The 144,179-nt window shown below is 45.7% G+C and overlaps 1 protein-coding gene across 2 annotated transcripts; it reads right to left on the bottom strand.

Annotated features, from left to right (window-relative positions):
- Nucleotides 1–6,383: 6,383 nt before the first annotated feature.
- Nucleotides 6,384–105,901, bottom strand: LOC146008640 (cilia- and flagella-associated protein 337-like). Of its 2 annotated transcripts, none has more exons than XM_083148141.1 (20): nt 105,630–105,901; nt 103,543–103,686; nt 102,107–102,229; nt 100,939–101,110; nt 97,631–97,677; nt 97,399–97,536; nt 94,369–94,557; nt 93,395–93,586; nt 92,159–92,419; nt 88,482–88,646; nt 85,711–85,860; nt 76,522–76,688; nt 65,299–65,397; nt 58,985–59,115; nt 53,739–53,884; nt 50,914–51,131; nt 32,904–33,040; nt 16,010–16,074; nt 15,015–15,137; nt 6,384–9,594 (listed from the first exon to the last, which is right to left on the bottom strand). In XM_083148141.1, the coding sequence occupies exons 1-20, from the start codon at nt 105,885–105,887 to the stop codon at nt 9,415–9,417; spliced, it is 3,105 nt and encodes a 1,034-aa protein (XP_083004267.1). In that variant the 5' UTR covers nt 105,888–105,901; the 3' UTR covers nt 6,384–9,414. The 2 variants fall into 2 exon arrangements, with proteins under 2 accessions (XP_083004267.1, XP_083004266.1); XM_083148140.1 differs by having other exon boundaries at nt 6,386–9,594; nt 16,010–16,089.
- Between the last annotated feature and the right edge of the window lie 38,278 nt (nt 105,902–144,179).

The following is a 144,179-nucleotide window of genomic DNA, read 5'->3' on the forward strand; positions in this document are numbered from 1 at the left end:
CTTTTGTCCCTATAGTATATATATTGGATTCAGTACATGTTGGATTCTGTGCATACTTGCCGACTTTTGAGCTGCCCTCTCCGGGAGAGGGTAGCCAGCTCTGTTAGGCAGGGGTGCGGTGCCATATTCGGGAGTGGAAAAGAGGCGGTTCGGGGGCATGGCTACACAGATGCTGCCCTGTTGGGGGTGTGCCTACAGTGTCGCTTCATTTTAGCCCCGCCCCCCACAGTGCAATGCCGGTATTTCAGGCATTGCACTGCGTGGGGCGGGGCTAAAATGCAGCGATCGCGGCATTTTACCCGCGGACCCCACCGCCGAGGGACACATCGCGGGAGCTGGGGGGATATGCGGGAGGATTGCCACCCTTTCCGGGGGACCAGGAGGGGGACCCGATTTCGGGAGGGTAGGCAACCCTGATTCTGTGTGAAGTCCAACCCAGACATGAAATTTTACCCATGAACCACAGTGGTAACCACTGTGCTGACTTTAAAGAATAACTATTCTCCTTTCACACATTAACCCCAGCACAGTCCCCGGACACTGTGCCCAGAAGTAACAAATTGTGCCCTGCATTCTATTATGCCCAGCTACAATGGAAAATACCACAATTTATATGTGCTACCTATCAGCTATAAATCTGCCAGAGAATCAGTTTCGTCCATAGACCAGGATGAACTATTAGAAAGTGTCTCAGAGAACGGGCTTGGGAGGAATCCCAGAAGACGGCTATTAGGAGACTGGATTAACTACTACAATTCCACCAAGCTTAACAGGATAGATAGAGATAGAGATCTGAAAACCAGGAAAGCCTGGAGACATTAACCTGGGTAAATGATATCTATATAATAAGTAGTTGTGGTCTGCTGCTGTAGGTTGTGGATACTCCTCCTAACAGTCACATATCAACCTGGATTCAATCTGATTGCATTCCGTACCATAGATCAAATGGTTAAATCCCCATTCTGTACACACTAGAAGATCTCCGGCAAAGCCTATATTGGAGGCGGCGGTCGACCCGTCATCGGCAAGTACATACACACTTGCTGATGCCAGCTGGGAGGGGAGCGACAGCGGGGAAAGCCACAGGGGGAGAGGGGGCCATGCTGCAGCTGCAGCATGGACTTTGTTAATGAGGGCCACACAGGAGTAGGGCGGGGGGTCATTTTTGATGAGCAGGAATGCTCATCATTAACAATATCGCATGTGTACACTAGAGGAGACAGTAAAAGTTTTCGCTCAGAAGGGCCCTTCTAAATGATATCTTTAACTATCTGGTCTAGTGTGTATGCGGCATTAGTCACTGGTGATCAGATGGGCTATGATAAACTTACAGAAGAAAATTGGAAGCAAATAAATATATAATTACTAGTCACCACCCTGTCAAAATGATGAAACATCATAACATTAATGTCAGTGACTGTGTGTGACCGAATAGAGCAACACTTGAATGGTTTCATTGGGCACCATCTAATGGCTGCTGATGCACAAAACACTTGAATGACCCGGGTCTTCTGTCTCAGTGAATGCATGGAGGTTATGTAATCTCCAAGTGCTACTGTTCCCAACAATAAACTATTATAATATATGACCCAGGTGATCATGACCTGGGTCGCACTACAGGTGGCCTGGGAACAATCCTGATACCGAGCAGGGTCGAGGACCAGGGTCATCTGACCCGGGTCGCGTCTGTTCCCACTTAGCCAAGTCCGTGCAGAAATCTGGGTGGAAAGGTAATGTGTTAAAGGGGTATTATTATGATTCTATATTTAAGTATTTTGTTAGCAGGGTTAAATAGTTCCATTTCCTAATTGATGTTCACCTCTGTGTGATGGCGTGCTGCTGGGACTGGGCGCCTTGCATTTGGTTACATATTTATCAAGAAGTTTCAGAGGTCGTGACACCCTGCACAGATGATGAGATGAGCAATCAAAAAAAATCCAAGGACTTTGGAATGGAAACAAATGCTTACTATAGCTGCCAAACTTCCATCATTTCCAGGTTGTAGTTATTTGTTCCAGGAACAGTTCCTGTTTCTCCATAGCGGGCAGCTGCACAGTACAATTCCTCATTTTCTGCATGCAATTCTTACAGTATACATCATTTATCATTTTTAATTATTGATTATAATAATTTACAATGGCCCAAAAATGTATTTTATTCTCAAATTCTGTAAAGATAACTTGATGGAAACTGTAGAGCTCCAAGATCCTTCTTATATTGTGTACGCGGTTAGATTTTTCTATTCGATTCTGCCTATAAGCAAAATCGAATAGAAATCAAACACATTTGATTTAGTTTTGATTCCGATACGTGGCCCAGCAGCAAGAATACTTCCGGGTCTGTGACCCGGGAGTCCATCTGCGCATGTGCAGAGCATGGCGCCAGTCACAGGGCATGCTGGGAGGGATCCATGACGGATCCCTCACACAGCGCTGCGGTACGAAGCCCTTAGGCTTCTGCAGGGAATCGCCAGTTTTTGCTGGCGATTCCCTCAGCAGCGGTGACACTGCGGAGGGGGGGACTGAGCATACAGAAATGCAATTAAAACCCTGATAACGGGGTTTTTACCGCATTTCTGCTTTAGAGAATCTCCCCCATAAGCTGGTGCAGTATGGTTAATAGCTTTATATGTGAGTAGAAGTGTTTTATATTGAATACGGTAAGATACAGACAACCAATGGAGGGCCTGGCAGAGCGGATCACTAATGTGAGAATTTCCAGTGGACTATGAGAAAAGAGTAAGCTGCCGTCCAGACAGAAACATAAAACCCCCTTTGCAAAATTGTGAGATAATTGCAAATTGATCGGCATCGAATTGCAAATCCATACGCAATTCATGGACCATTGAAAGGATTTTCTTGTCTGTGCAAATGTGAGAAAGTCTGAGGCTTCCACTAATCCGTGACTAAGACAAGCTGGAAGTGGTCATCAATGATGTCACAGACCCTCCTCAAAAACCCCTAGGCTTGCCTGCATTTTTTTAATCACACCCAGAAAAAGCAGGTTTCCATCTCCAAATGCCAACTTCCTGTCAGTCAAACTGTGAGAGGATTATTTACAATAGCTATCCATATGCATTTTCAGTTGCTAATTCCCTTAGGCATATGCAGTTTGATTAGTAAGCATGTGCAGTCGTTGGATAATCGCTTGTTTTGCAAATTCTCTAATTAGCGGTCCCTAGTCCACTATTCTGCAACCCTCTATTGAGGCAACCTCAGTTATCTTGATGTGCTACTGAAAATTGCCCAGTCCAATATCTTCCAATGCTCCTTGTTAGGTTGTTGGTGGTAGTTCTACAGTGCAGTGTTCCACGGTCCCCATGGCATTCTAATGACACTTTGCTGAAATCACTCTACATTATTGCCACTAAAGGGGCTGATTCAGTTCAGTAGAAGTTTTTCTTACCGTAATACCTGAAAGTGTGCACAGCATGTGGTTAAATAAATTACCATTGACTTTAACTTGCTATTTGTTATCTATTGCACTTAACATTATCTTATTTGCGGTCAGATATTATCTCATCTTCATATTGTACAGTCTTCCATTTGTCATGTAAATGAAAGTTTGTATTCATACTGTTATTCAGTTGTATATACCAGTATTGCAATTATATCCACCATCCCGCTAACTTCAGCACTAATTGTAGTTTGAGGATGCAACCCCATATATGGGGAGATATATTAAACCTTTGATTTAACCATCTGTGCTGAAGCCAGTAGGCTACATAGCCTTCAAATACTAAATAATCTCATTATGTATAGCTTGGAGCAGAGAAGGGAAAGGGGGGACATTTAAAAAACATTCAAATATATCAAAGGTTTTAACAAGGGGTGTGGATTAGTTGGTCACCAGCAAGTTGTTAGACAGTCATTAGATCGACATGCATTTAGGTGGACATGTGTCTTGGTCAACATGCAGGAAGGTGACATGAGTCTAGGTCGACAGGGGTTAGGTCAACAGGGTCATTAGGTCGACATGGGTTAGGTCGACAGTCAAAAGGTCTGGGGTCATGGGGTTTTTCACAGTTTTTTTTACCCTAATATCGATACAGTCAACATGGACACAGTTTAAAGTGCACCCTGTCCCCTCGCATGGCTCGCTGTGCTCGCCATGCTTCGGACTATTTTATTCTCCCATCACGCACTAGTGGATGGTAGGGCATGAAATACCGCCTGTCAGCACATGTCGGCTCAAAAAACAGTGAAAAACCCCATGTTGACCTTCTGACTGTCGACCTAACCCATGTCGACCTAATGACCCTGTCGACATAATGACCGTTGACCTAACCCATGTCGACCTTCCTGCATTTCGACCTAGACACATGTCGACCTAAATGCATGTCAACCTAATGACTGTCTTGTGACCCAATGACCGTATCCCTTAGCAAGGCCCAGGAGGAAAACATACTTCAAATGTAGAGAAGTACTAGAACAAGAGGACATGCACTGACACTGGTGGGAGGGAGTCTGAGGGGAAATCTGAAGAAAAATGACTTCACAGAAAGGGTAGTTGACAAGTGGAATAGCCTCCCATCAGAGGTGGTAGAGGCTAAGATACTAGAACAATTTCAAAATGCATGGGATAGAAATAAGGATATTATTACAAAGAAATAAGGATCAAATAGGGTCTGATGTAACAATATGGTCTAGAGTCAGACTAGATGGGCCAAATGGTTCATATCTGCTGTCACATTCAGTTTCTATGTAAGTGTCCCACTCCCGTTACCCATGTGTTTTAATTGTTCTTGGGAGTCAAGAGGGTATTTCCTGAGTCAGTCGCTGATGGATGCTACTGGGATCTATAACTGAAGAATGTGAATGATTAAGGAGGATGCAATGTGTTGAAAACCCATGAGGTTTACTACCCTCTTCTCTTTAGGACCCCGATGTACCAAGCACTTGAAGTACAACCCGGCACCCATCGTCACAATGCTCATCGTATATGAGCTGCCCTTTGCTATCCCCGTGGCTGCCTGGACCACTGGGTTTCTTACCTGGAACTCCCTCTGTGCATGGGCAGAGATGCTAGCAGCCACGGGGCATGCCAGCTAGCACATGGCGTAACCCTCCACAGTGAATCCTCACTGGAAGGGGCTTTAGTACATTTGAAAATGCAGTAAAAACCAGAAAACAGGGTGTTAACCACATTTATTCTTTAGTACATGCCACCCAGGTGCATTGAGGTACTCAGTGATGCAGGGGCAACTTTGTGTATTATACTGTAGCTGGAGCTCTTTAAACAGAATTGAATGGACATATATAGCTATAGTATTGTTATTTTGTGGCCGATTATGCCTCACGTGGTTACTGGAAGCAAAGGTTTTCTACTTTTAAGTTTTTGGCAAGAAATGAAGGCCGGTCACTTTCAATAGTTCTCTCAGCTTTACTCGGTGACACACATATCGATCTCCCAAACATACAGCCAGTGGGAGGAAGAGAATGTGCCCTGCATTATATCATACCAAGCTACAATGGAAAAGACCACAATTTATATGTGCTACCCATCAGCTATAAATCTGCCAGAGAATCAATAGTTTCCTCCATAGACCTGGATGAACTATTAGAAAGTGTCTCAGAACACGGGCTTGTGAGGAAGACGGCTATTAGGATTTACGATTAACTACTACAATTCCACCAAGCCTAACAGGATAGATAGAGATTCTAACTGAAAACCAGGAAATCCTGGAGACATTAACCTGGGTAAATGATATCTAGATAATAGGGAGTTGTGGTCTGCTGCTGTAGGTTGTGGATACCAGTCACATACCGTGTTTCCCCGATAATAAGAGACTGTCTTATTTTTTTTTTGTAACAAAAAACACCCTAGGGCTTATTTTCAGGGTAGGGCTTATTTTAATTAACATGCCCACCATGCCCCCAGTACTGCTTTTATAGCCACCATGCCCCCAGTCTTTCTTTCACAGCACCTTGCCCCCAGTCCTGCTTTCACAGCCCCCAGTTACAGCACCATGCCCCCAGTCCTGCTTTCACAGCCCCCAGTTACAGCACCATGCCCCCAGTCCTGCTTTCACAGCCCCCAGTTACAGCACCATGCCCCCGGCCCTGCTCCTCACCTACAACCTTCTTCCAGTTCCAGTTGTTCTTCTTGCTTTCCACCGGCACCGCTGCTATCCGCTCCCGCCATGTACAGAAGCCGTGTGATGAGCGCAGTGACATCATGCGCAGGGCGCGATGCATCCCTGGGACCTGGAGCTGGGGTATTCAATGGCAGAACAGCATTGTACTGTACAGCATCCCTCAAGCGGCGGTGAAGGAGTTTAGCGGGGGTTAGAGTGGACCTGAGGGTATTGAAGTTGGTGAACGCACTCGGGTAATGTGAATTTTGATAGGGCTTATTTTCGGGGTAGGGCTTATTTTGGACCAGTCATCAAAAGCCAGGGTAGGGCTTATTTTCGGGGTAGGGCTTATTATCGGGGAAACACGGTATATCATACTGGATTCAATCCGATTGCTTTCCTTACCATAGATCAAATGGGTTTAGAGTCACTGGTGGTCAAAATGGGCTAAGTTTAACAAGTTACAGACAAAAATGGGCAGTAAATACATTTATAATTTCTAGTTACCAACCTGTCAAAATGACGGAACAAAATAACAGTAATGTCAGTGCAAGCGGCTGAACTCATCAAGCATATAACTGAAGGATGACATTTATTTACAATATACTTTTTTACTTTAAAACTCATTTATTTACAATATACTTTTTTACTTTAAAACGCCTTAAGTGTCCTTCCTTTTCTATGTATATGATATATTATGCTGCAAATCACCTCAGCCCACTAAGTGGCTCCCTGTTTTTCTCTTTTTGAGAGGTTTGGGAGTTTTCAGGTTAGATTATGCTAGGCTGGTAGGGTTAGGATGCAGGAAGTGGGGAGTGTTGGGGCTGGTGGGCCAAGTATACTTACCTGACCCCTGTTGGGATTCCAACATATGTGAGCCCGCTGCTCATTCTTTGACCTGAACAGCCAAATGTTGGCCACTGAATGGATCATATTGGTCAGTGACCTTTTAGCTGGGTGTCTGTTTGCTTAGGGAATGTGTCTTAGGTTCTCCTGCGCATCCTGTTTCTGTCTATATATGCGCTAGTAATGTGCTAGTAATGTTTTAGGTAATTTGCAGATATTATGACTAAAGCATCTTCATAGACAAAAGATGGGCTCCTCGGAGGACAAGAGGTGTAGGGGAGCAAAATTAGGTAAGAAAAAGAAATTGGAGAAAGGGATTAAATGAAGAGGAAGAATGAAGAAACCGATGTTGTTCTGCTACAGAGTGCATTCAATTTCCTGATCTGACAATGCTGGTGCCAGCTCATTCAGACAGATCATGCGAGACCTGCAGGTGAGGTTTGCCAAAATGTGAACTGAATGGGCACAGAAGCGTATCTGTGAAAATACAAGGAATTAAGCAGAGCTACTGTCGACGCATTTAGAAAATCCTGTGTCTGTGTACCAGGTGAGGCCTATACTGTGTACAGTAATCCTTAGTAAGCCTTTATACTAAGATATTCTGCATTTAGAAAAGAAAAAAAAGACCTATTCCTGTCTGGTGCCAGCAAGATTATCTAGATTCCACAACTGCAGGGGTTAAACATAGCTACTAATTTAAGAGATTGGGCTGCAGTAATATAAAATTACAGTTTTGATCACCCAGACGTATCTTAGAAAGGTGTAATTACTGTCTCATTCATCTGCTCAGCCAGCAAATCGCATTCTCTGCTGTAGGTATAGAAAACCTATCATGCAGTATGCATTGATTACATTTGTTTTTTTGTTTGTTCTCGAGAACAGACAAAACGTAGTTTAAGGATTATCTATCAGTTTTTCTGCCTGGGGCATTGTGAATACATTTGGCTTTATTATTGGTGGGCCATATACCGTTGTCCTCTATCAATAACTTTACCAGGAAAATAGGTGATCTGCAATGGCCAAGTATAAAGGTAAAGGGCGTAATTAATTTTCATTGCAGCTTTGTGAAAAATCCCAAAACTACAACTGCTTCCTCTAGCATGGGGCCACCCAGCACAGGGCAAGGACGCCCAGCATGACAGGTCCCTCCCCGCGATTGCAAAAATATCTCATAACTAGCATAGGCCCCTGTCTGCACAGCCTGTGATAGGGAATAGGTTCTGCAGTGTGACATTATACTGCAGGGTCAGCCAGCATCCCCCCATATGCTGGGCACACCCCAGAGTAATGCAGAAAGGGGGTTTCTGCCCCAAAGTGATGAGAGCGGAAGATCTCAAGAGGCCACACCACTTTCCAGTATGCCACACCCCCTTCTTGAATGGCCAATGCAAGGGGGCTATTGGCTGCAGCAGGTGACACTGACCCTGTTCTGCCACTGGTGTTACTGTTAATTTTTGTAGTTATCTCATTGTTGATGCTGCTCTATATTATAGTGATCTACTATCCAGGAATGTCCAAAAGATTCCTGGAATATTGGGTGAGATCTCAGAGTTTTGTAGGCCAAACTCCCAGAGCCCCACTCTGCTAAAAAATTAAATGTCTGCCACTGTCCTGCAAACACAGGTGGGCACCATTCTCTAGCATGCAGAAAGGAAGTGCACTACAAAAAATGGCTCCTATACCAATGAACGATGTAAGCTGTCCAAAGCTCATGCTGCATCCCATCTCATAGGGGGGATGTTGATAGAAAGAAAGGCAAACCTACTTGATGATGCTCTGGTGCATTAGCCAATATATACAATACTTATATAAGGGAACAGCAAGATGAATAGCCAAGTGAGTCAGTACATGGTGTGTGAGGCTTAGATGCCCAATTATAAATCTTAGCTGGGGAAACCATTTATGTCTTCATTTCTGCATATGTAGTTAACAGAAAAAGGCAAGGAAATAACAAATGAAGGAAAATCACTTGTTATATTCCTGAAGCCCCCATAGGTAGCATTGGTGCCAATGCAGGTCCACCAGATCATTTCTTTCATCTTTGTTCAAAACATAATGTAATTTCTTGATGGAAATACTGTTCTTACGGATGACCGGCCAATGGGATGACCGGCGGAATATTGACTCCTGCATCCTGATGTAGGGAATAGTGACAGGGGTCCAGTAAGCATACTAACCTTTCCTATGTCCTCCCTTAACACTAAGCCTCCCTCCCCGCAGCCTAACCCTCCAAGCTAGTGCCTAACTCTAAACTTCGTACCCCACTGCCTAAACCTAACCCTCCCACATAAATTTAACCATCCAGCCCCATAGCCTAACCCCCCCCCCCCTTCTAAGCACTTAACTCTCCCTCTCCACTGCCTAAAACTAACCTTACCTGCCTCACAGCCTATGATATGCCCCCCTTAGCTGTAAGTGGATAAAACCCTCAATCTATTGGTGTCACCAAACAGCTGCCTTGTATATCATTTAATATCATAGAGCTGATAGCGTTACAGATTGCTTTGTTGCTGTGATTTCTTTAGTACGGCATTAGTGATCTGGCTTGCAGTGTCTGTGATATTTATTCCGAGTGATTTGGAGTTCCTCTCCAGCGGCTGGGCTCCCCACTCCAAGCTGTCTCCTGTTCCTATTTTAGGGAAATTCTTGGGCAGCTCGATGTCCTGAATTTCCTGGAACAAAGAACAAGAGATTGCGTTCGAAGGATACAATATAGTCTCTTTTAATAAGACAGAGTTTAAATCTTTTGTAAGCTGTAACCTGTACTCAGATCTCAAATATCATCTTTAAACATATAAAAAGAAACGTTTAAGCTGGGTACACACTACACCACATGTGTACCCAGCAACATTGCCTCTGACAGGACCCAGCAGGGGAGCCAACATTAGCAAGTGCATACACATTTGCCGATTCTGGCAGTGACGGAGCGCTGGCGAATGCAGCATGGCTCTCCCTAGTGATGTCTTCTGTCATCCTGCATGTACAAATGATGGAGGAAGTCGCTGACAACGTGCAAATGTGTGCATCATCAGCAACATACTGCGTACACACTGGATGATTTGAACGGTTTGTCAGAAATGGGTTAATTGTTTAGGCCTGTCCAACCTGTAAACCTCCAGCTGTTGATGAAACTACAAGTCCCAGCATGTTTTGCCACAGTTTTGCTAATGGGGATTGCTAAAACTGTGGCAAGACATGCTGGCATGTGTAGTTTCACAACAGCTGGAGAGCCGCAGGTTGACCAGGGCTGGTCTACTGTATACGCAGCTTAACACTATTAACAAGCAAAGACTCCATAGGGTAGATTCAATATACTAAAAGCTTCTAAAAATAGAAATGGTAGTCTTGCCTGTAACAACTAGAGATGTGTGGTTCGGATTTGCTCGGATTTCAAATCCGATTCTTATTCGCTAACAGCTGCCATGTGTGTTGTGGATAGCCAATAAAATATCGCTTTGAAATCCGAGTAAATCCGAGCAAATCTGAACCGCATATCTCTAGTAACAACCAATCTGATCTATAATTTTCGAGGATACAATAGAGAAATTATATAATCTCACTTTCCCCTAATATTGTTGCTTCCACCAGCAATTTGGCCTCATCCATTTATCCAATATATGAAAATGTTACCAATGCAATAGGTAAGCTAATTTAAGTATGACAGAACATGTATACTTAAAGCAAATTCTATCTATCACAAAAATATAAAGGGGTGACAACAGGGCCGGCCTTAGGCATAGGCACACTAGGCAATTGCCTAGGGCATTTGGAAATCCTAGGGGCATCAGCAGCTTCTGCTGATTAAAATGATATGCAGCATGCCTATATTCTGTGTGAGTGAGGCTGTATCTGCATATGAAATAGTGTATTCATGGAAATCACTGTAACATAGCATTCCCAATGCAGGTACAGCCACAGTCGCACACAAAATATAGGCATGCCGCATATCATTTTAATCATCGGAAGCTCCTTGTGTGTGCTGGTCATAACAATGCAAATAAGACGAATTTTCAGCAAAAAAGGCACCCAACGTTAGCAGAAGGGCCAGGAGCTGCATGGCCTATTGAGACAAGATGTATGAGGAAACATCTGAATCCAAGCAGAGGCAGAGTTCACAGTGTTAGCGGCTGTGCAAGTGCTGTCTGCGGGTGGGTTGGTTGTGCAATAGTGTTCGGCATATGTGTAAGGGGCATTATGTGTGTCATGTATAAATGCATTAATAATGTGCGACATATGTGTAACAAGCATTATGTGTGTCGTGTATAAGGGCATTAATAATGTGCGACATGTGTAATGGGCATTTTGTGTGTCATGTGTATAAGGGCATTAATAATGTGAAACATATGTGTAAGGGGCATTATGTGTGTCATGTGTATGAAGGGCATTAATAAAGGTTGGCATAATGTGTAAGGGGCATTACGGTTATAAGGACATAAATAATGTGTGTCATGTGTAAGGGGCATTACTGTGTGGTATTATCAGGGGTGCCGAGAGAAAGGGGTAGGGGGTACAAATTACCCAGGGCCAAAGCCTGATGGGAGGGCCCAGTGGGGGCCCTGGGCCCCCTCCCCTTAAGTGACAGCAGCAGCTGCAGCTCTTCTCCTCTGCCCAGCACACACTGCTTTGTGCTGGGTTGCAGTGTGGCCATGGAGGTGGTTAAAATACAATATTTTCTCAGGATTTTTTTCTAAGGGTATAATTTGATGAGTAATGTATATAAGGTAAAGTGGTACTACAATGTGATGTAACATGAATAAGGGACACTCTCACATGATATAATGTGAATAAAGTTGCACTACTGTGTGGCATAATTTGAATTTGGGGTAAAATTGTGTGGCCATGCCCCTTCCCAGCAAGAACGCACCCCTATTTGGGCTGCGCACCAAATGTGTGCACTGTTTCTATTTAAAATATTGCAGGTAGGAGCACCAAAATGATGACTGCTATGATGAGGGTTGATGGTGCTGGGAAAGGGGAGCAGTGTCAGAGGCGGAACTAGTGGCGGTGCTAGGGGGCATCAGCCAAAATCTTGCCTAGGGCATCATTTAGGCTAGGGCCGGCTCTGGGTGACAATGTTCTCTCACACTTGCTGATTGCTGGTGCTTTCCTTATTCATAGCACAATATTTAGGGGTATATCTACTAAGCAGTATATTCCATTCAGTACTTTTACCCTTTTAGTTCTAGTGGGCAAAATCTGCAAAGGTCGTGTGTTTCTAAAATCCATTGTTTAGAAAGCACTGATTGGTCCACCTAAGGCAAGTCTCTGCTTCTGAATAAATGGTTATAAAATAACCAAAATCCTTTAATCGTGGAGCCAAAATAATTGATACCAGAATGCCTAGTAAATAACTTTTCCCTTACTCATCACTGTCTCATTCTCATATAAGTGTGCAGTGAGCACAGCTTACTGTGCAACTAACCAAGTGTGCCAGTCCAGTAAAGTATACGCTTCATACTGGCTGGAAATGATACAATTTGATCTTGATTTTATATGTCAAAGAGGGATGCAGTTTAAATCCCGGCGGTCGGGATCCAGGCGTCCAGAATCTCGAAGCCAGAATCCCGACCGCCGAAATCCCGACCGCCGAAATCCCGACAGTTTCTCCCTCCGTGGGTGTCCACGACACCCCTGGAGGGAGAATAAATTAGCGTGCCGAGCGTAGCGGTCGGGATTCCGGCATCGGGATTTTGAACGCCGGGATCCCGACCGCCGGGATTTCATACTGAATCCGTCAAAGAATATAACATATTTAAATTTTTCCCATTGTCCATTTCAGAAAAGGCTGCAGTGGCAGCTTTTCTTACTCAACTGCCACACTAATTGAATATAAATAAGTTGTCTCAACAAATAATTTTGTATCACCGCAATAATAATAAAAAAAAATCTTCTTGTCTCCACGATGAGTGTCATTTTAATAAAATAAGCACCGTACACTTCTATTGATCTCTCTGAGAATTGCTGTGTCCTTGATCAGCAACATTTTATTTATACTGTACTTGTTTTGAAATTAGTAATTGCGTGATATTGGAATGCCAATATACACTTTCAGCACCCTCTTCCAGCATCTACATTTGTTATATAAAATATAATAAATAAATGGGAAAATAATTCAGGAACAGAATACAGATCCAAAATATATTAAAGGGACATAAACTAAAATGTAAGCACTGAAAAGCCTCTTCAGCATACAACTTGTGCAAATGGGTGTATATAATTATTGGAGTAAATTAGTGAGTGCATATTTAATTCAGTGTTCTCAATTTATTAAAACAATGTAAAAAAAAACTTAACTGACACAAACAAGTAATCATGGACACAATATAAATGAGTGGCCTGGAGATGTCCTAATTTACTCTTACCACTTACAGGCTAAAACCACCGGGACTGCACGGTAATGCGTGGCTGCCTTGGTGATTTGCTATTGTCATTGCAATGATTGGCAGCAACATTTCCAATTCTAATAAATAGGCCTTTCTCACTGAGAGGGGTACAGCTGCTATGCTGGTTATTTAAGCAGGCGTAGCAGAATACATAATAGTATAGAAAGCATTTCGATGCTGACATGCCAAATCTGGTGTCACTTTAATCAAGCCTAAACAGCCCAGGCTGGAACATGTTACGCACACGTCTGCTGATCTGTCTTGTGTGGCGTGCACTTTTGCAAGAATGTGCTGTGCATTGCCAATAAGGCCGCCCCATGATGAAATGAACAGGTATACCTAACTCAAGCAGTCTGTTCAGGTCAAGTAAAATGTCATTCTGAATTGTCTCTAAAATAAGTTAAAAGCTCAAATAGCATTTAAAATAGTCAAGCATGACAAATATTTCAGACTATAAAACCTGTAACATTGGAAATAAAGCAACTGATTAGTTTTATTAAATGTTCTCATTGCTGCTAGGCAGGATTTGGTATTCACAGTTTATTGAGAGTTTAGGTACTTTAGGGGACAAAGGTGTAACTCTCGGAGGCAATGGAGTCATCTGACGCCGGGCTCCTGCTCCCAAGTGGGCACCTCTCCTCCCCTGCCAGTTTGAATCAGTTAATTGAAAGCCGTCTATATAGTTTCTGTGACTGACTCCCCCTCCTAACATCATTTTGCAAGTGTCACATCCTGTATAAGAACCCATGACCTGTCTTACACGTGTTCACACTGCCGGTGTGAAGAACACTGGTTTTACCCGGAAGTTATATACCTGGGGACTGCAGTGCTGGACCCCCATTCTCACCGCTAGACAAATTCCTGGGCAGTGGCAGCTCTTACCCTCTGCTGCCGTGGTCCCCACACCTTCCGGTCCCGTGCATGCGTAGTAACTTCATACATACTGCGCATGCGCTGATCCAGAACCCGTTTTGGGGGCTGCTGCACATTTACACACAGAGAGGCATCCTGGAAGGACGGAACTCCTCCCAATGGGACTGCCTTGGTCGAACTTCCAATAGGAAGTCACTGCCAGTCACAGTGAAGCCAGCGCAGTCTCACAGACTACATCTGTCTTCACTTTAGGCAGAGACAGTGGTGGATTTTACCTGGGGGGGCTGCAGCCCTGCAGCCCATAGGTAAAAACCGTCACTGTTCCTGGGTGAGGCAGTTCTACCTCGTAATTAGCTGTTTAACATATGTTTTTTGCAGTGTGAATGGGCAAAATGGGTAAAAAGCAGGATTGGAGACCCAGGAATTTGGGCATGGGTTGAAGCGTTCACACTGAAAAAAACCTTGTTAAAAGGCAAATTACTGAGTAGACATGCTTGACCCGGGAATTTGCCTAGCAGTGAGGTGTATTATTGGAAACACAGACACCTTAAGCTATTTGGGAGGGCACCAATAGTTATCTTGCATCTGGGGCAACTGGGACAAACTTACACCACTGCTAGGGGATATTAAGAACCAGGAGAAAACACAAAAGGTCTGCAGCTTTTTGGGGTTCCTATATGTTTCTGGATGAAAATGGGTAAATATTCTCCCACAGATTCCTACTATTCTACCTAACCTAGCTACAATAGACCTTGTAATTTGTATTTGTCCAACGCCCTGAGTGTGACATTGCTCAGGCAATAGCATTCAGGGAACAAACAGTGTCACCGTCTTACAGTCATATTCAGTGCCTGAAATGGGGAGCACAGCTGCCCGAAGCGGTTACACTTGCTGACATCGATGTCGGTGGCAAGATGCCTGCGCACTTTTTTATCCACTGCAATCTTCATTTGATTTTCCTGAATGACACAGAAACAATGCGGTAAATTACATTTCTGATACTGTATATGAACATGTTTTATATTGGAAGATTGATTATATTTAGTCAATTTATTTGAATTAAGATAGATATTAAGGAAACATACAGATGGAAATGTTTGCACATATATATCCCATGTTGAGAGGCATGCTGCTTCTTATAGTGCCATTTGGAGACCATGGGAGTGACTCCAGGTAAATTGGCTCTCACTTTAGATATATTTATGTAAGTGCATTTATCATGTCTCCTTACAGTAGACCAGTGTTTTTCAACCACTGTGCCATGGCACACTAGTGTGCCTTGAGCTGTTCTCAAGTGTGCCCCCAGATCTAGAGATGCCCAAATCAGTTTACAGCCACCACCAGTTCAACTGTTATTTACTGGTCTCTTCTTTTTATGCAAAGTGCCAATGTATTTTATTTTTGTTACCTGTGGGGACCAGTGTGATTGTTTGTTATATGGGGCCAATAGTTTTTTTTTTTCCTGTGGGGGGCCAATGTGTTTTGCCCTGTGGGGATCTCATGGTGTGCCTTGGAATTTTTAAAATCTTATTTAGTGTGCCGTAAGGTAAAAAGGTTGAAAATCACTGCAGTAGACAATGATATGGCCCAGAGTGGGTATTATTGGGTACTTTTATTGTGCAGTGTAGTGTAGGGACCTCCAGTATCAGAGATGCCTTGATGTTGGCTTGGAAGCTTACCATATCTTTGCAACGTCGCACGTGGAAAACACTCAGTGTATGGGCATCTTCAGAACTCTGAGTTATGTACAAACTTCCATTTAAAATTAATATATATTCCTGTAGGCTTTTTTTTGGATTAGCGTCTCTCTAAATAGATATATTGTGCACACCTCATTATCAGTAATAGACGTCTTCCATGTCAGTTCAGCAACTTTTTCTTCCAGAGGCTCGGGGACTGTAAGGGAAGTTTCTGAAAAATTATAATTCTGAAATTATCCATTGCACTATGTAAATGAGAAAAATCCACTTTACATAGACAAAGTTGTATATACAGACTAAAAAAGACACATACATATTGTAGAATTCCTAATATATGCACAAACCTGTATATATCTTATTTTAAGTTAATTTTAGTAAACATGTCTGGCATAGTACTGGTTGAGTATCCCTTATCCAAAATCCTTGGGACCAGAAGATTTTGGGATAATGGATTATGCAGTATTTCGAGCAATTTTTTGTATTTCAATGAGGTATCTTGAGGTATCTTGCATTATGTTGTATGAGCACATCAAACACATGAAATACACACAAATATATTTTATTTGTGAATGAAACAAGGTTTTTAAACATGAAACAAAGTTTGAACAATATCAGACACTGAATTTGAAAGCCAAGCAATTATATTCTTGCAATTTTTTTGTGCCAGTTAAATATCATGTCCCCAGTAGTGCCAGTTACATATCAAGTACCCAGTAGTGCCAGTTACAGATGTACCTAGTAGGGTTTTGGTACTTATGTATTAGCAGGGCGCCCATTACGTAGTTTACGTAGTGGTGAATTGAGAATACCAATACACCACTATGCTGGCTATGTAAATTACGTAACTTACGTAAGTGGAGCTGTGCTAATACATAATGGATCATATACCCACTATCCACGTCATAACCCCATTATCCACTTGGGCGTGGAGTTAATTTTCTAATGTGTGGCGAGCCTGAAGCATGGCGAGCGGCTGCGGATATGCGTCCCCTCGTGGGGCTCGCTACGCTCGCCACGCTTCGGGCTTGGTGGCTCACTGCGCTTGCCACACTTTCTAAAATTAACTCCACGCCCACGTGGATAATGGGGGTATGACGTGGATAGTGGGTATATGATTGTGTTAGTGGGTGTTGTGTGTGTATGTGTGACTATAGTGTGTGTGTGCCTGTGTAGTGTATTTTACTTACCTCAATGATGTCCCCAGCGCCAGCGTTCCCCTCCTCCATCACTCGGCTCCCCAACCACCATGACAGTCTCCGCAATGTACGCAATTAGCGTAGTGCCGCTGGGGGAGCAGGGAAACCATGTGATGCTCCCCAGCGCCATTACACTGAATTACATCCATTGCTGCCATGACGCATCTGCGTCTCTTCCGGCCGCCCGTCCACCGGGATCTCCCCCCTCCTTGCGGCCGCCGATGAAGCTCCGGCGGCCGCCCTTCAACCCGCCGGGGTCTCCCCCCTCCGCCCGCCGAAGCGATCTCCCCCCTCCGCCCGCCGAATCTCCCCCTCCACCCGCCGAAGCTACGCTGCCCGCCGTAAGTCACTTACGTATTAGCAGGGCGCCTGGCAATGGCTATGCTGACAACTTAGCCTGAGCTACGTTGTCAGTGTAGCGTAGCCGGGCGACCGGCTAATACATAAGTATACATAAGGGTTTTTGCTGAAAAAAAAAAAAAAAAGGTAAATTTTGTAATAAAGTATGTTTTTTTTTGTAATAATTTGGATAACGGATATTTGGATAAGGGATACTCAACCTGTATGTCATGCCCGGCTCTCTTCACACCTTACAATCCTACGGGATCAGGGGTGCAAATGCAATGCATTTGCCCACTTGCGGATCCCTTTTTCAAATGCAGCAGTGTGCGGCAAAGATTTAAAAGGATGTAAAATTATAAATTTTTATTTCCACTCATACATTAACAGATTGTTCTATTCTGGAGAAATGCAGATCAGATTTATAAAAATTACCTTAAAATTTTATTCTAGAACTTTTCTTTCACTACATCTAATCATAATCCATCTTAATAAGGATTTCTAAGATCTAAGATATTAGTGATAATCTTGGCCATAGAGCTAACATCAATCCTATTCTTTATTTTTAGAGAACACTAGCTCTGTTTTGTCTGTGGTTGGCATTCCATGATGAATCTGTGCGGTGTTGCCAGCATTATACACTCACATCATCTCATCTACTACCATGCTGCACAACATAAGCACCAATAAGGTGTAAGACACTGCGGGGGAAATTTACTAAGATGTGTATTCTACTTCACATGTGATGTTGCTATGAGCAACCAATCAGAAACTACTTATTTATTTAGCACCCTCTAAAAGATAGTAGACAGGATCTGATTGGTTGCCCATAACAACATCACATGTGAAGTAGAATACACATCTTAGTACATTTTCCCCCGGCATTTTGGTTGTATCTGCATGAAATCATAGGAATTAGTGACTTGGGATGGCATTTCCACAAATTTGTTCTATCTCACTAAAGACCTCAGTATTAATCAGGGGTATGACGAGTGCTATAGTAGCCATGACTAGAGATACTCATCAGTGTCCCTATTGGCTATATTTCCTAAATTTGTCCTTGAAACAATAATTTATGTCTGTGCTGCACAGTATTGGTGCCCTGTGAGACTGAGCTTTCTGCAGTTGCATATTATACTATATTTTGCTAAATATTTCTAACTTTAGAGATTCTAAGAGAGTTTTAATATTAGAGTTTTTTCTTTTAATCAGTTTCCGGATGTGCAGTGCATGTGTAGAGTAGACACACATACCTCCCAACTTTTGAAGTTGGGAGGTCGGGACGTTCGCTCGGCGAAGCTGCGCGCGCTCCCGAAAAGGGGGCGTGGCCTCGCGGGGGTGACGCGAAATCCGGCCACGCCCCCATTTTCGCCGCTCGTTGTAATAATGGGGCCGATGTATGAAGGGTCGTTATGGGGGAGAAGGGGTATCAGCGCACGTTATGTGCACTGATACCGCTTCTCCCCCATGTATGAAGGAGGTGAGATGCGGTAAAGGACAGGGGCGCTATGCGCCCCTGTCCATATCGGCGCTGCTATCAAAATGATAGCAGGCCGAATGTATGAACGGTCAGCATCGCTGACCGTTCCGCACGAAGCCTGCTTTGGCTTCGCCAGCATCAGGCTGGCGAAGCCCTATCTAAACAGCAGGGACAGCACTGTCCCTGCTGTTAGGTCTGGGCTGCGCTGGGGATCTCGCGTGAACAGCGAGATCCTGCGCATGCCCAGTGCGGCCGGCCGGGGGACAGGAGATAGCGCATCAGTATTAACTGATGCGCTATCTCCAGAAAGGGACATCGCCGAAGGGGGGAGTTAACGCTCCCCCGCTTCGGCAGACAAGATGTTAATACATCTTGTCGATGTCCCTTCCTGCTTCGACTCGCTATTGAGGCGAAGCAGGAAGTATCATAGCGGCGCGATAAGCGCTGCTATGATACATCTGCCCCAATATCGTGGTTTATATCTCCCAACCATCTCGGGAAGCCGGGACTGCGGTAAGCAGTACCGGGACGACGGGACATCGGCCGTAAATCGTGAATGTCCCGCCGAATCCGAGACGGTTGGGAGCATAGGCGAATCTAGGGGGTGGTCCAGGGGTGCACAGGACCACCCATTAGCCCATTTTGTAGCTGAGGGATGGGGCTTTCCAACGAGCCCAGCCCCGTGTCTCTAGCCCCCTGGGAACCGAAGATACTGCCAGGCAAACCTGGACCGTTTTCCCTATAGGATAACATGGGACCCGCTAATTCCGACCCCCACCCAGTTCAACGGCTGAAGCTCGAGGTTGACCTCAGTTGAACCCAAATCGCTGGGCCTTCAATCTGATACCAGGCTGCATCCATATGGGTTAATTGGTTCCAGGGATATTGAGGTTAAACCGTTTTTTTTGTCTCTCCCCCTCAAACCAGAAAATGCAGGGACTAGGTGTCAGGAACCAGTTTTGGTCTGTTTGGCATTTTTGCTCACTGGTGACCTCCAGTGGCAGGTCTGTTGCCATTACAGCTTTGTGTTCTGGGAGCTTAATTTATTCACTAGGCTGTGAGACATTAAGCTAATCAAGCACTTGCTGGAATCACCAGAGGCCTTTATAAGCCATGCTCTCCTGGGGATCCGGGCCAGTGATAGCTCATTTCCTGTCAGTTCAGTTCCTGTCAGCTTCCTGGTTAAAGTTCCTGCTGCATGTGCAGGGAACTTCTGTCTGGTCCTTTGTTTCGGTCTCCTGTCTGGATCCCAGGATATCCTCTGCAGCTAAGCTTCCTGCAGCCCTGCATTTAGCGTTCTATATGCTACCTTGGTCCCTGGAGTGTTTGGGTTTCTCCCTGTGGCTCCAGTTGTCTCCTGCGTCAGCATCTTCCGTGTCAGCGCCTCCTGTGTCTCCTGCGTCAGTGTCTTCAGTGTCAGCGCCTCCTGTGTCTCCTGCGTCAGTGTCTTCAGTGTCAGCATCTTCTGTGTTCCCTGTGTCGACGTCTTCTGTGTCGGCGTCTCCTCACTCCTACGTTCAGTGTTCCTGTCCCGGGACGGAGTCCACGTGAATTCCACCTTCTCCCTCTCTTCGTGGGTCACGTAAGTGCTCCTGTGGAGCCCCGGTTCTTCTTTCATCTCTGTTGTGGCCCGCCGTGGCCGTTCCCCTCCGCGGGACTGTTTTCTCTTGTTGTCAGGTTATGGTTTATTCTTGTCTTCTATTTTTCCCCTTATCTTGTTCCTTAGTCTCCGTCAGGTAGGGGTTTCCCCTTTCCTCTCCGCATCCGGTTTTGGGGAATATCCGTTTTCTGTTTTCTTGGTTCCGAGGATTCCCTATCTCCTGTTGGGTTTGCGACTCGGTCGCGTTGTCCCGTCCTTGGTCTGGTGCCGGTTAGTTAGGGGTTCTTTTTCAGTTAGGCCCGTTAGTTAGAGCTGCCTCTTGAGATACCCCCTGGCGATCGCTCACCCCTTGTCTCCACGTAACACCTGGCTGCATCGGGGTCAGAGCCGGCGTAACTGGCTCTTTCAAACGCGGCGGCTACAGGCGAAGCCTAGCACTACCGCAGGGGTATTCCATCTGCCCGGGGGACTCAACAGAGTTAGTGTAGGTTTCGCTGTGGCCGTCCTAAACAGCGGTCCCAGCTACGGGCTCACGCCTGATCTCCAGCTCCCTGCCTCCTGCAGCACCACACCAGCATCCTCACGTCCCTGTCTCCGGACTTCAACCGTGGGTAACAACCAAATCCGTAACATTATCACTGGCCATACCGATATATGCATGTGTTCACGGTAGTCATAGGGGTACATGCATATATAAAATCTTGTTTCAAGGTGATTTGGGTGTTTTTTTTGATTGGTTGCGGGACCTATAGAGTTGTCCATATTAAGATTTTTTTTTTTCTCCTTCTTTCCCTTCCAGTATTTTGCCCGGTACGGGGTTTTGCTTTATACTCAGGTGGTCTGGTCTGTTTGTTTCATTTCTGTACTTAATTATGCAGGCCTTGCAAGCTTCCTTGATGGCCTTAAATACGGCCTTTACAGCCTTAAAACCTGAGCGGGTTAAGGATCTGCAGCAGTCATTTCTGCGATTGCAAGATCTGTTAACCCAAATTTTCGTGGACCTGTCTGAGGTTTTTGGGGCTCAACCAGCTCCTAGGGAGACCCTGGCTAAGGGGTTAATCAGGCAAACTTCAGATCAGGAGATTCAGAAGAGACATAGAAGTTTTTTACGGCCAAGGCTCACACCAGAAGAGCGGCAACGGCGTAAAGACTTTAACCTATGTCTGTATTGTGGGGAATCAGGCCACTTTCTCCAGTATTGCGAATTGCGCAGATCTGGTGGTGGTACTGGGAAGGATTTTCCTCAATCCAAGTGGTATCAGGAGGTTCCATCTATGCCTGTCTCCTCTAAGCAGGAGGAGCCTGACCACACACCCCACATACGTAGCGCTCCGACTTACAACTGGGGTCCTAAGACTAGAGCGCCCCATGTTGAGGTACGGAATCAGACGGGAATGTGGAATTCATCCACAAAGATTCCAGACAGAAAGACGTTGGATGCTAATCTTCCAGTCAGGGAGATCAACGTTCTTTCAACATTGGAACTGTTATGTCCCGTAGAGGAGTCTCAGGTTTTTCCCTCAAAAGGGGCTTCAAGTGGCATAATCCCAGAGGGGGTCCTTGAAGCCGTCACCCCTAAGAGGGTCTTGAGGAACTTAACCCCACATGGACTTATGGAGGTCATTGCTCCTGATGAGGCCTTGGGAGGCATAACTCCGGAGAAAGAATCCCTGACATCAGTCTCAGCCGGGATTTCTAGTGACATCTTCCCTGATCTTGGGGTTCACGGAGTTGCCTCTGAGGTTGTGGATCCAGGAGTGGCACTCAAAGTCCTGGTCTCCATAGGCGAGTCCGAGGCCGTGGGCTCATCTAGCGGCAAGGGCGCTTGGGGCTCATTGAACGTTTTGGGTGCTCGAGGTCAGTCGAGCCAATTTGATGCCCAAGGCCCGCCGGGCGTGTCTGATGATACTTCTAACACGCCATACTTCGATGGAGATTTGGCCCAGCTCCGACCAATTGCTCAGCAATTCCTCGCTAAAATGGACTTCTCACATAATGTGAAGATAACTCCTACTTCTGCTGTCCGTTATCTCTTATCATGCTTTAGAGGAAGAGCTTTGGAGTGGGTTAAACCTCTCATAGAGGCTGACGATCCCATCCTAAGGGATCTTCCGGGTTTTCTAAAAACCATGCGGAAAGTGTTCAGCCCAAAGGCCGCAGCCCCGAGTGGGGGCCCTAAGGCCGCAGCCCCGAGTGGGGGCCCTAAGGCCGCAGCCCCGAGTGGGGGCCCTAAGGCCGCAGCCCCGAGTGGGGGCCCAAAGGCCGCAGCCCCGAGTGGGGGCCCAAAGGCCGCAGCCCCGAGTGGGGGCCCAAAGGCCGCAGCCCCGAGTGGGGGCCCAAAGGCCGCAGCCCCGAGTGGGGGCCCAAAGGCCGCAGCCCCGAGTGGGGGCCCAAAAGTCTGTTTCGCCCCAGAAGGTGGGCAAGTCTGTTTCGCCCCAGAAGGTGGGCAAGTCTGTTTCGCCCCAGAAGGTGGGCAAGTCTGTTTCGCCCCAGAAGGTGGGCAAGTCTGTTTCGCCCCAGAAGGTGGGCAAGTCTGTTTCGCCCCAGAAGGTGGGCAAGTCTGTTTCGCCCCAGAAGGTGGGCAAGTCTGTTTCGCCCCAGAAGGTGGGCAAGTCTGTTTCGCCCCAGAAGGTGGGCAAGTCTGTTTCGCCCCAGAAGGTGGGCAAGTCTGTTTCGCCCCAGAAGGTGGGCAAGTCTGTTTCGCCCCAGAAGGTGGGCAAGTCTGTTCGGTCCCGGAAGGGGACTCTGCCTGTCCCATCCCAGAGGGGGGCTTAGTCCATTTTGCCCCAAGAGGTACCCTTAAGGCTGAATCCCTGGAAAGGGCGGCCATCTCCTTGGCTGAGGTCCCAAAGACCACAGCCTCAGCAAAGGACTTGAGAGCCATAAACCCAGTTGGGGTCTCGGTCATGCTAGCTTCCAAGGAGACTTCTGAAGTTTTAACTTCTAGTGGGGTCGTTCACACAGAGAATTCTAGCTCTGAGGTCCTAGAGGTGGACGTTTCCATGTCCATTGTATTTGATGGAGACCTTGCCCATTTTATTGCCCTGGTCAAACACTATACTTCCCTTTTTGAATCGGGACCATCTTCAGGGGTCACTTGGGCTAACATTGTAGACCTCATCATTTCTGCCTTTAGGGGTAGACCTCAGACATGGGCCTACAAGCTGATCAGGTGTAGTGACCCTTGCCTTAAGGATCTTTCCTCTTTTTGTGATGCCGTTATTAAAAAGTTCAGTCCCAAGAGGAAGGTTGAGGCTTCATCAGCTCCTGGAGATATGGTCTCCAACATTAGCCAGAGGTATGAGGTCCCGGCTCTGAGAAATTCACAATCAATCCATTGCACTTTCGCCTCACCTTGTATACTCACAGGCAAGAGTCCAGCAGTTGCTCCTGCCTTAATGATGGCAGACAAGAGAGTGCTGGCTGAGTTGTCCAGTCAAAAGTCTGAGATTAAAGACTTTCACAAAGATTCCATCTATGGCCAAGGCGTTCATTCTTCTTCGTTACCCATCCCGTCTGTGAAAAAGACGTTCAGGATCTCTTCAGTTCAGGATTCCAACCCTGAATCTGATTTGATACCCCATAGCTGTAGCTTGGGGGAGGGTACCATCAGATCTGATAATGTGTGGGGCCTTAAGTTATTTTTCCCTTCAAAATCCAGGAAAAAGAGAAGAAAGAAACATTAATCTTTTCTCCTGGATCATCTTTTAGTTTTGGTTGTGCCCTGTGGTCACCCTTAGGGGGGGCACTGTCACAAGCTGTGGTTGTAGCTTGTGTTTTCATTTTTGTTGCCTTTGCCCCGTCGTCCAGATGCATTTAATTTTTGGAGGTCTGGATTTTGGGGTCTGTTGACCCCTCCTCAAGGGGGGGGGGGTACTGTCAGGAACCAGTTTCTGTCTGTTTGGCATTTTTGCTCACTGGTGACCTCCAGTGGCAGGTCTGTTGCCATTACAGCTTTGTGTTCTGGGAGCTTAATTTATTCACTAGGCTGTGAGACATTAAGCTAATCAAGCACTTGCTGGAATCACCTGAGGCCTTTATAAGCCATGCTCTCCTGGGGATCCGGGCCAGTGATAGCTCATTTCCTGTCAGTTCGGTTCCTGTCAGCTTCCTGGTTAAAGTTCCTGCTGCATGTGCAGGGAACTTCTGTCTGGTCCTTTGTTTCGGTCTCCTGTCTGGATCCCAGGATATCGTCTGCAGCTAAGCTTCCTGCAGCCCTGCATTTAGCGTTCTATATGCTACCTTGGTCCCTGGAGTGTTTGGGTTTCTCCCTGTGGCTCCAGTTGTCTCCTGCGTCAGCATCTTCCGTGTCAGCGCCTCCTGTGTCTCCTGCGTCAGTGTCTTCAGTGTCAGCGCCTCCTGTGTCTCCTGCGTCAGTGTCTTCAGTGTCAGCATCTTCTGTGTTCCCTGTGTCGACGTCTTCTGTGTCGGCGTCTCCTCACTCCTACGTTCAGTGTTCCTGTCCCGGGACGGAGTCCACGTGAATTCCACCTTCTCCCTCTCTTCGTGGGTCACGTAAGTGCTCCTGTGGAGCCCCGGTTCTTCTTTCATCTCTGTTGTGGCCCGCCGTGGCCGTTCCCCTCCGCGGGACTGTTTTCTCTTGTTGTCAGGTTATGGTTTATTCTTGTCTTCTATTTTTCCCCTTATCTTGTTCCTTAGTCTCCGTCAGGTAGGGGTTTCCCCTTTCCTCTCCGCATCCGGTTTTGGGGAATATCCGTTTTCTGTTTTCTTGGTTCCGAGGATTCCCTATCTCCTGTTGGGTTTGCGACTCGGTCGCGTTGTCCCGTCCTTGGCCTGGTGCCGGTTAGTTAGGGGTTCTTTCTCAGTTAGGCCCGTTAGTTAGAGCTGCCTCTTGAGATACCCCCTGGTGATCGCTCACCCCTTGTCTCCACGTAACACCTGGCTGCATCGGGGTCAGAGCCGGCGTAACTGGCTCTTTCGAACGCGGCGGCTACAGGCGAAGCCTAGCACTACCGCAGGGGTATTCCATCTGCCCGGGGGACTCAACAGAGTTAGTGTAGGTTTCGCTGTGGCCGTCCTAAACAGCGGTCCCAGCTACGGGCTCACGCCTGATCTCCAGCTCCCTGCCTCCTGCAGCACCACACCAGCATCCTCACGTCCCTGTCTCCGGACTTCAACCGTGGGTAACAACCAAATCCGTAACACTAGGCTGGTGTATAAGGGGTCAGCCTGGGAATGTCCCTGCATGATCCTGGGACCATATTCCTGGGTAAATCCCTGCATTTTCTGTTGTGAAAGGGGTATAATTTCAAACAGCCGTGACCTGCAGTGCTCTGAATACAGCCGGGCAGCCCCCTGCTCTCTGCCCAGCTGTCAATGACTGTCACCCCTGCAGCTTCTGCTCCAATTCTTCTCCCCACTTTCACCTTAGCCCGCCCCTCCCTTTAATCATGTGGTGCCGGCGCCCGGCGTGCTCCCCCGACATCACGCACAACAGCGCGCACAATATTTCAAATGTCCACTCGGCTAGAGGGGACACCAGGAGGGGGTGGGACCGTGCTCTGCGCTGCGCTCTGCTCCTCTCCCCATAGAAGCAGCTGCACTGCTCTCCATCTCTCCCTGCAGCAGCAGCGAAGGCTCATATAAAAATTTACAGTAAGTGGCACTTTTGGGGGCATTGCTTAAGGGACGCTACAAGTGGCGGTATGTGGGGGCATTACGCATAATGTGTGGCTTAATGTGTAAGGGGCATTACGGTGTGCAGCATCATGTGTAAGGGGCATTATGTGTGCAGCATCATGTGTAAGGGGCATTATGTGTGCAGCATCATGTGTAAGGGACATTATGTGTGCAGCATCATGTGTAATGGGTACTATGGTGCGCAGCATCATGTGTAATGGGTACTATGGTGTGCGCAGCATCATGTGTAATGGGTACTATGGTGTGCGGCATCATGTGTAATGGGTACTATGGTGTGCGGCATCATGTGTAATGGGTACTATGGTGTGCGGCATCATGTGTAATGGGTACTATGGTGCCATCAAGCAAGAACCTCCTAGCAATGAGCACGTAGGTAAGCAGCACTTATGTGGCAAATATGTAATGGGCATTACGGTTTGTTATATAGTATGTAATGGGCATCATGATGTGTGGCACAATGTGTAATGGGCATTATGGTGTGTGGCCTTATGTGTCATTGGCATTGCGGCGTGTGGCTTTATGTGTAATGGGTATTACAGAGTTTGCTAAAATGTGTAATGGGCATTACTGTGTATGGTCTAAAGTGTAATACCACACCCCTTTTTGTGATGCCACGCCTCCTTCTCACGAGGCCACGCCCACTTTTTGGCACGCGGCTACGCCGCGCAAAAGTCCCCCTCCTATTATGTCTGGATCTGGGACCATCCATTACCATAATTCTAGATTCGCCTATGGTTGGGAGGTATGGACACAATCTGACTATATAAGCCAGATAAGAAGCACTGTACATCGTAGAAATCAGCATGTTCATTTCCTTCACAACCTCGTTATGGAGCTGAACAGAGGCCACTTATATTCCTCTCCCACTGCTCTAATTCTGCCACTCCCCTTCAACAAAATCTGCACTGGCTCCAATTCCCCTACAGAATCCTCTTTAAACACCTCACACTCACATACAGGGCCATCTTTAATTCCATTGCTCCATATATCCCTAACCTCATCTCCATTCATACACCCTCCCGCCCTCTAAGGTCGGCTGACGACTGTCGTCTCTCCTCCACCCTGATCACTGCTTCCCATGCTAGAGTACAGGACTTTGCCCGTGCTACACCCCTTCAGTGGAAAGCACACCCTCGCTCCGTTAGACTCTCCCCGACCTTGCAAAGCTTCAAATGGGCACTGAAAACTCACCTATTTATCAAAGCGTACCCTTCCACTGCATAAACTATCTGGTTCTCCGACCCCTTGCCTGGTTACATCCTGCTATCTAACCACCACCCACTTGCTTGCACCTCTTGTAATCTGTCTGTCTCCCCTTCCTACTAGATTGTAAGCTCCTCCGAGTAGGGCCCTCTTTCCTCCTGTTGTCAAAGCCCTCTTCTCTTCACATTTCATTTACAGCTCTCCTATACTCAAACACTAAGTGACCATCTTCGTCCGCATACTCATCTCCATCATTGGCCTCAAGCCTCTTATAGTATGTTGATTGAGTCCTCACTACTTATATTTAGGCTGTAATGTGTATTGAACTGTGGCGCTCTCTATTTGTACTCTATCTTTGTTATTTATTCTATGGTATGCCAAGTTTTGTCTCCCTGTACTGTTCCTTTATTGGGCGCTGCAAAACACTTGTGGCGCCTTATAAATAAAATAATAATAATCAATGATCTTCTATGACTACAAGAATGATCTGCAGCAGTGCAAGCTGCTTTTGGGGAGAAAGCTCTGTCCCAAATCATTGTGAATCAGTTGTATGAAGAATATTGGCATGGGAGTCCCTGGAATAAGAGGAGCACTGCAGGCGATCTGTGTCTGCCATCACAGAGGACAACATTCTGCCATGTGGGCCACAGTTGAATTGGACATTAGGGTGACCATGGCCCAGGTAGAGATAGGTCATCTGCTTCAGAGCCACAAAATAATTTTCTCAGACTTCTCAAGAGCAGGCTCGATACCCTAGCATGCTGGGCAGGGTTGATGGGGGTCGCTCAAACTCTGTCTAAGAGAGGTGCGCCATCACTGAAGTTCTGATGTGGGCTCAGGTGGCCAAGCAGATGGTGGATGATTTTGTGGCCAAGACTGGTTTAGTAGCTACCATATCACTCTTGCCACTCTTATCTGGTGACTATTATGCCAACCAATGCCTGCCACATGTGCTTGAAGCCATTTCCAGGCACCTTCCAAGAACTTACAGTCATGGTGCCCAGCACGACAATGCACCTGCCCACAGGTTTAGGGAAGTAGTGACGTTTCTGACCCAAGAATGTTTTGTCATCCAATGTACAGTCCAGGCTTGGCCCATTGCGACTTCTTTTTGTTTCCACAAATCAAGCACAAGACTACTCTGTCCCCACATGGCATTATGCCAGGTAGGGAGGGCAGTGTATAAAAGGGGTCACAAGCTGGGTCTCACCCGGGTTAGAGCTGAGTCTAAAATCTTGGGTGTAAAAGGGATATAATTTGTTCACATTAATGTAACTATCTAATTTATTATTACATGCATGCTTATAAAATGTAATTACTTTCTATTTTTTTCTCTGTGTCACCTCCCTCTTTTCAGCACCAAATGAAGAAAACAAATCAACAGATTTCTAAATATAAGATACAGTAGCTTTGGTGGGAAGAAGGAAATGTTATTTAAATGGATTATTTCTATTCTTATATACAATATTTAGTGATTTCGGCAGGTTATTTTGTTAGAAGTAATTAGGTCTAGCTTACTTGGAAAAAAGTTGTGGAATAAACTGGTAATTAATGAGGGTCAAGCAGCTGATCCTATTCCTTTGCTGAGGTGGCTGCTCAGAGATATTCCCTGTATACGTGTTAGTATCATTATCCACGGCACTTGTAACAGTGGTTCACATTTGTCTAGTTGTGTAATGATGCATGCTGCACCTCAGTGATGCCTTATTTACACACTGCAAACTTGTTGAATCTGTGCAAGTTACATGGAATACATACCTCCCAACTGTCATGATTTTTTGTGACTGTCCTGTGACCCACCCGGTGTTTGCAGTCCAGCAGTTAGGGGCAGTTGGGGGACAACCTGTCACCATAGGTGCCAATTCTGTGGGTGCTTGAGGACCCGAGCACCCACGGAAATTGATGAACACCCACCCGCTCAGCAGCGGCCCACTCGCCCTCGTCCCAGTGCACTCCCCCCTCCCTCGTCACTGGCACAGGTACTGTTTGGGCATTTATGTACCTGCACTGTGGGGGCATTTATGTATTTGGCACTATGGGTAGATTTTTGTACCTGCACTGTGGGGGCATTTATGTATTTGGCACTGTGGGGGGGATTTTTGTACCTGCACTGTGGGGGCATTTATGTATTTGGCACTGTTGCCATAATTTGAATATTGGAGACAACTGTGCTGCGTAATATAAATCAGTATTATTTTGTGGCCACGCCCCTTTCACATGAAGCCACTCCCCTATATTTTTGGCTTGAGCACCCACCAGCAAAAACATAAATCGGCACCTATGCCTGTCACAGCAGTGAATAGCATGTGCACAGCGTCTATTCCCATGAGACAGAGGGCCTGGGGGCATGGCCATAAGCTCTCAGACCTCTGGCCATGCCCCCACAGCGGTGAAATGGGGGCATGACTTTGTGATCGTCGTCATTTCTATGAAGTCACACGCCTTTTCTCCAGGTCATGAACCCTTTTAAGGAACATCCCAATTCTCAAAAGCAGAATGTTGGGAGGGATGGAAATGCAGTCGGATAAATGTGACTTGTGTCTTGGAAATCCACAGTAATAAAATAAGCATACTTTAATACTTATGTGGTTTATATATTATTGCAAAGCATTATCTGAAAATCATTGGCTTATTATCGTAACATTGCAAAATACTATGGCCAGATGTACGAAGCTCGAAAAGTGATAAAATGGAGAGTGATAAACCCCCAGCCAATCAGCTCCTAACTGCTACGTCACAGACTGTGTTTGAAAAATGACAGGTAGGATCTGATTGGTTGGTGGTTTATCACTCTCCATTTTATCACTTTTCAAGGCTTAGTACATCTCACCCTATGGGCCTAAATTCATGTTTGGAAGCAACTGCACAGTTACAGTTCTGTGTCATTAAAATTAAAATACAGCAGGAGATGTCTGTAGCAAGAGATGTAGGCACTTCTTGTTAGCATTTGTGAAAACCGAGTGCTGTGTCTTAGGACACTGGGGTTATTCAGACCTGATCGCTTACCTGCTAATTTGCAGTCCTGTTATCAGATATCCGTGGTGCTCCAGAGTGAAATCACTCCCTGTGCAAGGCTGTGAGAGGCATGTGAATATATTGCAGATTGACGAATAGCTGCAAATCCATCCACAACTCACTCGCTATTGAATGATTTTCCCAGTGTGTGTAGTCTGTGCATAACCCAGAACCTACTCTGCCTGTGCCATAGAAACCGGCTGATTGGAGCAGGAGCTGATGTCACATGCATTCCCTGAAAACACTTAAACACGCCTGCATTTTCCCAGACACTCGCAGAAAACAGCCGATTACCACCCCCAAATGTCAACTTCTTGTCAGTCAACTTGCGGACAGATAGCGATCAAAAGGACGCTGGATTTTTTTCACAGAATGACGTCGCGCATGCACGCTATGATGCATGCGAAATCGGTCGAGAATTCGCTGCCCTGTGAAATCACAGGTCTACCATCAGGTCTAGATAACCCCCCATTGCCTCATATCACCATCGCGACCTCACAATGGTTTCAGGCACTGTGTACACTGAAGCTTACTCAGCTTACTCAGGTTGGCTATATGATAGTGTTTCGTACACAAAAGATTCATTTGATAATACGTATTTATAAAAAAATAAAACACAACCGTAACAACAAACTTTTTTGAAAAGTTATTGGTTTAAAAAACATTGCAATGTGCAGGGAGAAGTTGGCATAGGGCTGGTTCTGATACAGTCTGGTCTAGACAGAGCAGCCGATGGGTATTATGGCTCTCAGATCCCCTTGTGTCTGCCAAAACCTCAATCCACTAATTTCAGTTTTGTGCATGTAGCACTTGGCATTAAGTGAAGCAGGTTACTTGGACACTAAACCACATCCTGCACAAAGTGTCTGGATATGGCAGTGCCAGCCGGAGGTGGGTTTGAGGTCAATGAAGTTGATAAGGTTACATAAAAGTGTTTTTGGACATGGATAGTAAGTGTGGACTGCCATAATTGTATAATTGCTATGGTTTGCTGAATAAAGAAATATATATATATATCATCTATATATATGTCTAGTATCCGTGCATCTCCGAAACACTGCCATCTGTAGGCACCTAGTGAAACTACATCTTTCTCACATGCCCAAACACATAGTTTTTGGGTGACGATACCCTATAGAAGCCTATGGGCTTCTTTTCGCCGCCCGCCAACGCAAACCCGCCACCTCGCCGACCCCCCTCTCACTTACCTTCCTGAAGGGTCCTCCTGGACCCTGGAAGGTAAACCCCTCCTCCCCCTAGTGACGCAGCCGGATGTCCTTCCAGCTGCAGGAGGGAGGAGGAGGCGCCGGGGACAGCTTGCTTAGCTGTCCCCGGCGTGAGGGATGCAGGAGCCAGCTGGGAGGTGACGGAGACCCCCCGCACACCACATTCCAGGTATCGCGAGGGGGCCTCCGTCACCGCATTGCGTTGCCAGCCGCATATGTTAGTACATATGCGGCGGCATCGCGGCGGGGGGGCCGCGAAGGGTGGCGATGTATTTTAATACATCCCGCCCTAAAGGCCCATACACACTGGGCCTTTAGTCGGTATTACCAGCAGAAGAGCAGCTTTGAGAAAGGCTTTGCATAGCGCTGCACTATACAAATCCGCCATCCCCCCACTGACTGCGCCGGGCAGGGGTAAAGACACTCAGTGTGAATGCATTGAGCGGCTTTCCCCCAGCGATGATAGCGATCATCGCTGTCCATACACGCTGGGCATAATCTGTACCATAGTTTTTACTTCTTTCGTTTCTCATGTGAAATACTACTGACTATTAAGTAAACTCAATCATAGTCACTGCTATATACCAGGAAGCAGATCACCCTCTATTACATGTCTTGTATGAGAAAGGATAGCACATGTCACCTGGGTAGATGGGGGCCAGATTAACAATGGGTGGACGGGGCTGCAGCTCTGGGCCGCCACATAAATATAGGCCCATCACCTCACCATGACAACATGATGATCACCAGACCGACACCAGCTGGCCACATGGTTGGCCATTGTTCACTAGTACTAAAATAGCATTTCTATTTTCCACACAATTATGCAATTTTTGTACTTTCATATATTTAGGGAGACATTGGGGTGTATAGTGTATGGGTTGTACATGCCTACATGGCATTGGCCTCACCCCCTCCACTTCTCATAACAGGCCCTTGAGCATTTACAGCTCCAGTCCCATGTGACCCTTAAGCAGGCCCTGATTGGGGCAATAGTCCTGGGTGTGACAAGGCATCACTAACCCTGCAGCTGCTGCTCTAAATCCTGGACTGGATCTTCCATATGTGGAAGTATACTGTCCCTGCCACAAGGGTTACCAGATTCAGAGCGTTAGCTGAGATTTGCAATGCTGTGAAATTACTAGAATTGTAGTTAATTGTGTCATTTGTTATAATGTATTTTATTTCCAATAATGGTTCGGCTCATTGTGTAAATTCAGTGGAGCATTAATATGTTACAATATCGTAGCATCATATACTCAATGTATCACCTAAATATTTAATTTAAACAAATCACATACTCACCTTTACTCACTGTCATTTCATCTCTCTTATCTGTCTCTCCTTTGTGGCCCTGGGGCCCTCCTACCCACTTATCTCCAGATGCTGCCTGCCTTTCCCTCAATGGATCCTTGACTTCTGTTTCTCGAGGGTTTCCTGTCCTATAGAAACAAGACTTTGAATTAATATTGATGTACTGTAAACAATTTACTTTATATACTACTATATGGCTTACCAAAGCTGTATGTGGGTGGCGGAAAACCTGTTGTATTGGGAAAGTCAGGGACATTCCTTATTCATGCAAACAGCAGATTAGAAATAAAATGACAAAGAGCCAAGGCTGGTTCCACAAGCAACGTGGGCTACACGATAACCTTGTGCATGCAGTACATAGTACAAAAGCATATAGAGACGGGGAAGAATAGATACATATCTGTACAGTGTACAATAAATATACAAGACATATACAGACAAGAAATAATAGATACATATTACATTAAACTTATATATCATAAACCAACGTAAACTCTAAATTTTTACTTTATTTACAGCTATTAATCTGAGTGGAGACAGCTATTGTGGTGGAGTCAGGGCCGCCGACAGGGGGGTGCCGTGGGTCCAGCTGTCCTGGGCCACGGCCTCTGGAGGGGCCTGGGCAGCTCGCCACAGCTACCCCGCACCCGCACAATGCCTCCCCCACCAGGCGGCACCCAGCCAGGCACGCACAATACACAGTGCAGCCTGCAGAGCGCCGAGCCTAGGATACAGAGGGGCTCGGTGCTCTGCAGGCTGCACTGTGCAGTGTGCGCTCTCGACCATCCGTGAAGGAGGGAGATGCCGTGCCATTGCTGCTGGTAAGTAATGGTAATTGGGGGGGGGGGGGGGGGGGGGGGAACTGTTCCACTGGGGGCCCGGACTGAAGGTCAGTCCTGGGCCCCAACATTTCTAGTGGTGGCCCTGGGTGGAGTAGGTGTAAAAGTCACCAGCATTATGGTCGACAAGCATTAAGTCAACACCATTAGGCCGACATGCATTTAGGTGGATATGAGTTAAGGTAGACATGCAGGAAGGTCGACATGACTTTTAGGTCGACAGGGTCATTAAGTCGACATGGGTAACGTCGACAGGGTCATTAGGTCAACATGGGTAAGGTCGTCATAGGAAAAAGTCAACATGATTTATTTTTTAACCGGTATATCAACACAGTCCACATAAACAATAAAACATAGCACCGTTGCTTTGGGCACGGTGCCTTGCTATGCTCGGAACACTATTTTATTCTCCCACCACGCCCCAGTGGATGGTAGGGCATGAAATACCACCTGTCGGCTTATTATGGCTCAAAAAACAGTAGAAAACCCCATGTCGACCTAATGACCCTGTCGACTTTAACCATGTCGACCTAATGACCCTGTCGATCTAATGACCCTGTTTTGTCTAGACTGTAATGACCAGGTCGACCGAACCCATGTCGACCTAAAGTTATGTTGACCTTCCAGGAATGTTGACCTTAAGTCATGTCGACCTAAATGCATGTCGACCTAATGGTGTAGATCTAATGCTTGTCGACCATCATGCTGGTGAATACAACAAGATGTACCAAGAGCTCACCTTAGTGATGTGTTTGAATTGCAGTTAGTATGAAGCATGAATAAAGTAGACCAGTGCAAGTTATTTGTAAAAGAATGTGTTTTTTATTAATGTACTAAATAGTCCGGGAGTAGAGCTCGACAGGTGGACCTGCGAGGTATCACTCTGTCAGGGCTCTTAAGGGGTTTGGGGGTCTCTTTTAAGGATCCCCCTTAGTACCATAGGACCCTTAAGTCTGAAAATCTGCTCCTGGGTCTAGCTACAGTTTTAAATTAAAATCATATTTATTTACTGCTATTTTTTTTTTTTTGTATTACATGTAAATGTTAAATAACATTTACATAAAATAATATAAACTATAGAATATCCCAAACAGGTAATTTTTAAGTGAGTAGCACACAAAGTATACCAATGAGCATCAGGGGAAGGGCCCATATTCAGGATTTTATTTATTTGGTTAGCCTAAAAACTGTCTGTGGTTTTTAGACCACTAACCTGTGCTTAAGCATGGATTATTATACCTAAAACCTAATATGTAAGGGTGTTTTGAGAGCTGAGTTTGAGAAGCATTGGTTTAGAGCGGAATTATCAGCGCCAGACCTCAAGTACCACCAGCAGATAATGGGGCAGATGTAGTAAGCCTTAACAAGAGACAAATGCGATAAGTGATAAGGAGAGATAAATGCCCAGCCAATCACCTGCTAACTGACTTTTTTAAAACACAGGCTGTAACATGGCAGTTAGGATGTGATTGGCTGGGCATTTATCTCTCCTTATCACCCTGGCATTTATCTCTTGTTAAAGCTTAATACATCTGCCCCAATGGGCCTTATTCTGATCCATTCGCATTGAGCAGAATATTCACAGGGGCTCTGATGGTGGGCCAAGTGTGCCGGCAGGGGGTGTGGTGGGCGTGGGGCCGGGCCATTTGCATATGGGAACACTCAGCATTCATGGGCATTACCATGAGAACGCTGGCCATTTTCATGCAAATGCCCCGATGGTGTGGGGGTGGCCAGCTGACATCACCGGATGTCAGCTGTCCGCCCACTTCCTCCCGAGCATCCACGCATATGTAAGTGACCTTCGTCATCATTCGATGATTGCCAATCATCAAATGATGTGGGTAGATCCCACTAGGCTGCGAATGGATGTTACTGTGTAACAACCATTCACAGGCCCTGTGAAGGAATCGACCTTGCGAATGGGTGTCGACCAGGCCACCATTCACAAGGCTGGGTTTGGTGGACTCGCAATCAACCAGAATAACCCCCAATTTTTGTGGATTTCTTCCATCATGCATATGTGAGATAATCAATGTTGCTGGGTCAGTAATTATCCCTCCTACTTTTACAGACAGAATTCCTCAAAACATGACCTGTTAGGGATGCTTGAGAGTTCCGTTTGAGCACCACTGGTTTATAGCAACATTTCTTTGTTTACCATTAATAAACAGATTTTTTTTTTTCAACGGTTGACTTTAAGTTTAAACTGCAAACACAAGTACGTGCATTCTAGATTTAATTAACTGGGTTATTTCCATTTTTTGAGAGATTGCCTGGCATGTTTCTGGCATACCTCCCAACTGTCACGATTCCGTCGGGACAGTCCCGATTTTCGGGTCCTGTCCCGACGTCCCACCCGCGGCAGGCATTGTCCCGCTGCGGGGGGTGGCAGTTGGGAGACCCCCCAATCTAGTAGAATAGACGCTGTGCGCATGCGCACAGCGTCTATTCTCGTATGAAAATGAGGTTGCGGCTAATTAGCATAAGCCGCGCCCTCATTTGCATACGCCCGCCCCCTTTTCGGGCGCTCGCGCGGCTTCGCCGCGCGAGTGTCCCTATTTCCTCCGGACTGAAGTTGGGAGGTAAATTCTGGTGAGGTGAGTGTTAACTTTTCTCTACCTCATTGATATTAACAAAATGTATAACGCAGAACGCAGGGAGCGGCATAACAGATGAGGGATTAAGGTGCAGGAACGCTTTAAGACTATAATCCAAACATAAAATGCCAAGAGAGACTAGATCATTTCTGTGTTGCAACACCTCAAAATGGGGAGTCATTCAGTGTGTTAACACAATAGTTGGGGCTGTTGCTAGGGTTTTGAAAAATATTAATTTGTACCCTTCCTTTAATACTTAATAAAGGGACATTGCATGCTTTCAAAAAGGAGTGTGGCCTTATAAGGAAGGGCATGACCACACAGTAATACTCCAAATTCAAATTACACCACATAGTAGCATCCCTTATTCACCATTTCCCCAGTAGTAGTGGCCCTTATACACAAAGGGGGTCATTCTTATACTCTCGGAAAGGCACAATCACTCTCTAATAGACAAAACCACTGCAGGTGGGGTAGATGTAACTGCAGGTGGGGTAGATACACTGCAGGTGGGGTAGATGTAACCCTGCAGGTGGGGTAGATGTAACATGTACAGAGAGAATCAGATTTGGTTGGGGTTTGTACTTCAAATTGATTATATATATATATATATATATATATATATATATATATATATTGCAGTGTAAAAATAGAGCAGCCAGTATTTACCCTGCACAGAAACAATAAAACACCCAAATCTAACTCTCTCTACACGTTACATCAGCCCCACCTGCAGTGCACAATGTTTTGTCCATTAGAGAGTGATTGTGCCTTTCCGAGTGAATCAGAATAACCCCCATAATGCCCACAGTAGTAGTGCCTCTTAAATATAATGTCCATATTAATATTGACCCTTACACAGAATGTCTACAGGAGGGGTGAGGGTGCGGTGCTGAAGATTCAAGTACCGGCCACTGCTGCCTGTCTGTTATACAGGTGCAGTGGGAAGGGAGCTGACACATGGTTGGTTGGATTGGATATTGGGAGCTGGTACAGCAACTTCCCAGGGCACCATGAAGGAGGTGTGGTCACAGGATGTTAAAGGATTGCATTCACCTCTTTGGTGGCATGTCCTCACCGGAACATAATGTATCAATATTTTTTAAGAACTGACCTGATACTGTCCTCTTACTTTCTGCACAATACATATAGGAGTTACAGTAACTAGAACATTTGCACTTGTGTTTTGGACACAAAACATTTTTGGACAGCACCCAGATACTGCCCAATAGCTTTTTGGACACAAATGATGTTTGGGCACAGATGGCATATCCATACTGACATCTGCCCACTGTGGGGAGGGATCTTCTCTGTCCACCAGTATGATGCACCTCGAGGCATTGAAATATTGTTTTTTAACTATGGGTATTTAAATTCGGGCGCTATTTCCAAAAGGGGAAATATCGGCGGCCGCCTATTAATGCTGCTGTTTCCGACAGCATTGGAGGCAGACTTCAACAAATCAGACCTGACTTTAAAACAAGCCAGATCTGTTTTGTCCGAAATGGACACGTATTGTCGAATTCACAGCCGTTTCTGGACAATTAAAGGATGTTCTCACCGACACGCCCAATTTATGACACTCGACATGCGGCACATTGAATTTCGGCTGTCGAGCTGCAGTCGGAATCCCACATTGAATACCGCCTTAGTCTTTACTTCTTTGATACATTTTGATCTATTGCAGCCGACAGCGCATTGCAGGAGGGTAGAAGAGTGGGCAATAGGAGATGTGTTGGATAGGTCGACAGTATTTAAGTTGACATCAATAAATCGACCACTATTGGTCAACAGCCAAAAAGTTCTGACATGCATTAGGTCGTCATAGTGAAAAGGTCAACACAAGCAATGGGTCGACGAAAATAGTCGACATGGTCATTTCCCCCCCCAAAAAGGCAGTTTTTCATATTTAACTATCCACATGTATGAGGTAGAATATAATAATGTGCTGAGCATAGTGAGCAATGCAAGAGAAAACGGTACACTAATACATTGTCTATGTCGAAATAGACAACAAAAAACTATTTTTCATGTCGACCTATTGCTTGTGTCAACTTTTTCACCATGTCAACCTAATGCATGTGTCAATTTTTTGACTGTCAACCTAACCTTTACCCCCGCAGCATAACATTATAATTTTTCCTTCCTTCCTTCCTTAGGGTGCAGGGGGAGGTTAGAGTTAGACTGTGGGAGGGGCGGGGACGTTGAAAGTTAGGATATGGGTGGGGTTAGTTAAGATTAGGTTGCAGCATAGGTTTAGGGTGAAATTACTTGCCAAAATCCAGTGGGATGCCTGCTGTTGGCATTCTGACCACCAGGATACCGACCCCTGCCAAGAGCTACATCTATTTTTATTACTGTTCTGACTCAATAACCAGGCTGTAAATGTAAGGCCTTTAAGACAGTTCATCTGTGTATGTCTATAGTGAACCAGTACTTACACCAGGAGACTTTGTCAGACAGTGTCAACTCAACTGAAGAGGCATGTGTGAAGAATCCAGATGAGGGTTTATTTCAAGCTGATATTCTTGTAATAATGCACAAAAACAGTAGGTGAAAAGATAATAATTTGCCAGAGCTCAACAGGAATCAACTGAAGGTTAAGATGGCAGACATACAATGAGATAGAGATGGGAAGAAGGCAGGGCTAATGACATCAGAGCCCTACAGGAACAAGGAAGGACAATTTTCACAAGAATGCAAAGCTTTGCAATAATAACATGACAGTAACTGAACAGCATATAAAGACACATACTTCGTGGGACATGACACTCCCCGTCTGAAATCTTTAGATTTCACGATAATTCAAACATAATAAAGTCATTTGGTGAAGTGCAGAATTGATCTTGAGACCTGTAAACAAAGAGAACCTGCAACAATAACAGATATTTATAAGAAAACATTTAGTCTAAATCTTGTGACTGAAGTCCCAAGTGTCAAACCCATCTTCGGATTGGGGAAGTCGCAACTTGCAAACACTTCCACCAACCCACACTGTAATCCAAATAATTAGGTGTCGATGGTATGATAGCTGGAAGTTTGTAGTAAATTTCTTCCTATGATTAGCTGAATCTAGTAGCCAAGTTCGTCTTTATGTGACATCTTCCTTTGGGAGAAGAAGCACTAATTCACTAATTGGACGGAAGAAAACTCGGACAGAACCTCCTTTGGTGACTTTGACTTCCACTTTACGAGTCTTTCCATCGTCGCTTGGGATAACCTTGGTGATAAGTCCCATTGGCCAGTCATTGCGATGGGCCTCTTTGTCCTTTAAGAGAACGAGGTCACCGATCTGGAGGTTGGGTTTTGACATCTGCCATTTATGACGACTTTGAAGCATGTGTAGATACTCTGTCTTCCAGGGATACCAAAACACATTGGACAGGTGTTGAACCTGTTTCCACTGGCGCCTGTAGATGTCATTGTGGTCTAAGATTTCAGAAGGAATTAAAGCAGCTCCAGTCTTATTGGATTTCGCTATACGACCATCCACTCTTAGCAATTTGTGACAATCCATTCTTGGGTTCAGTTCAAAGAGTGCACTGTTCTCGGATAGGGTGGCTCCCTTTGCGATCTTATCAATTTCTTGACAGTGTACTTCTTGTTGTACACACTGAATGAGAAACTCCTCTGCATGTTCAGGGTCTGCAACTGTTTGTTGTAGATTGTTTGGTAGTTTCACTCTTGGCAGGCGGAAGGGTAAAGGTGTTACCCAGCTGTTGGAATCATCTTGAGTGAAATCTTTGTCCATTATCTTGAGAAATTCTTTGTCTTCTCTTGCATATGCTAACTTGTTATCCTCACTTGTTGAATTGAAAACTGTAAGTCCAAGACTGTCATCCCGAGACAGGACTATGTTCGTATTATTGTGATGATCATGCTGTAATTTACTGCTACCCAGCTTCTCTTTCGCCCAGTAATGATGTGGGCATGGCTGAAAGTGAGTGCTGCGACCATTTGGCAAGAGGTTTGTCTTAAATGAGGAAATCTTGGTAGGCGGCTTCATTTTGTCCATACAGACATTGCCTATGATAACCCAACCTAGATCAAGGCGTTGGGCAAACGGAGCATTATTTGGTCCATTTATATGTTGACGCACCTTATGTACTTGGAGAATGTCTCTACCGAGTAGAAGTAAGATCTTTGCATTCTCGTCGAGGTTTGGTATTTCATTGGATATAGGCCTTAGGTGAATGTGATGAAGAGCAACCTCTGGTGTGGGAATCTCTTCTCTGTTGGATGGTATTTGGTTACACTCGACAAGTGTGGGTAAGGGTATCTCAAGATTGTCCTTGAGAGATGCTACAACCAGTCCACTGGCTCTTCTTCCAGATTCCTCCGTAATTCCACTACAGGTACCCAAAGTGTAAGGATAAATATCTCCTTCTAATTTTAACAGATCAAAGAGTTCTGGACTTGCGAGTGACTGATTGCTCTGGTCGTCCAAGATGGTGTAAACCTTTAGAGTCTTCTCTGGCTGTCCCTTGGGGTATACATTGACTAGACATATCTTGGCACAAGACTTGTCACAAAGACCTTCCCCACAAACTTTAGTGCATGAAGAAGATATAGAAGCAGGACCTGCCGCTTGATCTGTAATCTCCCCGCCATGCCTTGGCATAGGAGGGAGATGTGCAGGATTCAGTTGAGATGGGTGAAGTGCCTGCACGTGGTCCTCACAGTCACATTCTGTGCATTTAATAGCAGTTTTACAGTCCTTAGCAAAATGTTCAGTGGAAGCACAACATCTGAAGCATACCCCAAACTTTTTTAGAAGTTCCATGCGTTCCTGGAGTGGCTTCTTTCTGAAACCAATGCATTTCTTGAGGGGGTGTGGCTTCTTATGTATGGGACACAGACGATTAGGGTTTTCAATCACTTCGCCTTGGTTGCTCTCGTCAGGAGTTGATGTTGGTGTGAAAATTTCTGTCTTTTTCACTGACACTGGCACCCTATGGTTCTTGTAGTTAGAACGTGGGCTATCGTACTTGGGGGAAAGTGAACCAGGATGATTTGGCTCACTATAGGAGAAGCTTGGGTCATTCTTGGATTCTGCAATGTTCTTGACAAACTCGCAGAAGTAGGAAAATGGGGGAAAGGAGACTTGATTTTCCCTTTTGTATCTTGACCCAAGTGTAGTCCACCTTTCTTGAATTCCGTATGGCAGCTTGGAAACTATTGGGTTTACCCCATGAGCTGTGTCCAAGTAACTGAGGCCAGGTAAGTGAGTATCAGCCTTGGCCAGCAGGAGTTCAAAGAGTAGGTCACTGAGCTCTTGAAATTTCTCATTTTCTTTGCCGGATATTTTTGGGAAATTCTGCAGCTGTTTGAACAAAGCATTCTCTATGGCTTCAGGACTTCCAAAGCTCCTTTCTAGCCTTTCCCAGGCAGCAATGAGGCCTGCCGCAGGATTAGCGATGTGGACGGATCTGAGTCGCTTGACACGCTCTGTGGACTGTGGGCCAAGCCATGTGACCAGTAGATCTAGTTCTTCAGCAGCAGTAATGCCAAGGTCACTAATTGCGGTCCTGAAGGCACATTTCCAACCTCTGTAGTTCTCAGGCTGATCATCAAACTTAGTGAGGCCAGTCTTAATAAGTTCACGGCGAACCATGTATCTTGCGAAGTCTGACATGTCTGTTTTCTCTGACTTTGGGCAAGAAAATGCTGGCTGCTGAGTTTGGTTGTTCATATTGTTTATAGTGTTCTGGGTAAGAGACATAGGGAGATATGGGGGTGCATAGGCATTCAGCCTAGGAGCTGGTTTAAAGTCCATAGGTCTTGCTGCATATGAAACTGTGTGGTTACCAGGGATCTGGTGACTTACTGGCATATTGGTTTGCGACCATACATTTGTATATGGAGCTTCTTGCGGCATTGGACCTTGGTGCACTGTGGTGTGTGCATTGTACTGACCTTGGACATGGTTTGTTGAAAAATGATCAGAGTTCCTTTGTTGTGCCCTGTTAGGAATGTTTTCAGCAATCAGGGGTTCACTGTTCTGGCTTTGGACGTAGTCTCTTGTGCGCTTAACAGGATCCTCTGCATCCACTTCACTTAAATTGATGCTGTCTCTTTCACTTATACTGGCAGCTTGTTCTAAAATCTTTAAACGTGCCATTGCTGTGGCATGTTCACATTGTTTCTCCAGAGCTTCTATTTCCGCCTTTTCCCGCGCTGCTCTGGCTTCCATTTCAGCTTGCATTTCAGCCTTTTTTTTTGCAAAGTCGGCTTGTATTTTAGCAGTTTCTACTTCTGTACGTGCCTTTAAAAGTTGTTCACTAAGCATGGAATATTTTGAACTTCGTGACTTAGATGATCGCTTTGAATGCCTGGTGGACACAGAAATGCGTGATGATGTTTCCAATAATTGTGCGATTCTGGCTGCTGTCTTACACTTAACTTCACATACTAAACTGTCTCGATCCAAATTGAGATGATTGAAGCCTTGCAATTCCTTTAATGCATCGTGAGTATTAAGCGTTTTCAAGACATGTACATATTCTTGACATTTCTCTATGTAAAGTTCATATACTGAACAAAGCTGACCTAGGGCTCCCTCTAGTGGTGAGACATCACAATCATGCTGAGAGATGGTGGACATGTGACTTTGTAGTTTTGGCCATAAGTTTAGGATATAGGCAGAAAGTTCATGTTTCCTACCTTCAAGATTCTCTTTAACCTTCCATGTAGGCTTAACAGGGCGTTTAGACTGTAAGTTGAGATCCATAACTTCTTCTTCTTCTGATTGTAGATAGTGTTCATCTTGAACAGGCTGCATAGTGTTCCCTTCAGCCATGATGCACACAGGTACAATGGAGCTGAATAACACTGGAGTGAGTTTGTACAGTAGCTTGCTAGAAGAATCTGTGTGATGTAGCTGTCTGTGTGGCTGCAAAACACTGATGATTTCTCCTCACACTGCAGGCAAACTAGTTACTTTCTTTGTATCTGCAGAAGCTGCAGCTGGCTTGCTGGTATATCTGGCAGTTTATAAACTATCTTTTCACTGTTCTGACTCAATAACCAGGCTGTAAATGTAAGGCCTTTAAGACAGTTCATCTGTGTATGTCTATAGTGAACCAGTACTTACACCAGGAGACTTTGTCAGACAGTGTCAACTCAACTGAAGAGGCATGTGTGAAGAATCCAGATGAGGGTTTATTTCAAGCTGATATTCTTGTAATAATGCACAAAAACAGTAGGTGAAAAGATAATAATTTGCCAGAGCTCAACAGGAATCAACTGAAGGTTAAGATGGCAGACATACAATGAGATAGAGATGGGAAGAAGGCAGGGCTAATGACATCAGAGCCCTACAGGAACAAGGAAGGACAATTTTCACAAGAATGCAAAGCTTTGCAATAATAACATGACAGTAACTGAACAGCATATAAAGACACATACTTCGTGGGACATGACAATTACCGTCTATATTTCTTCTGCTTTTGTATACTAGTGGTGTCAATTATGCTACTGGCACAAAATATTACCTAGCCATAATAATAGTTGGTGGCCAATATATCGCTGGTCCAAATGTACCAGCAATATGTCTGAACGACATCCTTAATAAACGTATTGCATCGACTGTGTGGCATAGCCAATGGCCAATATAACTAAAGGTATAACGGCTCTTCATGCAGTGTGCACTAGTAATTCGCTGACTGTCTATACACTTGCAGCACAAGCTGGAGGCACAACAGCACAAATGGGTGGGTGCATGCAAATGACCACACAGTTGTGATGTCAGTCACAACTGATTGGGCCAGTTCCGGAACTTGTGAGTTGTGGGCCCAGGTGCAAAAGTATAATTTGAGCCCCACACCAGTGGGTGACAGTTATACAAGCTGTTGGTCTGGACAGCAGTAGGCCCCGCTGCAATGCACCAGCTGCACCAATGCCCTCTGGACTGGGCAGTGAGTTAGCAGCACACACTGCCTGATCCATCTGCAGGTATAGTATATCTTGTGGCAAGAGAGGGACATCTTAAGTGCAGTGTGATAATCCCACACAGAGGGTACTGTTAGCATCTGGATTAATAATCCAGGATTATGTATTAAATCGGTTACACAGGGTGTAACCATTCATTGTAACTGATACGAATGTAAAATAAGCCTGAACCTTTAGACAGTCATCTGTCAATTCTATGTACACATCTGTGGGACTATAATCCTTGTCTAAAGTTATTATTCAACTCATCATTATGCAGAAACTGTCACATAACGTACAGTGACAAGGCCGTTGCACACTAACCGGTCATACCAGTTCTTTTATTAAACTTTTATTACACAACACCTAGTAAATAAATGTCAGCATAACATTTTTCTCTCATGATCTAGTTCACTGGTGTACAAATGTTGGCATTGTATAATACAAGGACCCACAATGGGAAGATATCAGTGTTTTTCATTAATGTGTAAAGTTATGTCCAGCCGCGCCAAGATCTGAGGACAGGACATTTTTAGAACAAGGTACATTGGCCTATGGTAAAGTACACATTTTTCTGCTCACCTTAGGGGCAGCAATTGGCGCAGTAAACAATTCAACCTGTAAAATAATCTGCAGTGCTACAGCTACCATCGTTGTTTACTAATACAGCATATCAGTAGTCCTCAGTCACATGACTATTGGTTCTGCACCGTTGTGGACAACTGATGCTCTACAGAAGCACCCCATCTCAAAATATACAAATGCATCATTAAAGCCATAACAAAATAATATATAGACTCCTACTTATTTCTTCTTCTGCTTCTCTCCTTGTATAGAGGGGTCGCTGTTTCATTCAATCAATCAATCAATCAAAATTTTATATTAAATCTTATGTAGGGTACACACCAGGATGACCCGCTCACGATGCACATCGTGAGCGGGTCGTCAGTGTCTCGTCCGACTCGCTCACGGTGACGCGGGGGGGCACGACCCGCTCACGATGTGCACCGTGAGCGGGTCCGATCCGATGGCGACCCGCACCCGGCTGTATGGTCGTCATTGAGATCCTACCTGCAGCAGGTAGGATCTCAATAACGACCGACCGACCCGCGGGACTGCGCATCGGATCGGTATCGGTCCACACCAGGACAGAAAAGGGCCCAATCAGCACACAATCTACATCCAATTGGTCGGAATTGGATCTAGATTGAGGGGATCGGGCCCTAGTCGTCCTGGTGTGTACCCAGCATTAGGGTCAGCTTTCCCATATCATTTTTTTTTTTTTACATTTTGGAAGTATTTCCTTGCTGCCTTGGTGAAATCCAGTGGTAAATTTCCAATTAGGAATGTGTGGCACGTATTTAGGAGTGGCATTTTTTAGGGGGCATTTCTTGGGTTAATGTTTCATTACTGTCAGTCTGAAATTACCTGAAATTACCTGAAACTACAATATATTTCCACCCTTATGTACAGTACTGTACACCATACTGAGTTAAGTGGGTTGGGGCATGGGCAGACTTCCCCATAAGCAGTCTTACTTAGTAAATATTCATACCTAATCTATATAATAAGTTGAAGAGTGTGTGTGTGTCTGTCACATTTTGGAGACACAGTTGCACTCAGAGACGCCAAATTCCTATGCCCAACTGTGCACATGTTGTCTATTTACAGTAGTGCAAACATTGCACAAAAGTTTTCCCTTGCACCCCATAAAGGTATGAGAGAAAACTTGCTGGTGGGTGTAATGTGCAATGACGCATTATGTCAAAAATTGACAGCCATAAAAAGCAAATAAAATAGATTTTTGTCATGTCACCATTAAGTATGTTCCCTTTTGGGGTCAACCTAGAAACACCTAGATTTGAGGCTAGTATGTACAGTATATAGGACCTTATTCAGGTCCATTCGCAACTGCTGCGCTCATTCGCATGGGGTATGATGTTTTGTTATTGTGCATGCGCAAATCCGATCGCTGAGTGCCACCATTCGCAAGGCGGAGTTAGGTTGACTCGCAAGGATGTGTATATACGCATCTGAGCCAATCAACCAGAATAACCCCCATAGTCTTAGGCGTGCGCAGCACATTTTATTAGGGGGTGCACCGTCAAAGGAGTGTGCATAGCTGCACCACCTGGGCGTGTCTAACATGGCCAATCAGGCGTGTCTTCCATCATGTATTGGCACTCGCTACAATATAAAAAGTCTCTCAGCCACGCCATAATCTCCTGCCTATTTCAGTTTTACTCTTCTAATTACTCTGTGTAACAGCACATGCAAATACAGTCATACACATATATGGATGACGGAGGTATTTAGTGATATGACAATGGTCTAGTACAGGGGTGTCAAACTCAAATTCATCGGCGGCCACATCAGCAGTTTGGTCACCCTCAAAGGGCCGCTGTATAATAATAATGCAATGACACCACAGGCTGCTCCCGCTGTATAATAATAATGCAATGACACCACAGGCTGCTCCCGCTGTATAATAATAATGCAATGACAGCACAGGCTGCTCCCGCTGTATAATATAACAATAGTAATGCCATGACACAAATTATTATACAGGGGGAGCAGCCTGTGGTGTCATTGCATTATTATTATACAGAGGGAGCAGCCTGTGGTGTCATGGCATTACTTTTATATTATACAGGGGGAGCAGCCTGTGGTGTCATGGCATTATTATTATACAGGGGGAGCAGCCTGGGGTGTCATGGCATAATGCCATGACACCCCAGGCTGCTCCCCCTGTACAATAATAATGACACCACAGGCTGCTCCCCCTGTATAATATAAAAGTAATGCCATGACACCACCACCAGATATATTGTTTTTTTATGTAACTTACTGTATTTTATCCCTCAGGCTCCTTTACTGCTGCTGCTGCTGCGGCTCCAGTAATTTCAATGTCACTCTCTGCGCCGCGGCCTGTCCTGCTGCGGCCCCCCGACTCGGCCTGCCTTCCTTCCTCTCTGCAGACGCGTGGGTGGGAGGCGTCATCGTCATGACGTCCCCACCCAGCGTCTGCCACTGCCTCGATAAGAGGGAACAGGCTGCCGGGCCCTTCTCCACGTAGCCGTGGAGGCCGGCGGCCATGTTCCTGAGGCCGCAGACATCTTAAAAGACCACAGGAACATGGCCGCCGGCAGTGCAAAAAAAACACTCAAAAAAGAGAATAAAAGGTGAAGGCTGGCGGCGGCTGCACGGGCCACATGACGAGGTCTGTCGGGCCGGATTTGGCCCGCGGGCCTTGTGTTTGACACCCGTGGTCTAGTACATTTAACAATGCAAAACACACATATAATTGATTGATGGGCGCTTCTTTAAATGGAATACAGTTCTAAAAAGCAAAAAGTCTTTGGTTAAGGGTATTGCTGGTATTGTTAGCAGCAGAGGTGTTCATAAGGGTGGGGCACAACATTAGGGGGTGCCTGTGCACCCCTAACACTCAATGTGCGCACACTTATGCCCATATAGTAGGTACTTACACAACACACAGTAAATACAGAAACACTACACTGCACTGCAGCAGGTTTGGCAGGGTTAATCCATAAACTCTCATTACTAACAGAGGATCTTCCAGAATGAAGGCATTTTATATAAACTACCTCCAAATTTTCCTGATAAATGAACCCTGCAGCCTTTCCATCTGTTTCCAATTAGCTGTGTTTATTGTTATTGGTTCTAAAGCAAGGTTTAATTAGCCCCCAAAATATTTCTTGAGAATAAGCATCAGGGTTTTTCTGTACTATAAATAATTTGTACAGGATCCTTATTCCTTCCTGATGTTTCTTATTTGACGTTACAATGTACACTAATTTGTGGACAAAATTCACATTAAGTTCTGCTAGCATTCCCTTTTATAACTAGCAGAGGATTACACATGCAGCATCTTGCAGGCTTGCAGGCTGTTTGCTTCACTCTTAAGACTTTGTTGCAAGGTATTTCAAAACAAATGAGCAAGATTTAGGAGCCTATTTACCAAATTTTCCAGTACCAATTGGGGAGGCCAATCGTGATCAGCAGAATCCAGGGATATACTGTAGGCCTCAAATTGCTGGGATTTCACATCAATTTCAACATGCAAATTTGATTATTTATGCTCAACAGCGCTGAGCACCAGCAGCAATTAGTTCAGGGTTGCCGACTTTAAAAAAATCCTCTCCGGGAGAAGCCTGGAGAGGAATCTTGCATTACGCGTTTTAGGGGCGGGGCTTAACTGTGACGTCATTGAGCCCCGCCCCCATTACATCAAATAGCAGAAATAACTGATATCCATGGTGGGGGCGGGGCTAAAACGACACGATTGTGCCGTTTTAGCTCCGCCCCCTCCCCTGAGACCCGCGGATTGCGGCATATAAATGCCGCGATCGGGGGGCTCAGTGGGGGTCCCCCTAATTCCGGGAGGGTTGCCCACCCTTCCGGGGGCCGGGAGGAAGGACCCGATTTTCGGGAGACTCACGCAAATTCCGGGAGGGTCGGCAACCCTGAATTAGTTCAGACGCGGCTTGACAACCAGGTTGTGCGGCTGTGCAGCATTATGTTAGAGGTAACGCTGCGTAGCACCTGCCTGTCCCTTCAGCAGTGCTTGCTGCCCAATCAGTTGCGCCCGCCACTAAAGGACTGCCGCCCATTCAGCCAGGTCTGCCTGCCTGTTTAAGGATTGCAGGAATACTGGGATTGAGATTTTTTAATCCCGGGATTGAAAAACATGACCTGGGATTGGTTTCTTTGTTTTACAGTGGCGATAAAAAAATCATCTCTTCACAAATGACCATAGATTTTATTATATACTGGTATATGTTGTTTCCGACTATATAACCGGACCAGCTGGTAGGCTCGCAAAAATCATATGCCCATCCTGGCTTTCATGAAAGGTAGGCAAAGTATACATGTAGATTAATTGGTACACACTAGGGTTACTTTTTAGTAGACAAAAAAGTAACCCTAGTGTGTAATAAGCACAGACTTAATGGGACAATTGGTTCTTATCTGCCATCAAAATCTATGTTTCTATGAAGTCATGGCTTCCAAATAATAACACCAGGGGTTAATGCTGGCTGTAATTATTCTATTTAAGGAGTGAAATAAGAAAATGCCCCATCACCAGCAAATCCTCCTGTTTTTCTCATCACCAGTGCTTTTGTTCCACTGATCAATCAGCATCTATAAACCTTTCTTGCAGCAGCAGCCTAACCCTAACCCCCCCCCCCCTCACCCCCCGCGCACAGGGCCACCAAGAGGTATCCCGGGCCCCGGTAAAATTGGGGGGCGTGACCTAATTGTGGTGGACTGTCAGCACAGCAGCAAGAGTAGCAAATTATGAGGATTCCCAACTGCCCCCCCCTTCTCCCCCACCAAAGGACACTCAATGTACATACAACCCCCCTCCCCCTGCCCCCTCCCCCATGGAAATCCTGTGTTTGCCGCTGATTTTATGATTAGCAGCCACCAGCCCTGGTTTTGCCTATCACACAGTTTGGGAACCACTGCACTAAGGTCTACAATTTCAGAGCCAATGGGCATCCTGCAATCTCAGCTACATATATAACATATACAGGACTTTATTTCTGGCATGTGAAAATTCCATACAAAGTAACCACATACTGTATCAGATTGGGACTTGCACAGCAGCATAAAGTATGTACACACGGTGCAATACGGTCGTTGAGCGATTTTGGGTTATTATCGCTCAGTGACTATATTGCTCAGCGACCATTTTTTTAAGCCCTGAAAAGTCAAAATCGCAGCGACCATTCCAAGAGGCACTCCTAGTGATTTATCGCCCTGTACACCGCAAAAACCTGGGCAATTTAGCCAGCTGTGTGTACAGGGCTTTAGACTGCAAGGGCTAATGGGCAGATTTATTAAGACTTAACAAGAGATAAATGCAAGGGTGCTAAAGAGAAATTAACGTCCAACCAATCACCTCCTTACTGACTTTTTCAAACACAGCCTGTAACATGGCAGTAAGGAGCTGATTGGCTGGACATTTGTCTCTCTTTATCACCCTTGCATTTATCTCTTGTTAAGGCTTAATACATCTGCCCCATTGTTTCATATAAATCGGGAGCCAACAACAGTTTCTGACTGTGGGCCTGATGCAGAGGAACATGCATGGCCAATGCTGTAAGAGCAGTAATAATGATATAATAATGAGACCTGAGAGAACACATTTGCAGTGTTCATGTGTCATTCTGACAAAGACACTTTCTGCATGGAATCTATGTATATATGCTCACGTTTATATTGTCCAGAGTCTTCCGATTTCCTCTCACCATTTAAAAATATGATGGAAGATTGAGTTTTTTGTAAAATTGGCCCAAGTGCCCATAGCAACATCCCATCTGAAATAGAACGCCCATCTTAGTAAATTTCCCCCACTGTGTTCTATATATATATATGATTGGTGTTACTCTACAAGAGAACATTTCTCCTACAAGACATGGGCTGTGGACCTTCTTAAAAGAATACTGGTGGATTAATCAGAGTTTATAGCAATATTTTTCATCAAGGAGCCTGTCACTGCTCCATTGGTGAGCCATGTGGAAACTGATCTACGCATTAGTTGTGTCTGCACAGATCTGGAGACCTTGTCAATGACATCAGAGTAGATGATTATCTCAGTCTTACGTGTTATGCAGGAATGTTGACGGGTTCCTCAGGTTCCATTTTCTGGACTGGCCAAAAATGCCTACAAGTTTCCCGTCACAGGTCCAAAGCTTGGCTGTACAATCTGAGGAGCCGCTGATGATAAACTGATCTGTTCCAAATATGAAATGTTCCATTCCCACCACTGTGCTGTCATGTGCTGACCAGGAGAAAAGCAATGGTGGTCTCTTTTCCTCTTCCTGGAATAGGAATCAGTCAATGGCATTATACAAATGTAGATAGATTATTGTTCTACACACACATCTACTTCCCACTGAACCTTTTCACTGGCACACATCTCCAAAAGGACAGTGATAACTACATTTCCGATCAATATATGACTGTGTACTGGCTGCACCTTCCCTCGAGTATAAATTGATCCAGGGTGGCCTCTGAATGAGAGTGTCCACCAGATAAGTTAATCGGACCAGTCCGAATCAACATACCGAGTGTATATACAACTGACCCTATACCAAACTATCCCCATAAGGTGAACAGTGTTTGGACGGATTAGCAGGGACAATACCCTAGAACCCTTAAACCCTAAGCTATTCAATCATATATATATATATACGGACTAAATAAATTCTCTGGACTGATTGAAATATTAAGAAATCAAGCCCTAAAGCTAAAACGCACCTCTGAATCTTAGTGTTCAACACCTTGTCGGATTTACCCTTATCAAGAAAACTGTGGAAATTGTTTCTATGCCTTTTGCGAACCCCTGATGAAGTCCCGTGTAGGGACGAAACGCTTTGGGATCGTCTATTTTGCTGTTATGAATTATACGACTGAACTTTTTATGGTCTGAAAAAAACACCACTGTTGTGTGGAACAAGAGAAATTTTAATAAATTTGTACGAATTTTGGACTTTACTTTCATTTGTTTTGAAATCTGTTTAAAGGCTATACAGATCCAATTACTAAAGGTCTCACTAAGGGGCGCCAACTTACAACTGCTATCCACACACATATGTGTGTGTGTATATATATATATATATATATATATATATATATATATATATATATACACACACACTATATTTATATATACACACCAAGTCTGACAAGTGGGGGAACAATTAATTTCTACAGACTACAATTTCTTTTTCCTATTTGCATCTACAGTACGAACATGATTATTTGTTATTTTGACTCAGGTGAGTAGAAATTAAATACACAAATCTCACAGTTACCCCGGTGGCCAGATTAGTATCACTATAAAACAGGGAGATGTTTGTAGCATCAGTAAAGCTGTTTACACACTTGTACAACAATTTGAATATCCGACTCCTGACATACCAGTTTCAGGATATCGAAATGTGTACCCTTTGCTGATGAACTCACACACCTGGTCCTTGTCACCTGTCGGATGGTTTTCAAACCATTGTGGCAGTGGTGAAGGGTCCCGAGGGTCCTCCACTGTTGCGGGACAAAGCAGTGGCATCAGTAATCGGTGCAGGATGAGGTGGCGAAGGGCATTGTGGTGATGGCAGAAAAAGAAAAGGGTATGGTGGCGGGCTTGCAGATTTTACCCGTGCAGAGTTTGGCAGTGGGCGATGTGCGGCTTCCCATATCAAAAATTAAAATGTGGGGCTATATTTCAAATTCAAGATGGCCGAAACGACCTATGTCATCGCCTCAGTGGCTAATATTAGTCACCATCTGGCAGCAGTGTTTCAGTCTGACAGCACAGAAGGAGCCATGAAGAGCTCCTGTTACCCATTGTTGGTCGCTATTCATGATGTTATAGAAAGTGTGAAACCATCTGCAAGGGAGCAGTCGATGGTCAGCCCTGCTTTAAAATTCACTAGGCTGTGAGCCAAAGAGACCCCAGGGGGTGGACCTTCATGGGAGGGGTGGAGGGCAGAGCTAAGATTCAAATTTTTTTCTTGTTGTTTGTGTATCACTGATGCTTAAAAAGTCACAACCCTTCAGGTGAAGGTGCTGGCTAATACACTATTAAAATATTCAGTTTCATGTCTTTATTTTAATATTTCTGTTACAGGAGGACTATCCGTACCAGCTGGCCCTTAATGCCCTTAATGCTATTCTGTCTCGGCTCTAATGGACATATTGAGGGCCTATTTCCAACCAAAGACCAATGGAACACAATAGGAAGAAGCGGAATCCCACCCTAAGTATTCCTTTTATAATCTACTCCAATGTCCTCCTTTTGACATTTATAACAATGGTTATTCAAAATCAGTCATTTTGAGCCGCTCATTACATATTCATATATTCACTTCACGCTGCACCCGCTCATTACATATGCACGAGTGGGAGCAGTGCAGCAGCTCCCTACCCGCGGCTCCTGCCAGCTCTCCGGGATGGGGGGCAACTACTGCTGCCCATGTCCCCGGGAGCCCTCCTCCCCCCCCACATTCCGGCGCAGGAAAGGAGACTTCCATCTCCCTGCATGCCGCCGTCCGCCACCTCCCTGTGGTGAATTAAAGTTTGCTGTCAGTGAGCCCCTGCGGCGTTGATTAGGGTGAAAGGAAGGGCTGGCAGCGAATGCTCCAGCCCTCCGGAACGCATATTCGTTGCAAATGCCGAAAATAGTAATTGAATACTGCCCTAAGCAGTAACCATCAGGACGATTGCGGGTTGTGACTCGAACACATAAACAGATGGAAACATTGCATCCTTATTACAAAAATTGCACAAGCACATTTAGATGATTCCTTGTATCTTATACAACTGTTCATAAATGTCCTCATTGTCCTTGGTACTTTTGAGGTATTGGGTTTGTTCCCACTCTATGCAGAAGGATCTGCTGCTTTTGATACACACAGTCAATCAGTTACCTGTTCTGTAGCCTGGAAACCATATTGCGAAATATCCCAAACTTGGATAAAACCTGCAGTGTCACCTGACACTAGGACACTGTTACTGTCATCACTTGTTATCCCGAACACCGATTCATCTGCATTACTTGGGGCGTAGAAATAACCTGCATTAGATGTAGAATAATTATTGGGGATTATAGATGGATTGTATTGAAGGCAGCCTCATCTGGATGGAATTAGTGGATCTGGATGTACAAGTCTATAGTATAAAGTCTCATATAAAAGACTACTAAAAATTTCTTTATGAAAAATCTGTATATGTATATAGAATAGAATCAATAGAATAGAATCAACTTTATTGGTCATGTATGCTTGCGCACACTAGGATTTTTTTTGAATTACAATGCAGCATCAACCAGGGAGGGGGAGGGGGGTGGACATTACATACATTGCATTAAGACATTACATGTGGGGGACACATACCCGCCGAGCTGCACAGCGCCCAGGCAGCCATGAGCGGCGCCACTGGTCATTGCAGCAGCCAGGTGGGTGACAATATAAGCAGGGACAATACAGTTATCACAAAGTGAACAAGTACCCGCTGTGCTTTACAGTGCCTAGGCAGCCATCAGTGGCGCCACTGCTCACTGCAAGAGCCAGGTAGGTAACAATACAAATAGAGACAGTAGTTTTCACACAGGTGGCACATACCCGCCGAGCTGCACATATATATTTATTATATATACAGTGTTCAACTTTGACTGATTGGTTACTGGAACACAGTTCTCTTCACCCTCAGGACAGGAGAGGACATTGCAGACATTAAGTATTGATCCTGAGATGTCAGTGATGTATAAAACTCACCGTTCCATAAAATCTATGGTCTGATCATTTTACAATCATCCTCCATAAACTGCCTGTAGAATTTTTGCATCCCATTTTTATGAGTATCTGCGCTCTTTATTATAAATTTGTTTCAAGCTGTATAAGTTGCTTTAATCAAGTTTTTATGGTGGAAGTAAACATAAACTCAAACTCAAATAAATGACAGTGCAATCATATCTGCCAAAGACACAATATCACCCATTTCTGCAATGAGGGGTAATTAGCAGAAGTTTTTCATATGAAAAATCGGTGTGGTTCATAGGGTCAACAGTAATTAGGGCCCTTATTCTGATTGACGCGGACTTTACCGCATACTTTCGGATCGCGTCTTTTCGGCGTCTGCGCATGCGTGGAGAACGCAACGCGCATGTGCCACGCCTTGACTCCGTACCAGTTCGGCCAAATCCCGTCCAAAACTGTTCCCCGCAATCAGTCGGGAAATATGGGCGTATTATGGGCGTCATGCGGAATGACACATGGGCGTAGTTTCAAAGTGGGCAAAACGGGGCGGAAACATGGGCGGATACGGGGGAGTACAATTATGTTGGGGGGCGTACATTCGGATAGCACTCCGAATGCACGCGATCAAAAAGGGCAGAAATGTGCGGTGTCCACAAGTGTACTATTGCTTTGCGGACACCACTCGTTCATGCGGTAGGCGAACGTACGCCTAATGACTACAAGCATTAACACCTGAACCCAATAGAATCTACTCCTTTACTCATTACTCACTAATAGGCCGCTTGTCAGTGCTTTAATTGAAACCATTGCTGCTTCAATTGCTGTAAGGGTTAATGCGTGCAATGCATGTGTTAGGCATGCTTGTAAGGATATATTGGCATCTAATTGATTCCAATTTCAAATTAGCAGTTTTTTATGAGGATAGGTAATTGAATAAGTGGGTCATGTGATGTCTTGCAGAAGATACTTAATAGTGGGTTGTTTGGCGTAAATACTCCGCTTACGGGCGGTAGCACCGCTTGGCTCCCGTTCGGATGCGGTATTTCCGAGCATACTCTGTAATACTCTGTAATACCGTGCAGAATCAGAGTGTTTCTCCCGCACACGCATGGTTTGTATGTCGTCCGTAAACACGCCCTGTTCTTACAGAGTGAGTCCGTCCGAATGCGGAGGACACGTGGGCGTTTCTACGGACGATGGCCGCACGCGGCAAAACACCGTGGCGTGCGGACCGCTCCGTAAGAATGCGGGAATATCCGCACCGATCTGAATAAGGGCCTAGGTTGGGAGTCTATATCGACCCCGAAAAGTCGACATGCACAAGGTCAACATGGAAAAATCTAAACCAGAAAAAGACTGATGCAGAAATGATCTACACATGAAAAGTCGACATAAGTTTTTCAAATTTTTTGTGTCAATTTGTAAATTTGAGCATGTGGACCCCCAATTATTATACTGCACACAATAGCATGGGGAGTGTTTCCAATCGTAGTCCAGGCAGAAGAAAATTGTGGAAAACTCATGTCAACTTTGTCATGTATTGACCATGACCATGTCTACCTTTTACTTTTGTCTACCTAATGCATGTCGACCAATAGTAGTCATTACTATTGACTGGTGACCTAATGCCTGTCAACCCAAGTCCAGATCCCAGCTGATTAAGCGTTGGGATACACCAGAGCCTGGAGACTAGTGGTTCACCTAGAGCCTGGAGACTACTGTGTACCCCAGAGCCTGGAGACTAGTGTGTACTCCAGAGCCTGGATACAAGTGTGTACACCAGAGTCTGGAGACTGGGGTGTAACCCAAAGCCTGGAGACTAGTATGTACCCCAGAGCCTGGAGAATAGTGTGTACCCCAGAGCCTGGAAAATAGTGTGTACCCCAGAGCCTGGAGACTAGTATGTACCCCAGAGCCTGGAGACTAGTGTGTACACCAGAGCCTTGAGACTGGGGTGTACAGAGCCGGCCCTAGCCTAAATGACGCCCTAGGCAAGATTTTGGCTGGTGCCCCCTAGCACCGCCACTAGTTCCGCCTCTGACCCTGCTCCCGTTTCCCAGCACCATCAACCCTCATCATAGCAGTCATCATTTTGGAGCTCCTACCCGCAATATTTTAAATAGAAACAGTGCACACATTCGTAGCCCAAACAGGGGTATGTTCTTGCTAAGGAGGGGCATGGCCACACAATAGCACCCCCAATTCATATAATGCCACACAGTAGTGCAACTTTATTCACATTATATCATGCGATGGTGTCCCTTATTCACGTTACATCACACAGTAGTACCACTTTACCTTATATACATTACTCCTCACATTAAAATTGTATTTTAAGCACCTCCATGGCCACACTGCAACCCAGCACAAAGCAGTGTGTGCTGGGCAGAGGAGAAGAGCTGCAGCTACTGCTGTCACTTAAGGGGAGGGGGCCCGGGGCCCCCATTGGGCCCTTCCATCAGACTTTGGCCTGGGTAATTTGTACCCCCTACCCCTGGCACCGCTGATAATACCACACAGTAAAGCCCCTTACACATAACACACATTATTAATGTCCTTATAAACGTAATGCCCCTTACACATTATGCTAACCTTTATTAATGCCCTTCATACGCATAAAGACACACATAATGCCCCTTACACATATGTTGCACATTATTAATGCCCTTATACACAGGACACACATAATGCCCATTACACATATGTTGCACATTATTAATGCCCTTCATACACATAATGACACACAATGCCCCTTACACATATGTTGCACATTATCAATGCCCTTATACACATGACACACATAATGCCTGTTACACATATGTCGCACAATATTAATGCATTTATACATGACACTCATAATGATACAGTGATTTCCATGAATACACTATTTCATATGCAGATACAGCCTCATTCACACACAGAATATAGGCATGCTGCATATCATTTTAATCAGCAGAAGCTGCTGATGCCCCTAGGCATTCCAAATGCCCTAGGCAATTGCCTAGTGTGCCTATGCCTAAGGCCGGCTCTGGGGGTGTAACCCAAAGCCTGGAGACTAGTGTGTAATGGGCCCCATACATCAGCAATCACAATTTATGGATTTTCAGATATAGGGATATTTTGGCCAGATAAATGGATTTTACAATCTATCTGACTTTGCCCACACATTACAGATTTATTTCAGTGATCGGCAGATTTTTCCATCTAAAGATTGCATCTTCATGTCTGGAAATTGCCCAATCGATTGCTGTTCATAATGTAAATAGATGAAGAAGACGAATTGGGAACGCCCACACATATAAAAAAGATCTGCAGATAATACCAGATTATTAAATATGTTTAAAAACCTGATTAAGCAATCGATTGGCGATTTTTGATTGGGATTGCCAAAAGGGGGAGCCCACACATCTCAAATTAATTGTGGCAATCATCTCCATATCTGAAAATTGTCACAATTAATTGCTGATGTATGGGGCCCTTAAAACAGAGCCAGGAGACTAGTGTGTACACCAGAGCCTGGAGACTGGGGTGTAACCCAAAGCCTGGAGACTAGTGTGTATCTCAGAGCCTGGAAACTAGTCTGTGCAACAGAGCCTGGAGAATAGTGTGTACCCCAGAGCCTGGAGACTAGTGTGTACCCCAGAGCCTGGAGACTAGTGTGTACACCAGAGCCTGGAGAATAGTGTGTACCCCAGAGCCTGGAGACAAGTGTGTACCCCAGAGCCTGGAGACAAGTGTGTCCCCCAGAGCCTGGAGACAAGTGTGTCCCCCAGAGCCTGGAGACAAGTGTGTCCCCCAGAGCCTGGAGACAAGTGTGTCCCCCAGAGCCTGGATACAAGTGTGTACACCAGAGCCTGGAGACTGGGGTGTAACCCAAAGCCTGGAGACTGGTATGTATGCCAGAGCCTGGAGACTAGTGTGTACCCCACAGCCTGGAGACTAGTGTGTAATACAGAGCGTGGAGACTAGTGTGTACCCATTTTACATGTTTTCAGAATGAGAAGCTCTGAGTTCAAGTACCTACTGTATAAACCAGGGGTAGCCAACTCCAGTCCTCGAGAGTTACCAACAGTTCACATTTTCTAGATCACCGAGCTGGGGCACAGGTGTAGTATTTACTCACTGACACATTATGAATGATCCACAGGTGGAGCTAATTACTTCACTTATGATTCTGTGAGGAGACATGGAAACCGTTAACTGTTGGTAGCTCTCGAGGTTTGGAGTTGGCTACCCCTGGTATAAACCATAAACTCTAATAATGTGAATGCAAGTATAACAAAATTAGGTCGTAAACTTTTAAAAGCAGAATATTATTTCTAAATGGAAATAATGCAGAGCAGGTGTCTGTCCTCTTTTTGCAGTACTGTAGTGATTATTTATATCCAGAAGATTATCCAGCAATTATGACAATTTACCAAACTTTTTGTGATGAGTAAAGATGCTCCACCAGCGCAGAATTCCAGCCTCGGAGCTGATAAGAATAGCTGCGTCTTTCTGAGCTGCGCGATGCTGCAGAAAATAGACTTTGTCCACTGGCGGCTGACACCTGTTACAGAATAAAGGCCAATAATTTTATTTTACAATTCGCACAGTAATCAATTTTTCAGAACTCAACTGTCCATAATGACCTATGACTATAAAAGGGTGTAGGATTTACTCGTTTGGAATAAGTACAGGTTGAGTATCGCGTATCCGAGTATCCGTTATCCGAATTATTCCGAAAACCATACATTCCAGAAAGTGAATAAAAAATATTTTTTTTTGCTAAAAACTCACTGGGGACATTTGTAACAGCACTACTGGTGACATGATATGTAACTGGCACTATATATGTGCAAGAAAATGATTGCTTGGCATTCAAATTCAATATCTGAGATAGTACACAAATTTTGTTTCATGTTTTGAAACCTTGTTTTTGAACAAATAAAATATATTTGTGTGTATTTTATGTGGTAATAAAATATATTTGTGTGTATTTTATGTGTTTATACAGCATACATGCAAGATACTTCAAAATACATAATTGAAATATTAAAATATTCCGAAATACGGAATAATCCGTTATCCAAAATTCTCCTGGTCCCGAGCATTTTGGATACGGGATACTCAACCTGTAGTTATTAAAGCAAAAGGTACTGGCTCATAGTAAAGGTCCATACACACTGAGAATTTTTCTCCCGTTTTAGAGATTTTCCCAGGGGTGGACGGCTTTCCATAGCAGGAGGCTATGGAAAGCTGTCCACCCATTGTTCATCTGCTGGTAATACCAGCAGATGAGTGACTGGGCCAGCAATGATGCGGGAGCGTGCATCACTGCTCACCGCTCATCACTGCCCCGAACACAGTGGGTGGGTTTTGAGGTGAAAGCCGCCCAAAAGACAAAACTGAGCTGCTTTCAGCTCAAAGTCGCACTCAGTGTGCATGGGCCCTTACCCTCACACTGTTCTGCTGTTAAAATATAAAGTGATACTGAGCATTTGGTTTGCTTTCCATTACAGACACATCTCAGTGACTTTGCCCTAAATCAGGCATGTCCAACGTTGGCCCTCCAGATGTTGTGAAACTACATATCCCAGAATGCTTTGCCACAGTTTTGCTATTAGAGAATGCTAAAACTATTGCAAAGCATGCTGGGATGTGTAGTTTTAAAACATCTGGAGGGCCAACGTTGGACATGCCTGCGGGCCTAAATGGATTATTTTATAATAGGGCATAATAGTTCCACTTTTGACTACTGCAAGTCAGGTTAGTTGCTGTGAGATGATTGACCCTGCTGCTAATTAAGGGGTAGATTTATTAGGCTCGGTGAAGTGAAAAAGTGTCTTGTCTTTATCACGGCCAATCAGCTCCTACCTGTCATTTTTCAAACCAATCAAAGCCTGTAACTTCACAGTTAGGAGCTGACTGGCCGGTGATAAAGTACCAGCCACATTATCACTTCACCGAGCTTAATAAATCTGCCCCTGAATTCCTTATTCTGACAAGTTTTCCTTGGAGAGAGAAACTGTGGGGGTGGTGTCTTAGAAGTCACCTGCATTAAGTGCAACAAGGATGTCTTCCCCATAGTCATCTTTAATTTTCTGGTAAGCAAACTAATGGTGCCCCTCATATCCCGGGGCCCTAGGGAGCTGCCTAAAGCTGCTTAATGGTGGAGCCGGCCGTGGATCCTGCACATGCACAGTTGCATTCTTTGCAAACACACAGTATGCTGAAATCTGCAAGATGCATCTTTATCAGTGGGTAAGGGCCTAATTCATCTTGGCGAATCTGTGCAAAATTACAACCTTGGTTGCGGGTTGCAGAGGGCCGCCCAGCATACGACAAGACTGCCCACATGCCATCGCTGCCCCCGCTGCATTGTTGCAGACCCCTGTTGTTGCAACCACTGTTTAAATGTTCATGCATGTGCACTGGTATTTTCAGGGAACTGCAGGGGAAGCTGAATTAGGACCAATGGGCCAGATTCAAACCCATTTGCAGGGCTGCGAATTTGCAGCCCTAACGATTATCGGAAGACAGAGCATGCGAATGTTACAATCTGCAAATGCTTGGGGTCCCCTTGCGAAGGACCATGCAAAGTTCCACTTCCGTCAGCAGCTGCTTCCTTGTTCCCCCAGCTTTCGCAGTGCAGACAGAGTCTAGACCCGGCGCTGGGAGCAGGGGAAAAAACAGAGCGGCATTTACCTGCCTACTGGGCTCTGAATATTCACAGCTCAGGGAGCATGCTTGAATCAGGTCTATAGTCCGAATCAGGCCCTTTCTGTACAAATGATGTTTATTCTTACAATGCCTATTTTACATCACTCTAATTTTAATGAAATCTGTATTGTAACTCTTTCATCTTTAAATTTGTTATAACTGATAAGAGCTGATTCTGTCGATTATTATTAATCTTTATAACATCACACAGAGAAAACCCAAAATCAGTAAAAACCAATTACTGTGCCTTATCTTTGGCTACAGTTACACTTGCTACAAAGACAGACTAACAAGGTGACATTGCAGCAAAACATTCATACTGTTTTATAGGCATAGTTACACGTTCCTTCTAGAAAAGCTACTCAGTGCTAATAGAAAGATTCTAATTGATCCCTTCATATACAAAGCTATATAAATTAATTAGCAGCTAATTAGTGGGACACATTGCTAAATACAGTTTAATGGAGAATGTGCTTTATTTTATTGCTCTCTGGAAATCTCAAGGAAATGAATAAAACGCCTGAAAATGGATTTTTCAACTAGATTAATATTTCGTTATCATACATGTGACGTTAATATGTTTATAAATTCCTGGAAATAATAAACCTCTGATGCCATCACATCAGGGTTCATTAAGAAAACATGTCCCTACTAAGCTAATTACCTTTATAAAGGACACAGAACTCCAAGGTGACTTTGAGGAGGCAGATTTAGTACAATCCGCATCTTATAGGGATGTGATGGCATGGATGTTTCAATTATTGTATGCAGGGACAGAGCTTATGAGAAAGCTCTGTTCCTGTGAATGCTGGCCTTATCGGGGTATTCTTTATGTGCTGCACATGTGCCGCCCCTCCCATTACTACTACCCATTGCAGCTTATCAAGTCAATCAGAATCATCACCTTTATGTGTACAGCTACTCACTTGAGATTGTTTCAGTCTAGACTAGCACCACTCCCCCAAAATTGTTTTAAAGCAGGAACCTAGAAGTGACCGCACATTACAAAATCAGGCAGAATCCATTCCAAAGTAATGCCTGCCATACACTAGACCAGGGGTTTCCAAAGTTTTTGTATCACGGCACCCTGAAGCATCAGAAATGTTTTCGTGGCACCCCTAGGCTAAAGGTTTCTTATTGAGAAAGTCAGAAACAAATATTAAGTTAAATAAATTATGTTTATCTCATCCTTAGGATCAGTTATGTGGTAATGGACAGGATTCACTTCTGTTTGTCCACAATTTGACTATTACAATGGACATAAAAAACTTGAATTGGTCCTGGACCACCAACCCAGGGCACCCCTGCAAGTCCCCCAAGGCACACAAGGGTGCCACGGCACACAGTTTGGGAACCACTGCACTAGACCAACTTTCATCCAACCATCCAACTAGTTGGTTGGAGGGTACTCCACTGAATGGGAGCAAATGTAATTTACTCCCAAAATCTAGAAACGGACAAAAACTGTCACTCAGACAAGGTTCTTTAGTTGAATTGGTTGGATTTAAACAGTTTGGGGGTGATTCAGGTTGGTTTGCAAAAGCAAACTCATTTAATGGACAAAACCATGTGCACGGCAGGTGGGGTGGATGTAACTTGTGCAGAGCGACTTAGATTTTGGTGGGGTGTGTAAAGCTCACACTGATATCTATATTGCAGTGTAAACATAAAGCAGCCAGTATTTACCATGCACAGAAACAAAATAACTCAGATCTAACATGGTTTTGTCCATTAGCAAACCAAATGTGCTTTGCAAGCAAACCTGAATCACCTCCGTTGACTGAATGTTTTTCCCCATTTTCCAGGGTTTGTGAGTTGGATGAAAGTTGTCTAGTGTATGGCCAGCATAAGTCCTTAGAAGTTTAGAGTGAATGTGTGGGTGCTGGGCTCCATGAGCTTGTTTGGCTGGGCCACTTCAAGCATCACTACTTAACAACACATATACAGGTTGAGTATCCCTTATCCAAATATTCGTTATCCAAATTATTCAGAAAACCATAGTTTTCCAGAATGCTAAAAGTACTACCGTGACATCTGTGACTGGGGACATGATATGTAACTGGCACTACTGAGGACATGATATGTATCTGGCACTAAATATCTGCAAGTAAATAACTACTTGGCAGTGCCTGTAAACAAACTTCCGGTTCATTCGCAAAGGCAAACTCCGGTACTTATGTATTATCTGGGCTCCCATGTTAAATGCACCCCATTTTTTCATACCCCTGCTATCCAACTACGCATGGAGTTGATTTTATATAGTGTGGCGAGCGCAGCGAGCCACCGTGCCCAAAGCGTGGCGAGGGAACGCGGTCTCATAAGAAAAACGGGAGCCCAGATATTACATAAGTACCCAAACTCCTTCCCACATGGACAAAACCATGTGCACTGCAGGTGGCGGGGCAGGTGTAACTTGTGAAGAGATAATTAGATTTGGGTGGGGTTTTACTTCAAAGTGAGATCTACAGTATATTGCAGTGTAAAAATAAAGCAGTCAGTATTTTTCCTGCACAGATACAAAATAACTCCCCCAAATCTAATTCTCTCTGCACCTGTTACATCTGCCCCACCTGCAGTGCAGCATGGTTTTGTACATTTGAGAAGGAATTTGCCTTTGCGAATGAACCAGAATAACCCCATTTGTTTCATGTTTTGAAACCTTGTTTCATGCGCAAATAAAATATATATATATATGTGTGTGTGTACTCATGTGTTTGGTGTGCTTATACAAAATAAATGCAAGATTCCTCAAGATACATCAATGAAATATAAAAATATTCTGAAATATACGGAATAATCCATTATCCAAAATTCTTCTGTTCCCGAGCATTTTGGATAAGGGATACTCAACCTGTATTCACATTTGATACCACTTTGTATGTTTTTTATTTTAATCTATGTATCTTTTCACAATTTTTTTTTTACTTTTGTAACACTTTTAATACTGAGTAGTTGGTATCAACACCTGATCAGAGGCGGAACTACAAACGGAGCCCCTCTCTTTCAGTGCCAGTTCTTGCCATAATGTCTCCGCTGGCGAGCGCTGGCAGAGAGGTACTCCATCAGACTGGGACACGCGTGTATCTCACATATGCACGTGCGTCCCAGACACTCAGTGGCTGGGTGGTGTGACCGTGCCTGTCTCTGCTTCAGGGAGACGGGCAGGGTTAGGGGGCTTTCTGGTGGGGACTGGAGATGGGGACCCGGGAGGCAGTGGACAACGGCGGGGAGCTCCTTCGGATTGGGGCGCGCCAGCATCTTGTGCTCACGCGCCCCCTTCCAAAAGCTGGTGGGGGCTGACGATAGAATCACCAGCCCTGGCAAACATGAGAGGGGCTCCATCTGTACCATTGATGCAGCAGGGGCATTGTACTGGGGCCCTGAGGATTAAGGAACTCACTGCTGCCACCCTCTATGGTATTTGATATACGGTAATATGATAATTAAATATAATAAAAGTTAATATATATTATTTTAGTAGTGATAATTGCACAGTGCACCTGCACCCCCCTTTTTGCATATAACTATCAATCTCAGCAAGGTAGCACCTACAGATGGAGCCCTTCTCATTCAGCGGTGGTCTGGTGATCGGATCACCAACCGCCAGCCCCCGGAAGGGGAAGCTCACGCGTCCCCTTCTGACGGAGCTCACAGTTGGTCCCCGCCGCCTCCCCGTCGCTGTCTGCTGGTCCTTACCGCCTCCCTGCACCCCCCTTAACCCTGCCCATCTCCCTGAAGCGGAGATGGGCAGGGTTCCTGTCCCCTCCTGCCTGAAAACTGGGACGCACGTACGTGTGGGACTCTCGCGTGTCCCAGTCATATCGCCAGCGGGGGCATTCTGGCAAGCCCCGGCACTGGCTGAGAGGCGCTCCATCTGTATCATTACAAGCAGCTAATGTTTGCAGCCTAGAGCCCTCTTTACCTACAGTATATAGTCTGGGTGAAGGAGAGAATCCCAGAAGATGGGGCACTTTAACATGAGTTAAACAACATTGTTAAATGTTGGTCGCTGTATACCTTCAACTCTCACCTGAGATCATAGCTCTGTCTCCTCTGACGGTAACGACTCATTGGCCTTAAAATACCAGCTCTCCCAGAAGTGTTTGGTCTGTAACATTTTCTAGAGTCTCTGCGAAGCCAAAATACAAATGTCAGTGTCCGTTGATCATAAGATGTATCATGGGCAGTAGCGTAACTTGAAATTTTGCGCCCCCCAGCCAAAAAAGTCTCTGGCGCCCCTCCTAGCCTATTGGCTGCTGAGTATAGTATGGATGGTGTAATTGTTAGCATTACTGCCTCACAGCACTGAGGTAATGGGTTTGATTCCCACCATGACTAACTGTGCAGAGTTTGTATATTCTCCCCGTACTTGCATGGGTTTCCTCCGGGTATTCCAGTTTCCTCCCCCAAGCCAAAAAATATACTGATCGGTTAATTGGCTCCCAACAAATTAACCCTAGAATGGCTGTGTGTGCGCGTACATGTGGTAGGGAATATAGATTGTAAGCTCCACTGGGGCAGGGACTGATGTGAATGTTCAAATATACTCTGTAAAGCGCTGTGTGATATGTATGCGCTATATAAGAAACTGTTAATAAATAAATAAATAATCACTAAATGGAAGCGCTACCTTGTGGCATGAGCCTCATGATGCGGGCTGTCAGCACTGTAAGCTGTCGGCTGTATGATTACAACCTTTGTGTTGAGAGATTGCTGGACAGAGGACCTCGAAACCCACCCACAGCCCACCCATTGACCCGCCCCAAGCCCACCTTATTATGTGTTTTTTTTTAAACTTTTGCTTCAATCCCATACTTACACATTACCTCACAGACTATAATGCCCATTACACATTATGGACAAAGGGGGGGCCCTAGACTGCACACCCTGTAATGAGAGGTGCTACCTTGCTGAGATTTTTAGCTATATGCAAAACAGAGGGGGGTTGCAGGTGCACTATGCAATCATTACTGCTAACATGTATTCCTTTTATAATTCATTTCTGAGGATGTTAGCATACATTTGGCCAAATATATCTACCTGCTCACCACGTTAAGGTCTCCTCATTAGAGCAGGTCCCTAGCACTATGGGGTTCATGCCTGGGGCACAGGGCACCCCCAAGCCAGTCCAGCAAAACCACCCCAGGGCATCACATAAATAAAATATAGCTGTGAAGTGTAATAGAGTGTATAGTGTCATAGAATGTAGGGTATGTGTAAGCAACTAATAGTGATAAAGGGTGTGTCAAAAAGAAAAAAATTGTGAAAAAATACATATAAATAAGACATACATAGAAAAATGATATGTTTATATGTAGAGATGAGCGGGTTCGGATCCTAGAGATCCGAACCCCCACGGACTTACCTGATCCGAGGCCGGATCCCGGGAGTTCGATGGTCGCCGCCATTTTTCTGAGTTCAAAACGAGGCCGGACGTCATCTTCCCGCTGTCGAATCCCTGGGGATATATAGTTCCCGGCGGTCGGCGCCATTTTCAAACAGGCTGGTGATTTCAGACAGCACGGATGTGTCCGTGGTGTCTGCTGAGCTGAGCTGCTGGGGAAACATGCTGGGGAGATGAAATGTTGGGGGGGGGGGGTGATTTATGCATAGGGGGCTGCTGCTAGTGCTACAGAGGGGGCTACATTATTTTAATTAAGCAAAAAAAAAAAATTTTTTTTTTAAATGACTGCTGCCAGTGCACCGTATAAGTCCAGGGTGGCTGCATGTGTGCTGCATCAGTCCAGGGTGCCCGCATGTGTGCTGCATCAGTTCAGGGTGCCCACATTTGTACTGTATCCATCCAGGGGTGCCCACATGTGTGCTGTATTTGTCCAGGGGTGCCCACATTTGTGCTGTATCAGTCCAGTGGTGCCCGCATGTGTACTGTATCCATCCAGGGGTGCCCACACGTGTGCTGTATTTGTCCAGGGGTGCCCACATGTGTGCCGTTTAATTCTATGGGTGCCCCCTTGTGTCCTGTATCAGTCCAGGGGTGCCCGCATGTGTGCCGTATAATTCCAGGGGTGCCCCATGTGTCCCATATCAGACCAGGGGAGCTGCCCTTTTTTTAATGAAAATAAAAATAAGGTGTTTTTTTTTTTGTTTACTGCAAGGGCTGTTAAATGCGCTGTAGTCCAGGGGTGAGCCAAGAGTGCTGTATAATTCATGGGGTGTTGCTAAGTAAGGTGTGCTGCTCTTTTCTATAATTAAAAGAATACAAATTTTTATTTTTACTGCAGGAATTTGTCTGCCGTATAATTCCATGCCTGCCGCCATGTGTGCCGTAACAGTCCAGGGGTGCCGCCATCTGTGCCGTATAATTCCATGTGTGCTGTATCAGGTCAGGGGTGCCACCATCTGTGCCGTATAATTCCTGGGGTAAGCCAAGTCTGCCGTATAATTCATGGGGTGCTGCCAAGTGTGCTGTATTAGTCCAGGGGTGATGCTAAGCGTGCCATATCAGTCCAGGGGCGAGCCAAGTCTCCCAAATAATTCCTGGGGTGAGCCAAGTCTGCCGTATAATTCATGGGGTGCTGCCAAGTTTGCGGTATTAGTCCTGGGGTGATGCTAAGCGTGCCATATCAGTCCAGGGGTGATGCTAGGTGTGCCGTATCAGACTAGGGGGGATGCTAAGTGTGCCATATCAGTCCAGGGGTGATGCTACCTGTGCCATATCAGTCCAGGGGTGATGCTAAGCGTGCCATATCAGTCCAGGGGTGATGCTAGGTGTGCCATATCAGTCCAGGGGTAATTCTAGGTGTGCAGTATCAGCCTAGAGGGGAAGCTAAGTGTGCCATATCAGTCTAGTGTTTGTGCCGCACACTTGTGTGGCTTATCATAGTTATCCAGCTACCTCGGTGCAACCTTTTGCCCTAACAAAGGTGTGAGCTGTTCAGAATTGAGTGGAAATGAATGTTATTGAGGTTAATATAGCGTAGGAGCAAAAAATAAAAACCAAAATTCTGCGATTTTAGCAGTTTTTATGCTTTTTTAACAAAAAATCAGAACCCAAAACCCAAAAAAATCGAAACACAAAACACTTAGGAGGTGTTTTGCCAAAACCCATTAGAACCCAAAACCTCAAGGTACTCAGAACCCAAAACCCAAAACCCGAAAAGTGGCCGGTGCACATCCCTATTTATATGAGACTATGTGTAAAGTAGCGATGCCCTGGAGTGGTCCAGCCAGACAAGCCCAGGGGGGCCCAGCACCCAGACAATTACCCCAAGAAAACTGTCAGTTTTGGCTGGCTGGACCACTCCAGGGCATCGCTACTTTACACATAGACTCACATAAACATATCATTTTTCTATGTATGTCTTTTTTTATATGTATTCTTTCACATTTTTTCGTTTTTGACACACCCTTTATCACTATTAGTTGCTTACACATACCCTACATTCTATGACACCTTACACTCCATTACACTTCACAGCTATATTTTATTTATGTGATGCCCTGGGGTGGTTTTGCTGGGCTGTCTTGGGGGTGCCCTGTGCCCCAGGCATGAACCCCATAGTGCTTGGGACCTGCTCTAATGAGGAGACCTTAACGTGGTGAGCAGGTAGATATATTTGGCCAAATGTATGCTAACATCCTCAGAAATGAATTATAAAAGGAATACATGTTAGCAGTAATGATTGCATAGTGCACCTGCAACCCCCCTCTGTTTTGCATATAGCTAAAAATCTCAGCAAGGTAGCACCTCTCATTACAGGGTGTGCAGTCTAGGGCCCCCCCTTTGTCCATAGTCTATATTGTGTATCCGTACACACCTAAAGCCTGAGATTGCTTCTGCCTAGATTAGCACCCCTCCCCCACCACCCTCAAATGTTCTTAAGCAGGGACTAGCAATGACTGCACAACTGTGATGAAGGCATAATTCCAAGTAAGTCCTAATAATTTACAAACGTCAGTTTTCTTGGGGTAATTGTCTGGGTGCTGGGCCCCCCTGGGCTTGTCTGGCTGGACCACTCCAGGCCAGGCATCGCTACTTTACACATAGACTCACATAAACATATCATTTTTCTATGTATGTCTTATTTATATGTATTTTTTCACAATTTTTTTCTTTTTGACACACCCTTTATCACTATTAGTTGCTTACACATACCCTACATTCTATGACCCTATACACTCTATTACACTTCACAGCTATATTTTATTTATGTGATGCCCTGGGGTGGTTTTGCTGGACTGGCTTGGGGGTGCCCTGTGCCCCAGGCATGAACCCCATAGTGCTAGGGACCTGCTCTAATGAGGAGACCTTAACGTGGTGAGCAGGTAGATCTATTTGGCCAAATGTATGCTAACATCCTCAGAAATTAATTATAAAAGGAATACATGTTAGCAGTAATGATTGCATAGTGCACCTGCAACCCCCCTCTGTTTTCCATTACACATTATGCCTGACACCATGATGCCATTACACATTATGCCTGACACCATGATGCCCATTACATATTATGCCTGACACTGTGATGCTCATTACACATTATGCAACACATTGTGATGCCCATTACACATTATGCAACACACCGTGATGCCCATTACATAGTATGCCACTCAGCATTGGCTATTACCTATTATGCCATATAAGTGCCGCTTACCTACATGTTACTTGTTTGGGGTTTCTTGATCAATGCTAGGGTCTTCATGCTCAATGTCACCGGAGATCACATGCTTGTTGCCACAGGGGAGTGAAATGCTCGCTGCCACGGGGGATTAAAATGCTCGCTGCCACAGGGGAGTGGAATAATGAGCAGGGGAGAATTTGCACAGAAGCTCCTGTGTTATCTCTTATATATTTGGCCAGATCTGTCAGTCAACGCAGTGTGGCAAACGGTGGGCGGGGTTTCACGGGTGATTGACAGTCCCATCCACCGTCAGCCACACTGCTGAAGCAAGGCACTTCCGCACTTCCGTCCTACATGCTCTCCACAAGCACACACCCCTCCTCGGCCAACACTCCCCATGCCTGCCCACTAACTCCAGCCACGGCTGCTCACCTCCCACAACCCCTCCCCAACACACTCATCCCCGGACCGCTTATAGGGCACCTACACACCGCGCGCCCAGGCCCCACCTCATAGACCGCCCCGCCGGACATTTCGCCCGCCCACCCTTCTGACTCACACCTGCAACGCCCGCCCCCCTTCTGCCTCTAACCCATTACCTTCAGCCACAGCGGTCCCATGGCGACGCCAGCAAATAACCCCGCCCCCCGACACGCAGCGCCAGCCAATAACCCCGCCCCCCACCATGCAGCGCTGTGTCGGGCGACGGACGGACCCCAGCTGCACGACACCCCTTCTGACAGCGGTCCCCGGCTACTCCGCACCCCCACACGCAAAACTGTGTCGGGCGACGGACGGACACCGGCTGCACGCCCCCCCTTCTTACACACAGGACACACTGATACACGCAGGACACACAGATATATATGTGGATACACCATTACACTCGTAGGACACACTGATACACACAGGACACAGTTACACAGGGATATGTACACAGCACACACCGTTACATGCACAGGACACTGTCACACACGGTTATATACACAGGACACACCGTTCTATATGCAGGACACACCGCTACACAAGACACAACATCACATAGTGTAATAAGGTGCAGAGGAAGGGATGGCAGGACAACTTCCACCCCCACACATCCATGTTACTCATCCCCATACACAGAACCTCCCCGCACCCCATTGTTACCCCCAAACTCTCACCTTCTATGGAGATGACGTGCTCCCGGATCTGGTTCTGCAGGGCTAAGTCATCAACTCGCTCTATGAGATCATAAATGGCGTAAATATTGGGGTGCACCGACTCGAAGCGCTGGATCTCTGCCCTGATGGCCACGGAGTTGGACAGGACATAGGGGGGGGGGGCTCCGGCTGCCTGGGTCGACGAAACCTGTCCGGAACCAAACTGGGGACCTATCCCAAATTGGGATGAGACTGAGGAACCAGAGACAGACACCTGGGAGGTGAGGGACGACTGAGGGCTCCCCGACAGGCCAGAAGGGGGGAAATTCATGGTGTGGCGGGAGCGGTGAGGGGTAAATGGTCAGGGGGGGGCAGATACTGGGTGTACTGGCGAATGAGAGAAGGATGGGTGGGAGGGGGGCAGGTGATGAATGGGTCAGATGCTGGGGGCAGGTGATGAATGGATGGGTCAGATGCTGGGGGCAGGTGATGAATGGGGCAGATGCTGGGGGCAGATGATGGGTGGATGGGGCAGATTCTGGGGGCAGGTGATGGGGCAGATGCTGGGGGCAGGTGATGGATGGGGCAGATGCTGGGGGCAGATGATGGGTGGATGGGGCAGATGCTGCGGGGGAGGGCGGCACAGGGGGGATCAGGAGCAGACCCGGGACATGGGGGCTCGGCAGGCCGGGCGGCCGGGAGGGGAGGTCCCGGGGTGGGTGGTGTCCGGTCTCCGCCGCTCTCTGACTGATAATAACGGAGCGGTACCCGGGAGCGCGCACTCCCACACACAGAGCGTGGGCACGGCAGCGGCTGCGTCACCCACACTCCCCCCAGCCCCGCACAGCGCCACTTCCGGCTACACAGACCCCCCCCCCCCGCCCGCCGGCCTTCCAGATGCTGTCATCACAGGGACCCCCGGTCACCGGGATCGCCCCAGCCTCATAGTGACGGAGACCCGAGACCCTCCATACCCACAGTGTCCCCCCATACCGACATACACCCCACAGTGTCCCCCCATACCGACATACACCCCACAGTGTCCCCCCATACCAACATACACCCCACAGTGTCCCCCCATACCGACATACACCCCACAGTGTCCCCCCATACCGACATACACCCCACAGTGTCCCCCCATACCGACATACACCCCACAGTGTCCCCCCCCTACCGACATACACCCCACAGTGTCCCCCCCATACCGACATACACCCCACAGTGTCCCCCCATACCGACATACACCCCACAGTGTCCCCCCATACCGACATACACCCCACAGTGTCCCCCCCATACCGACATACACCCCACAGTGTTCCCCCCATACGACATACACCCCACAGTGTCCCCCATACCGACATACACCCCACAGTGTTCCCCCCATACGACATGCACCCCACAGTGTCCCCCCATACCGACATACACCCCACAGTGTCCCCCCCATACCGACATACACCCCACAGTGTCCCCACCATACCGACATACACCCCACAGTGTTCCCCCCATACGACATACACCCCACAGTGTCCCCCCATACCGACATACACCCCACAGTGTTCCCCCATACCGACATACACCCCACAGTGTCCCCCCCATACCGACATACACCCCACAGTGTTCCCCCCATACGACATACACCCCACAGTGTCCCCCCATACCGACATACACCCCACAGTGTCCCCCCATACCGACATACACCCCACAGTGTTCCCCCATACCGACATACACCCCACAGTGTTCCCCCCATACGACATACACCCCACAGTGTCCCCCATACTGACATACACCCCACAGTGTCCCCCCATACCGACATACACCCCACAGTGTCCCCCCATACCGACATACACCCCACAGTGTCCCCCCATACCGACATACACCCCACAGTGTCCCCCCATACCGACATACACCCCACAGTGTCCCCCATACCGACATACACCCCACAGTGTCCCCCCATACCGACATATACCCCACAGTGTCCCCCATACCGACATACACCCCACAGTGTCCCCCCATACCGACATACACCCCACAGTGTCCCCCCATACCGACATACACCCCACAGGGTCCCTCCATACCGACATACACCCCACAGGGTCCCCCCATACCGACATACACCCCACAGTGTCCCCCCCATACCGACATACACCCCACAGTGTCCCATCATACCGACATACACCCCACAGTGTCCCCCCATACCGACATACACCCCACAGTGTTCCCCCATACCGACATACACCCCACAGTGTTCCCCCCATACGACATACACCCCACAGTGTCCCCCATACTGACATACACCCCACAGTGTCCCCCCATACCGACATACACCCCACAGTGTCCCCCCATACCGACATACACCCCACAGTGTCCCCCCATACCGACATACACCCCACAGTGTCCCCCCATACCGACATACACCCCACAGTGTCCCCCCATACCGACATACACCCCACAGTGTCCCCCATACCGACATACACCCCACAGTGTCCCCCCATACCGACATATACCCCACAGTGTCCCCCATACCGACATACACCCCACAGTGTCCCCCCATACCGACATACACCCCACAGTGTCCCCCCATACCGACATACACCCCACAGGGTCCCTCCATACCGACATACACCCCACAGGGTCCCCCCATACCGACATACACCCCACAGTGTCCCCCCCATACCGACATACACCCCACAGTGTCCCATCATACCGACATACACCCCACAGTGTCCCCCCATACCGACATACACCCCGCAGTGTTCCCCCCATACCGACATACACCCCGCAGTGTCCCCCCCATACCGACATACACCCCGCAGTGTCCCCCCATACCGACATACACCCCACAGTGTCCCCCCCATACCGACATACACCCCACAGTGTTCCCCCCATACCGACATACACCCCACAGTGTTCCCCCATACCGACATACACCCCACAGTGTTCCCCCATACTGACATACACCCCACAGTGTTCCCCCCATACGACATACACCCCACAGTGTCCCCCCATACCGACATACACCCTACCTGCCGCCCAGGGGACCCGCTGCCTGACGCTCACACCGAACTCTGTCCGCTCCCAGGTAAGACACAAACGCTGCCTCCCAACCCCCCTCCCCACCAGCCGCCCAACCTAGCCAGACCCATGTCTACACAACGCACACACACCCCCCCCCCCACAACCCCACCAACGCTACCTGCCGCCCAGGGGACCCACTGAGTCACGCTCCTAACTAACGCTGTCCACTCCCAGGTCATACTCAAACGCTGGCTCCCAGACGCTGACTAACGCTCTCAGCTAGGACACCCAGGGAACCCGCTGCCTCAACACACCACGCAACCCCCCTCCCCACCACCTGCCACACACAGCCAGCCCCACGTCTACACAACGCAAGCACAACCCCCCCACACCCCCCCCTCCCACTCAACACACACGCAGGCTCCCAGCCACCCACCGCTGCCTGCCACTCTCAGCAAGGCCTCCTAGGGGACCCGCTGCCTCACCCTCCCACCAAAAGCTATCACAGACTACACCACCTTTGCAATTATATGCACTTTCATTTCTAAACATTTATGCTGTGACTCAAATTCACTAAAAGAACATTATTCACCAAATTACACTAGATCTCACACTCACATATATTTCCACTTCGAATGGGGCGAAGCCCCTCACGACGGTGTGAAGAGCGCCCGGAGGGCGCGATGAATCACCTAGTAACTAGTAAAGCTACAGTGATTTAAAGTGCACAAAAGCATTCAGTATAAAAAAAGTGAACCCCTCAAGCTATAGTTATTTGGAAGTCCAGTGATGACAGTGCTCAATATAATGCCCCCATATGGTGAAAAAATACTATTAAGTAAACATAGGCATAGCATGGGGCTACGGTATGTGTAATCGATGCTCGTTGCCAAGGGGGATTTAAAGAGCGGTGAGTGAGATGACAGCTGAGCGTGGAGACAGGCAGCTGGGCAACCATAGCCCAGTTGCATCAGAGCAGGTTCGCTCTGCCGCCAGGGACACTGGAAAGATAGCCCGACCATGAACCTGGCTGATCGTTGGCTATCAGGAGCCACCACTGCCATTCTTGATTGGCTGCTGGGCTCACGTAGCGGTACAAGATTTGAAATAGCCGACGAGCAGGAGCAGCAAGGTCCGCGGCTATGTCAGTGCAGTGTCCTGTCCCGCCGGAGCATCTCCTCTTACCTAACCAGCGCTGCGGGTAAAAGCAGGACAGTACTCGTTTCCTAGCATGGCGCCCACATTTTCTATGTACGGCACCGTAGGGAAATCGCATCACATGGGCCATTATAGCGGCATGCGATGCGATTTTTTCATGTATTTTTTTAAATAATTTTACACCACTATATCGCATCACATGTCCCGCAAAATCGCATACGCTCGCATGCGATTTTATAGGGTGTGCGATGCCATGACATTAGGTATACAATAATATGATTGTATGTCCCAAAAATAGATGTAACGCACCCCCCACTATCCACGCCACCCCGAAGCGTGGAGAGCGGCGGTGAAACGCGTCCTCCGACTTTTTCATTACCCCACTATCCAAGTCAGCGGGGAGTTGACTTTATAAAGTGTGGCGAGCACATTACTTTAGTGTGGCGAGTGCATTACTTTACATGTATTCCGTGTCCCATCACGGGGCTCGCTGTGCTCGCCACGCTTCAACTCCACACCGATGTGGATAGTGGGGTAATGAAAAAGTCGGAGGATGCGTTCCACCGCCCCTCGCGGGGCTCGCTGCGCTCGTCATGCTTCGGGGTGGTGCGGATAGTGTGTGTGTGTGTGGGGGTTTGAACCTATTTTTGGGACATACAATCATATTATTGTATACCTAATGTCATGGCATCACACACCCTATAAAATCACATGTGATCTAATGCGATTTTGCTGCAGATGCGATGCGATGTGATGGCCTGGGGCAGAGAGAGCAGTGAATAAATTACATAGGAAAATCGCATCGCATCGCACATTGCATGGCCCTAAAATCGCCCATGCGATGCGATGCGATTTCACTACGCAGAATAGCCCACTAAGCAAATAGCTTAGTGGGCGCCGTGTTAGCAAACAAGTGTCAGCACTGTGGATGGAAGCAGGTCAGTGCTGCAGATAGGGGCAGACTGTCAGTGCTGCGGATGGGGGCAGACTGACAGATTTGCGAATGGGGACAGACTGAGAGCGCTGTGGATGGAAGCAGGTCAGCGCTGCAGAGGGGGGCAGACTGTCAGCACTGCAGATGGGGGCAGACTGTCAGCGCTGCGGATGGGGGCAGACTGTCAGCGCTGCGGATGGGAGCAGAGCAGGATGTCAGCGCTGCGGGTGGAAGCCCCTGCCTCCCCTTTCACTGCGCTGGTCATTCCTACATGGCAGCTCTGGTATATTCAGTTGCGCCCTGCAGACCCCACTGGCGCTGACTCCTCCAAGCAATGTCGGAGTCTGCCACACTATAGTTACACCACTGATCATGGGTAAGTTCAAACTGCTGTGTATTCATTAGTCAGTCAATTTTCTATTTAGTACCTTAGATAAAGATACATCCTTTGAGTCTCTGTGTTCCACACAATTATTTCTCCATCAAAACTGGCCGTCACCAGGAGTCCCAGGGAAGGGCAGTAATCTGCAGCAAGGATGTCCTCTCTGTGCAGGTGGCCTCCTTTCCACGACTCATCCGCAGAAACATAAGTGTTCTAAGGGAGTTAAGGAGGAAAACTTAGCAATATCTGTAAATATTTAATGTCATGTAAAATGTTATATTGTTACGTTTTGTATTGCTTTCTGTGTTAAATGAAAAATTCAATAAAAATGATTGAACTAAAAAAATAGTCATCTGGATGGTATATAGACAGTACATAGATAGTTAATAGGTACAGTAGATAGACGGGATGCGTTCACCATCCCAGCGGTGGGGATGCTAGTGTTCACGATGCTGATGTTGACATCTTGACTGCCACCAGGAGACCAGCACTGGAATATCGACATCAAATGAGAAGGCCAGCGTCGCCATGACCGTGATATTAATACTAAATGTGAAAGTCATTTTTTCCCCACAAAACGTAATGCATTTTGTACTGCTTTGCAAATCAAATTGCAAATAACTGTTCTGCTATTTTCTGCAGGAGCAATCAGACAACATTAAAGTTTTTTATACTTGTAAGCTACAGATTTGAGTTGATATTTAGCAATTAGTTTGTGAAGAAACCATATGGACAAAAGGTATTTGGCCACACCTGTTAGTTATTGAATACAGGTGTTTCCATCAGACCTGTTGCCGTAGGTGTATATAAAATCATGCACCTAGCCATGCAGTCTGCATTTGCAAACATCTTTGATACAAAAGGAGTTGTTTTGAAGAGCTCAAAATGAAATGATATCTTGCCCTCCCTCCTAACCATAATGGTTGTGGTGTTCCTGGATGCCACCTTTGCAATAGACGGTTCGTGACATTTTATCCCTGCTGGATATTCCCCGGTTAACTGTAAGTGATTCTGGGGGAGATTCTCTAAGCTAAAAATGCGGTAAAAACCCCGTTACAGCATTTTGGGATGCGGTAACCCGGCGGGGGGCATCGCCAGAAAAATCTGGCGATGCCCCATAGAAGCCAATGGGCTTCTATCGCAACCCTCCGCCGCCACGCGCCGCCCCCCCGCCGCCCCCCTCCCCCCTCACCTGTGTCCGAGCAGCACAGCGCAGTGCTGTCCGGACCTGTGACCTCCTCCCTGCACTGATCCTCTTCCGGGTGCAGGGAGGAGGAGAGCCCGGCGCAGCAGCAGCAGTGCCGGGTGTGGGAGGGAAGGGAGAGCCGCCGGGACCTGCTGGGACCCGGCGACTCTCACCGCAAAGGACAGCTCTTAACGCAAGAGCTGTCCTTTGCCTTAATTATCGCATATGTTACAGCATATGCGATAATTAAATATGCGATGGGCGACGAAGGGGGGCGGAGATTCTTAGAGAATCTCCCCCATTATTAGAAACTAGAAAGTGGAGCATTAAGGAACAGCGGGAACTCAGCCATGAAGCAGAAGACCAGAGGTGCATGGTGGGTAAAAGTCACCAACTTTCTGCTGATTCCATAGCTGAAGAGTTACAAAATTCCTCCGGCATTAATGTAAGCAGAGTAATATACAGAATTTAAATGAGAGGGACATACATATAATAAATTAAATATGTCTGTTGCTATAAATCTGGACATACTGGACTGTAGTTTTATATGACATCAATGCAGCACAGAAGTCTATAACAACATAAAACAACATTAGTACTGTAGTTTATCTTTCTGTGAATATACAGTATCAGGAACATTTTTTTATTACCACTACACATCTCTTCTTCAATTCCTCTCACATAAAAACATTAATTTAATGCTGTGTCACTTGCACCTGTTACATGTAACATTAAAGAGCACCTCCCAGTGAGGCAACTCTCTCAATGATCTTATAGAGGATACATACTGTTAGATATGCACTATTTTTCTATTCGATTTTGCTTATAGAAGCAAAATCGAATCGAATACAAAATGCACTGGGCATCGAATGGTTTTTCTACATTTGATGCAGATTCGATCCCAATGCACGCTCCCATCTAGTGTGAATCGAATAGAAAAAGAGTCTTGGCAGCCATGACTATATAGTACAGATCTGTACTACTTAGTCAGAATTGAATGTGAACACAGTAACCAACCCAGATCCAGCCAGAGACCCAGATCGAATAGGGGTCGAATAGAAAGTGAAATCTCACTGAAGCCCTGTACGATCTGATGTTAGATTCGATTTTCTATTAGATCTGGCATTAGATCATCCCATTCGATTTTGGCATTTGGATTCAATTCGATTTCACAATGTAGGCACAATGTACTCATTCGATTTACTGGATCGAATTCGAGATTTCCTTGGCTGCACAGTAGATTTTTCGGTACTTGTTTCCTAGCACGGCCACACCGATTTACATCGGGGTGGTCGTGTCGGAAAAATCGGGTCGATCGCATCGCATGCGATTTGGTCGCATGCGATGCGATCGACGCGACCGACCGATTTTCTACCCGATTTTTTGATTGAATGAAATGTAAATCGGGTCCCTGGGACCCGATTTTACATTGGATTCAATGTAAAATATTCCCAACCCCCCCAAATTTAACGGCGTACACCCCACCCCACGATAGACGCCAACCCGAAGCGTGGCGAGCGCAGCGAGCCCGCGAGGGGCGGCGGTGCGCGTCCTCCGACCTTTTCATTCCCATACTATCCACGTCGGCGTGGAGTTGAGAATAGAATAGTGTGGCGAGCGCAGCGAGCCAACGAGCCCGAAGCGTGGCGAGCGCTGCGAGCCCCGCGAGGGGACGCGTATACCTGTGAAGTTATACGCGTCCCCTCGCGGGGCTCGCTGCGCTCACCACGCTTCGGGCTCGGTGGCTCGCTGCGCTCGCCACACTATTCTATTCTCAACTCCACGCCGACGTGGATAGTAGGGGAATGAAAAGGTCGGAGGACGCGCAACGCCGCCCCTCGCGGGCTCGCTGCGCTCGCCACGCTTCGGGTTGGCGTCTATCGTGGGGTGACGACGGGGACATCTATAATGTGAAATGGGTCATATTGGCCCATTTCACATTTTTCAAATTTTTTCACGTTTTCAATGTTAAAAAATATTTTAACATTGAAGCCTATGGAAAAATCGGGGGCATCGCGTCGCGACCAATGTTAATGGTCCCGACCGACGCGATGCCCCCGATATTTTACCTTTCCCGACACGATTTCAATGTTAAAATAGGTACTCTTTACCTAGAACGGCGCCCACGATCAAAATCGCGGGCGTCGGGGGTAAAAATCGCGGTGATCGCGGTCATCGCGGGCATCGTGGGTAAAATTGGATGGTCGCGATGCCCGCGATGACCGCGATCACCGTGATTTTCCCATAGGGAACAATGTTAAAAAGGCTGATTGACCGCGATTTCACTGTTAAATGGCTCAATTGACCCGATTTGGCCATATTAACCCTGAATTAGGCCCAATTAATCCTTAAATGTCCCCCCCAATTTTTGACGCCACCCCACGATCCACGCCAACCCGAAGCGTGGCGAGCGCAGCGAGCCCGCGAGGGGCGGCGGTACGCGTCCTCCGACCTTTTCATGCCCTACTATCCACGTCGGCGTGGTGTGAGAATAGAATAGTGTGGCGAGCGCAGCGAGCCACCGAGCCCGAAGCGTGGCGAGCGCAGCGAGCCCCGCGAGGGGACGCGGATACCTTCACAGGTAGACGCGTCCCCTCGCGGGCTTCACAGGTGTCCGGGTCGCCACGGACACCTGTGAAGCCCGCGAGGGGACGCGTATAACTGTGAAGGTATCCGCGTCCCCTCGCGGGGCTCGCTGCGCTCGCCACGCTTCGGGCTCGGTGGCTCGCTGCGCTCGCCACACTATTATATTCTCACACCACGCCGACGTGGATAGTAGGGCATGAAAAGGTCGGAGGACGCGTACCGCCGCCCCTCGCGGGCTCGCTGCGCTCGCCACGCTTCGGGTTGGCGTGGATCGTGGGGTGGCGTTAAAAATTTGGGGGGACATTTAAGGGTTAATGGGCTCTGTGGCCCATTTAACATTGATTCCTATGGCCAAATCGGGTGGATTGAGGCATTTAACACTAAAATCGGGTCCATCGCGGCTTTTAACATTGCTTCCTATGGGAAATCGGGAGCATCGCGTCGCGGGCATCGCGGGTACGTTTATGGCCGGCCGCGACGCGACCGACACGATTTTCATGTTTTACATTGGTTTCAATGGGAAATCGCGGGCATCGCGTCGGTCGCGTCGCGGCCATACATAAATGTACCCGCGATGCCCGCGACGGGCGCCGTTCTAGGTAAAGAGTACCTTAAAATATTTTTTAACATTGAAGCCTATGGAAATATCGGGGGGCATCGCGTCGGTCGCGTCGGGACCAATGTTAATGGTCCCGACCGACGCGATGCCCCCGATATTGTGTCCTAGCCGGCAAAATGGACCTGATTTCAAAGGAAATCGGGTCCATCGTATGGATCGTGTACCTTAACTTAAAGGTACACGATCCATAAGATTGTGGCCGTGCTAGGAAACAAGTACCGATTTTTCTATTCGATTTTGAGAAAACGGGAGCACGCATCGAATCGAATGCAGATCGAAAGTGTCCTAAAAACCATTCAATGTGGATTCGATTTTGCTTCTATAAGCAAAATCGAATCGAAAACAGGGAAAAATCTAAGCATGTGTACACAGCTTGAGTGTACGCACCTTTTGAATTGATCAAAAGTTCTCATCTGTGGGAGTGTCCCATCAAATAAATACTGTCTTGCTTAAATGAGCAAAGTTGGGAGATACTGTACTAATGAGCCTGTCACTTCCTTATCATTAAGGCTAGGTACACACTAGAACAGTGGTAGCCAACTCCAGTCCTTGAGAGCTACCAACAGCTCACATTTTCCAGTTGTGGAAAATTGTGATGTCAGTCATGACTGAGTACAGTTGAGCTGTCAATCACCGACAGGTCCTCGTGCTGATGCACGGGCGGTTGCCGAAACTCCTGTAAACAAATGGACTATACACATATGACACCATTAACAAGCCTATTGCTGGAACACAATTGGCAAGTACTTGGCTATTCCTTGTTGCACATTCGCCGGGGACCAAATTAATTAGAATCAGCCCCATAGTGTCATGGCCCATCTTCCGTTTCACACTAATACAGTGGTTCCCAAACTTTATCGGAAAGTTTTTTATTGCACCCCTAGGCCAAAAGTTTCTTATTGAGTATTTTAGAAAAAAATATTAAATTAACCCTTATGGGCCCTACACACATAGCGATGTGTGTAGGGCGACCTAGCTATGCTAGGTCGGGCTGTGCTGCGCCACTATCGCATAGCACACAGAGCTGACAGCCCACACACAGAGCGAGCTGTCAGCTCTGTGTGCTAAGCGAGCAGACAGCGCCAGTGTTCTCCGGTGGGAGAACCCTGCCGATGCCGAGATTGATGGACACTGTTCATCAATCTCGGCCAGCGACAAAGACGCGTGGGGACTCACATTGCTGTCGATATAGCCCCCACACATACACCGATGTGAGGGCATTTTCTAAGCGACTCTGCCAAACTAAGCAAAATCGCTTAGAAAATGCCTTAATATCGGCATGTGTGTAGGCCGTATTAGGGTCAGTTATGTGGGGAGGGACAGGATTCAGTTCTGTTTGTCCACATATTTTATAATTGTAAGCCACAAGAACTGGTTTTGCCTATTATATTGACCAAAATTATTTGAATTGGTCCTGTACCACCAACTCAGGACACCCCTGCCAGTGTTCCCAGGCTGTCACGACACATAGAAAGCATATTGAAAACATTTCTTTTTCTCAAGTGACAGCACATATCCTTCTTTTTACATTGTTACAATGTCTGCTGAGTCCACCTCATTTACAGACAGTGCCAGGGGCCATGTACAAAAAGAGATTGAAATAATGTGGACATTTGAAACAATGGGTGACATTTAATAGGATGAGAGTTTTATTAACTTTTCAAAATCATCCATTATCGCACTTTTTAAAATTGCATTTTTTGCTGCAAATTCACATATTGAATGAGCTGCGTATTCCGGGGAAAAAAGTGCGATTAAGTGCGATAATGGGCGATTTTTAGTCATGAAAATGTGCGAATTTGTGGAAATGTGCGAATTTGTGTTAAAAAAATTATTATGTGAGGTCCCCCCTTCTGAGCATAACCAGCCCGGGCTCATTGAGCCGGACCTGGTTATGCTCAGGAGGGGGGACCTCACGCCATTGTTTTTTCAAAATTAACTTTTACACATTTTTTAAGACAGGACCATGCACAGATCTCAATGATCTGTGCATGGTTCTGGCAAATTCGCTTGTCAGAACCTGGTCTGCATGTGTGGCGAATTTTAGTAACATTTTCCCACCTCATTAAATATGAGATTTGTATACTTAACAATGCGAAAACATCTGGATGCGAGTTCCGGTGATACTAAAAATCGCACTTTCATAATGTGCGTTTTTGTGGCAAAAAAACTTGTTTTTTGCAGTTTTTCGCATCTCATTAAATATGCAAATTTGCAAAAACGTGAGATTTCGGATGTTTTTTTGTCTAAAAATCGCACAAATCACATTTTCACATCTCATTAAATGTCACCCAATGTTACTTGGTGGTGGACTAGTAAGCTTGACAGGTAGAACGCCTAGCTGTATAATTGAGAATGATATGAAGTTTTACAGCCTTTAAGGGAACATTCTGTTTTCACATTCCTCAGCTTTATGGCTTGAAAACTAGCACAGAAGCTTGGTTTTTAACAGCAGGCATCAACGATTTTAGGGGCATGAAAAACTGATATTCAATTTGAACTAGATATAATGTTGCAGAGAACAAAATCTGATAAATGAATAAAAACCATATTAGAACTAAGGCGACAGTAAGTTGCATCCTGGGTGCTCTGTAAATAGTTTCTCATTGTGGGCGGGATGTATTAATATACATCGCCGCCCTTAGCTGCCCGCCCCCCCGCGATATCTGTGGTGTTCGGGGGGGTCTCCATCTCCTCCCTGCCGCCTGAACTGCCTTCATGCCGGGAACAGCTAAGCAGGCTGTCCCCGGCGCCTCCTCCTCCCCCCTGCAGCCGGAAGGACGTCCGGCTGCGTTGCTGGGGGGAGGAAGGGCTTACCTTCCGGGTCCAGGAGGACCTGCAAGAAGGTAAGCCCAAGGGAGGGGGAAAGGGGGAGGGGGAAAGGGGGGGGGGGTCGGCAAGTCGGCGGGGTTGGGGTGTCGCCATCCAAAGGTGGCGATACCCTGGCCAGCGAAATCGGTGCGGCCAGGTAATAATACATATGAAAATGTGGTAAAACGGGGGTTTTACCGCATTATCATTTTGATACATCTCGCCCTGTGTAATTTTTCAAGAAATATAAAACATCCCAAAGCCACACAGGTTACAGATGGCTCTCATTCTAATTGATTCACCCCATTGCAAATTCGCAATGGGGACCTATAATCGCTTATGCGCATGTGCACTGTCAGCTGTCAGCCCTGTTCACGGAGCAGGGCGCCGCTAATATAAGGCACCAGAGTGTGACTTAAGGTCTATACACACTGTGCGATTATGCCCAGCGTGTATGGACAGCGATGACCACTGTCATCGCTGGGGGGAAAGCCGCTCATGCATATACACCCAGCCCGGCACGGTCAGTGGGGGGGTGGGGGCGGCTTTACATCACCGCTCACAGCTACTCAACTTGCTGTTTTGAGTGGATTTCAGCTCAAAGTCACCCAGTGTGTATGGGCCTTTAGATTAGCGAGTGCTTCAAAAATCATTCAATGGTCGGCAAAGAGATAGAATACTTTGAGATTTGGACATTTGGGATGCTGATTGGTATAGAAAGTGCTGCAATTTCAGACCCATACCCTGTAGCTAGTTCCGCATCAGTAGAAGCTATGCAAACATGCTTACATCCAACACAAGCCCAGAATGTCATACATTTGGCGAATATTGGGTTCTGCCACAAACTCACTTTACTCAATGGACTGAAGAGGGTTGCAGGTTTCTTTGTCTCTTTTTGGCAGACGGGTCACACACATGGGTTATGGGTCATAGGGTCGACTCAATGAAGGTTGACATACATTAGGGGGACCACTGTAGGTAGACAGGGCTTAGGTCTAAGTTTACCGTGTCCCCTCTTAGAGGGTGATACCAAAAATCTGTCTTCTACTCATACCCCTTTCACATCACAGCCGGTTTCATGCTGGTTCCACCTGTTAATTAGTGCCATGTGAAAGCGGTTACCGGGTACAGATAACCGGTAGCAACATGGCAATCTGAACTGGGTAAAAGGCAGAGTTCCTACCGGTTTGTTGCCGCGTTGCTGTGCAGTGTGAACGGGTTAAATTGGTCGAGCGACCCATTTCCCTTTCACACTATGGAGGAAAAATCTTACCGGTTCGCTGCTGCAATCTGAACAGAACACACATGCAGGGTCGCACCAGGAGGCTGTATCAGTGACAGGATTTTGGTGCCACACCGTAACATTACTTGCAGTACCTAGCTCCAGTCACAGTGTAGAAGCCGTCAAGGCAGCCTACACTGTCACTGGGGCAGCTTGCATCAAGGTATCTGGCTAAAAGGTTATATCCCTCCCAGTGAGCCAATGCATTGACAACGCCAACTGATGCCAATGGCTTGGATATTACTTCCTTCTGCCACAATGGGTGTCACAGAGGCTAATGACATCTGTGGGATGGGAAAGGTGTTTTTAACACTGCATTTGGAAATTAAAGGTGTTTCTTTAAAACTATCTTAAAATGAAAACTACAGTTTGTAAACAAGACCTTATATTTAATTTCCTGTGCAGGTTTTAACCTTTTATAGATGCTTTCTCACCTTCATTATGCCAGTGACATTACAAATGATTGGCAAGGGGCAGCAATAATATGAAATACAGCTGCCAAATTATATTTTTGTCACACACATCACAGCGTGCATCATCAAATGATGGGGTAACATATACATACTGTAGGGCTTTGCCTGGGCAGTAATTATCTTCAATCTTAGAAAAGCTAAGCAGGTAACGAGTAACGAAAGAAACATGACACCAATCATGTTTAAGGCATGAATCCATTAAATGTAATGGGCAAGGATAGGTGATCTTGCACCCTCTAGTGTCAGAGAAGTGACATGCACCATATTTGTTTACTTGCCTCTATTTTTGTTATATCATAAATTACAATTTTCCTACTCCAACCAACGCTGATAAATTTCTTCTCTTTCAGAGATAAAACACATGTGACCTCCGCCTCTTCCACCGGCTGAAGTCTGTGCAGATTGTGGCCATTTTGAATATTCCAGATCTAGGACATAAAGAGAACGAGGTGTGAGGGGATGTACACACACGGAATGTCAGCTCCAAACAGCAGACTTTGTTTTATATAAATGTGCAGGAACATTAAACCCAATTTTGACAGTATATACAGCATGCTTTTAGCAATAATATGAATTAGCCCCTATGCTGTCTGCATGTATTATATAGCCTACTTTTTAGGTGAAAAGAAAATCAGTGAATTATCGAGATTTTAGCCCTATGGTGATTACCGGGCTATCCAATTATAGGCCATTTTGATGAAAAACAACACATTTTTGGGCAGCGCATGGGATCATGGGCTCAGGGATAAGTATCTGGAACCCATCTGCTATCACGGCTCTATTGTCTGGTTATCGGGGATTATAATTCCCGATAAGTGGCGGGTATCGTTGCTAATTGGATGGCTCTTTGAGAATCTCTTAGCTGTGGTACATTACTGCAGCTAATTGGATACCACCCAAACAATCTATATGAAGTTAGGAGTTTGATGCATTAAGCTAAGTGCCAGCAGAGAGTAATGGTAAACATAAAAGGGTTTATTTACGAAGATGGGAGTTCTATTGAAGATTGGATGTTGCTATGGGTAACAATCAGATTCTGGTCAAGATGCACTAAGCATCAAAAGTGATCAAATGGAAAATGATAAACAGCCAGCTAATCAGCTTCTACCTGCCATGTCACACGCTGTGTTTTAAAAAAATGTCAGGCAGCAGCTGATTGGTTGTTTGTTTACATCTCTCCAAAGTATCACTTTCGAAGTTTAGTGCATCTGGCCCTTTATCTACTATCTTCTAGAAGGTGCTAAATATATAAAAAGTAGATTCTGATTGGTTGCCCTTAGCAACATTCAAACATCAATTAGAACTCCCTTCTTAATAAATGTACCCCTTAGAACAGTGATTTTCAACCTTGTTACCTTGCGGCACACTAAGGCCCTTATTCTGGTTGGTGCGGTCGAGCCGCATATGCGGCTCCGACCGCACCAGACGAATCCCCGCCCACCATACGGTTCGCCACGGCCGTCCGTACACGGACGGCTGGCGAACCGCACGAAAATGGTGGAGGCGTACGCCTCCACCATGCTGGGAGCTGCCCCCTGCATTCGATGGTCGACGACCATCGAAGGCAGGACCGCACGCCGCGGCAGCTCCCGCAAGCTGAGACCACACGGACAATCGTCCGTGTGGTAGCTTGTATGGGGGCTGAAAGCTGACATCCGGCGACGTCAGCTTTCCGCCCCCATGAGTGGCGTCATGCCCTCATTACCATGCGTACGCCCCGCGTTTGCATGGGAACGCCCATGAAACGCGGGGCGTACACATAGGGAAATGAGGGGATGAAGCCCCTCACGCCCCTATACGCCCCCTTTGCGGCGTCTAAATTTTTAACACGGAGAATTCCCCTGCACATGCGCAGAGTGACCTCTGCGCATGTGCAGAGAGAAAACATCGGCGGTACGGCCGCACGCGGGCCGTACCGAGCCGATTAGAATAAGGGCCTAAATAAGATTTTAAAATTGCCAAGGCACACCATGAGATCCCCACAGGGCAAAACACATTGGCCCCCACAGGAAAAAAACAAACCTTTTGGCCCCCCATATAAAAAACAATCACACTGGTCCCCACAGGAAACAAAAATAACATACATTGGCCCTTTACATGAAAAGAAGAGACCAGTAAATAACAGTTGAACTGGTGGTGGCTGTAAACTGGTTTGGGCATCGCCATCTCTAGATCTGGGGGCACACTTGAGAATAGCTCAAGGCACAGTGGTTGAAAAACACTGCCTAAAAGGTGCCCACACACGCACCGATCCCGGCGGTGCGATGCTATACGATGGGGTGCGTGCTCCCGCGGAACCCCATCGCACAGTACAAAAAGTATGTGCTGCACATACTTTTTGTACTAGCTTTTTCTAGCATAGCATCCCATCGCATGCACATCGTATGCACAAGGCATACGATGCGATGCTATGTGTGCTAGTTAAGCCCACAACGCACGCCGGGATCGGTGCGTGTGTGGGCACCTTTAGAAGGACAACACATCTGATTTATTATTTGGTCCTTCGCATGTAAAAAAAAGTCCTAAAACCCCCTGTAGCACCTGTGTTTTCCCTACTGTGTGACTTCATATGCAGAATCTCTGGCATTAATAACAGTGAAACAAAACCATGTATGTCAATGCAAGTTACTTCAGTTCATTCACATATGCAATACTGCAACCACAGAGGCCATGGAGATGGAGATGAAACAAAGGCAATGCATATGACATAGGCTGGTGTAAGTATCCTGGTGATAGCAATGGTGGTGTTCACAACTGCCACCATATTTACACTGTCCATAGCCATTGTAGGTGAGTGTCTCCTTGTTTGCACTTTGATCATACGAAGGTGTTTACAATTGCCAGAGGATTTATCTGTAAATACTGTAGCCATTGAAAGCGGCCACCTCAGGGTTTGCACACTGTATGGTATGCGTATGCAAAACACAATGAGAAGGCTGAAACTACCATTTGTATATTACCACAGCTAGGAATCTGGAAATATGGCAATAGTAAATGCAACTGCATGATGCATCCACCTCTGAATCAGGGAGTGCTGTTCCTGACATACCTTCATTGTGCCATTCCTGGCCCCTGTAACCAGCTTCCTCTGAGTGTTGTCCAATGTCATGCATGTGATTTCTTCTTCTCCATGTACTTGATTTAGCAGGAGCGATTTGTTACCAGTTTCCACGTCCCACACAGCAACGCTGGAATCCTCGCTCCCTGTCACCACCTGACACAAGACATACAATCAGCATTGGGTTAAAGTGTCTTTACCTCTTCAAATGCAATACAATTCATGTATATATTAAGTCCAGCTTAATTATTTGACTATTAGCATTGTACATTTGATTTATGTTTAATCGCCACACACACATTTTTTCAAACAAGTACACATACTGTATAATCCTATACTAATTATTGCAATTGGAATAATTCTGCGCCCCTTTTGACATTACACTTGTTTATTTAGTAGCATTAGTTCTAATTGGTGGATTAGGTTAAGGTTAAGAATTGTTACTTTCATTAATAAAAGTGCAACCGTGAGCAAAAAATAAATAAAAACGAGTATTCAGATTAGATTGAGGAGTGCTAACTCTGTGCCCAGGGGCGGATTGGGAACTAAAAGTGGCCCTGAAAAAATTTCTAGAAGTGGCATGACATGGACGGTTCTAAATGCAAATGTAGGCACAACCAACACCAAAATTGGCAGGATTAATACATCGCTACACCTGGGTGGAAGACATTGCTTTCAATGTGCGTGGCAGTCTAGTGACAACCAGACCTTTAAGCTGCTGGGACAAACCACAAACCTCCACATTTCAAATAATACCCCATCTCCCCCAACTGAGACTGACCACAGACCCCAAAACCTCCATCAAGCAGACAAACAATGGTGTCTCCATATTCCATGGTGAAAAGTGGCCCCATATTCCATGGGGCCACTATTCAGGGCAGGGCAACAAATAAGTCGATGTCAAGAGGCCTCACAGGTGCCTCAGCCTCCATGGGAATCTTCCTGTTTGTGCCCCAATACTCCTGACATCTTTGGCAGCTGCCGATGGTGATTATTCTTGAAGACTCGTAAGGCTGTGAATTTCATGTGCACCAAACGCTCGTGCACTGGTTTAGCATAAACATCCATTCGCAGCCTTGGGTGCGGGGGACAAATGTTTTGATGGTCCGTGACCATCAAATGATTTCTCCAGTGCTCGCAGATCTGAGACACCTCTGTGGTGTCTCAGATCTGCGGGCGCCCTGTGCGGGAGCTGACAGACAGCTGACATCTGCTGATGTCAGCTGCCCCCCCCCCCCCCCACACCATCAGGCAATTGCCATGAGAACGCGCAGCATTTTCAAGCGAACACCCATGAGACGTTGGCCGTTCCCATGGTCGCATCCCCCGACCCGACACCCCATGCCCGTGCTGTTCTGTGTGAGTGCCCAGCAAATAATCTATTCGATGTGGTTGCCTGCACACAGCGGCTACTCATGCGCATAAATGATTAGCGAAGTTTCACTCCCCTGAGGGTACACCCAGGGGAGCGTGTAAATCAGAATAGGCACCAATATCACCACCCCATGTAGCAATTTTCTTCAACTCCAACCACTCCATATAAAGCACTCTGGGATTCTGGGAGTTAATGTACTGTCTAGCACTCAAAGGTTAAACAATCGTTGATCATACAATGCAGTGATAACGCTCTTTCTGGCTGAGAGAGCCGAATAATTAATTCTTGTTACTCGGCTGCTCAATCAGCCACAATGAATTGCACTTTTCTCTCAGCTTCCCGACAATGAGATGCAAATTCCCATGTCAAAATTGCTGTTAAATTGCCCAGGCTTTATGAGGTTGTGAGATGTCAGTTGATGGGTTTTTATTAACAGTGAATTTGGAGGAAAGCGCTGAGAAGTTCGGGAATCGGTGTAGCGTGCTGGGTACATGTTTTTATTTTTCTGTCTTTAGTGCTGACTTGCAGGAAGAAGGAGACTGTGCATAACTGCAGATATACAGTAGAGCGGTTTAGATGAGTGTTGGAGTCATTACTGCAATTAACCCCACCACTTATAGCAGTACCGGACATGTTGTATAGTATTAAATCAGTCACTTCATCCATAATTACATATAAAAGGCCTAAATTTGGTCAAAATGAGCTAAAGCAGTGGTTCCCAACCTCGGTCCTCAAGTACCCCCACCAGTTCACATTTTCCAGGTCTCTTCACAGAACCGCAAGTGAGATAATTACCTCCACCTGTGGATCTTTTAAAATGTGTCAGTGAATAATGAGTGCAATTGTGCACCTGCCGGGTGACTTGGAAAAGGTGATCTGTAGTACTTGAGGAACCACTTAGCTAAAGAGTGCAAATTTACACTTGGAAATCATGCTGGGTGCAAATATTTGTTATTTTTGCACACTGATAAACTGCTTTTGCATGTAGCACACAAATACTGGACAATTTTATTTTTAGACTGAATTTTGGCTAGGACACACACACATCACTCCCAACTTTACATCTATCTGCACAAATTAAATTTGTATTATCTACACAGTGTAAGGTTATTTTCAGTGCCAGATTACCAAATAGGCAGGTAGACAACTTTTTGTAGTTTTACGACACAGAAAATACTGTATTAATGTAATGTAAGTAACTTTTTAACAACTTAAAGTACATAAACCATATACATCAGATTCACATTATAGTGTTTTTGTGTTTTATTGTGGATTGCAGAGTTTGTATATTCTCGCCATGCTTGTGTGGGTTTCCTCTGGGTTCTCCAGTTTCCTCCCACAATCCAAAAAGCTACTTGTAGGTTAATTGGTTTCCAACAAAATTACCCCAAGAATGAATGTGTGCGTGTGTACATGTGGTAGGGAATATAGATTGTAAGCTCCACTAGGGCAGAGAGTGATGTCAATGTTTAAATATAGGGGCAGATGTATTAAGCCTTAACAAGAGATAAATGCAAGGGTGATACAGAGAGATAAACGTCCAGTCAGCTCCTTACTGCCAAGTTACAGGCTGTGTTTAAAAAAAGTCAGTAAGGAGGTGATTGGCTGGACGTTTGTCTCTCTTTATCATCCTTGCATTTATCTCTTGTTAAGGCTTAATACATATGCCCCATTCTGTGAATTATTTGTGCTCTATATAAGAAACTGTTACTAAATAATAACAATAAAATAATTATAATTTCCAAATGGTAGTCTGTTGCTTGGTAAAATTAAACAGCTATTAGGAAATAATTTGTGAGGGGACCCCGATATGTTGGCTGCCTAGGGACCTCACAGGGTTTAATCCTGAACTAGTTATTTTGCCAATGTTTAAATTTGCCCTCCTAGCATCATGTTCAGTACTCCATATTTGCCTACTTTCATGTTTCAAAAATAGAGATTTTTTTGCCCAGGAGAGACCTTCAAGATCATGTCAATTTGACCTCAAGCTCTACTATGTAATTTGCAGCTTTGTCATGCATGGGGAGCGGAGCTACAATAATGAAGGCCCTCTGACAGGGGTATTTTTTAGGGAGGAGAAGGCCTGTGTGCAGCCTCCTCCGGCCTGGCCCCTCCTCTTTTCTGAGAGTAGCCCTAGAGCGCTCAGACCCTATTGCGCATGCAGTAGGGTCAACTTCAACTATCGTTGTGGCTCTAGAACGCTGATCCCATACAATATAAACTGTTGTGTGGACGATGTGATAGGAGAACATGGACCTTTATTGGATCCATAATCAGGTAACTAAACTCTAACCTGATGAAAGAAACTGTTGTAGAGGACTCCAGAGAGTGGGGCCTCATGTGTAGCCTGGTTCTCCTCTTTGGTGTCAGTATGAGCAATGCAGAGCATTCCGATGTAGTCTGAGAAAGATACAAGCAGACGATGGGGTGGTGTCTGCACCAGTAGGAATGGGAAACTTCCTTGTTCTTGCGTCCTTCCTGGATGTATACAAGGGAACTTGAGCACCAAAGTCTGCAGGCATCTGTGTGAAGAGATGTCCCAAACCTTCAAAACCTGGAGGAGGGAAGCAAGCAATGACTAATTTTCCGAGATCAGTGAGGAAATACTCTCCATTATAGACGTATTACCTACATGTGATATACTGTAATTTCTATGAATAATACTTATGATCTACAGTACTAGAATTAAAAGATGCAGGTTGAGTATCCTTTACAAAAGATGTTCGGGAGCAGAAGTATTTTGGATAACGGATTATTTCAAATTTCAGAATATTTTTATTTTTCAGGGAGATATCTTGAGGTATCTTGCATTTATGTTGTAGAAACACATCAAACACATACAATACACACACACACGCATACAGATGAAGCTTGTTTCATCTTTGCAGTGGCTGGCGATAGAATTGCCAGCCCCCGCCAGCCACTAGGCCCCGCCAGCCGTCGGAAGGGGGTGCGTATGCAGGAGACGCTCGCGCGCCCCGTTCCGACGGAGGTCTCCATGGGTCCCTGCCACCTCTGCGCCGGTCGCCGACGCTTGACCCACCACCTTCTGGCGAGTGCCGGCAATGAATGATAGGGGCTCCACCTGTATACTTTATTTGTTTGTTTACTGTCTCAGACACCGAAACAATCATTTCTTGCACATATTTAGTGCCAATTTCATCACCTGATGGGGCTGTGCCCTTTTCCCGGAGACCTGCACATACACAGTAGACTCTGTGAAATTACAAGGTCCCTAGTGCACAGAGTCTACATCGCTGCCAGCTAGAGAGGAGGGGGCCCACATGGAGTCTGCGCACAGGCCTCCTTCTCTCCAGAAACTCCTCTGATAATATCAGTAACATTATGAATGAGGTTAATATAAGACACATGTCCAGCAAGTTCAACCTACAACCTATAATATTTTTAGAATTTTTTTCTTAAATTGTAATACAATCTGGTTTGCAATCCACACTCATGAATTGTACATACATGGTAAAGCCTTACAGCAGAGAGGGCAGTACTCCCATCAACTTGTCTATTTACTCACCGAGTCCTTGGAGTAACTAAATATCTGTTTCAGGGGCTCATATATAACCACATCCAGAATAGCCATGGTGTGTTCCTTGAGCAAGGCAATGGGCCGACTCGGTACATATTGATTCCACAGTCTCACTTTATGATCTAGTCCCCCTGTAACAAGCAAGTTCAAGGACTTGCAGTAGTCAAAACACTGTACACCCTACAAGAGAAGATAAATCAAATGGATGGAGATAAAGGGCCTGATTCAGGTTTGTTCAGAGCTTAACGAGCAGCTGAGATGCCGCCCCGCTGGGCGTTACCATGGGCGATCCCCGTCCCTGCTGCCATCCACCCATATCCCTCCCTCCCCACTGTGAATGGCCTGGTGAGTGTGTAACTTGCCGCGGCAGTTCACTGTCGGAGTTTGTACATGCACAGAAATACGCGTACGCTTGCACAAAGCCCAACCTTAGGGGCAGGGGCCAAATTCGGATCACTGTTAGTGATCCAGAATTGCCCATAAAGTCCCACCAATCAACTCCTAACTAATTTTTCACACAAAGCCTGTAACATGGCAGTTAGGAGCTTCTTGACAGTTTCTTTATTTCAAGGCTTAGTAAATAAATCCCATAATAAGATAGAACACAAGTAGAACATAGGGGTCTATGTACTAAGCTTTACAGTGAGATTAAGTGTACAGAGATAAAGCACCAGCCAATCAGCTCCAATCTTCCTATGTTACAGGCTATGTTTAAAAAAGAATATGTAATTTGAAAGCTGATTGGCTGGCGCTTGATCCACTTTATTTGTCTCCAAGACAAACATAGTACATAGATCCCATAGTTTGTAGGAGATATGTAGCCATCTTTGGGGAGAGATAAAGTGAGAAGTTGTCCAAAGCAACCAATCAGCTACTATCATTTAAACAGCAGTCTAGGAAATTACAGAAGCTAATCTCTCTCCAAGGTTTGATAGATCTTCCCTTATGTGGTCACACCAGACCTTGTTGATCTTCCACATATAAGCATTTCCTCTGCTGTTGATGTCCATGATAACTACAGAGGTCTGTGAGCTGCCAGATGATGTGATGATGAGATCCGGTCCTGGAACGTACATGATTTTATTGATGGCTTCTGGGTGGACATCAGTAAAGTACTGATAGCTGAGAAACTTGCTGTGTTGTCTTAACTCCTAAAGTAAAGAGGAAAACAAGGATAGACACTGATATAATCAGGGGCGGAACTACCGCCGGTGCAGACGGTGCAGTGCACCGGGGCCCATGAGGTTAAAGGGGCCTGGTGCTGCCGTCGTTATATAATTTTTTTTTAATTAAATGTGCGGCGCTACGCGCGTCCGCGGATGGCTGGGGTTATGCGGCCAGCCAGGAGGGGAAGGGGAGGGGGGTTATGCGGCCGGGCAGGAGGGGGAGATATGCGACCGGGCAGGGCGCCAAATCCATGTCGGACAGAGAAGGATGCAGAGGCAGCGGCAGTACCTCTGCAATCTGCATCCATTCCGTCCGGTGACTGCAGTCCTCCTCAGTGGTCTCGTTCTGTAGCCAGTAGCCACAGCAACAGGCAGCCAATCGCAAGGCTGCCTGTTGCTGTTCTCAGTCTCCGAGTCAGACAGGAAGTGAAGTGAATTATTCCTGTCTGCTCTGCGGCTGAGCATGGAGGAGCGACAAGAAAGGCAGCATAATGGCAAGTTACTTAATTGGCAGTGGGGCCGCTGCTGAAACAGCTCAAATTATAAGGGGGCTAGAGGAACAAACACAAGTTAAAATATAACGGGGGTGGTGGTGGTGGGGAGGGGGGGGGGGGCCACAAAAATACACTTTAAATATAAAAATGGGTACTTGTTTCCTAGAACGGCCACAACGATTTAGATCGTTGTGGTCGTAAGATAAAAAATCGGATCGATCGCATCGCATGCGATTTGGTCGCATACGATGCGACCGATCCGATCGACCGATTTTTCACCCGATTTTTTTTTTTTTTCACCTGATTATTTTAAATTGCCCCCCCAAATGTTACTAAGTGGGCTAGACCCCACGATAGACGTCAACCCGAAGCGTGGCGAGCGGCGGCGGTGCGCGTCCTCCGACCTTTTCATTCCCCTACTATCCACTAGGGCGTGGAGTGAGAATAGAATAGTGTGGCGAGCGCAGCGAGCCACCGAGCCCGAAGCGTGGCGAGCGCAGCGAGCCCCGCGAGGGGACGCGTCTAACTTCACAGGTATACGCGTCCCCTCGCGGGGCTCGCTGCGCTCGCCACGCTTCGGGCTCGGTGGCTCGCTGCGCTCGCCACACTATTATATTCTCACTCCACGCCCTAGTGGATAGTAGGGGAATGAAAAGGTCGGAGGACGCGTACCGCCGCCCCTCGCGGGCTCGCTGCGCTCGCCACGCTTCGGGTTGACGTCTATCGTGGGGTCATGGCGGGCACATAAAAAATGTGAAATGGGTCATATTTGGCCATTTCACCTTTTTTATCATTTTACCCTATGTGAGATGGACTTAATCAAGTCCATCTCATCTTGTGCCATTATAATGGCACAAGACCGACAAGATCCTCCCGATTTCAATGTTAAAATTTTTTTTAACATTGAAGTCTATGGAAAAATCGGGTCAATCGGTCGGTCGCATCGCGGCCGATTTTAATTGGTCGCGACCGACCGATCGACCCGATTTCTGTCAATCAAAGTGAAAAAATTTTAAAAAATCGGCCAGATCGTGAGGATCGTGTCCCTTAATTAAGAGCCACGATCACTCACGATTGTGGCCGTTCTAGGAAACAAGTACCTAAAAATGAACAGGTAGGCACAACCCCCTCCCCTAAAATGTGCCTAACTCTAACCATACAATTACACCCCCTCCCTGAAGCTTAGCTCTAACTATACACCCCCATCCCTGGAGCATAACCTTAATTATACACCCCTCCAAGAAGCCCCTATCTATACATCCCCCAACCACAGCCCATCCATTCATGGCCCACCTGCAGCCTAACCCCACCCACCCCCCTCCCCACAGTCTAAACCTAACCATACACTCATAACCTTACACCCCCTGCAGCCTATAACCCTAACCACATAGGCAGACACACCCTACAGCCTCTAACCCTAACCATAGCCTATAACACTAACCACACACAACCCACAGCCTATAACACTGACCATACACACACAAACACCCTACAGCCTATAACCCTAACCATAGCCTATAACCCTAACCATAGCCTATAACACTAACCACACACACCCCGCAGCCTATAACCCTAACCATACACACACACACCCCGCAGCCTATAACACTAACCATACACACACACACACACACACCATACAGCCTATAACCCTAACCATAGCCTATAACCCTAACCATAGCCTATAACACTAACCACACACACCCCGCAGCCTATAACACTAACTATACACACACACACACACACATACCCTACAGCCTATAACCTTAACCATACACACACATACCCCGCAGCCTATAACCCTAACCATACACACACACACACACCCTACAGCCTATAACCCTAACCATACATATACACACACCCCGCAGCCTATAACCCTAACCATACACACATACAGACACACCCTGCAGCCTATAACCCTAACCACACACACACACACCCCGCAGCCTATAACCCTAAATATACACACACACTGCCCATCTTTGGCACACACTGTTCCCATTTTGAGTGGGGGGCCCAAAGCATATTTTTGCACCTGGGTCCACAATGAACTAGTTCCGCCTCTGGATATAATTCAACTATTCTGAGCAGATTCATTAGACCATTATCCATATTTGGTGACAAGAAGAGCTTTCATAGGCTTCTGGAGCTGATCATCCATGGTCCCACATCCTGCTCCCTAATACATTTTCCTTTTTTGGACCACAACACCCATTTCAGGGCCTTATAGTAGTTTTCAACCTTTACATCTTGCCAACATGCCAAATCACAGTCTGCTAAATTTAGATAGATATGTGACATAAATTCCTTGTTAAATTGTCCCACCGACCTGCATGTACACTTTGTGAGGGCCCATCTGGTGGGTGAATGCTTTCTCAAACATTCCAGAGCCTGGCTTCAGCAACCACAAAAGTCCCACACCACCCTTGTCATCTCCCCACAGAAGCAGGGAGCGACTTGTTGGGACCTATGGGATTAAGAGTATAACACTGAGAATGTAAACTGACATAAGACAAACATCCAGGAGAAAGAAGGCAGCTTTATACAATACAGTACTATACCTTTATGTTGTACCAGTAATATAAGCAGGTGGGAACATGGATTAAAGCTGGAAAACAAAGAACATTGAAGGGATTACTGGTATCACATCAACACAGATTTACTTTGTTTACATGTGTCTGCAGAATATTATGTACAGTACATTCATTTTTAAATATAGGTCTATCTTTCTATCTATCTATACATATATATAGAATAGCTCCCAACATTTTGTCCCCCATGGACGTCATTTGTGCGCATCGCAGCTGCACCGATGTCAGAATGGGGGAGTGGCCTCACCTACAGGGAGTACGGCATAGCGGGAATGATGCTGCCACAACCTGCATGTCCAGACTTTTGTGAGCTGCTGGCCATGCCTCTTGCCCCTCTGTCTCCCTAGAATAGATACCTTATCTATTCCCCGCTGCTTTGCTAAGCAGAGCAGCAGGTGGAGAAGGAGGGGGGTCTACCAACTGTCCCGTCGAACACTGCTGGCCACAGGTGGGAAGCATGACCGTCACAAAAGAAGGGAGATATGTATACACAATGTTCACATTTTCCCAGTCCCTCTGTGGGATAATGTTAAATCAGGGATAGCCAGCACAATACATACATGCATCAAAACTTAATGTTATAAAGGTGACATGGTAAAAAAAAGACCACAACATTGGCTTATTGACAATTCTTAAATGCAGTCTTCTAGCAGTGGCTCAATATAGTCACCCAATCACCCATCCTGGATAAATTATTAATTAACATGCAAAGTCTGCCTGACCATATCTTTTCAGTTTTTAATCACCTTCCTCAGAGACTGGTACATCTAAACCAGCCATAGTTATACATGTACACCAAAGGAGCACAAACAAATAATGTGACACTCCTAGGTCAACAAACCAGTAACCAATGAAAACCTAAATTAAATTCAGTCAGTAATCACTTACCTACCTCTGGAAGACAAAATAAGGACATCCATGTACTGTAGTCACCAACAGCGGATGGAACACTAGACGCAGAGCATTGTTGTGCACCACCGTAAGTGTTGTGGCGGCAATGTCACATACCCTCGTTGGCAGAAGTAATGTGATGGGCACAATACAAGGTACATATAGTAAGCATATTATTCTGAAATGGTTCTTAAATGTATAGAAAACAGCGACCCCTCACAATCTATAAAGTTGGTTATACTGTATGAACTGAGAAACAGTAACATTCTCATTAAATCCATTGGTCACCATAGAATTTATTTTGGAGATCCATTGGCACTCTCACTGTGTAAGCAATTTATATCTATCTCCACCCCTACGGAGGGAAGATATAGAGTCATTGATATTATGACCCATCATAAGGAAATGCCATGCTACTCATAGTGCGCTGGCATCCATACTGGTCAAAGATTATTTTTATTGAAGATCAATTCATATTGATCCTTTCTTAAGCATCCCTATCATCTTTCCTACATAGATCTTATTACACAGGCAAGCAAGCATGTAGATTACAAACTTCACTATTGAAATGGTGATGGATTTTATAGATCTTTTCAAATTGTGGATGATGAAAAGAGCTGCCTGTCACACTGCGTGTTCATTTAAATGATCCCTTTTGTAATCTCAACCAAACAGCATTTGTGTTAGTAATAGGACTCACATCAGAGTAAGTTAGTCAGTTGCAGCTTTGCTGCCATTATTGTCATTTGGAGCCCAAATTCAGATTGGAATTTAATAATACACCAGTGCCTATGAATAGCAGATCTTATAATGCCCAATGTTATAGAATAAGTACTGGAGAACAGAGTACTCAACAACTCCAGCAGTCCACACTTAGGATTTAGTAATTCATACCAATTGAGTACGAGACACTTATATATCACATCATGTACTTTCTTAGGGTTGTATCCGCGATCAATAAATTTTTGTCAAATCAGATCCAGTGCTCCAGTGAGTTGTCTTTATTTAATCAGATGTGATGCGAACAACTGTCACCAACTGAGAACTCGGTAATCTATTTTTAAGGGTTGGGGATGAAAACTTGATGAGAGTATTCTTATCTAAGAATCAAAGTGTCCTTTCATCAAAGTGTCCTTTCTAAAGATGTTAGTTATAAAATGATCTTTTGTAATTGTAAGGTCCCAAAAAAATCAATTGATGAGGTTGTGAACCTGATTGTACCTGAAATAATATTTAGATATTATAAATCAGTTAATACATCAGTGCCGTCTGTCCTGATTACAAATAAATTATTGATATACCGCATGTTGAACATGATTGAGAAGAAAATGTACCATGAAGTATTTTCTTTCATAATTGTACATAAAAAGGTTATTTTACTGTATAAGGGGGCCCTATTGGACCCCATCGCTGTCCCTCTTAGCTGTAAGTAAAACTATTGTTAAACAAAAAGTAATGCTTATCCAAAATAAAACCCCCAAATAATGTCTATCAGCAAAATTAATGTATAAATAATGTAATCAATAGACAATTAGATTGTAGATGACCCAAATGTTTACGTTTTACAAATAATCCCTAAAAAAGTAAGGTTTCTTTTGTACTACTAGATGTAAAAAAGTAATCAACAAGTGCAATAAAATTTGATCAAGAGACCTTCTTGCAGAAATGAAAGGAAGGCAGGGAAAACATTGTGTATCTTGGATAATATGTACAATGAAGGTATTTCATTTCAAGAATTTTATGGTTTGCTCATCTACCCAACTATTGAGGTGTCCCATATCTCATGTTTGCGGATCTACTGTTTATTATTAATTATTATTATTAAGAGATTGTGTGCTGTGCTTACTGGATAGATGGAGAACTGTGAGTTAATGGAGAATGGTGCCCATTCCTGGTCTGCCTGAAGAGCACTGGGGGCTCTGATGTCATCTCCATCAATCAGTGAATGTTGCTAGGCCGATGCATTACTTTCACCAACCGGAGGACTTCATGTTGCCGCCACGTCACTTCCAGCAATATGCCATGCTCTGAACTCCCAGCTACAAGTGAGCCTGTGTAGTGATCCTTTCATTACATTCAGTTTTGATGCATAAATGTGGTGTGCTCCTGGTTATTCCAGTATTCACATTATCCCACAGAGGGACTGTAAACATTTAGGACATTAGTGTATTTATTACTTAACTGGCACGATGACTCCTACTGTAATGAGTGCATTTTCAGCAAGTTTATACAGTTGGTGCCTGACACTAATCACTATCTGGCCAACTCTCTGGCCGCTTGTCTGCATCAGTGTCCAGATCACTGCACAGATGAGAGTTTTAAACTCTTCCTGTTCTCCTGTAATTCCCTGCTGACTATGGGCAACCTGGAAAATCATGAATTCCTACCACACAGATGATACTCCTCGAATATATTTATTGTAAACACATCAAAGAAGTGGATATCGCGGCTTGTGGTGGCTACGGCAATTTTGTGCACATTGGGCAAGTACACCGCATCAGTAGCCCAAGACTTAAATCTCCTCTTCCCAGTCTGTGACTCCAGGGGATCAACTGTGATCTGCAAAGAAAATGAGGATAAGTGGTCTTATGTCTACATTTTTGCAAAATTTAAGTGGAGTGTCTATACTAATTAAAGGATATCAGACTCCAACATTGTCCTATAAAATTCAATAGAGCCCTACACTGTTTTACATAATTCAACAAATGTCTAAAAGGCCCAACACAGCCTTACAGACTAGATGCAGTTATAATACCGACAGTTGGGATGCCGGCTGATGAAATGCAGGCTATTGTAAAACCACTGCGTCAGGACACCAGCACCAGAGCTTCAAATGGATCAGGGTGTAGGGTTAGGCTGTGATGGGGGTGGGAGCGGAGGTTAGAGCTAGGCTCTGGCATGAGGTGGGGTTAGGTTTAGACATAAATGGGAGGGCTCTTGCCAGGCCATGGGCGGGGGGGGGGGGCAAGGTTTAGGGTTAGGCTGCAGCTGCAAGCAGGGAGGGTTAGTGTCACAGGCAGGGTTACAGAGCCCCTGTCAGGACTCATCACATTGGGATGCAAGAGTTGGCATTTTGATCACTGGCATTTTCAACTCAGGGATATCGTATGTATCCTTACAGAGTCCAACATATTTTGACATAATTCAAAAGGGTACTGCAGCTCAATATATTACTGTGTAGCCTAATACAGTATATAAGAGGTTCATAATGTTCAACATGTTCCAATGGCCAATAGTCCGGTAAGTGTTTGTCAGATGCCAGCAGGGGCCCTAACCAGAGGACAACTGTATATTAAAGATTACACAGCCTCTATTCTCCAGGTCAACAGTATATTACATAACAATTCGTTATGCAAATATAACCATAAACTTAATAAATACTATATTAAAAGCATGTTGTTAATAAGAACATAGTCATAAATTGAAATATACAAATAAATCGCAGTATTATACAGTATGTACTATTACATTATATTCTTGAGAATTAGCTCCTTTAAATACTGAGTGAATAAAAGTTTTCTGACCCGTAATACTCTCATATTCTCTGTTATATACCTCATATGACTTCTGAGGGTGGAGGTTAATATCCCATACAGTGAGAACTCCTCCTTTACTGATGCTCATAAACCAGAGAGGTGGGGGACTGCTTACTGCCAGAATCCGGCATGTGGGCTCTTGCTGCGGAAAGAAGATAGTACAGGGCTTGCATATTACAGGTGTGCAGATAAAGTTTAGCAAAAACAGAAAATGGGGTTCATTTACTAAGATGGGAGTTCTATTGAAGATGGGATGTTGGCATTGCCCATAGCAACCAAATTATACTTATTTATTTAGCACATTGTAGAAGATAATAGATAGAATCTAACTCCCAAATTAGTAACTTTTCCACAATGTATTGCAACCTTCTGGGGGAGTATAATGTATTACAGGCCTCTGTGGGAGTGTAATCTATTCGTGGCCTCTGCGGGAGTGTATTGTATGACATGCCTCTGCGGGAGTGTATTGTATGACATGCCTCTGTGTGAGTAACAAATTTACTGTAGACCTCTGTGGAAAGGAAACGTTTGACAGGCCTCAATGGGTATATAATGTATGGTAACCGTCTGTTGGGGGATAACCTCAGCTCCCCTCAGTGTCATATGGTACAGTAGGCCTCTGTGTAAGTATCATATATGGCAGGCCTCTGTGGGAGTGTCATATATGGTACAGTAAGGCTCTGTGTAAGTATCATATATGGCAGGCCTCTGTGGGAGTGTCATATGGTACAGTAAGCCTCTGTGTAAGTATCATATATGGCAGGCCTCTGTGGGAGTGTAATATATGGTACAGTAGGCCTCTGTGGAAGTGTCATATATGGCAGGCCTCTGTGGGAGTGTAATATATGGTACAGTAGGCCTCTGTGGAAGTGTCATATATGGCAGGCCTCTGTGGAAGTGTCATATATGGTACAGTAGGCCTCTGTGGAAGTATCATATATGGCAGGCCTCTGTGGAAGTGTCATATATGGTACAGTAGGCCTCTGTGGAAGTGTAATATATGGCAGGCCTCTGTGGAAGTGTAATATATGGTACAGTAGGCCTCTGCGGAAGTGAAAAGTGTATGAAGTCTCATTCGGGATATAACATATGGCAGAATTCAGTAGGGTTTTATTGTATAGCAGAACTTTGTTGGGGAGTAATATATGTCATCAGTGGGGAGTGTATTGTATGGCAGGCCTCAATGTGGTTATAATGCCAGGAGTTATGGTAGGGATTTAATTATTCTATACCTCAGTGTAAGTAGAACATTCAGTACGATGGCACTCATTCTACGTCTCATTTATACAGATGAATATGAAGTTGTAAAGTATTGCAAATCTCAGTTAAGGTGGACTGTGATGCAGGCCTCGATGGAGGTGTAATATATTGCGGGAGTCTTTGATGGTATAATAGGGTACAGGTGTCTGTTAAGGTTTTTTCCAAATTTGGAAGCATGAGAACCTTGAGACTAACCTTGTTACGGGTACATAGCCTTATAACTGGTTCCTTAAGAAATTGAATTTTCCGTGTAGTCATGTAGTCTTGCTCCTTGTACTGAAGTAACAAGTATGTACAGAACTCACTCCAGTCAATGAACCCATCACAGGATGTGTCCACCTGGGAATAGACAGTATCAACCAGACATTAGGCACCTGGGCTTAATTTTAGCAATAAGTAAAATCAGACTCTTGAATGGATAAGACTGTTGAAAAACTATCTCAGCTGCCTTTGCAACGTCAGAAGGCTAGATACCCTTTATTTAAAAGTGTAGTGAATTTTAATTTTAAATAGAGTCTAAATAAAGTTTTGATTATTACTGTACATTTTATAGGTATAAGGTAGGTAAATATTTAAACATTCCATTGAGGTATAAACATTTTAATACTATGCCAAAATCTATTAATATACCAAATGTTTAAAGATCTAGACTGGAGATACTGTTAGTCCATAATAACACAAATAGTTTCTAAAAACTGTAGTTATACACCATTATAAATAAATTGAGAACAATGCATTAACATTTCTCTACAGACAGGGGAGTATTTACTAAGATGGGAGTTCTATTGAAGATGGGATGGTGTTGCTCATAACATCCAATCAGATTCTATCAAATTATCTTCTAGAAGGTGCTTTCTAAATAAGAAGTGGATTATGTATGAGTTATTTCATATACACATGTACCTTGACTTATAATGACCATTGTTACTTCAATGGCAAAGTAAGGCTAAAAATACTTTAGAAATGTTCTTTTAAGATTAACTCTTCCTACAATTGTATTAATACACAAACAAGTATAGTAACACAATCCTGAAATATATAAAAGAAGAGCTCTTGTATGCGCTGGTATGAGTCTATATACTGGTATTCCATGTAATTCAGTGGTTCTCTAACCCGGTCCTCAGGACCCACCCAGTTCATGCTTTCCAGGTCACCTGACAGGTGCATGGGCGGATTTGGGGGGGGGGGGGGGGCACCCGGGCATGAGCCCCTTCCTGTAATTTCTAAGTTTTTTTCCCCCCGGGCAGCTCGCATTAACAAAGACAGCGGCTGCCGCCGAAAAGAACTGTATGTGCAGAGTGCCAGGGGCTGTCCTGCTGTATTCACACATTGCTGCACGTCTATTTGAAATCTCGCGCTGCCACTGCAGCAGCTCAATATTTCAAATAGCCAGGAGTACTGGACGTGCAGCCCTGTGTAAATACTGCCGGACAGCCCCCGGCACTACGCGCATACTGTTCTTCCCAGCGGCGGCTGTCCCTGTAAACGCAAAAAAACAACAACTTAGAAATGACAGAGGGACTCATGACCGGGTGACCCCACCCTAAATCCGCCCTTGGACAGGTGCACAGGTGCATTCATTATTCACTGACATATTTTAAAAGATCCACAGGTGGAGCTAATTATTACACTTGATTCTGTGAGGACACCTGCAAAACATTCATTATGTGGGGTCCGGCGGACCAACTTTGAGCACCTTTGAAGTAATTGTATGTTATGGTTATGCGTTTGGTGAGCTATAAATACAGCTATAAATACAAATAAACAAAACTAAATGAAAAAGTCTGTTAATAAATAAAAAAAATCTCTATGTACTGTACATCACTTAAACTTCAAATGTTACTGTAAATTAATCAAAATCTTGAAACAACTCCACAAATCTTGAAACTGCTTAAAGAACTTGTGATACAAGTTAAGCGTTATTAGTGCAACATGTTAGTGAGTTGAATCGTATCACACAATCACAATCAATGTGGCTTGTTATGATCTCAATGGTCACATTCAGTCACAATGTGTGACAATTGGATGTTTAGTAATAATGCAATCAGATCACTACTAGGATCCCCTAAATTCTATTCCAAGATAGGGAATAGACTGTATTCATGGTCATTTTCCTACCACACTTAAAAGCATCAGATCATAATAGAGCCATTTAGTGGTTTGATCTCAGCAAAATGGTCACTGATGTAGTCTTAGTAAAACATGTCACAATTTACTAGCTGTGTACTAGTGTAAGGACCTGGAGTATGAGGCCACCACTCTGTGAGACGTTCAGTTAATACCTTGTTAAATAAAAGCTCCATGTTGTCATCCCAACTCTCTGGCTCAAATAAATTAGAGAGGACATTTTGAAACTCCTTCAGAGTCATGTTTCCCACTCGTTGAGGAATAGCCTTGGGTTTGTGTCTCTTTAATGGAAATGTCCGAGCCTCTGCTGTATTCTCAACTTCCCCTGACTCCACTGCCTGCAGATTGTGATTGGTGAACACCTCTTCCAAGTGCAGTAAGTCGTCCAGGCGGAACTTTTCCTCCAGGCGCATGTTTTCCTTCTGGTCAAAGCTACACAACAGGAATGGACAGATTTGTTTAGGACAATGAACAATGGATTAATTGTCACACAAAAATATAGGTGTTGGATATCAGGAAAACTAACTTTGCAAAATGGAGAGATGTTTAAGCAATTCATTGTCAGATTAGATGAACATAAAAGGTGGGCGGGAGAGAAAGGAAAACCTAAAAGGCTATAAAAGCAACGGACATTTGTATCAAAAGGGGCAGATGGTTTACACAACAGGTATCAACTAGTGTGAAAGCAAAAAAGATGGCCTTTAGGAAATATAAGCAGACTCAAAGGAATAACGACAAAGAGGTGTATCTCAGGGGCATACTGTAAGTTCACACCAGGGGACCGGAGGCGAAATAACAATATTTCCCTTCCTTCCTTCAACACCAACAACATCCCTGCACCCGGGCCAAATTAAGGATCACATGGCCACATATGAACAAATACATAGCCACATACTGTACACAGCCTCATATACACACACGCACAGACACATACATGATTACACACAGCCACATATGCGCAGGCAAACACTCCAAGCCACATATGCGCACACACACACAGCCAAACACACAATGTTTTGATTAAAGTGACTGGGGCACCAGAGGCAATGGAGACGGTCATGTGCCCATTTATGGTGAAATGCCCAGTGGAAACCGACTCAGCTGTCTCCGGTACTTCCACCACTGGTGTATCTTGGCAGACGGAAGGAGAAGGCTAAAAAGATGATCAGGAGTGCAAGGACAGACGCTCAGGAGAAAATGGCCTAGTAGGTAAATAAAGGTGGTAATCATGATTGTACAGTAAGTATATGTATATAACTGAAAGGAGAAAATCAAATAAAGGAATAATAAGACTCTCAATGGGCCAGATGTACTAAGCTTGAAAAGTGATAAAATAGAGAGTGATAAACCACCAAAGAATCAGCTGGTGTTTGTCATATTTCAAACACAGTCTGTGAAATGGCAGGTAGGAGCCGATTGGCTGGTGGTTTATCACTCTCTATTGTATCACAATTTAAGCTTAGTACATCTGGTCCATTGAGAGTTTGAGGGAGGCAAGGCAATACAAGATCATCTACATAATCTGACTTAAACTCTGATTTACTGTAATATTCCTATAAATCTGCCAAACAGATATATTTTAAAATGGATAATATATCTATTGGAGAACTTTCTAAATTACTATAAGCTTTATGTTACAAAGGTCTTTTCTTAAATCATGTCTATGCAGGTTACACCTTTAATATGCCAATAGTACCAAAAGGATTATTATTATTATCATAGTTTACCCTTTGATGGTTGTTGGTAGTTCATCTTCATAGATCTGTAATTCTGCGTTTTTTCGGAACATATTTGTTACAGCATCACTAGTACCAGCAAGTAGCCAATTTCTTGTGTTTTAAGACAGCAGTTCCATCTGACCAGCCCATAGCATGTTACCATTCTATTGTAATGCTGACACTTAAATTCTAAGCCAACTAACTATGAATATTGGTATCTATTGGTAACCCAGTTCTAATTATTATCTAAGCCAGAATAGTTAACTATGTTGTTGCTAAAACAAGCTTGTTATGGGCTGTTAATCACCTGGATGAGCTTAGACATATTATGATTGTTGTGGCGATGACAAGAGGGTGATGGAGATTTCAGCATGAAGAAATGTTAAAGTAACTGTAACTTAATTTTAAAAGTTTATCATTAATCAGTGTGTGGATGATTGACTAAACAGCCATTGGATGCAGATCACAGAGAACGCTATAGCTAGGTTCAGTACTAGGCTGATGATATACTGAAATACTGAATGGAAGCTTCTCAATCATTCTCTTGTAATACCCCCATGTGCGAAAAAGAGGGTCTATTCTAGACAAGAAGCAAACAGTTTTTTTTTTACATCACACATATGGGTAGCACTAACAAGACATGAACTCTTTATGGTAATAAAAAATTCAGGCCAGCTTCAAGGCGTCTCTGATATTTGAGTTCCTTATACTAAATTAAAATTTTGGGGCGGAACCCTGGCTTTTTGGAGTTTTCGCCCCTCCAACTTAAACATAGGACAGTTACCTTACCCCTTGAGTGCCAAGTGGATTTGTCAAAAAAATGTGTGAAAATTGCCAAGCACACATTTATATTCATTAGAATCACCTGTAATGATTACATTATGTAGGGAATATAATATATTTACACAACATTTTTTATTTGAATTTATATAACAAATGTGAGGGACCCTGGTATTTTTAGTGGGTATTTTGAACATCTCTCTCAAAGCGTCAATTGCCTGAAGGTGGAAATGGTTGTGGCATTTGAGGGGGTGATGGATCACACACCGTTCTTCCCAGAGTATTAGAGGCCACCAGTGCAGTTTATGAGTGCTGGTGCCTGGATAACTGTTTTGATTGGTATATTTGTTATCTTTCTATACTTTTACATTGTTTTGTTACACATTGTTACAGTGCTAGTGATAAATGTTATTGTGTACTCCACATTACATTGAGCAGATCAGATCATGACACATTTGAGGCCCATACACTAGTCCGACTTGTCCTAAGGACAAGTCGGATCAGTTTGCCCTTGAGCTCCCCCCCGGCAGCTTCCCGGGAGGCTCGCATACAATTTGGCACTTGCTGTGCCATTTATATGAGCAATAAATTGCATGCAATTTGTTGCATGGAAAAAACTCCCAGGTAGCTGGCAGTGGCAGGGGGTGGGCAGCGGGGTCCGTTCAGCTGTCCGAGCTGTGTCTGGGAGGTGGTTGCGGCATTTGGCAGGTGGCATGGCGTTAATCGCTGCTGAATATTTTGAAAAGACTGGCGGATGCTGATTGGCTGAAAGAATTCTATCAGCCAATCAGCGGCCTCCCATATCCGGGGAGTCCGGACAGTCTTTTCAAAATAATTTTTTAAATTTAGCAGCACTTCGCTCCCTGCTGTTCGGACCCTGCCCCGCTGCTGCACATAGGTGTGTGCCATTGGTGCTTCAGCGCTGGCACACACCTAGGATCGGACCCAACACATCGTGGGTGCTAAAAAGCACCCACGATGTGCCGCTGATGGGTCCAATCCGACAGGGTCTGACCGGAGGTGCACGGCACTGCATATCAGGTTGGAGGGGATGTCAAACACATCCAATTTGGGCCAATTTTTGGCCCGATCTCTCGAAATCAGCCCAAATCGTATATGTGTATGGGCACCTTTAGACCCAATCAGACCCAATTGCTTAGCTTGAAAATCTGGGAAATTGATGTGTAACTTTATAACGGAATCGGTACATCTATCAGAATGAACTTAGGTCTACAGTCATTAGGTCGACCCCACTAGGTCGACTGGCAGGAAGGTCGACCTGATTTAAGGTCGACATGGGCCAAGGTCGACATGACTTAAGGTCAAATTTGCATAAAGGTCGACATGAGGAAGGTCGACTGGTCATAAGGTCGACATGGGTTTTTCACTGTTTTTTTATCCGAATGTCGACACAGTCGACATGGACACAGTTGGCAATGAGAATCGGACCCTCGCATCGCTCGCTTCGCTCGCAATGCTTCGGGCACGGTGGCCCGCTTCGCTCGCCACAGCTTTAATAACCTCCTCCACGCCCTAGTGGATGGTAGGGCATGAAATACCGCCTGTCGGCACATGTCGGCTCAAAAAACAGTGAAAAACCCCATGTCGACCTTATGACCAGTCGACCTTCCTCATGTCGACCTTTATGCAAAATCGACCTTAAGTCATGTCGACCTTGGCCCATGTCGACCTTAAGTCAGGTCGACCTTCCTGCCAGTCGACCTAGTGGGGTCGACCTAATGACTGTAGACCTAAGTTCATTCTAATAGATGACCGCTTCCCCTTTATAACATGGGTCCCATAGATATGGCACTCTTTGGACTCGCTATAGTTAAATCCATGAGTGGGATCCAAATGATCACCATATGATAAAGCTTTTATTGCTCCAATAATGGCGGATGCTCATGTAGTTGGTCTCTAATGTTATCCATAGCCCGCAAAATGCCATTATATAGTACAGGGTTGCCGACTTTGAGAATCTCCTTTCCAGGAGGAGACTTTCAGCAGCAGTTCTGAGGGCGGGGCTTGAGCGTGGCATCATTAAGCCCCACCCCCATGATGCAAAATAGCCAAATTCACGGATCTCTGTGGAGGGGGCGGGGCTAAAATGACGCGATTGTGACATTTTAGCTCCGCCATCCTCTGAGACCCACGGATTGCGTCATTTAAATGCTGACGTCGGGGGAAGACGGCCGCGATCGAGGGACGCAGTCAGGGTCCCCCTGAATCCGGGAGGGTCGCCCACCTTTCTTGGGGGGGGGGCAGGGGGACCCGATTTTCGGGAGACTCCTGGCCATTCCGGGAGGGTAGGCAACCCTGATATAGTAGATGAAGGTACAGTGATGCATGATTGCTAGAACCTGTAAAAGAAGACAATGGTGTAAGTGGAGAATCAGAATCCCAGAGCTATGTAAGTTAGTTAATTAACTGTGTCAATCCTTTTAATATGGGAATGAAAACGGACACGGGTTCATGATTGCTGACTATTCTAAATGCTATCCTCTTTAAATGGTAAAGAAAAGGCTTTTATTTCCACTTGCTATAAATAAAATGACCTATAGTTAGTAGCTTTGGTTGAAACAATTATGTAATAGAAAATAAACACTTCCAAAGTGTTTCACTTCTGATTTAAAACAGCATACTGGATTTGTGGACTCAGCAGGAACATCTTGGCTCCAGGGTCATTTTAAACCAACCTGAGAGCTAAGATAAATGTATTCCTTTAGTTTATATTTTAGGATAACACAATAAACCTTCATGAGCACAATCCTGCAATATCTCTGTAATTGTTTTCCACAAAAAAAAAAAAATCAACAAATGAAAAAACACTGAGCAGGCTAAGCCCAGTTATTTCTGTACCATTTATGGCCACATGCATATGAAATAAAAAGCTGCTGACACAGGGCAATAAAAAACAAATCACTTTTAGTATGTCAGACTGGAGAAATGAGGCAGCTTGTTAACAATTGCTGAACAGGAGAGCGAGGAATTTTTGTAATTTTTTTTCTTAATTCATTCCACCAAGTTGCAATGTGCAGGTTTCTATAACAGCAATAAACAGACCTGTCCAGCTTGGTGCCTCAGTTAAAGCATACCTCCCAACAGTCCCGATTTTATCGGGACAGTCCCGATTGTCAGGGCCTGTCCCGATGTCCCACCCGCGGGCGGCAGTGTCCCGCGGTGTGGGGGGGCTGTTGGGAGTCCCCCCTGTCAGCTGCTAAGCAGCGGGGAATAAACGCTGTGCGCATGCGCACAGCGTCTATTCCCGCAGCCAGGGGGCTGGGGGCATGGCTAGAGGCTCACAGAGCCTCTGGGTCATGCCCCCATAGCGGCAAAATGGGGGCGTGGCCTCGCGGAAGAGCCGCGAGTATAGGCCACGCCCCTCAAATTAGGCCACGCCCCCGGCACGCAGGAGCATCGTCCCGACTGCACAGCTCCAAAAGTTGGGAGGTATGGTTAAAGTATAATAGGTAGATGCCTCTTCTGGGATGATCAGACAAAGGAGAGAGCACATTCTGTCTGTTACTGTGTTTAGGTCAAAATTAACTCTCTCTCCATCTATCTCAGGACAGGATGCTCTAACATCCGCGGCCCCTATTCGCTGGCATTCGCCGGCTACTGCATGCACAATAATCGAATATGCACTAACATTTGCGATTAGTAACGCAAAGGACAGCTTTTGCCATAAGAGCCGTTCTTTGCGATGCGGTGATGTCCCTGGACTGTCGGGTCAGAGACCCATGAGTTCCCCTGCACATGAGTGACCGTGCCGGGCGCAGGGCATGCTGGGAGAGATCGGGGATGGATCCCTCACACAGTGCTATGGAGAGAAGCCCATAGGCTTCTACAAGGTATCGCCAGCTTTTAATTCCGCCCCCCTACCACCACCACCCCACACATCGATACCCCTGCAGAGGGGCTTTAGTGCATACCAAAATGCGGTAAAACACAGATAACAGGATTTTTTTTACCACTTTTTTGCATTCGTCCCCCCCCCCCCCCTTTCCAAACTGGAGTAGCGATTCCCTGTCTATAAGCCGTCTCCACATTGTCACTGTATCATACTAATCTTAGGAGAAATATCTGCTTTGTTTGGACAAATACAAACTGACCCATGTCATCCACAACATACTGTATGTCTGTCCCTGCCTGATAAGACAAGAAACTATCGTCTCCTTAATCCTACTTGTCCTAGGTCCCTCCAATTAACAGACATGTCTGACACGGGGGCAAAAGGAAGTCCTCATCTTTCCCCTAATTTTGCCATGTTGTCAGTCACCGCAGTATAATGATTGCAAGAAGGAGCACAAGAGGTTGAACAAAGTAATGGCTGAGAGGGTGATCATTTAATCCCCCTCTCCTGCCCATGCTCCTGTCATGCTGTAAGTCACTGTAGTACATACTGTAGTGATTGCAGGAGAGAGCACAGCAGAACGGAGATCCTGAGTAGATGCGGAGAGATATGTTATGAGCCAGAGGGCAAGGTGACAAGCTTGTCTCTGCTGGTTGTTATGTAGCCATCTGAGGCCAGTTTCTCACCTTCCCTCTTGACAATATTAGCGGGGCTTTGCATTTTTAAAATACAGGTTAATATTCATTGTAATAAGGCTCCTCAGGCCATTGAAATAATGGCTACATCATTGTAATAATGGCTAATAAGGGGCCAACTCAGATCTGCTCGGTAAGCAGCAAATTCGGCCCCGTTTTTATTGTGGGGTAATGCGCATGTGCACGCCCCTATACTGCACTCGCCAGGGCATTCACAAAATGTTGGACAGGCAGGGTGGTGGAGGCTGGGGTCCGCCCAGCATTTTCAGGGTGTAGCTCCTCATTAGGTAGCGAAAATACGTAGCCTAACAAGCAGGTCTGAATTATCCCCTAAATGATTCCTTTTCCATACCAAAGCCCTGGGTCCAACCCATGTCCGACCGGGATACTGAACATGTCTTCATCAGATTACTTACTAATTTCATTCAGAGGATGCAACTGCTATGGGGCCCGAGGGCCGAGCATGCACTCTCCTGCACCTTGCTGTTGTGGGCCCCTCACCTTTCCTACCCACCTGATGGTGTATGTCAGCGGGAGACCAGGTACCCACGAAGGGAGGGGGAGGGAGATTAGGAGGTGCTTTACGAAGTGATTCCTGTCTCCACTCCCCCTTCTCTCCCCCTCCCTGTCTCTCCAGGCCCCCCCCCCTGCTCCCTGTCTCTCCAGCCCCCCTATCCACCCTCCCTGTCTCCCCAGCCCCCTATTTATCCTTCCTGTCTCCCCAGCCCTTCTCTTCTCACTTCAGGTCTCCCCTGCCCCCATTTTCCCCCTCCCTGTCTCCCAAGCCCACTGCGGCTCCCACTCCACCTCTCTCCCCAATCCTTGTCTGCTCCGCGCCCTCAATTTTTCCTTCCTGTATTTCCAGCCACCCCCCCTTCCTTGTGACAGGCTGGGTTTTGAAAAATGACAGATAGGAGCTGATTGGCTGGTTGTTTATCACTCTTCAATTTAGCACTTTTTGAAGCTTGATACAGCTAGCCCTCAGTCTCCCCAGCCCCCTCTCGCCCCACTTCTGGTCTGCTCAGCCCTCTCTCTTATAGTGTCCACACACGGTGAGACCTTTTGATTCGATTTGGCGTATTGGAACTGTACTATTTGATTTCTCTACTGCTTTTCGACTTTTAATTTTTAATATTAGATTTATACTATGTAGACTTGACTGGCAAGCCTACTTTCTATTCGATTAACTGTACACTACACAGGAGCACGCATCAATATCAAATCTGCATGAAATGGTGCAAAAAAACAGTTGATTCCATTCAATGTCGAATTGATTTGAAGTATATAGCCAAAATCGAAGGAAAAGTCTCACTGTGTGTACAAAGTATTACTCCTTGTCTCCCTAACCCCCTCTCTCCACCACTCCCTGCCTCACCAGCCCCCTGTCTCTCCCCCTCCTTGCCTCCGCAGCTCACCTCTCTCACCACTCCATCTTTTTCTCTCTCCCATGCTGACCCCCACCCCTTTCACTCTCTCCCTCTACTCTCTCTCCCCCACCTGCTCTCTTTTCTTTCTCTCTCCCCTGTTCTTTTCCCCCATGTTCACTCTCTCTCAACCCTCAGTCACTTCTCAGTCTCACCAATCTCTTAATCTCTCTTAACCTTGCTGCACCTAGTTGTTCTTTCTCCTCTATCTGTCTTCTCCCCACCTCTTTCCCAACACTCCACAACCTTTCTTTATTCCTCCCTCATTCTACTAGGCACTTTTTCTCTTCCCCTGGCATCCTCTTGCTCTTCCTATTTCTACAACTTTCTCTCCCTGACACTCACTCTTCCTTGCTCTCCTCTTTCTCTCTCCCTCCAGCCCTGACATTCTCTATCTCCCACTTCTTCTTGCATCCCTCTCTCTCTCCTCTCCTTTTTTCTCCCATTCACTTTTTTTACATGAAGCTCTCTCCCCTGTCTCTCTCTTTCTCGTTCCTCTCTTTTTCTCTCTCTTTCTCCGGCGCCCTCTTTATCATACACTTCCCTTACTATTTCTTCTGCCCCCATATGGGGCATTATAGTGACAATGGTGGAAGGAGGGCCCTATTAATATTTTGCTATGGGGCCCTCAAAGTTCTAGTTACCACCCTGGATCTGTTCTTACAGACAAGGTTGCATGTCGAGTCACTAAAGCCGCCAATCTGTCAGGGAGAGCTGCAAGACCTTGGAGCCCATCTGCACCACACACACCCGGCACCCTTTGTAGATATGCAGTAAACACTGTTCTAAGTCATCAGGGCTGTTTACTCAAATGGAGCAGCTGTTCATGGGATTAGCCAGATCCCAAATAACAAAAGATACAAAGACAAAAAGAACAGTGCTCCAAAACAATATTTATGACGAGTGATTGATCGAATAATATACCAATTTAATATCAAACATAAATTAATTATAAAGAAAGATTTCAAATATATGCAAATGAGCATAAAAATAAAACGTGGGACCCTGGTGGGGAATGAGTTGAATTGTAAACGTGCACTGGATCGATAAATGGAAACTCCCACATTAATTGTTGGTAAGTCCACTTGGTGCCATTGGAGGTTTGCGGTCCCAGATGGGGGGCTGTATGGCATCCAGCGATTCCTCACTAGTAGAGGACACTCAAAATGGGATGAAGATGGCAATAGTCCAGAACAATGAGCAGGTGGTCATCCAGAATATAAAGCAAGTGATAGTCCCAATATGTCACAGAAGGGTCCCAAGAGATTACATCAATGCAATTCATTACCTATAGAGGTTACTTTATTAAGGTGACTTGTATGGGCTCTGACCTTGGCCCTTCTCAATTAGTTACCATATATTAATATAAATTAATATATATTTAATTTAAGGTCTTTTGGCCTATCATTTTCATATTATTCATATGTGATTTGGATTTTTATATACATCAGGTCTGTCTGCAAGTTTTTTATATTGTTTTTTTATGTTGAATAAGTGAATTGATCGTTTAATGAGATTATTGCTAACTAATTGAGAAGGGTATGTATATCCAGCTTAGAGCTCATACAAGTCACCTTGATAAGGTTACCTCTATAGGTAACAAAACACATTGGTGTGATCTCTTGGGACCCTTCGGCATTCTGATGAAGTCCGCCATCATGCGCGTTCTCCTGCCCTGCAGTTACTCCTCCCTGAGTAACTCGGCTTCTCCAATCGGGTGATCAAAAAGCCGACTGGGATATCCTGCTGCTTGCCACCAATATTGGGACCATCACTTGCTTTATATTATGGATGCCCACCTGCTCATTGTTCTGGACTCTTGACTTCTTCATCCCATTTGGAGTGTCCTCAACCTTGGATAACAGCCGTCTTTTAGATACGCCCCTGCATTTTATCTATTTGAATTCTTTGTCAGAAGTCAGAAACCAGCTCGCACAAATGGGCTGGCAAAGCAGTAAGTAACCCTATTACCAAGTGTAGGCATTTACAGCTCATCTGTCACTGCCATTTAGCTTTGTATTGCAGCAATAAGCATCAATAAAACATCTAATTATCCCTAAAGTAAGCCTATGGCAATATGAGATTAATTATTTAAATTATCTCTTGAAAGTAAACCCAATATATAGTAAGAGAACATGAAACATACATACCCATTTTTAGAATAATTTAGTCTGCATAATACTGACAAAGCTGCAAATGTAATATTTAAATATGAATTTAATCTTTATGACTATTCATTTTATGTGGTTATTTATAAGCCAAAGAGCGACATCTAGTGGACTATCTTATTTTTGCATGGCACTACTATCCCTAAACACTTTCCCCAAAGATAACCCTTCACCGCATCTGGGGCTTTTGCTATTTTTCATGAAGATTAGCTAGCGTAACTTATTCCTGAAGAGGGCAGAACGAGAAATCAAAAGCCAGCCTACTGTACCCCTGGTTTTTGCATTGTTAGTGAAACCATCAAGGACCAAGGAAAAAAAATAGCTGCATGGAACAGCTCCTGGGATAAGGACTCCTTAAAAAAAAAAAAATATGGGCCTTATTCAGCATAGATCACTATATAGGGAGAATGCAGTAGACTGGGAGCTAAAATCTGCCGCCCAGAAAGAAATAATCAACGCCCATTGCAAAATTGCAAGTTCATCGCTAATGGAAATGGCATTCGCAGACCCTTTTGGAAGTCCTGGAAGAGTACTTGCCGTGTGAGCAAATGTCAGTAAGTTTTAAGGTGCCTATACACGGTGCTACAGGGCAGTGCGATGAGACGCGCGCTACCGTGCACATCCCATCGCACAGCACATAAAGTCTGTGCAGCCCGTGCATTTAGTACTAGATTGAATCATATCTAGTACAAAAAGCTTGGTGCTGAAGCACATTGTATGCTTTGTTTACTAAATGCTATCCAATCTAGTACTAAAAGCACGGAGTTCATCGCACAGTGTTTGGGCACCTTTAGCATGGCACCTTTAGCATCTCTGGAGAGCCTCTGGGTCATGCCCCCTTAACGTAAAAGTGGGGGCGTGGCCTCACTGCGAGTATAGGCCACGCCCCTTTCATTGGGCCACAAACCCCACCCGAAATTAGGAGGTATGCCTTTAGCCTTCCACTAATCTGCGAATTGCAAAAACGCCTTGGTACCTCTGTGTTTTTTTAGACACATTCTGAATGCTTTATGGTTTCACCCTAAAATGTAGGCTTCCTGTGAGTCAAACTTGTAACTGCTGTGTGATTGATAAGTGTTCACATTTTCATTACCAGTTTGCAGTCGCACACACACAATGAGAAGGCTGCGCATGCGTAGTTGCCATTTTCAGCTATCCGTTCAGAAAAATGTTTCCTAAATTGCGGTGCAGCTTCAAAACAGTGAATTTCAGCAGCTACAGACATTGGACCTGGTTCAGATCTGATCGCACGTCTGCTCATTTGCAGCGGCTAGCAAACCTTTTTGCGAGTAATTGCAAAACTACAACCTAATCTGAATTAGGCCCCTGGACCATTGTGATGCCTTGAGGACCGCGTTTGGTAACCTCTGTTTTACATCTCTAGTTTTCAAGAAATTCCCCCCAAAAAGTCTTCTCTTTTTGCTTCAGTATAATTATGAAATGTTATGATAATTATAGAATACAGTATTTAATTACAATTACACAAACATAGTGTAATAAGTATACAGTTTGTGCAGTATATATTAATGCTAATCCTGATATTTACAGAATATTATTGCCAATTATAATAATTACCAAACATTTTAGTTCCAATTATGGATATACAGAATATAGTGCCAATCATGATAATTACAGAAAATATTAGTGTCAATGGAAATGTTATTGAATATATCACTGCTAATCTTCATCATTACAGAATATATAAGTGCAAAGCATGAACCTGCAATGTTTAGAAGAGTGATGATTACATATCTCTGATTAATGCGGCCAACTCTCATCCGGTGGGGGCCGGGGATGGTTGCACATTCTTGGAGCTCCCGGCTCCCATCCTTCGGAGCCCCCATCCCCGCCGCCCCCAAAATGTGTTATGTATATCTGTACTGTCACTGTTTAACCTACTGTAACTGGCTGTTGCACAGCAATCAAAATCTAATTCCTAGTATACACAAGTATACCTGGCCAATAAAGCTGATTCGGATTCTATGGCATATACAGTAATTAGTAGCCTGATCTGCCAATAATGTGAAAGATGCAATAAGAAACATTTGGTTGGTAGAAGCCCGCAGCGTTTGTGCAGTAACAAGTGCAGCAGATGATATTTACAGTGTAGAAATATTTTCACAAATATTGTATTATCTGAAAACATAAATGAATGGAGCCAGATGGAATTCATGAGAATGTGTCTGTACACTAGAAACCTGTGCACCATCTGTGACACAAGGACTAATAAGGTAACAGTGGACCAATTCCAGGAGATAAATGAATCTGCCAAGTGACTTAAAGATTCTGCCAGTAGCAACTTTAATTCCCATTATTAAATGTCCAGACAGGTTTAGGTCTGTGCTGAAAGAGTAAAGTAAAATGCAATGGTACAGAGTGGGATTATTACAGTCCTCTTTTACAGGTCCCAGTATCACTACAGAACCTACAGGACTACATGCCCCAGTGGACCTTTTATGCCTTGTAATGCTGGAATTTGTGGTTCTTCACATGCCATCATGCTCTGGAAGCTACTTGTCATAACCAGTGTACTTTTTGCTAGTATAAAGGGAGCAAACACCCGCACACATTTAGAGAGGCTTACATTACTTCCAGTTAGTGATGATTAACCTTTGAGTGCCAACATCTCTGTGAGAGATGTTCAAAATATCCGCTAAAATGCCAGCGTTGCTCAGATTTGTGATATAAATTCCAATAAAAAATGTTTTGTAAAAAAATATTATATTTCCTATGTAAGATAAACATCACAGGTGGGCATCACGGACAGTGTAACGCTTAGCATTACTGCCTCACAGCGCTGAGGTCATGGGTTCGATACCTACCATGGCCCTAACTGTGCGGGGTTTGTATATTCTCCCCGTACTTGCGTGGGTTTCCTCCGGGTACTCCGGTTTCCTCCCACGATCCAAAAATATACTGGTAGGCTAATTGGCTCCCAACAAATTAACCCTAGAATGTCTGTGTGTGCGTGTACATGTGGTAGGGAATATAGATTGTAAGCTCCACTGGGGCAGGGACTGATGTGAATGTTCAACTATACTCTGTAAAGCGCTGCAGAATATGTGTGCGCTATATAAGAAACTGTTAATAAATAATAATTATGGTGAATAAAAATGTTTGCTTGCAAATTTTCACACCTATTTTGACAAATTCACTCAAAGGGTTAAAAATGTTCTGCAGAGTATTGCCTGGTTCTGCATCTGCCCAGAAAATGCAGAGAACTTACCTTAAGTATATTAATGGCTTACAGTGAGGAAGCTTTTTCCAATACACAGCATCATCCTAGAGATCCAAACGCACCCGAACTTACCTGATCCGAGGTGTTTCCGAGCAGCTCGCTTCCGTCACACCGATAACCCCAGTCGAAAACGAGGCCGAACGTCATCTTCCCACTGTTGGATGCTCGCGAGACCGGGGCTCCATATGTCCTGGCTTCCTGCCCATTTTCATTCAGCATGTGAAATTCAGACAGCACGGATGCGTCCTTGCTCTTACTTCCCGATCCAAGTGGACATAGTGTAGCGTTAGATTACAATAGTGTGCCTGGAGCATGGCGAGCGAAGGGACCCATACTAGGGGACGCGGTACACATACGGTGTCCATGTCGGCAGAGTTCGACATAGACACCCAAAAAAGTGAAAAACTCCTGTCGACCTTTTCCTGGATTGTTTTCATGTCAACCTTTTGCTTGTGTTGGCCTTTTGTCAACGTTGACATAAAGCTTGTCAACCTTTTCATGTGTCGACCTATTAACTGTTGACCAATAGTGGTCGACTTATTGACTGTCGACTTAATTACTTTTGATCTAATGTTCCACACCTGTTAAACTCCTCCATCCAAACTTTTATGATGCAAACTGTATTTAAGTAACTGCGTTTAAGTATGTGAATACAACTGCGCGAATCATCTAGCGGCTGTTAGCATATTTACCTTAAGATGTTCTCCTCATCACTTAAACTCAAATGTAAGACATCACGTTTTTGGGCTCCCTATATAAAAACAAAACACAAAACACAATTTGATGCTGATGCACTTGCAAATAGGAATTTTAAATAACCACAAATAGCCGATTCATTTCGGCCAGATGTATCAAGCTTCAAAAAGTGATAAAATGGAGAGTGATAAACAACCGGCCAATCACCTCCTATCTTTCATTTTTCAAACCCAGCCTCTTACATGGTAGTTAGGAGCTGATTGGCTGGTTGTTTATCACTCTCATTTTGTCACCTTTTGAAGCTTGATACATCTGGCCCTAAGTTATAGACAGCTGGGATAAAGTGTGGCTACTATGGTGGATAATTCAATTGTTACCCACATACAATAGAGGTAGCCATTATACCAGTATTCATAAACACACACCCCAGAGTGTCTATCCTATCTTAGCTTACTTTGACTTTGTACGAAAAAGTTCTATAACAAACTTATTGTCTTAACTTTAATAAAAATATACATATAAATTATTCCAGGGCTTGACATGAGTAAGACAGAATACTTCTTTATATAATACAGAAAAGATAACCTCTCAAAAATACAGAGACATATATCAGTAAGAAGAAAAAGTGTTAGATGTGGAGTACACTACAGCGGATTCCCAACAAAATGGCTCCTTAGTGGTACTTCATTCCCTTACCAAGATAAGCACCTCTAGTGTTCTAGTGTATGTGTGTGCATGCGTTAGTCAGATAGTGAATGACAGAACTCTGCACCACTACCTGACACTAGAGGGAGAACCAACCAACAAGCTCCTAACTGCCATGTTACAGGCTGTACTCAGTCCAAAATATTTAGGTGCTAGTTAAGTGTTAATAAAAAATTGATGATAGTGTACATACAGTAGTTTAACAAACTATGTAATTGAGCTGCAGAGACAAAAATATTGAGGCATGTAAATGTGGTGCCCCAAAACTGTCTAAACCCCACGTTCCCCTTTTCTGGACGCTAGGGGTTTAATGCCAGCAGCATCCCTGGTGCAGCATGCACGGGGTTAATTTCTCCCCGGGATTTCGCGCCCCTGAGGTGACTGACAGGCCTAGAAGAGGCCCAATTGGAGGGACGAGTGAGGAGGAGGACCCAGGGAGCAGTGGAGAGAAGGAGTGTGTGAGCGGGGAGAGCTCAGAGAACTCACGTGAAGGAGATCGCAGGGAACAGCGGGCAGAGCGCCGGAGAACTCTCACGGAGCCGGCCGCCCATGTGTGACGTCAGGGAGAGAAGCCCCCGACGCCTGTGAGGAGGAGAAGCCCCGGCGCCGGTGGAGGGAAGTCCCGGCACCTGCGAAGAGGTGAAGCCTCTGCGCTCCAGGGAGACCAGCCAGGCGGACGGAGACGCACTGAGTGGGGCAACGCTGCGGCTGTGGCGCCCCCACTAGTGAGCCCCGCCAAGGAGAAGTCACCCGTCGGGAAGACCCAAGAGGGGACCGGACGCACGGAGCCGGAGGTCGTGACGGGCGGGAGCCTGCGCCAGTGACCAGCCTTCAGGTACTGACTGTAACCCCATACACGCACAGGCAGCCATTACCCTGCCCCTGGTGCCCACGTGACTATCTCCCCACAGCTCAAGGCCTATCCGGAGTGCCCCACTGACCAAAGCCATTACCCAGCATTCCCTCAGATCCCGAGAGAAGCCCCCGGCGCCTGTGAGGAGGAGAAGCCCCGGCGCCGGTGGAGGGAAGTCCCGGCGCCTGCGAAGAGGTGAAGCGTCTGCGCTCCAGGGAGACCAGCCAGGCGGACGGAGTCGCACTGAGTGGGGCAACGCTGCGGCTGTGGCGCCCCCACTAGTGAGCCCCGCCAAGGAGAAGTCACCCGTCGGGAAGACCCAAGAGGGGACCGGACGCACGGAGCCGGAGGTCGTGACGGGCGGGAGCCTGCGCCAGTGACCAGCCTTCAGGTACTGACTGTAACCCCCACATGCACAGGCAGCCATTACCCTGCCCCTGGTGCCCACGTGACTATCTCCCCACAGCTCAAGGCCTATCCGGAGTGCCCCACTGACCAAAGCCATTACCCAGCATTCCCTCAGATCTCGAACCCGCGGGTCTCATTATTCAGTGCCCAAGGGACCAGGCCTCATCTAAGCACCGGATAAAAGGGTCGTCACCCTCATTAGGAGGAACTAGCAGGCTGCACAGGACAGCCCATGGGAATTACACCCTGCATCACAGTCCGTATCCTGTACAAAGGTACAGGTGTTACAGAGACTTCCACGTGTGTGAGGAGACAGTGCCACCCTGTGGCCGGATTCAGTAATCCTGCAGTCCTTCTCAAAAGGAACCGTAGAGGCCCTACATATTGCAGAGTGACCCCCCGGGATTGACATTCCTTTCCCCCCTGGTGCACCAGTTAGCCAAAATTATTCAGTACTGCGTTGGTTATATGTGGTGGCAAATGTTTAATGTGGTAAATTCATGCATGATCTGAGCCCAGAAGAGATCTTCAGTGTTGGTAGTACCGGTGGCACCCAACGATTCAGTGATAATATTTAAGCGGGGGTGTTTGACCCATAATAGGCCACACGGTACTAGGGACACAGGAAGTGTCTGCGGCTAAGCTAGACCAATGGAAACCGGTATAATCTGAGTTATTGATGTTCTCGTCACTGTTAGTCAGCGGTTCACTGTGTTAACCGTAGAAGGTAGTATTGTATTGTTGGTATTGTATTTTTTTATCTTCACGTGCCGACATTAGGTTGCGTGATTGTTTGTTGTGTCACTATTGTGCCTTATTCTTTTACTTACTGCCCAGCCGAGGGGGTCAGTGGTCTGAGACCGAATCTAACCTGCAATAAATCTGAGTTATTCTATCAACCAGTGTCCCTTTCATTGAAGCATCTATCTCCTGCCCACCGGAAACCGGAAGCTTGTCGAACCTGAATCGCCTCCGAAGACACAAGGTAAGGGGAGATCTCTCCCGTCGTGCACCGGCCACCACATAAAACTTGGCGTCACGAACAGGATCCGGGTGCATCAGGAGAGCGACAACTCGGTGAAAGATGGAGCAGGAACAAGGCAGAGAAGCGGTGCAGCAGGCAAACCCGCAAAACCAAGAACAGGACGTCCAAGACACAACACCAGCTGCGGCCATAACTCTGCCATACTACTTCGGGGCTCCGTGGCTCCCGACCTATAGTGGAGACGATGACCAGCTACAGAAGAACTCGTTTGCAGACTTCAGGAACAACATCGAGTCCACGTTCCGGATGTATAAGCCTAGCGAGCAGCAGAAGGTGGAAATCCTGATGGGACAGCTAACGGGGTCGGCACGCAGAGAAGTGGCCTCATGGCCGATGGAAGAGAGAAAAAGTGCGACGGACATGCTGAAGAAAATCTTCACCACGTTCGAAACGACGACCATCCCTGAGCTGAAGATGAAATTGTACGCCCGCAAACAGCAGCCAAATGAGTCCCTACGGGACTACGCTCTGAGTCTGCAGGAGACGCTAAAGGCCATCGTGGCAGTAGACCCGGAGGAAGTACGAAACGCTGATGAAGCCCTAACGATTCAATTCGTTGAAGGAGCGTCCCAAGAGAACGTTAAGGTTCAACTGCGACTGCTGAAGGCACAGATGCCAGGCAAGACCTTCCGGGACTTTAAGACGGCTGCCCTCGCCATCGTCGGTAACCCCAAAGGAAGGGAGGAAGAGTACCCGGAACTGACTGGCTTCAGAGAAGGGGTGAAACCAACAGGAGCCACAGCCAGCGGCACGGAGAAGGCGAAATGGCCCCCCGACTTGGCGGTACAGGGTGGCCAACAGCCCGACAGGGACGCGATGCAGACACTCCAGAAACAAATGGAGGGGTTGGCCGTAGGGATGGCAGAGATGCAGAGGGAGATGCGCCGAATGGCGAGCTCGCCGGCACAGAACTATTCGGAGCCAAAATGGAGAGCCGAAAGACAAAGACCGGCCCGAAGTAGGTGGGAACCGCCCCGAGAGTATGGACGGCAGCCTCCTGACCAGTTTGAGGGGCAGGGACGTCTGATGCACCACCTAGACCAAGAGGCCAGACACACAGAGAGAGGTTGCGAGCAGGACGAAGATTTAAACCCCAACGCCCCGAGGTCAAGGGCCGAGCCTCGGGGAGGACAGGAAGCGTAGGTCCAGCTCCCGGAGATGGGCAGGCTTGCTACGGCAGACAATGCTATATAGGTGCAAGCGAGTTACCTGCCACATCGGATCGTTACCCCCAACCCGCATGAAGAACCAGGGAAGAGTGGTCTGGTTTCATGAACGACGGGGATACGGTTTTATTAATTGTGCTGACGCAGAAAGGGATATCTTCGTCCACTTCACAGCTATCGAGAAGAAAAATGCAAGAAATTCTCATCGAAGTCTTGGGACTGGGGAGCCGGTGGAATTCAACATCATCAAGGGAGGAAAGGGCCTCCGAGCAGCCAACGTCACTGGCCCTGGTGGCGTTCCAGTCAGAGGCACCCAATATGCCGCAAGGAGAAAGTGCTGTGGGAATTATCCAAGCCGCAGAAGCCATCCATGAAACTAACCCCCGAAAGATCCACCCCAACGGAATGGTGTGTACCCCGAAGAAACAGAAGATGGGGTAGGAAGAAATAATGGGAAAACGTACAGATGTAGCCAACGGAGTTCTCAGGTTCGAATGCAGAGTGAGCCAATGAAGGGTAAGCGGCCCCAATTCGAGGTGAACCCCAAGCGGGGGCTGAGCTCATACGCAGTCGAACCCATGTTGATAATGGCGGGTAGCCAGACCTTGAAGCTCGACGGCGTCCTTCCAACATCGGCCCGCCGAAGTCAGTGCAGGCCCCGCCCAAGATCGAATCAAAAGCTAAAAGAAGCATCAAAGGATGATGGGGATGAAGAGCCGAATGGTGAAGCAGTCATCTTGCCTCCGCTGCCCACTGACCCTCTCGAGCTATTGATGATGGTGGGCTGGTCCACTATGCCACGGCAAGCCCGGCCTAGGACGCCAGTTGAATTGTGCACACCCTGCGCGGCTGTGGAGGTGACCCCCGAGCCGCGCAGGGTGTGCACAATTCAACTGGCGGTACCAGGATTAGATACCATTCCATAACCCATTGTATGTATTGTAAACCGGAAACACTGTTATTGTTACGTTATAAATGTCATGTGAGCGTAAAAGGACAGTTAGTTATCGTGCTATGATGCGCGGGGACATGCATCCGTTTAAGCGGGGGTGAATGTGGTGATCCAGAACTGTCTAAACCCCACGTTCCCCTTTTCTGGACGCTAGGGGGTTAATGCCAGCAGCGTCCCTGGTGCAGCATGCACAGGGTTAATTTCTCCCCGGGATTTCATGCCCCTGAGGTAACTGACAGGCCGAGAAGAGGCCCAATTGGAGGGACGAGTGAGGAGGAGGACCCAGGGAGCAGTGGAGAGAAGGAGTGTGTGAGCGGGGAGAGCTCAGAGAACTCATGTGAAGGAGATCGCAGGGAACAGCGGCAGAGCGCCGGAGAACTCTCACGGAGCCGGCCGCCCGTGTGTGACGTCAGGGAGAGAAGCCCCCGGCGCCTGTGAGGAGGAGAAGCCCCGGCGCCGGTGGAGGGAAGTCCCGGCGCCTGCGAAGAGGTGAAGCGTCTGCGCTCCAGGGAGACCAGCCAGGCGGACGGAGACGCACTGAGTGGGGCAACGCCTGCGGCTGTGGCGCCCCCACTAGTGAGCCCCGCCAAGGAGAAGTCACCTGTCGGAAAGACCCAAGAGGGGACCGGACGCACGGAGCCGGAGGTCGTGACGGGCGGGAGCCTGCGCCAGTGACCAGCCTTCAGGTACTGACTGTAACCCCCACACGCACAGGCAGCCATTACCCTGCCCCTGGTGCCCGCGTGACTATCTCCCCACAGCTCAAGGCCTATCCGGAGTGCCCCACTGACCAAAGCCATTACCCAGCATTCCCTCAGATCCCGAACCCGCGGGTCTCATTATTCAGTGCCCAAGGGACCAGGCCTCATCTAAGCGCCGGATAAAAGGGTCGTTAACCTCATTAGGAGGAACTAGCAGGCTGCACAGGACAGCCCATGGGAATTACACCCTGCATCACAGTCCGTATCCTGTACAAAGGTACAGGTGTTTCAGAGACTTCCACGTGTGTGAGGAGACAGTGCCACTCTGTGGCCGGATTCAGTAATCCTGCAGTCCTTATCAAAAGGAATCGTAGAGGCCCTACATATTGCAGTGTGACCCCCCGGGATTGACATTCCTTTCCCCCCTGGTGCACCAGTTAGCCAAAATTATTCAGTACTGCGTTGGTTATATGTGGTGGCAAATGTTTAATGTGGTAAATTCATGCATGATCTGGGTCGTGAGCCCAGAAGAGATCTTCAGTGTTGGTAGTACCGGTGGCACCCAACGATTCAGTGATAATATTTAAGCGGGGGTGTTTGACCCATAATAGGCCACACGGTACTAGGGACACAGGAAGTGTCTGCGGCTAAGCTAGACCAATGGAAACCGGTATAATCTGAGTTATTGATGTTCTCGTCACTGTTAGTCAGCGGTTCACCGTGTTAACCGTAGAAGGTAGTATTGTATTGTTGGTATTGTATTCTCTTATCTTCACATGCCGACATTAGGTTGCGTGATTGTTTGTTGTGTCACTATTGTGCCTTATTCTTTTACTTACTGCCCAGCCGAGGGGGTCAGTGGTCTGAGACCGAATCTAACCTGCAATAAATCTTCTATCAACCAGTGTCCCTTTCATTGAAGCGTCTATCTCCTGCCCACCAGAAACCGGAAGCTCGTCGAACCTGAATCGCCTCCGAAGACACAAGGTAAGGGGAGATCTCTCCCGTCGTGCACCGGCCACCACATAGGCACTTAGCATAAGTTGAAAAAAAATACCAAATGTTAAATTTAACAGGTGGATCTTTAAAAATATTCAAAAATTAATAAGCATTGATGCATCTTATATTTATGGACACTTTCCCTTTAAGGCTGTATTCTCCGGTCACTTAAGGTGGCCATAGATCAGAAGGATTTCAGAACTGAATGATTTTAACGGCTCTTAAGGCCCCCATACATTAGTCGGACCTGATTTCACCCTGGAGCTCCCCGGGAGGGGGACATACGATTAGGCACTTGATGTGCCAAGGTTTGCATATGATAAATCGCATGGATTTATCATATGCAGTCCCTGGGGAGCTGCAGGAGGAGGGAGCCATGGGAGGGACATCAGCGTGCGAGGGATGCCGGCTAATAGAGAGGTTTTACTTCAAAGTGAGATCTATATTGCAGTGTAAAAATAAAGCAGCCAGTATTTACCCTGCACAGAAACATAATAACTCACCCAAATCTAATTCTCACATGTTACATCTGCCTCCCTGCAGTGGACATGGTTTTGTCCATCTAAGAAGGATTTTGTCAGAAAGAGTGAACTAGAATAAGGCCCATTGTGAGGTGTTTTGGTACGATTAAGATCTCACAGTCTGGCAGTTGCAGATCTAAAGGCCTCCATACACTAGGGCGACTTGTCCTAAGGACAAGTCAGCCCCGATTTCCCCAGAGCTTCCCTGGAAGCTCCCCGGGGGAGCTTGATAAGTTTTGGCAGTTGATGTGCTATTTTTTACATGTGATAAATTGGATGCGATTTATCACATGTAAAAATCCATGGAGCTGCAGGGGAGCTAGCGGTCCGTGGGAGCGGGGACCAGTCCGAGGGGGGGCGGGAGTGGCAGGAGCAGGCTGGGAGTGGGGACCGGTCCGGGGAGCGGCAGGTGCAGGCTGGGAGTGGGGACCGGTCCGGGGAACGGCAGGAGCAGGCTGGGAGTGGGGACCGGTCCGGGGGAGCGGCGCGAGATGTAGCAGTGGCAGGCAGGGAGCGGGGACCGCGGTGCAGTGCAGAGCAGAGAGACCGGGGGCGTCGTGGGAGGATAGAAAGAAATCCTATTCAAAAGACTGGGTGGCCGCTGACTGGCTGGGAACTTAGCCAATCAGCGGCCGCCCAGTCTTTTGAATAGGATGTTTCTATTCTCCCGCTCGCCGTGGGGACGGCAGAGCAGCAGGAGAATAGAAACCATCCTATTCAAAAGACTGGGCGGCCTCTGATTGGCTGAGTTCAGCCGCCCAGTCTTTTGAATAGGATTTCTTTCTATACTCCCGCCGCGCCCCCGGTCTCTCTGCACCCGCTCCCTGCCTGCAGCTACATCTCGCGCCGCTCCCCCGGACTGGTCCCTACTCCCAGCCTGCTCCTGCCACTCCCCCAGTCGGCTGCACATGATTTATCTTATGTGCAGACCGTCCGACATCCGGATCTGATCCGATGCGGAACTTTCAGTCGCCCAGTGTGTATGGGCCTTAAGTAATATACCACTGAGGGAGGAATGTACCAACCGTTACATTTACAAACAGCTGGTGTGTACACTATTCTGATTTACATCAAAACTTGTTAGTAGTCAAAATAAATAGTATTATTGTGCATGATTAAAGTGCAGTCGGTAGATACTGGCAGTACCCTATGATTGTCCTGTATATTATCTCATCATCACAGTACACTGATAAACATTGATTCTGTAACCTGGTGCTTTTGCCAAGTAGAAGGATAACGCCATGTGTTAATTATTAAAGTTGTCAAAAGGTTGCTCAGCCTGACTACCAGAAGGCTTCATCTTTATCAGATTTATTGAACGATTCATGTGTGAGGGCAAATGAATGCCCTTTTGTGCATAAAGGAGTCATTAGTACAGTCAGTTGATTTCTGCATAAATTGTCAGATGGGATCACTGCCTCTTTCCTGGCCAGACATCTAGGTGCTCCTCATTATGTGATTATTCGGATGGTCAGGCATTCTGCAATTAGAAGATAATCATATCTAAAAAGCCTAACTGACTCTCACAATACTGTATCTATTCTATGGACACCTTAAGATTGAGCCTTTTTCTGCTCAAAGCTGTATCTGAGTGTAGTAACACTGCAGCACTTCCAGCACTTATTAGTGTTAATTCATTCTGAAATTTGATGGTTTTCTTTTCCACCTTTACTATAATCATCTGACTGCAGGTACTTGTCTCTACAACATTCCAAACGGCCTAAATCAGACCTGATCACTCATCTGCAAAATTGCAGATGACTGTGAGCAATGTTCCCTCTAATTTTACGAAGGCTGTGTGCGGCAAAAGATATTGGCTGTGCAACCTTTGAAGGAAATTTAAATTTTTGTGCGTCACATAACGTATAAAGGCCTAGGTTTTCGAGTTCTGTTGAGTTAATAAAGCAATTTGAATGTTTACAGACTTTACACACCACACATATAGGCTATAGCAGTGATTTTTAACCTTATTAAACTCGTGGCACACTAAACAAGATTTTAACCTTTGTGCGCTCAGTTGTAATGTCTGTGCGCGGGCTTGGCGAGTTGTGTGCGCGCGCACACGCGCACAGCTTAGAGGGAACACTGACTGTGAGTAGTTAGCCACCGCTCAGACAGAAAGAAAACCTCTTGTAAAGAGAATTGTGAAAACTTTGCAATCCGCTATTGTGTTGCACAGCCATATTTAATTCAATCACCGTCAAATGTGAGAAAGTCTGACCCTTCCACATTTCTGCAACAGTGACAGGCTGATCTAGGCTGGGGGCTTACGTCACGCACCATCCCTGAAAAGGAGTGGGCACATCTGCATTTTTCTGACTGTCCCAGAAACTGGCGGGTTACCATCCACAAAGGCCGACTTCCTGTCCGTCAAATTGCAAATGGATTGCGATGAAATATTTTTGCTATTTCTGTTGCAATTTTGGCTTGCATATGCACACTGCAATGGGGTAGGATTGCGAATATGCACAATAGCAATTAAACTCTAAATTGTGCCCTAAATCCAGCATTCAGATCAGCACAGAAACTATTATTACCAGCGATAATTACCATTTTCCAGCTAAACCTGGGGGAACCTATTTCAGAAGCTTTTATCAAAAGACTCAGGGGGAGATTCTCTAAAACAGAAATGCAGTAAAAACCCAGTTATCAGGGTTTTTACTGCAATTTGATATGCAGCAATACCGGCATGGTGGGTTTTTGCTGCGGGGGGTATCGCCAGCAAAAGCTGGCGATACCCCGTAGAAGCCTATGGGCTTCTTAACGTGAACCACGCTGCCCCGCACCGACCACCGCCAACTCGCGCCGACCCCCCTCACCTGTGTCCGGGCAGCACAGCGCTGTGCTGCCCGGACCTGTCAACTCCTCCTCCTCCTTGCACTGAAAATCATCTTCCGGATGCACAGAGGAGAGCCCGCCCCCCCTGCAGCAGCAGCAAAATTAGCCGGGTAAGGGAGGGAGGGGTGAGCTGCCGGGACCAGCCACGCATCACCGGCTCACCGCAAAAGACAGCTCTTAACGCAATAGCTGTCTTTTGCCATAATTATAGCATATTTTAGTGCATATGTGATAATTATGTTAGCGGTAGCCGTCTATGTGCAGCGGTAAGGGGGCGCGTATGTTAGAGCATCCCCCCCTCAATAACCAGTAACTTTGGATTCAAATATATTTTAGACATAAAAAGTATTTTAATAAGAAGAGCTCTACAAATGATTAATACATGTAATGTTTCTGTTTGATGCCATAAATCTCTCATAAATTTGATCCTAAAACTGAATTTACAATGACAGAATAAGTTATCAGTGGCCCCTCTATATTTTAAAGTAGACTGTTCCAATCTAGGTAATATAATGACAATATACCTCCCAACTGTCCAGATTACAACGGGACAGCCCCGCTATTTGGAGACTGCGGGTGAAGGGACAGGTCCGACAGGGGGATCCCGACGGTCACTATCCCGACGGTCACTATCCCGACGTCGGAATCCCAACTGCCGGTGCTCCGACAGGGGGGCAAGCGCAAAAAGAAGCCCCTTGCAGGCTCGCTATGCTCGCCACGCTGCGGGATTGGTGCACGCTTCGCATGCCACAGGTTCTAGTCTTTCTCTATGGGGGCCATGGACCCTCACAAGGGAGAATAGCCCCTGTCTTGTCCCACTGTTGGAGCACTGGCAGTCGAGATTCCATAGTCAGGATACCGATCGTTGGGATTTCCCTTTGGGCAGTCATCCGGCACCCAGGGGACAGTTGGGGGGAAGCAGATCACTGCTACACTGCTCTGCAAAGCAGTGGTGATTGCTGAAGAGATGCCCTGCATCTGTGCACAGAATCTCCTCAGTGCAGGCAAGAGGGAGGGCAGGGGGCTGCCAGTCGCTAGGAGAGCTCTGGGCACGCCCCAGAAAATGAGAAAAGCAGGGGTCATAACACTAGGTCATGCCCCCTTTACCTGTGGCCCTGTACACTCTCCTTAGCTCTGCCCCCTTTTGAGACATTCGGCGCGCCAGGTCCAGATATCAAGTATAGCAAAGTCAGGAGCTATGTGACAAGGATATGTCTTTATGTCATTTTCCTGCATGGTTTATTTGGGGCGGGATGTGGTAAAACTCCTGTTTTACTGCATTTTCCTATCTACTAAAACCCGGCCGCACTGATAACGCCGGGCAGGGTATCGCCACCTTTGGGTGGCAATACTCTATAGAAGCCTATCGGCTTCTTTTCGCTGTCTGCCACAAACCTGCCGCCTAGCCGACCCCCCCTCCCTTTGGGTTACCTACTTACAGGTCCTCATGGACCCCGGAAGGTAAACCCCTCCTCCCCCTAGCAAGGCAGCCAGATGTCCTTCCGGCTGCAGGGGGGAGGAGGAGGCGCCGGGGACAGCCTGCTAAGCTGTCCCCGGCGTGAGGGGAACAGTAGGTGGCTTGGATGTGATGAAGACCCCCACACACCACAGTACAGGTATCACAGGGGGGCCTTCATCACCACATATGCGCTGGCATCGTGGCAGGCGGGCGGTGATGTATATCAATACATCCCGCCCTTTCTCTTTTTAATATTTCCTTTATCGTGCTAAGGTAATTATAGGACTGCATTATATTGCCAGTGGCTTAGGCTACAATGAGCAGTAGTTGCTAGGCGAAATATCTAGCTGCATAGCTAGAGCAGTGTTTAGTATTTGTGCTTAGTGTACAAGCCAATAAGGTCCATTTTCAGTGTCCTCTGTTTTATCTACCCAGGTTTGAGAGCTGGCCCACAGATGTACTGGGGAACCCCCGGTGGGCCCCATTACCTCCTCCTGTAGAGATGAGGTTCCATACTGTGCACTTGAATTATACATTATACATATTATACTACACAGGACTATGGTGTATTTTCTAGTGCATTGCTGTTATTAATCTGGTACATTATCAGGCATGCACTAGGCAGGTCCAGCACGTTTACTCTCCGTTGGTTAGGCAAATCAACGTGGAGACTGGCCACACCATCAAATGAAGAATGGCCACACCAATAAACATGGGTCCCCTTTTCCCCCGTTGGGCCCTTCATTCCCTAGTCTGGCACTGCATCTATCTGATTTTAGTGTACACATTATAATATTGGGCCAGTTACACATTACTGCAGCATATGTGACAGTTGTAGGTTGCTAGTTGCTATGGTGTTATAACATTTGAAACATTTTAAAAGGGGGACATAACATTAAATAAATACATCGTTCCATTGTTTAAAGAGGAAGCACTGACTTCGGAAACTCCACATTTTACAAAAGTAAATGATACCACAGCAAAATTACCCCACCAAGGACAGAGGTGTTTATTTACTAAGATGGGAGTTCTATTGAAGATGGGATATTGAAGATGGGATGTTGCCCAATCAGAAATTACTTATTTAAATAAATAAGTAATTTCTGATTGGTTGCTCTGGGCAACATCCCATCTTCAATAGAGCACCTTCTAGAAGATAATAGAATCTGATTGGTTGCCCATAGTTACATTCCATATTCAATAGAACTCCCATCTTAGTAAGTAAACCTCCGAGAGAGGATCTAGATCTGTCAGGCCTTACAGCAAGGTCAAGCACTGACGTACCTAGGTCACTTACCTGTTTTTTCAGGAATCTCTCCAGTTCTTGGAGCAGAGAAGCAGACATAATCTGTCTCTGAAGAGCGTGAGTCCTTTTCTGTAATATTGGAGGAAGGGGCATCCTTGTGAGAAAGTTCTCATTCACTTTAGGACAGAACAAACTTGATGCAAAACTCCAGTATTTCAGGTTGGTCAGGATTAGAGTATCCCGTTACGAGTTGGCACTTGATGCCCACTTGAGGTTTCCTCCTGGGCTTTCATCCACAATTTAATTTTTTTACTTTTTTTTAAGTAAACGGGTTTTTCTCTTGCTAAATTTGTATTTATTTTTTTCTACAGTAGTTTTAATTCAGTTGTTCTCTGATTTCAGTGATATTATAGGACCCCAGTACACAATCAGATGTCTGTTGCTTCTAGGAGGTCGTTATCCTGCTTCTCATACCTGGTTCCTCTAAAAGTTTTGGCTTGTTTCTCCTGCTCCCACACCAGTTTATAGCGATTATTGTAGCACACCTTGTTAGATACTCTCTCATGTTGTGTTGTTTCTTAGTTTCTCTACAACATGCCTTTGTGTAAAGTTACTGACACGGAAAGAGTGGTTTACCCTGATCACCACCCAGCTATTTTAAAACTCATGTATCAAAAATCCACCTACAGACATAGGGTATTGTTTTGTTATTTAACAAGTAAATAATGGTGTGGCGGGCTGGAGAAATATATCATGTCATGTAAATATCAGTAACGCTCCAGAGAAACTATATGAATATACTTCAGTCAATACAAGTTTGTATAGGCCACTGGCCGTGTGGTGTCAGTGTTTTGTGTTGATACCATTGGATCAGTATCTCTAAGGCTGACTCAGGTCTCTGTATCTTAGAGTCTTGTGGGTCTCATGTAGATTGTTGGCCCTGCACATTCAGGTAGAGGACCCGAGAGCTACCTGGTTGATCCTGCCAGTAGTATATGCTTGTCTCAAAGATTAGGCCATGCGCGTGTAAGTACACACGGCCGTTACAGAGAAACTGTGAATGGCTCATTAAATCAGTTATGGTCCCTCAAGCAGTTGAGCAGATCACGCAGGTGTACTATAACATTACAAACACAGTTGTTAAGCACAATGGATGCTAGACAACCTTTCAGCATGGAATAAATGCAGAGTTTATTTACACCTATTTGTATCCTGCATGGTTCCAGTATGAAGGAAGGCAATAGCTCAGATAGATGGTTTCAAGAGCTGACTAACATTATCTATAATTCATTAACATTGCCTGGATGGGTGACACCCAGAGTTTACAGTGAATCGTATAAGGTCACTGGCACACTTATTTGAGGGTTATTAGCTCTCATTTGTTTCCCCTAATTCCATATAGTGTCATAGGGTTATTACACTATTTACAACTTCAGACTCTTCTCAACTACACCTCAAAGAGCCTATTTGATTTTAGCAGGGGTATCACTCTTTAAAGCAGCCATTATATATATATATTTTTTTTTTACCCTCCATGCAGACAACACCTCCCCCTCAATCCCAACCTTCTGTTGGTGGCATCGCCATCTATCTATCACATACAGTACTCCATTTTTCTCAATATATCACACAGACGATGGCACTGCCAATACTATGAATAGGAGGGTCTGGTCTGTGCTCCCCTTGACTGAGGAACTTTTGAGCACCTTACATCATCATCACCACCAATCATGGATATGCCAATCCTAAATTACTAAGAATACAACATAGGTGTTGCTGACTACTCCACTTTCCTGTATGGATGCATGACACATTGAACCTTGCTGTAAGAGTTTTGCAGTCTTGCATGGCAATGTTTTTTAAGCTGTTTTTCAGTTTTTTACCTTATACTTGTGGTACAACTGTTTTACCAACCCAGCTGTGGCTCAGTCTCTTCCACCCAGAGCAATATGAAATGTATAAGACGCAATGCTTGTCATGCTAGAATAAAAGACCATTCACTTCTTAAGTAATAAATAATCGTTTATTAAAATATTGTCCCTAATTCTTTGTGCCCCATAGCAAAATTTGAAAAGCCCCCATCCCCCAGCAGTGTCATGATAGAGGGAGATGAAGGGTGTGAGGGAGGGACAGGGAGTGAGAGAGGGTGCCAGGGAGAGAAAGGGGAGAGACAGGGTGTCGGATGAAATGTTGCCCGAGTTTGGACTTTTTTAAAAATGGTTTGCCTTGTAAGTGCATGCCTTTAAAAACAAATGTCAGAGTTTGGCCAACATTCCACATGGCCGCCGAACAAGGACTTCATTTTATTCCTGCCAGAAAGTGAGGGAGAGAGAAAGTGTTGAGAGAAAGAGTGGGGTCCAAAAAATGAAATCAGGGTGAAAAAAGAGTGGAGAGACGGTAGGGGAGAGAGAGGGGGGGGGGGGGGGGTGAAGGACAGAAAAAGAGGAAAGCCAAGAGGTGATGGCAAGAGAAAGAAAATGAGGAAAGAGATGGGGTTTGAGAAAAAGCAGGAAGAGAGGTGAGTCAGAGAGGGTAATGAGAGCCAGGGGGAGAGATGACATGCATGGGGGAGGGTGAGAGGGTGGGAAAGAAATGGGTTTTTAACAGGGGTTAAAGTGAGGGGGAACTTGGTGGAACTGAGTTCCACCACTTCTAATGGTAGGGGGAACTGAGTTTCACCTCTATCACAGCCCTGGACAGTAAATCCAACAGAAAAGCCTGTCCCAGTGGCTTCTTCTTCTGGCACGGCGTATGTGATGTCATGCCGTCACCACCGCTTAAGTAAAGAAAAGCCACTAACAGAAGCAAGCTCTGTGCATGCTGAAGGGTGAGAGGGGGTTGGAAGAACACAGAGGGGGGGGGGGGATCTGCTGGAGAGCTGCTGAGGAACATGGACATTGAACTGCTGGAGTGACAGAGACAGATGTGTGTAAGCCGCAAAACTGTAGACATTATTTGTATAAGGAACATTAGTGTGATTTTATAAGAATCAGGGGCACTACAGTACATGCGGTATAATGTGTATATGATTGTGCTGTGTTTTGTCATTTTAATTGCCGTTACTATTGTGTGACCACACTCCTTCCTTGTTGGACTATTATCTCTTTATGGGAGATAGGGCACAAATTCTCTGGCACTGGTCTAGGATCGCCCTGATGAGGGAAGGGGGGGCACACGTGGTGTTAGGGAAAGGAGTTCCACCACCACCGGTGTTAAGGGGAAGGGAGAGAGAGGATGGAGAGCAGGGGGATTGTAAGTAATGTGACAGGCATCAGTTTGTTCCTCCTTATCCCCCCCCCCTTCCCCGATAACAAATGCATAGGCAGATTTGGCAGTCTGGCCACCCTTAGGCACAACATTATTTATTTTTTTGTATTTGTGCCCCCTAATAGAATAAAATGTACCACCTTAGAGTATAGAATATAATGTGCATCCCCTTCCCTATAAAATAAAGTATAATGTGCCACCCCTCCTCAAATTATATTATGAGCCTCTTCCTCCTTTAGAGACAATTGGAACCCCTACACTGCCTTTAGATCCCATGCATTGACAAGTTCCAGCTGCGCTTCTCCCAGCGTCATGCAGGGAAGGAAGCTTTCGTGCCGCCCCCAGCAGGTGCTACCCCTACGTGCCTTAGGTACCTAGTGGGAAATCTGGCACTGTACAAACGGCGCTGTATACATCTGGCAGTGGCAGGTCTTAAATTTACAAGCCAGCAGCACTGGGTCTCCCATTATACAGCAGTGCTGTGTCTCCACTCTTGTGCGGCGCCATTTCTCCTTGTGCAATGCTTGGCTTCCTGATGCCACGTTGGGGCTCTTAATGTGGCACCAATCTCCTGATGCACTGATCCCACTCTGATGTGGCACTTGACGGGTATCCAATGTGGCAGGGTGTCTCATGTGGCCAGGTCTCTTGTGTGCGCTGAAGGGGGACACGGGACAGCCACTGCCTGTGCTGCCCTATTAGAAAAAAATCTAGATTTTTTTAAGAGGGTGCAAGGGATTGCTGGTCCTTGGGGCCCCCCAAACCTCCAGGACCTATAGCAATTACATCCCCTGCAACCTCTGTAAATACGACACAGCATCCAATCCAGTCTGAATAAAAAGTGGAGTTCATTCGAAAATAGAAGTATTGAGGAGGTGTACAATCAATCCACCCCTGTAAGATAGTTTTCTATAATCCGCTGCACTTACAGCTAGTAAAATCTTTTTTTCCTCTCTAGGGCCATTTACTAGTAAGCCTGCTCAAAGCAAAAGCTTTGAAAGCTAGTCTGCTACCTTCTGTGTTTGTGCATGTGTGAGAAAGAGATGTAGTTCACTCTCGGAGACTCATGGACACTAGACATATATATATATATATATATATATATATATATATATATATATATATAGGTAACGTCCTGTATGTGATCCCCAACGGGTAACAGAACTGACAGCACCAGTCATAGAAAGATCCAAATCACCAAATAAATGAATGAATGCAGGTTTTAATAGATCCAGCTCACAATAATCCGGAGCATAAATGGACACCCAACAGGCAGATACAATGTCTAAATTGATACATTACTCGTCTCCTCGACGGCCGTTTCGGTGCATAGCACCTTCATCAAGAGGGGTCATCAAAACACTGAACTCAGGACCTAGAATTTAAAAGGGTATCCGATGACATACTCACCTGTCGACACTCAGATCATCAACCTCAGGTGCAGCGGTCGCACACTCCAGTCACCTCCCGCGTCACAGCAGACTGCACACAACGCCTCCGTGTACCGGAAGTACAGGCGGCGGTGTGGAACCAATCCACCGCGCACAGCAGAGGGGGAAGGAGAAGTGGTTCCACTGTCCCCGGAAGTGATCAGGTCGCAAGGCGGTTGTCATGGTAACCAACCCACACAAGAAATACGTGCTTCATAGTGAACCATATTCCCATATCTAAGATAAATGCACATTATTGTGGGAAGATAAAGAAACTATACATGAAATAAAGAAAAACTAACAAGTCAAAGAATGAAAGATTGAAAGATATACGCATGTGTACAATGCGTACCTGTAACTCCCTTACATCAGGAGACAGGTGACCGGTGTGTTCCCACGCATATATGCACAATCTATCAATACATAACAAAGGTACAGTGGACAATCAGAGAGGCTGTCCAACATACATTAAATGGGTTAGTTGGAGCGGTGCAACAATGAAACAATATATAATGGACATACGAATACATCCATAAAGACACACAAGCTTATATACTTAATTCATCAGTTAATTGATAAATGGAGCAAAAGAAAACTCCTCATTAAGACCCAACGGTCTCATGCAATTGAGTTCATAAATCCAATAGCATTCTTTCTTCATCAGAAGACCATGTCTATCCCCACCTCGCCTCAGGGGGGGCACATGTTCCAATGGCATGAATGCAAAGTCCTTTATGGAATGTCCACAATTGACAAAATGACGCGCCACCGGCGGCGTACTTGCTTCCATCTTTTGGTAGGCTTTATTAATGGAGGACCTATGTACTCCTATACGCTCCTTGAGCATTCGCATAGTTTTGCCCACGTAGATTTTATTGCATGGGCATTTAATCAAATAGACCACATACTTGGTCTCACAGTCCATCGGGTGTTTGAGATTGTATCTCTTGCCTGTGGTTGGGTGTATGAATGTTTTGGTCTTAATCATATAGCGGCAGTTGACACAGCCAGTGCAATTTTTTCAGATACTAAAGAGTTGGCATTCGATGTCGATAGTCCCCTGGAGGTACACACTGATTTACTCAGATTGCGTAAGAGACTAGTGGAATTAGAACTCCACGGTTTAACTCTATCGCAGTACCACAAGGAAGGTTTTATTCCCAGGGGATTTCGTATTCGAAACCAGCCAACAATTGGTCGCACCAACAAAGATTTTTGTAAAAATTGGTGCGCTATACAGAGTCAGCAGCCGAAACAAACAAAAGAAAGACGCAAGAGATGCAGGAGAGGGGGTGTCAAGCACAAATACACAAAAGGGAAGAGGCAAGAGAGGGGATCAGAAGTAATGATTTTCAACCTTTCATCTTACACTCCTACGGAGGCGGAGTTGTCCGTCTTGAACAGAGGTTTATCCTTTGTGCAGACGCACAAGCAGAAACCTTTTGAGTGTGAAACTGAGCTTTTTCGGTTTCATAGGCAGTTACGCCTTAAAGATTACTTTCTAAGACAACCCAAGAGCACTTCTGTTAAAGAACCCTCACCCTTTCGTGTTAAGAGTGACTTTGACCCCCCTTCACCTAATGCCTCCATCGACACCTTTATGCGCCTGGTCAAACAGGATATTTTGCCTGTATTGAAAAAACCGGCTAGGTATTATTCCAACCTTACCCAGGCTGAACAACAGGCCATTAAATCCTTGCGTGACAACCCAGATATTATCATCCGCCCCGCTGATAAAGGCGGGGGGGTGGTAATACTGGAGAGGGAATACTGGTGAAATCAAAAGCCAGTTAAGTGACACTGATTGCTATCTTAAGCTCACCTATGACCCTACCCACAAATATAAAAAAGAATTTGATGCAGTGATAGGGATGGGTTTGGCCAATTGTTGGATTGATGAAGCCACCAGTGGTTTCCTTATACAGGAATTTCCTATTATTCCCTTACTCTACAGTTTGCCAAAAGTGCACAAATCATTGGTCTCCCCGCCTGGGAGGCCAATTATTTCGTCCATGGGCTCCATTAGTCAGCCGGTGTCACAATACATCGATTTTTTCTTGCAGCCGGTGGTGCAAGAGAGTCCTTACTATTTACGTGACACCACTGACTTTCTTAATAAACTCATCAAGTTTGGTCATCCAACTGAGGGGTGTTTGCTGGTGACACTTGATGTCACCAGCCTTTACACCAATATTGCTCACAACGAGGGCATTGGAGCGGTGCGGGAGTGTCTCAGTGCCAGTCCATTTTACAAAGGTCCACCTATTGATTTTCTGCTGTTATTATTGGAATTAGTTCTTAACAAAAATTATTTTTTGTTTGATAACGGTTTTTATTTACAGCGCCGTGGGACGACGATGGGGTCAAACATGGCCCCATCGTACGCCAACCTTTTTATGTTCCAATATGAGAAACAGCACATTCATTCAAACCCCATTTTTTCCAAATTCATTAATTGTTACTTTAGATATATTGATGATTTGTTTTTTATTTGGACTGGCATTGAGGCACTTCTCAATGAATTTGTTAACCTTCTAAACTCTATTCCTGGGAACATTAGGTTCACATCCAACTGCAGCGCAGACGCTCTGCATTTATTGGATGTGCTCATTACCATCAAAAATGGCAGACTTGTAACGTCACTCTTCAAAAAACCCACGGATAAAAATACACTGTTGCTTGCTACCAGTTTCCATCCCCAGCCGCTTAAACGCGGTTTGCCGTACTCCCAACTCCTAAGAGCAGTACGCATCACGTCTGATCCAGCTGCCTTGGACAGTACTCTAAATACCATGTGTAAACAGTTCATTGACCGGCAGTATGACCCCAAGGAGGTCGAAGAGGCCAGAGTCAAATGCAAGGGTCTCCAAAGGGCTGAACTATTGTCCCCCAAAGCAAGGGAGGAGAAAGAACAGAGGTTACATTTTGCCACCACGTACTCTGTGGCATCAAAGGCCATAAAAGAATCTATTCTAAATCATTGGCACATCCTCCGGACCGACCCAATTATGGGGAATGTATGTCGGTGTCCACCTCTATTCTGTTTCAAGAGAAGTCAGAACTTCAAGGATCAACTGACTTTTTCTGATATCAGCCCGAAGATAGACCACACAAAAAGGTGGCTCTCTAGGCCTGCCGGCTCCCAAAATTGCACTGGCTGTGTCAACTGCCGCTATATGATTAAGACCAAAACATTCATACACCCAACCACAGGCTAGAGATACAATCTCAAACACCCGATGGACTGTGAGACCAAGTATGTGGTCTATTTGATTAAATGCCCATGCAATAAAATCTACGTGGGCAAAACTATGCGAATGCTCAAGGAGCGTATAGGAGTACATAGGTCCTCCATTAATAAAGCCTACCAAAAGATGGAAGCAAGTACGCCGCCGGTGGCACGTCATTTTGTCAATTGTGGACATTCCATAAAGGACTTTGCATTCATGCCATTGGAACATGTGCCCCCCCTGAGGCGAGGTGGGGATAGACATGGTCTTCTGATGAAGAAAGAATGCTATTGGATTTATGAACTCAATTGCATGAGACCGTTGGGTCTTAATGATGAGTTTTCTTTTGCTCCATTTATCATTTAACTGATGAATTAAGTATATAAGCTTGTGTGTCTTTATGGATGTATTCGTATGTCCATTATATATTGTTTCATTGTTGCACCGCTCCAACTAACCCATTTAATGTATGTTGGACAGCCTCTCTGATTGTCCACTGTACCTTTGTTATGTATTGATAGATTGTGCATATATGCGTGGGAACACACCGGTCACCTGTCTCCTGATGTAAGGGAGTTACAGGTACGCATTGTACACATGCGTATATCTTTCAATCTTTCATTCTTTGACTTGTTAGTTTTTCTTTATTTCATGTATAGTTTCTTTATCTTCCCACAATAATGTGCATTTATCTTAGATATGGTAATATGGTTCACTATGAAGCACGTATTTCTTGTGTGGGTTGGTTACCATGACAACCGCCTTGCGACCTGATCACTTCCGGGGACAGTGGAACCACTTCTCCTTCCCCCTCTGCTGTGCGCGGTGGATTGGTTCCACACCGCCGCCTGTACTTCCGGTACACGGAGGCGTTGTGTGCAGTCTGCTGTGACGCGGGAGGTGACTGGAGTGTGCGACCGCTGCACCTGAGGTTGATGATCTGAGTGTCGACAGGTGAGTATGTCATCGGATACCCTTTTAAATTCTAGGTCCTGAGTTCAGTGTTTTGATGACCCCTCTTGATGAAGGTGCTATGCACCGAAACGGCCGTCGAGGAGACGAGTAATGTATCAATTTAGACATTGTATCTGCCTGTTGGGTGTCCATTTATGCTCCGGATTATTGTGAGCTGGATCTATTAAAACCTGCATTCATTCATTTATTTGGTTATTTGGATCTTTCTATGACTGGTGCTGTCAGTTCTGTTACCCGTTGGGGATCACATACAGGACGTTACCTATACCTTTCTTGACCTGGCACGGTCCCTATCAACAGTCAGCGTGTGCGTTTGCTCTATGGACTATATATATATATATATATATATATGATGGGTTAGAGACACCCAGTATTGTCCACTCAGGACTAACAGAAACATGGCTGATAAGTTTAGCCTAGGGCTGGGGAACCTTTGGCCCTCCAGCTGTTGTTGACCTACATATCTCAGCATACCCTGCTCTTTGGCCACAATTAAACTGTTGCAGGGCGTTGTGGAATGTGTCAGGGCCGGATTATAATGGAGGCACAATGGGTCAGTGCCCCTGGGCCCCCCTCTAGCTAGGGGCCCCCTGTAGTGGACATGTATTATTAAAAAAAATATATATTTTTTAGCTAAAGGTTTTGTGCATGGGAGTGTGCAGTGCATTACTGGGAGTTGACTAAGTCCCATGACACTTTGCACCAGAGGGCATAGGCTGAGACGTTTGTGCTGAGCTCTGATTGGTGGAGCTCATTACATGCTTCTCAGGCCCATAGATAACAGCAGCAGCAGCCTAGTCATGGGAGGGTTTTTAATCAGAGGCAGCACTGGGACTGTGAGGTCTCCTACAGAGTAAGGTGCAGAGGGACAAACACAGGCTTTTCATGTGGTATGTATGTGTGTGTGTGTGTATGTGTGTGTGTGTGTGTGTGTGTGTGTGTATATATATATATATATATATATATATATATATCCCCTGAAGTTACCCATTGACCAAGTTTATACTGCCTTTACTCTGTGTTTTGACAGTGTAATATTCACCCATGCAGTTTGCGGCCAGTAATGACAAGTGCAAGGGGGGCCCCCTGTCTAAAGTGCCCCGGGCCCCCCGAAGGCTTAATCTGGCACTGGAATGTGTAGTTCAAAAGCAGCTGGAGGGCCAAAGGTTTACCATCCCTGATTTAGCCTCTGCATATCAGAGGAGGAGATGCCAAACGCATTGAATGAAGGAGCATGCTCAAAGACAGTGGGTGAAATTTAATAGGATGAGAGATTCAGAAAGTCTGAGATTTGGTAAGAGATCTCCAATTTTTTTAAAGCGGCAATCATTTACACTGCAAAATAAAACTGGTTACGCAGTGTAAATGATTGCCGCTTTAAAAAAAATGGAGATTTTTTACCAAATCTCTCACTTTCTGAATCTCTCATAATATTAAATTTCACCCAATGTTTCTATATTTTTTATATACCATAATGAAATTGAATTGTGAGAAAAGTTCTTATATAAATATTTTTTAAAGAAGTATTAGAATTTGCGTTAATATACATGGCTGATGGCTGTATTAGATTTGTTGATACCCATAAATATAATTATCATATGAAAAGTTCAAAGAGAACATGATCTAAAACATTCACTAGCAGCTGTATTGGGTCTGCTAATTATTAATATGCAAATTGCAGTCTTAGAGATTATTTGAAAAGACTAATCACAGCATACATCTCACTGATATCTCATTCTCTGAGGTAATTGCTCTGAGCAATAAAACAAGTCAGTTTGCCACTGCTACAAGACTGCTTATTATATTTTTTAAATGATCCCTACACATACATGCCTACTTTTGAAAACTAGTTTCAGGGAGATTATAGTTGGTAATAGAATTTTGCAAAGTGCCCCATTGAGGGGATGCATCATGCTCCTCCCAAAGGGCATGTCTAGTTTCATATATGGCAGATTGTGAAAAGAGATTGTGAACGTGGCACCTAGAAGCGTGGGTGTGTAATTTAAAATGACTTATAACCAAATGTAGATGAGCCCCAAAGCAGTTAGTAAGAGATACTGTACTAAATAAAGTGCTGGGGAATAGTGCAGATTAACTGTAATAGCTGTTATTTCAGGGAGCAGGAGGAAGGCAACTATGTCCCTGCAGTCACGCAGATTCTTAGGCATGCGCAGCACATTACAGAGGGTGTGCACTGCTGGAAAAAAACGTTTCTGAAGTTTTCCGTAGGTAGACACAAATATTCATTATCCCCCACAGCCGAAACACTATATGGACAAAAGTACCTGTTAATTATTGAATTCAGGTGACTCAATCAGACTCATTGCTGATATAAAAT

The sequence above is a fragment of the Crinia signifera genome, chromosome 6, assembly GCF_055691185.1.
Source record: "Crinia signifera chromosome 6, ASM5569118v1, whole genome shotgun sequence".
Lineage (NCBI taxonomy): Eukaryota > Metazoa > Chordata > Amphibia > Anura > Myobatrachidae > Crinia > Crinia signifera.

Bases quoted from the DNA above. Each gene is read 5' to 3' on its own strand.
- LOC146008640 (XM_083148140.1), bottom strand. From the start codon at position 105,887: ATGCGCCTGGAGGAAAAGTTCCGCCTGGACGACTTACTGCACTTGGAA. The intron at 94,558-97,398 runs GTCGGTGGGACA...TCTTTACTTTAG, and splicing joins CTCACAAAGTGTACATGCAG to GAGTTAAGACAACACAGCAA. The intron at 65,398-76,521 runs GTACTAAATAGA...TTGGCTTCGCAG, and splicing joins AGGATGTATCTTTATCTAAG to AGACTCTAGAAAATGTTACA.